The 101,975-nt window shown below is 45.6% G+C and overlaps 1 protein-coding gene across 1 annotated transcript; it reads left to right on the forward strand.

Moving 5' to 3' along the window:
• The first annotated feature begins 841 nt into the window (after positions 1 to 841).
• MKLN1 (muskelin 1) lies at positions 842 to 92,849 on the forward strand. The gene is made up of 18 exons (XM_053407180.1): positions 842 to 1,006; positions 15,613 to 15,682; positions 18,252 to 18,394; positions 20,225 to 20,313; positions 26,157 to 26,266; positions 27,926 to 28,118; positions 35,742 to 35,819; positions 36,844 to 36,909; positions 45,689 to 45,801; positions 55,837 to 56,049; positions 56,754 to 56,975; positions 57,912 to 58,041; positions 72,205 to 72,352; positions 76,505 to 76,619; positions 78,971 to 79,110; positions 84,181 to 84,283; positions 88,561 to 88,615; positions 92,387 to 92,849. The coding sequence occupies exons 1-18, from the start codon at positions 891 to 893 to the stop codon at positions 92,506 to 92,508; spliced, it is 2,226 nt and encodes a 741-aa protein (XP_053263155.1). The 5' UTR covers positions 842 to 890; the 3' UTR covers positions 92,509 to 92,849.
• Positions 92,850 to 101,975: the final 9,126 nt, after the last annotated feature.

The raw sequence follows: 101,975 nt of genomic DNA on the forward strand, positions 1-101,975 counted from the left end.
TTATGGTCCAGCTCTCACTTCCATACATTACTGGGAAAACCAGAGCTTTTACTATACGGACCTTTGTTGGCAAGGTGATGTCTCTGCTTTTTAAGATGCTGTCTAGGTTTGTCATTGCTCTTCTCCCAAGAAGCAGGCGTCTTTTAATTTCGTGACTGCTGTCACCATCTGCAGTGATCATGGAGCCCAAGAAAGTAAAATCTCTCACTGCCTCCATATCTTTCCCTTCTATTTACCAGAAGGTGATGGGACCAGTGGCCATGATCTTCGTTTTTTTGATGTTGAGCTTCAGACCATATTTTGCGCTCTCCTCTTTCACCCTCATTAAAAGGTTCACATACTGCATGCAAATAATAACACTAATAATTTAAAAAAAATGCCCTGCAAACCACCCGACGGCAGTCTGACCCCAGAAACACCGAGCACGGGCAGAAACCGAGCAACACTCCTGGCAGATGTGCAAACACGTTAGCAGCTGGAGGCAAGCGGCAAAGTGCGCGGCGGCCCCTTTAAGAGCGGCGTTGTCACTCTCTCACTCTCTTCCCCCCTCCCTTCGCTTCGATCCCTCTCGGTCCTTCTAAACTTCCTCCGGCCAGCGCAGCCTACGCTTGCGAGCGTACGCTTCCGGTTCCCAAGCGAACACCTCCCGTCCCCGCTTCTGTGTTGCGTGGCCCAGCCCCTCAGAACGCCGCTTGGGCTAACGCGTCATTCCCCACTCGCATTCATTCTCCGGCCTCCCCCTTGCCCCGAACGGAATCCGGAAGTGTGCACGCGCGTGTTGTGCGCGCGCGCTCTCGCCCGCCCGCGTTGCGTGCCTGCGCCTTTCACCTTACCTCTAGGGCGCCTCCCTCTCCTGTTTCCCCGTCGCTGCTGCTGCTACGGACGACAAGATGGCGGCGGCGGCGGCGGCGGGCCCAGGCTTCGGCCCGGCGGGCGCCCTGGAGAGCCGCGTCCTGGCCTACACCCTGCACCGCTGGAGCAGCTTCTCCTCCACCTACCTGCCCGAGTGAGTCTCCGCCGCGACCGGCTTGGCGGAGGCCAGAAGGGCCTGGCCGAGGGAGGGTCGCTTGGGGCTGCGGGGCCTCCCTCCTTCCCTGTGGTACTTATGGGGAAGAAGGCGGAGGAAGGGGGCGCCCCATTTAAGAGGGGCTCCGGGGAAGGAGGAAGAAAGCTTGCGGGGGGTCTTTCTGTGGGGTGGAGGGTCTTTGGGGAGGCTGGCCTTGAGTAGACGGGGGGGATTCGGTTTTTTGGGGGGGCTTCTGAGTTGTTCTTGAAGGGGGGTTCACATGGGGGGATTAGTCACGGGGTTTGTTTTTGAAGTGGGGGTGGTCTTCAGAGTTCTTCTTGGGGTGGGGGTCTTTGAAGGGGTGTTTTTGGGGGGAGTTCATATTGGGGGGGTTCGTGATGGGAGTTGTTTTTGGGGTCTTTGATGGTTGGTCTTCAGAGTTGTGGGGGGCCTTTGAGATTGTTCTTGGGGTGGTCGAATTTGAGGTGTTCTTGGAGTTCACATTGGGGGGACTGTCATGGGAGTTGTTCTTGGGGTCTTTGAGGGGGTGGTCTTCAGAGTTGTTCTTGGGGGGTTGGTTTTGGGGGCAGGCGGCCTTCGGAGTTGTTCTTGGGGTGGTCGTCTTTTAAGGGGTGTTCTTGGGGGGTTCATATTGGGGGGTTCGTCATGGGAGTTGTTTTGGGGGTCTTTGATGGGTTGGTCTTCAGAGTTGTGGGGGGGCCTTTGAAATTGTTCTTGGGGTGGTTGTCTTTGAGGAGGTGTTCATGGAGTTCACATTGAGGGGGGATTGTCATGGGAGTTCTTGGGGTCTTTGAGGGGGTGGTCTTCAAAGTGGTTCTTGGGGTGGTCTTGGAGGGGGTTTGTCGAAGGGCCTTCATGGCGTGGTCGTCTTTGAGGGGGTGTTCTTGGGGGAGTTCACATTGGGGGAGGGGCCAGTCCTGGGAGTTGTTTTTGGGGTGGCGGTGGTCGGGTAGATTTGGGGTTCATTTTGGAAGGGTTTGTCTTGGGATGGGGTGGCATTTGGGCTTCTTTTTGGGCTTCTTTTTGTGGTTATCTTGGGGTGGGGATTTTTAACAGGGAGGTCTTGGGGTTGTTCTTGGAGGGGGTGGCTCTGGAGGGAATAGGTCTTGGGGCTGGTCTTGCTTAGGAAGGAAAAGGCTGGTCCCTGCTGCAACAGGATGCAGAGTTGGGTCTCTGTGTGGTTAGGAAGCCTAAAGGTTGTCATTATGAAGGGGGCAATATGGTAGGGTGTGTTGTTGATTTTTTGTTGGAGTGGGGGTCACATGGGGGCAGACATGGATGAGAGTACCTATGGGACCTCTGAGTGCTTGCTGGGCATAGCTGTCAACGCTTCCCTTTTTTTAAAAGGGAAATTCCCTTATTCGGAATAGGATTCCTCGCAAGAAAAGGGAGAAGTTGACAGCTATGTTGCTGGGTCTTGAGGGACCTAGAGAGTGAAGAGCCAAGGGAGAGGGGTGTTATAGGGGACCTGGGGTGGGGTGGGTTAAGCCACCCACCTTTTCTTTCCCTTTTGTTATAGGAACATGGAAAGAGGCCAGGATTACACCAAGTAGGAGCATTGGTCTGCCTACCTCAGTGCTGTGTGCACAGACTGGCAGAGGCTAGCCACGGTTTTAGGCCAGGAGTCTTTTCCCAGTCCTATCTGAGAGATGCCAGAGATTGAAGCTGGGGTCTTAGTATGCGAAAGTCCCACCAAAAAGAAGAGTGTGTGTCACAGGGGCATGATTTGGAAAGGGCTTTGTTGTTGACAGCACCCAGATTATGGAACACGTTGACCTGTGAAGTGTGGTTGGCCCCCTTCCTCACTTTTTTCTGCAGGTTATTGAAGACCACCTTATTCTGGAAGCTTTTGACAATGGCTTTATTTTATCAGATAGGTGTTTTTTTAATCCCATGGTTGAACAAGGCAGCTGCTGACCTTGCTCCTTTATTCTGTAACAGTTTGATATTCTGTGAAATTGTAATGTTATATATGGCTCCAGCTAGCCTGTGTGGTAGTTTTACACCAGAAGTGAAAGATAGAAATGTTTATTAAAACAAACAAAATTGGGAAAATTGAGGGGCTTGGGCAAGTAATTCAAGCACTTGAAAAAGTTCCCTTGCAGGTCTGCATTTAGAGTGGAGGCATCAGGTGGGTGGGTTTCATTAATCCCTCCCCCTTTTCTCTCTCCATTTTTCTAGCACTGGTGGAAGCTGTGTTTGGTTCTGGTTTCATGAGTCTCTTAAGGAAGGCATGGCTAAAGGTGGAAAGGAAGTGAGTTGGGCATGTGGTCTGTTGCCAGAATCTCCTTGTGATGTTTTGTTTTTAACTGCCATTTAATGGGGCTTGTAAACCCTGGTACTGTAATGGGGAAACAACCTGCAAACTTGGTGCATTTGATGGAGTGAGCTTCCATGATCCAGGCCAGGCAGCTGAAGATCTAACAGTTAAGTTGCCTTTTAAGGTACCACAGAGCCATTGGTGACTCTGTGTATTTTTTTGCTCCTACAGCAGATCTAACATCTTTGTACCTCTGAAATGTGTGCATTGAAAACTGGCAAAAGGGTAGTGCAGTATTGTGCTGGGGAGGTGAGAATGTTGGTAACCTTGGTTCCTGGTACTGTATGAAGCAGATGCAAGGAGCAGTGAAGATGTTGGAAACCACAGGAGGAAACAGTGTCCTTGTGCTCGAATCCTGCTTGCTGGTTTCCCACAGGTACACAGTGAGAACAGGATGCTGGACTAGATGGGCCAGTGTCCTGGTCCAGCAGGCTCTTATGTTCTTAGGGCAAAATAAAGCAGAGTGTTCTGAGTAGGCTATTAAGGAGAAAGGAGCAAGGGATGCAATGTGGAGAGCTATGCAGAGATATGGAAAGAGGTATAGTGGGGGTTGGTTGATGTGCAATGTGAGAGGAAATTTTGATTATGTGTGGGCTGATTTATGCAGACACAGGATGTGACAGAGTAGGACAGTAGACCTAATTAGTGGTTGTGGTGTGGGGAGTAGTGATATGGTAATACAGGGAGCAGAGGGAATGTAAAATGAAAGCATGGTTTGCAGGAACAAATGGGCTGTCCTTGAAGGTCCCAATTGCTGCTGCAGAAATTTCACCTTGTTGCTAGAATACCTGTGAAGTGTATCACAGATGCACCATCTCCTTTGCACTATTCATGCATGAAATCTGTTTTGAATTTCTGCAAACATTCGTTCTCTAAATATTTCTAATTGCTTTGCAAAATATTGTCTCGTCTCTTTGTTATGCCCAGTATGACAGGTCTTGCTAGATCATTTGCAGGTTCAATTTGCTAGTCTGCCTTGAAGGGCATGTTGTTTCACTTCCAAGTTGACAGGGACCATGAAATTAGATGCTTGATGAAAACATGGGCTTCTCAACCCTATGTTTCTTTTGTAAGAGAAATGGGGGGGGGGAGCGGCATTTTTTTAGGGGAACCTTGGTGGTGATGGTGGGAGAAGGTCGTTTAATCCTTCCCCTGCTGACTCTGTCTACAAATGCCAATCCAGGATGTTTTAAAATCAAGCTGGATTCTGAAAACAATTGATTCCAGATTGTGGGGGATGGGTGGACTGGCCTTTGAAGAAGGGGGGCATTTGCAGGGGACTGCTGATGGACGCAGGTGGGATTAAACTCCCCTCCCTTCCTCTTGTTCCCCACAAGGCATTCCCCTCACCCACCTTTTGCATTATAATCAAACTTGGATTTGCTGATATGTCAACTTCCACTCTGAGCAGATGCTTTGGAAGTGAGGAGAGGCAGGTGGGTCGAAAGTGAGGCAGGAGTGAGGCGTACAAGACAACCATAGTTACCTGGTGTGTAGAGTTAAAGCAATGGTTAGCAACCTAAGGCCCATGGGCCAGAAGCGGCCCGCTTCTGGCCCACAAGCCGCCCACGAACCAAACTGCCCACTTGTGCGCAGCGCTACGCCAGCACAGCACAGGGACTTGCTTCCACAGTGCTGGAAATTGCATCAACACAGACGCCGGAAATCACTCACATGTGCACACGATCCGGCCCATGGAGGGATCTCCGTGGGACCAATCTGGCCCAGGCAAGATAAACCTTGCTGACCCCTGAGTTAAAGCCTGATGAAGGACATTATAGGGTTATGAGTAAGATGAAAATAATTGAAAGCTGATGAGGATTAAAGAGGTCAGGCAGGCTAGGTATGGAGTAGGAGAAATGAAAGGCTATTTGATGGTAGGGTAAATTTGTTTTGCTGTAGCAAAATTGGAAAAGTGATTGGTAAGGTTAGAGCCAACAATAAGAAATGTTTAAATTTTCTGGTGCCAGTTACCCTAGTTTGTGTAGGATTTCCCCCCTACACAAATTAGGGTAATTAGCATCAGAAAAATATCGGTTTTCATCATATTTCCCCCCCCCCATGCCCTAGAGAGTGATCTAATTTGGCATGTTTATTTTACTTGTATTTCCTAAACAAAGCTAAAAACTTGGAAGCAGCCAAACTTGCCTAATGTTTTGTTTAGCCACCCATTCATCATTTTTAGTGAACTTATGAAATGGAAAGGTTTCCATGAAAAAATAAAGGGCTGGGAATTTTTCCATCCTGGGCCACTGCTTAAAGCAAATGGGTTGGTGAATGGAATGCTAAGGGAAGAACTATAGAAATGACATATGTATAACCCCTTAGAGTCTGTCCCCAACTGAAATGAAATCTGTAAGATAGCTGTGCGAAAAGGTACTGGTTTTCAGAAGAGGACCAGAATGGATGTCTCTGACGCTGAGGCTCTGGGTAAATGGGGAAAAAAGTTATCTAGTACTTTGACTTGTGCATGTAGCCTTTGCATGACTGCCGCGGCTTGTGCATGATTAGTTTACATTACAACATAAGGGTATTAGCATCCACTCTCATTGTCTCTCTTAAAGCTGTTCAACCAAAGCAGGTGGTGAAAAAGGGGGCTTTTAACATTAATTAGAGCTTGATTCTCTCTTTAATATTTGTAGACATACTTTGGGGCTTGGGGAAGAGTGACGATTGTGTCTTTTACCACTCAGCTCTGCATGAGTGTTTGCGCATGAGCGAAAGAACGCAGAACTAGATTCCTGTGACATTAGTTCACCTTTCACTTTTGGACTCTGAAGTGAACTTGGACTTGCATGCCTGTGTGCTGCAAGTGTTTTCTTACTTGATGTTTACTGTTGTAAGTGAACTCTGGACTCCATGTGTATGGGATTTTGTCTTAGACAAAAGGTGCCTTGAACTGGGAAGCTATTCCTGTTTGTTTTGCTCACTTGCATGAAGGGAGGAGTGGTGGCGCTGATTGCATGGTCAGAACTTTTATTCATATCTTGGCTTGTGCCTGATTGTGGCCACTCTCTTTTTCTATCCTGACTCATGTTGCATGACCGTGCCTTTAGCACTTGCTTTTCAGGCCTTGCTCTTTAAAAAAAGAAACTGTCGTCCTATTTAATGTCATTGTACAGTTACTGAGCCTCAGTCCTTTTCACCATCAATCTTTTATCAGCTGTGACGTTCAAGTTTCTGGAAGGTTATTGACAAATGCACAGTTGCATGGAGTAGGCAATGAGATACCCAGTGGAGTGCAGTAATGATCTCCCTTTGAGAGTGGTGGTTTGGGACGCAACTCAAACACAAACAATGCAAGTAAAAACAAAGTGTCTTGTTGCTTAGGGTGCAGAAAAATATTAGCTCTCAAATGGCAAATGCAAAGTGCTAACAGTACGAGGAGGAGGCAGAATTTTGAAATGGACGTGTAGGAACAGGAGATGGTGTGGTTCAGAGATGTCATTTAACTCTCCCGGTGCTTGAAGCTCACACAGAGTTAATGCAGTTCCCCAGGGATGCGTTTTGGTGGGAAATTTTGCAGATATTGCATGTACGTTATCCTTGTGGCCTTGCACCACTATGTTTGGGTTGGGTGACGCTCTGGAGGCTTCCTAATAATATGTTGAGGTACAGTTTGTACAGATTGTATTGGTTATCTCAAAGGGAATTGCTGCTGTACTGAGAGCCATGTAAAAGCTAAGCCTGCTAGTACGGGTGACCGCCGTGGTCCACATTTAGTCTTTTACAGTTCTCACATGAGCCATATTCTGCCCCCATAAACCGAGGGACCGGTTTCAAATATGGCATTGTCAGCACTCACTGGCTGAGTAAAGTGAGATTTTTAGTTGGGCTTGTTTAGCATCTTCTCCTTATTTGTTGTTAAGACAACAAATGGTGAGAGAATAGAATTTGGTACAGATATTCCGGAAGTAAGTTTCGAGTACAAATACCAGCTTGATCTCTGCACTCTTTTTATTGGAAGAGGAGGAATGTTGCAAAACACATTGATGAAATTTCTGCCTTGAAAATGGATTTTAGAATGAAAACAATGTTTAATTTTTAGCAATTCTACTTCAGCTTAATATCCTAATTTCAGGGAGACCTTGGAAGGTGTTGAGCACTACTATCTCCTTTCAGCATTGGGAACATCTTGCATGGTGTCAGTCCTAGCTGTACCTTTGCGCTAAATTCTATGGTAATGCAGTTGGAGTACTGGGCATTATAAATGGGTTTGGCAGCCAAAGAACATTTAGTTTGTTTCAGTGGTGTGGAGTGGAATATTTTTCCATTGCTAAATTTTTCTGCAGAAGATGTTAAGTTTCATGAGTGCATTGATAACAAAGAATGGATTCCAGTCGCAAATAAATGTTATGTTGCATAAGCTTGTCAGGTCCGAAGGTTTTTAGCTTTGTTTACCAATTACAAGTAAAATAAACATGCTAAATTAGACCACTCTCTAGGGCATGAGAATTTTACAAAGCAAATTATGCTAATTTGCATAGGATAATTTCCCAGAAAATTTTCCAGTTCAAAATTTTCCAGAGTTGAAACACCAGAGGGGGGGATATTTCAGTAAGAACTATCAAAATGCTAGTGGAGGAACAACTGCTGTTTCTTGGCAAGCTGAATCACAGAGGTGCTTTGTTTCAGATGCATATTTGCTTTGTTTTACTTTTTCCATCTTGTATTTTTCAACAGTGTAATCAGAAATTGCAAAACTTGAAATTATCAAGTCTTGTGTTGTCCTTTTAAATCTGTGGACAGGTTTCTGAAGGCTGTCATTTGGGGGCTGGTTCACTGAATACTTCTCCCTCCAATTTACCACCCTGTAATTTCTTGTCATTTACCTCCACACATTTGGCATGGAGAAACAAATAAGCACTAAAATGAGATAAATATTTGGTTTTGCCCATGACAATATCTCGGTCAGTGCCATGGAAGCTCAGAAACTGTCTATTTGTTTAGCTAGCACATTCCCCACTTTTCTAAATGGGGCACAGGGTAGTATATTTATCCTTGCAAAAATGATGCAAGGTTGAGGTAGATTAGGCTGAGAGAGCACTTTGGGCAAGTCACTGCACATAGAGCTTCATCACAGGAGTGAGAATATGAACAGAGGCTTCTCTAATCCAAGCATCTGTACACCTATGTACAGGAAGGGCTGTTCCTTGACACTTCTTTCTGGGAGTTCCCAAGACAGCATTCTGTGTTCCTCACTGTAATCTTTGTAAATACTGTATGTTGCCAATAAAAGGTAGAAGGAATTGGGGGACGGGGGACGGGACCAGGGACCGGACCAAGGGGGGATTAACAACACTTGCAGAAATGTAATGTGAGAGAGAGCATCAATACATTTCGTGAGCTCTTCCCTCTTTTTGCAGGGTATTTTTCATTTTACTACTTGTACAAAGCCAGCAGAAGAATCCATAAAACAACACACAGCAAAACCTGCCTTGATGCCCTTAAAGAAGAGGAAAAAATTGTGTGGGACTGGCTACGGCTGTTGCTCCTTAGCTGATCAGTGTAGTTTGCGCAGCTGACACTGTCTTCTGGAAAAAGTTTTGCTTCTGTCAGTTCATATGTAATAATTTTAAGTTACTTATGTTAGACTAGAGAGTTAGATAAAGTGATGAAAGGGTGCATTTTCTGTTGGATAAATTAAGCTCCGGTCCTCCGAGCTGATAAGGCTCATCTTGGCTTGAGCCCAGCAGAGTATAAAACACCTAGAGTCCGCAACAGAAGGATGAGGCAGGTATGGCTACATTGCTACGCTTTATTACTAAGCTATGCTGAGAGCATACAAATATACATCTTGTCTCTGTGTGAAGCAGAGAGCAACTCCAACAAAGAAACGACAGTACAAAGGAAACAGGAAACCAGTAAACGTCACATCCCGTCTCCCTTTCCCGTGGGAATCCAACAGTATCTGGACTGTGGAATGAAAACATAGTCCTGTGACTACCAGCAACTGCTCAGTGAGGGAAACAGAAACCAACATTTTCCTCCTTGTTATAAATGCATCTTGCTTTTCGGTTTTGGATCAAGTTTTTGCTCTGTGCACCTAAGCAAATCAAGAACTAAGGCAGTGGTTTCCCACTTCCCACCTCCAATCCATACCAGCATTTGAGAACCCATTTCTCAATTTTTGGCCGTATATTTATATGATGGTGGTAGTGGTGGTGTTGTGACCCATTTTGGTTTAGATTGTAGCCTGCTAGTGATTCCTGATCTGTCAGTTGAAGTCCAGTGCTGTAGGGTATTCTAGCAAGATTGGCCTAAGACCAGAACCCACAGAAAGTAGATATTGCATAATATCACAGCAAGAATACAGCAGCTGCTAGTTGATCTCTCAAAATGTCACAGAGTGTCTGGCAGTAAGGCTGTGTTGCTTTTGCTAGAACTTGAGATGATGACTCTGTGCCAGGAGCTATGAGACAGGGAAATACCAATTGCAAACCTGGCCTTACCTGAGTTGAAGTGTTGACTTTGATTGCTGTTTTCAGCCATTCTCCAAAAAACCCACCCTTTTTCTTTTTCTTGTAACTGAAAGTAACCCAGGTGCCGTTATTTATTACTAATAACTAAAGTGTTGTGTCATTGGCATAAATAATAAATGTACAAAATTAAAATAAGCAAATAGGAGATGAGGGAGAAAAAAGTTTTCTTGAAAATTGTAGGCTTCCTAACATACAGCTGTTGGTGTCACCATGTAAATGAGGACGATTTATTTTTTTGGTCCTTGTTATGTATGGAAGATTTTAATGACTTAACGATTTTAATCAATTATGTCTGAGAACACCATTCAAGATTTTCAAAGGACAAGATTTGTTACTTGAGTGCTTCTTTAGTCAATTCCATTTCTTGTCTCCCTTGCAAACATGCCAGTGTGTTTGAAAAGTAAGAAAATTGCAACGATGCTGTTTTCTTCAGCTGTGCCTTCAGAATAAATGGTGAAAAGCTTATTTTCTAACAATTTAGGGGCCTCACTGATCCCTCCCCCAGTATTAAAAATGAGCACATTGACAGCTCTCTGCTTGGCACTGGGAGTTGCAGTTGTTCCGGGATCATCTCATGTTTTTCATTTCTTTTAATAACAATTCTATTTTATCCATGATAAAGCCCTCCAGGTACATTAGACTGGGGGCTATGTAACTTGCCAGGGCCACCCTGTGGTCTCCACGGTTGAGAGAGAATTTGAATATTCTTACTAGGAGTGCTGCAGACTTTTCTTTTTAAAAAATGAGTTCTTGGTCTGGGGCACCTCCAGCCTATGGTCACCATTTGAGGCCTTCATGGACGTCATGTTGATGACCTTGGCCTGCATTCAGAAAAAACAAATCAGGTTCAGGGCCAAGTAGAGATATGAACTACTGAGCCACAGCCTTTCAGCTTACCACCTGCAATTTCTTGGACCACAGTTTGAGAATCTCTTTTATATGCTGCTTCTGATATGGCCATCTTCATTGCATACAGATAAAACTCACTAAGACCCATAAAACATAACTTTTTAGTACATAAAGCATTCTTACAATTAAGAGTGCGGGATTTTTTTTGAAAATGACTGAAGGGTGTGTGGATCTTTTTGAAGGAGATGCATTACTACCTAGAAGGGTGCACGCTGATATTTTAACAATTAGAAGTCTCTGGCTCCCATGCGGATACCAGAATTAAGGCAGACTATAAAATGCCCCATAAAACAAATAGCAGTGATTTGAGCATCACGAAAGTACTGCATAAGAAGGCTTAAGAGCCAGTTGAACATTGTTTGGCTTTTTAAAAATAAGGTGATGTCTGTATTGTGCTAATTTAGAGCTCTGTTGCGGATACAAATGCCAGGCCTAAACAATTATCTGCGAGAGATGCTTTTATTGGGCATGGATCTTCCTGGAAACCTTGCCTGCTTAGGTTGAGGCAAGACCTGGACGAGAGCTCAAAAGATCTTGCTGCAAACAAGACAAGCTTCACCCGCTCCTGTTGCTTAGTCTCCGTTTATAGAATACTTGCACAATGCTGTCTTCTAATCTTGGTTGGCTGATGGTACTCTGCCCCTGTATCTGAAGGCCTAGGGTGGGTAGCAATCTGTGTTAAACCTTTAAAAATAATTATACATCTCTGTGTGGTTTTCTCGGACGCTGCATCTTCATGCTTCTGCGTCTGCTTGGCCAGGTGCTTCTCCCTCTTCTACCCCTTTATAGCAATGGTCGGTCTGAGCAATGTACATCTAGCATCACACAGGATAGAGGCACAGGCTATACTTCCTCATAGGTGGACTTGCGGCTCTTTGTGCTTATTACACAAAGTACTTTACCTCCAGTGTTAGAAACTCAGGTATACAAGCTAGGTGCCAAATGGTTCCATAACCAGGGTTATAGTCGTCAAAATGGAATGCCTGGTTGCCATTTTTGGGCCAGGTGGCTCAGAGGTCGTGTTTTTAATACGACTTTTTAGTTGCTGAAACACATTCCGATTGTGCGGATAAAATTCTGCAGGATGTGTTGCTAGTGTAAGAAAACTGTCAAGATCCAAGGATCCCCAGGCATGCACCTCTAGATGGTGGAGAGGTCAGGTGCCATCCTGGCGGCCGGTATCTTCACTTGGTTCCAAGTGGCTGATAACCAGGTGCAAAATGCTGGTGAATTTTGAATGCTGTTTACCTCCAAGCTGTTCAAGCTGGCATATTCATTAGATTGGGATAATACTGTTTGCCCAAAAGCTACTCAGTGAACTACACAGCTGAGCAGAGATGTCAGCTTGGGTTTCCAAGGCTTGCTACACAGTCAGTTGTGCAGACTCCAGAACCTTGGTAACTGGTGTCATAGATTGTTAGGTACCCAGAACTGGTCAGACTTTGTTTTTATTGCTGGTTCTTAGCAGTATCTTGGGCTGTAGTGCTTAGTTGGCCATGAGTTTGCATTAATCCATGGGGGAACATCTTTCAGCCCGAGGTCCACATTCTCTTTCGGGGGCTGTGTGTCAGTGGTTGGTAGGACCAAAGCAGTCAGAAAACAAACAAACAAATGTGAACTTTAATTTGTACAGTAGGACAGTTTCTACACACTCTTGTACCCCCTACTCGGTCCCCCATCTGAGCAATCAATAAGCTTTATTGGAGAGTGCACAGAAGGCCAGGAAGGGGTGTGTCCTGGGGAGAGTGTATGGCTTGGAGGATTCTAAGGTTCAGTTAATAATTGTAGAGATGGAAGAGACCACGAGGGTCATCTAGTCCACCTCCCTGCAACACAGGAATCTTTTGCCAAGCTTGAGGCTCGAGCCCACAACCCTGAGATTAAGAATTTTATGGTCTACCCACTGTGCTCTCCCACGTCCTAGGACAGAGAGGCCCAGAGGGCCTGAGCTTCCCCATCCCTGCATTAAACAAAAACCCTTTCACCAGATTGAAAGAGGTCCCTGGTAGTTGAAAATGTTTATGTTTCTAGTCCTACTTATATAAATGTTAGGTGGCAGGAAGAAAGTGCGTAGAGGAAGCGTGTAACGCATACATGCATGCTCCAAAGCAGCTGTGCTTTCTTTGAAATGTTTTTTCTTCTTAACTCAATTCTATATTGATTGACATTAAAAACAAACCAACAAACCAGAATGCTAACTTTAGTTGCGTATTTTTAATGTTTGTGCTTCTTTGAAAATAATCCCTGAGATGTGTGTTTATATCTATGGCTAGCTTCAGCATAAGAGCAAAATCGTCGTGGCCAGTCCATCATGAAACAATTTGACCTATTGACTTAAAGCTCTCTGTGACTTTAGCTTTGCTAGATGTTTATGATGATGCAGACTGCTACTTGGCAATAAGTAGAGCCAAAGGAATATGGAAATATGCCTCTTCAGGCTAGGATTGCAGAGCTCTGCAAATCATTTCCCTAGCTTGCTAGAAGCACAACACTTATTTGATTCTGTCTCAACGCTTGGGCAGTTTTAGGTAGCTCTTTGAGATTATAAGAAGCACCATAGAATCGAAGAGACCACAAGGGCCACCGAGTCCAACCCCCTGCCAAGCAGGAAACACCATCAGAGCACTCCTGACATATGGTTGTCAAGCCTCTGCTTAAAGACCTCCAAAGAAGGAGTCTCCACCACACTCCTTGGCAGCAAATTCCACTGTCGAACAGCTCTTACTGTCAGGAAGTTCTTCCTAATGTTTAGGTGGAATCTTCTTTCTTGTAGTTTGGATCCATTGCTCCGTGTCCGCTTCTCTGGAGCAGCAGAAAACAACCTTTCCCCCCCCTCTATGTGACATCCTTTTATATATTTGAACATGGCTATCATATCACCCCTTAACCTCCTCTTCTCCAGGCTAAACATGCCCAGCTCCCTTAGCCGTTCCTCATAAGGCATCGTTTCCAGGCCTTTGACCATTTTGGTTGCCCTCCTCTGGACACGTTCCAGTTTGTCAGTGTCCTGGAACTGTGGTGCCCAGAACTGGACACAGTACTCCAGGTGAGGACTGACCAGAGCAGAATACAGTGGCACTATTACTTCCCTTGATCTAGATGCTATACTCCTATTGATGCAGCCCAGAATTGCATTGGCTTTTTTAGCTGCCGCGTCACACTGTTGGCTCATGTCAAGTTTGTGGTCAACCAAGACTCCTAGATCCTTTTCACATGTACTGCTCACAAGCCAGGTGTCACCCATCTTGTATTTGTGCCTCTCATTTTTTTTTGCCCAAGTGCAATACTTTACATTTCTCCCTGTTAAAATTCATCTTGTTTGTTTTGGCCCAGTTCTCTAATCTGTCAAGGTTGTTTTGAAGTGTGATCCTGTCCTCTGGGGTGTTAGCCACCCCTCCCAGTTTGGTGTCATCTGCAAATTTGATCAGGATGCCCTTGAATCCATCATCCAAGTTGTTGATAAAGATGTTGAATAAGACTGGGCCCAAGACAGAACCCTGTGGCACCCCACTAGTCACTCTTCTCCAGGATGAAGAGGAACCATTGATGAGCACCCTTTGGGTTCGGTCAGTCAGCCAGTTACAAATCCACTGAGTGGTAGCATAGTCAAGACCGCATTTTACCAACTTCTTTACAAGAATATCATGGGGCACCTTGTCAAATGCCTTGCTGAAATCAAGGTAGGCTACATCCACTGCGTTCCCTTCATCTACCATCGAAATAGGATTTAAACGTTGAGAGTGGCTCAACCAAACTGGAATAGTGTTTAGGTTTGGTGGCCTCTAACAGAGAATACAGCTATTATGTGTATTTAACATGTTCAACTGCAATACAGTTTGCTCAGTTGCGTGAAATAAAAGACAAGTTCCTAGCTTAGCAGGTTTGGCTATGGAACAGAGCAAGTACATCTATGTATCTTGGGCCTCTCGTCCTCCCCCCCTTCCCTGGTTGCCAAATGTTATTTAAGACATGCAGAGTTTTCTGAGATGGAGGGGTATTAAATACAGATGATACCTTGGCTGACATTTTGTGCTGTGTTAAAATTTCTAGAGCGTTTGCTTTATTAGTCTGTTACAGCAAACCCCAGAAAGAGTGCTGTGACACCTTAAAGACTAATGTATTTATTATGATGTGGTCCATGAAAGCTAATGCTGTAATAAATACATTTGTTTGTCTTTAAGGTGCCACAGAACTCTTCGTTGCTTTTGTTCTGTGTGTATTTCAGCCATACAACAACTTGACAGCTGGGGAGAAGGGTTGTTGGAAGTTTGAAACCTAGGTTTGAGGTACTTCAAGACCTGTAGGTATAAGGTTCTCATCTGGTTGCTTGCGTGAGAAGAGTGTTTAGGTTCTCAAAGAGGCTTTAGTAAAGTTTAATTGCTCTGGTATCTTTTATTTACAATTTAAGGGTGAATAGTGACTGTCTTGCATGGACACACCTCAAAGAGCCCATCCAGGGAAAGGCAATAGCTCAGTAGTAGATCATTTGCTTTCCATGAAAAAGGTCCCTAGGATCTCCTGGTAGGTTGGGAATGTCTTCTGTGTGGAGCCTTGGAGAGCTGTTTCCACCCTGTGATCTGACTCTGAATCAGGAGCTTCCTATGTTCCATGGTCTTTAGTGGGGGAAATGACCAAGGTTGAATCTTCCAGATGAAACATTCCACCTGTCTTGGCTGCCTACTGTAGCCTCAGGGAGGATAGTGCGTCTTCAGACGGCCCTTGTGTATGTGGGTAAGGAAAAAAACTGCATTGGGTTGTGAAGTAGTTCTTAATCAGATTGGGTTTAGGGAAGGAGTTGCATTGACCTCTAGTACAGAGTATTAAGTGGGTAACATACAAGTGCTTTGAACCTCTCTTTGTGTATGTGTTTTTAGGAATATTTTAGTAGACAAGCCCAATGATCAGTCTTCGCGGTGGTCTTCTGAAAGCAACTACCCTCCCCAGGTAAGTGTTTGAATTTTCCCTTGGTATCTCGAACCCTTCAGTTACTACCACCACCAATACTTCTGAGTCTATTATTTATCTGAATAAATGGTGCCATTATTGCAAGACCATTCTTTCTGGATTGGTTTTTTAGAGGGCCGGGTTAAGTTTGTGTTTGCATTTAAATTCCGAATGGTGTCTCATTGGTTCTGTGTTCTTACGATGAAGTCTTGGTGCTTTGCTCTGAGACCCTGGAGTAGAACAGGAAGAACCAGCAGACTGAGGCATCCCTTGGAGAAGCAGGACCAGTACAATAGCTCTCCATAATACTACTGGAAATAGCCAGCTTTTCAATGTGTGTGCATGTTTATTTACATTTGCGATAAGTATCAATACACTGGAACGAGGATCTATTCTAGGAATGAGACTGCATTGGGAAATTCTGGGTGCTTTGCCTCCCTCCACAGTGTCAACTAAAATAGACATTTTTTCTCTATCTTGATGTACTTTCTCCTCTTCATGTTTTGTTGCAATTGCTTGGACATGGATGTGTAGAAAGATTGGCAAGGTCTGATTGATCCTGTTGGGAAGAGGGCACTATTTCTGGAGAGATAACCCAGGCTTGCTGCAAAAGGGCCTCTCCTAATTATGATTAAGACATACTGAACAGGTAAAACACCTCTCTAAGTGCCAGCATAACCTACCTTTGTTAGGCAAGTACCAGAGACATTTACAGTTGCCTGTCTTCCAATCACTACTTTATTAGCTTTTCCTGTGGAGTATAGGAAGTCATGGTGCTGGGATAAGGGCACCACGGTGGAGGAAATAGCTCAAGCCAACATTAATATTATTGGGACTAAAATGAATCTGGATTCTCCTCAACCCCCACTCCCTTTGCCACTTGCAAATAACTCATCCAGTCCCCGAAGAAGCACTGGTTTTAATGTCCATGGCACCTAAGCTACTGGCAAAATTCTAGCTTGTTTATTTTTAGCATTAATTTTGAAAAAAAAACCCCCAACATTTGTGAACGTAGGTTTTCCTAAGCTAGTATTTCAGCTAAAAATAACCAGCTAAATAGTCATGTTCTGCTCTTCCTGCATGCGTCTACCAGATGGTCTTTAATAGTTCTTCTTGGCAGAGATTCCTTTTTATGATATTCAGCAATGTAAAAATGATATGTTAACATTGTCTTGAGAGTATAAGGTAGTCTTGAGTTAGTATGATGCCCTAGAGGCCTTAAGTGAATTTGGTGGATGGTGGTGGTTGGCATCTCTTGACGAGTGGAATTTAATTTTTGAATGTTTGAGTGTATAATTATTAGGCTGGATCTTGCCAAGAAGAATGACCAAATGAGGAGCATACATCTTACTTCCCCTCTTACAGGGACCTGGCCATCTAAATTTTTAAGGCGAGCAAATACCGTATTTTTTCCTCTATAAGACTAATTTTTCCCTCCTAAAAGGTAAGGGGAAACGTGTGTGCGTCTTATGGAGCGAATGCAGGCTGCGCAGCTATCCCAGAAGCCAGAACAGCAAGAGGGATCACTGCTTTCACTGTGCAGCGATCCCTCTTGCTGTTCTGGCTTCTGTGATTCAGAATATTTTTTTTCTTGTTTTCCTCCTCCAAAAACTAGGTGCATCTTGTGGTCTGGTGCATCTTATAGAGTGAAAAATACGGTACATTTTGTAAATTAGGCATCTTTGCATGATACATCTTGATTCATGTTGCGAGGTAGTCTTTGCAGTGGCAGACAAAATATTTTAATCTCAAGGCAATTTTCTTGGCCACAGTGATGCACTCAAGCTATCTACAAACAAGCATATTTATATACTGTGGCTCAGTGCACACTTCAGGTCAAGCCACAAACCATGATTTTTGTTCATTGCTAGAACTATCATTTATGTTGCAAGTAGATTTAACACCCAAGGATTTTAAAATAATTAATTTTTTGAAATGCCTATCTTGCAGTCATGACCTTCAGGGTGCCTTACAAAATGTACAATTTTTAAAAATGTACTAACCCAGTCTTGCAAATGAAATGCAGAACTGCGTAATTATAACAATCCAGAGCAGGCAGAAATTTCCCAATTAAAAAATGTGAAAGCCTCCACACTGACATTTATATCTAAAGACATGATGCGTGGAATAAGTTTAGAGTTGTGTATACACAGTCGTTGCCTACTTGGAGCCCCCTCCCACAGTGTTTTGGGCTACCACTCTCATCAACCCCAGCCCCAGTGGTAGTCCAAAACATCTGGCGGTCACCAGGTAGGTTGCTGTATGCCATTCACGTACACCCAGCAGTGAGCCAAGATGGCCTGGGCTGCATCTCCTTGCCATGGGCATGCTCCATCACAAGCCTGTCTTTGCCGCCATGGAAGCTGTCAAAGACTTTCCTCCCAGTTTCTTTTCATTAGTGTGGCAAGAAACAGCGCAGAGCAGAACTTCCACACCCGCGAAACGCGTTCTGCTTACATCCTCTCTTGGTTTGTTTTAAGGTTCTACTTAGCTCTAGGCCTTGTTTACGGTGTGATACACTTAAAACAAGAACAAAGACCCATGTGCATTCTTTTCCCATCCCCTGTAGTATCTGATCCTGAAACTTGAAAGGCCTGCCATAGTCCAGAGCATCACATTTGGAAAATATGAGAAGACCCATGTCTGTAATTTAAAGAAGTTTAAAGTTTTTGGCGGGATGAATGAAGAAAACATGACAGATCTCTTATCAAGGTAAGAAGGATATTCAAATGTGCTTTGGGCATTTGCTTAATGTCTTCCATCGCAGGACTGATAAGGTGGAGTATAGGCAGCTGTGAGATGTGCTTTTGTGCACGATTCCCAATCTTGCCCCCTATAGACCACTTGAAAATTGGTGAGGGTTTTGGCAGGCCTCTTAATTACTTTTCTGCCTTCTGTAGCAATTCTAATGCACCGTGTGCTAGAAGCTATGTGCCTTTTTTATTGTCATTGATTGCTTCTTTTATTACATACTGCATTCCATAGAATTCAAATGGCAATATGGTAAAATACAAGAAACAAAAGGAATGAAAATACACTTAAAAATAAATATGAATATTTAATTTGACGAATGTGCCATCTCCCGTCTTCAACCACAAATCCATAGACCACCTGAATGAAACTCATGGACCCCTGGGAACTCCCTCTCCTCTGCCTGGTTTATGCTTTAACTTCCTCTTCCCCATTACTATTGGTGATAAAAATGACATTATTGGAGTGAGGCTGTTCTCTGTGCGCTTCCAGATACCTTATAGCACTGATTTGGTGAGCCAACTATACACTCCCCAATGAATCGAAAGCAAATTATTTTTGGTTTACATGGGACAGCCTCCGGTTCATCCCAGTTTCCATCTGAATTCCAGAAAAGCAAGCTAACTCATTTCAGAATGTTGGACAGCTCACTGCTTTGCAAGCCACTGGCAAGACCAAATCTATTGCCTCGAACAAAGCTTCTTGGCAGATCACAACACTCGCAGCCTCATAATATTTATATTTATACCCTGCCCACTGGACTGGCTGTTTCAAAAGGTGAAAGGTGGTTCTCTTCTGTGCTCATTCTGCATTTAAGTTTTTCTTCTCATCTTTGATTCCTTGCACTGGCTCACTCCCTCTGTCCCAGGCTCTCGCTTACTCTTCTGCTTTTCGTCAAATGAATATTTCTCTTCTGCTTTTCCATAAAAACTGACCCCATAACATGACTTGGAGATAATAAAGAATTAGCATAAAAGCACAGCACCTGAGCAGAGCTAACAAACTTGTAAGCTTAAAAAGAAAAAAGCAGAAGCAGCTGAGAATAAGCACTCCCTCAAAAGCTTGATGGGAAATGATAGCCTGCCCAGGAGCTTAAAAGGGAAGAAGCCAGGCGAGTCTCCATGGGGAGAGAGTTCCAAATCCTGTACACCAGGAAAGAGCAAGCAGCATCTGGTGACAGGCGACACCTTACCAGTGTTTGTATCCTCCCCTGTTAAAAAACATTTATTTTCTATATAGAAGTATGAATATATCACATTTTCACATATCTACATTCACTTGAGCTCCTCGGACTTTTCTGTGCCATATGGGCTTGCTTTGTTTTTTTGGTGTCTGAGAAAGAAAGCATTAATTTATGTGTTCCCATCATGTTTATAAAGATAGCCGGCTGGCTTTCCTGTGCAAGACCTTAGTAGGTGGCGGGGTCTGGCTGCTGACCTGAATGTAAAAATTGGCCACTTCTTGAACCTGAACTAGTAAATGGTGCAATGTGGCTTTAGGCACCACAGCACTTAAAATCTCTACGCTGCAGAGCGTAGGTTCATATGGGTGTAGTTGGTCCCTGCCCTACAAATAAACAACAACAAAAAAAACTTGCAGTGAATAAGCAGTGGGGAAACTTGCATTGGGGAATAAGGTCTCCTGATCCTTATTCCCCCCTATAAATGTTCTCTGAGGGTGGTGATGGCATATTTTGTAGCAGCATGTCTATTTACAAATTGAAGCGAAACGAAAATTATCTCCTACTTAGCCATAAAAAGATTTATTAACCTTGTGTCCTTCCCTCCACAGTGGCTTAAAGAATGACTATAATAAAGAAACGTTCACCTTGAAGCATAAGATTGATGAGCAGATGTTCCCTTGTCGATTTATTAAGATAGGTAAATATATCCCTCCCCCCCCAAGTATACATGCTACCAGTTTGCTAGTCTCTGTTCAGGCAGGTTATGCACCCAGTGGTGTTATAAAGGGCCTCTGCAGTGCCCTTTGTTTTGGACGAATCTGCCGCTGGTGCGAAATGTGGTGTCTACCTTGTGTCAGGAGCAAATTCCCAGGGCCTAGTCTTTCTTTTTGAAGTCCTTACAATGCAGTTGGAGAGTGTGTTGTTTCAGCCTACAAACCTACCATTGGCTTGGGACTTGTGTCTTGGTGCATTCCTCTGCCTCTAGTGTGGCATATTAGCTGAGAGCATCCTGCTGGCAATTATTGATGAAGGGTGGTAAGGAAGACTCTTATTGCTGGGCTCGGTATGTAAACTAGTCATAGATCCTCCATTTGCAGGGTGTGGACCAGGGGTCTGCATAGTTTTTGTGGCATGGGCTGGTTCATGGTCCCGCAGACGCCGCGGTGAACCGGAGGTGCACACGGACGCACGGATGTGCAAACACTATTTCCAGTGCTCCTGGCACAGAGAAGGTGTGTGCAGCTTCTCATTGGCTGCAGGAACTTCCTGCAGCCAATGGGAAGCCGGCCAGCGTCGCGGAAGGCGGTTCCCGCTCTGTTCTGTGCCAGTTTAGCGTGGTGCACGGGAGCCGACTGAGTGGGCGGCGGGGGTCCATGGGCCGGTTAAACAACCCCCATGGGCCGCTTGTGGCCTATAGGCCTTAGGTTGCCAATCCCTGCTGTGGACCCTTAACTAGAGTAACTAGAGCCATTTCTGGGATCCTGATGCATAAGAAGAGCCATGCTAGTAGAACAAAAGTTCTATTTTGTCCAGCACCTTGCTGTCTCCAGCGGCCAACCAGATGCCTCTCGGAAGCCCCCAACCAAGGCATTAAGCTATTATCAGAAGTTTGTCCTCTCCGTCTGGTAGTCACTGCCACCAAACCTGGAAGATTCTGTATAACAACCATGGCTGATGGCTGTTTATAGGCCTATATTTTATTAAGTTGATCAGTCTAAGCTAAGGGCTGTTGCTGCATTTGGTGGCAGCACAGTTCCATATATTAAATGATAGCCATGTGAAGCAGTACTTCCTTTTGTCACTCCTGCATCTACTTGCCAGTATATAAATAGAATTTTTGTCAGCGTTATTGAGAGCACTTGGTGGGCAGTGGCCACCAAGAGTGTCTTTCTAGTCATGCTTTGGTGTGTTTTTTAGGCCTCCTTAGAGATGGTCCTGGGCCAAAAGGGAGGAGGTGGGTTCAAATGTTAACAAGTATTAAGTGTTTTGGGCCTTTGGGTTAAAACCAGCCCCATGAACTCTGCCTGGAATGCTTTGGGGAAAGTGGTTCAAACTTTGTAAAGTGTATAAAACACTTAGAGTAAAAAAGTGCTATATAAACAACCCCTTCGGAAATTGCAGTTGAAATACAGGGAATAAATATTGGATTGTAGCCAAAGGAGTTCTGCTCAGAGTAGACCCATTAAAATTAACTGAAGATACTCATGTCCATTGATTTCAATGGGTCTGCTGTGAGGTTGACTAGCATTGGATACAGACCATTTAAAATAAATACTTAAACCAAGTACTTTTACTTTCCAAACATTGTCCTCAATTTATGGCAGCCTTCATTTTGGTCTAAAATAATGTGGTTGACCAAAATGCCAGTTGATGCTAGACTTCTATAAGAACAGGAATAACACCGTGAATTCTTGGCCCTCCTGTTTGAGTGGGGACAATTCTTGCAAATGGGTATCTGTCTTGGAATCTGTGGGATGCTGGGCAGCAATCTCTGGATTAAGTGAATTAGATCTGTTTAATAATAAAAAAGGACATTTGCTTTGCCTTATGCTCGCTGGGTGGCCTTGCCTGTAAAACATTACAAGCTGGCAAGTTTTTTCCTAATCTGAGCTCATGTCCTGATTATGTTTGTTTTGCTTTAAAAGAATTTGCGCAACAGATGAGCAACTACACCCGTACTCTTGTTTTGCTTTAAGTTCATTGATTACTTGGGTATTTTGCTCATTGATCTCCTTCTCATTTTAGAATCTTGATTCCCCCCCTTCCCCACTTTCACCCCTTATTCACACTTGCTTGAATGGTGAAGTTTTGTGTAGATTATCTAATAATAATAGATTTAGGGAAAGCAATATCTTGTGTGGAATAATGTCAGTATTTGCATGCAGGATACATATATGGGAAGCAATAGTTTTCTCCCTTCCTGCACTCTCCCCGCCCCCCTTGCCAAAAAATCCACTCTAGTGCTAGAGTTTGGTAATACACAGTATATTAGCCTTCCTCCAGATGTTTTGGACTACAGCTCGGAGCTACAATCTAAAACAGCTGGAGGGCACCAGGTTGCAGTTGGGTGAAATAGGCAGATACAAGTGAAATACCTTTGGAAAGAAATGGCCACTCTGAGTGGCGCCATCATTCTTTTGAGTGCTCTTTGGTCATCCGTTATTCTGGAATCCTGAATTGTGGAATCCTAGAACCAGGGCCATCTTGTTCAACTCCCTGAGATGCAGGAATCTCAACTAGATCATGCATGACAGATGGCTATCCAGCCTCTGCTTAAAGCCCTCCAAGGAATTGCAGCTGTCCACACTGCAAAGGTGTCTGCACACTGTGTTTTTGCAGCACCAAAGTGATCTCCATGGGCTGCAGGCCTGGGCAATGTGTGTGGAAGTCCTGGGCTACCCAGATGACAAGACCGATGTCTTGGCCTCATTGATGTGGTCCAAAGGAAAGCTGAGTAAGACGTTTAACGCCAACTTAGCTGCAGGACTTGCAGGGCGCCTCCCTAATTCACCAAGGATTTGAGACCCACTGGCTACCCTCACCTGGTTTAGCTGGCCAGGCGAAGCTGTCCCCGGGGTGTGGATGCTGTCGCATACCGACAATTTCTAGGAGCCACAGATGAGAGTTGAGTGCAGGCAGGGGGCCGGCTAATGGTGGATGAGCTACCCAGAAGGAGCACGCCATGTCCCCCACCAGAGATACTGCCCCTTCCTTAACACCCCCTATGCCTCCCCTACACACTAGTGACACAAATATAGCCTAGCAGTGCTGTGCCATACCAGCCCCAGCCCAGCCTGCCAGTTAACCATGATAGCTGAAGGAAGCATCCCTGTTCAAGGGCTGTACACTTTCGTGCCAGATGCCGGGTGCAAACGGGGAGAATTGCTGCTTTCATGCCCTGCTTTGGAGCTTAGAAGCATCTGTCTGGATGACATTGGCGCTGGAACACTCTGGTGAGATGGACCTTTGGGTCTGCTCCAGCAGAGCAGCTGTTAGGTTAAAAGAAACTGCGATACAGTGTCTGGAGGGGAGAGGTCAGGAAGGGGGAGTTGGTTATGGAGAAGGAGGTTCTAACAGACCGACGGAATGGATGATTCTGTGCTCCGGCGCTGTGGATTGAAGATGGCAAGGTAGAGATGATCCAAGCTCGAAAAGACCCACTTGATTTTCCGTGGATCTGAAGGTGTTCTCAGCCTGTGACATTCACAGCACAGCCTGTAAGCTGTCTACGTGCAGTGCGTGGGCTGTACTGGGAACATGGCTCGTTAGCAGTCGCTCCGTCTGTTCTTTTCATTCCAGGCTCTTGGGTCTAAAATGCTAAGATGTAGGAAATGCCCTTTCTGTTAGCCACTTGCCACTGGCAAATGTCTTTTAAGCAGCTGGTGCGAAAAGCCCCTTTTGATGTGAGCACGTGAAGAGGAGTTCTGTGCAACTCAAAAGCTTGCTTTTGATTTTTAAGGTTGGCTAGTTCAGTCGGAGGGATTGCTGGGCTTGCATTGTGCTTCTCACTGTGTGGATCTGATGTGACTGCGGAGGGACAATTTGCGCATTACTGTAATCTCTGTGAAAGGGAAATTGTGGGGTACACACAATTTTGGGTACACACGAAGTACATTGCAGGCGTTTTTCATGGCAGGTACACTGTGTGATGGGGCTCTCATTCCGCTCTGGAACCTTGATAATTATCCTTCTATGATTGGATCTATCAGGGCTGATGTCTTGGAAAACACTACTATTGCCAGGATCCTTTCTGAAGGAAGCGTCGGCACTTAAAGCAATCAGGCTTGTCAGGCAGAACACCAGACACTTAAGATTGCAGAATCAAGAATGCGGTCTAGAACACCTGCTAAATCTAGACTAGGGAAAATCCATAGTGATGGGCGAGCTCTCTTATTGATAACTTTATGAAACATGAAAAGCGACCACTCTGGACCATTTTAACTGCACTTGCTTATTGCTGATCCATAGGCAAGATTTGTTTTTCAAAGTGCACCGCCTAATTTAATTCTAAGCTTCCATTTTTGGAGCTGGGAACCACTAGCCGGCCAGAACTGGGAACTTGGCCAAGATAAGCTGAGTCAGTGGCCCTTTCCTTAGGTGCCACAGAAGTACTTTACTCAAAATGATCAAAGGCTGGTGTCAGGAATATAATTGCTTCCATACAAAACTGTGGCTGTGCGCCTTCATAGCTACTTTTCACGCAATACTGCAGCTCCATTATTTCAGATTTATGCAGAACCTCCAGGACAGGTGTCTAAATGATGTATTCTTCTAAATGCTAATGGCATTCATTGGGTTTCGTTTGTATTTTAACTGCTTGTGCATCTGCACATTCTAGACACCTATATTTTAATGACAGGAATCACAGGTCTCCTGGAGAGCTGGCTTTTCAAAGGATCCTCTCAACAGATCTATCTGATTATTATTTTTCTAAAATCATTTCCTCCAAGGCACTCAGGCCCTTTTTACCTTACATCATCTCTGTAGGGTAGGTGAGATTGAGACACAGTGACGGGCCGCTTCTAAAACTCGTAGTATTGTATTTCTTCTGCAATTTGAAAGTGTGCTTTATGGATCACAGTTTATCCACCATTCTGCATATTCTGGAAGGTGGCCTTTGGCCATTGCCCACAGGTACTCAAAAGCTTAATTTGACGCAGAGGCTTAGTTTCGGCACTTTAGGCTTTAAGCCTGGGGTGTGTTGCGAAGGGCAGTGTGTGCAGTTAGCCCAAGCAGAATCTGCACACCTGGAAGTAAAAGTTTTCGCAGGTGAGAGGATGTGACGTTTTGAGCTTGTCTGTGGAAACTTTCAAGTAGTGCTCTGGCATCTAAGAGATCTTGAGGATTGACTGGGTAGGGAGAGGGAGAGTGCTCAAACAGAAGTGGGTGGAAATCTAAAGAAATCATAGCTGGCACACATGGCTTCAGTACCCAGCATGTAGAAGGCAATTGCAGAATACAAATGGAATTCAGAGGCCCTGAGTGACTGTGGGATGTGCTCTATAGGACGGGGCAATGGATTTCTATCTTCTTCGTGGTAGGGAGTATGCACACAAGGGCACAAACCTTTCAAAAGGGGATTGGGCTTGCATGCACAGGTCATATAACCCATTGTGACTGGGGCCTGTAGAGTGGCACTTGTTTTTACCGTGGGAATCTATGACTGAGTTCACTGTATTTGATGCACATTTAAGTGGTGAATAGTGAGATGGACAATGCTGCCTTGCAGGCCACTTGTCTTCAGTTGCTTGGCTTGAACTGTAACTCAATTTTCGAGGGTCCCGTGGATTCTGGTACCTCCTTCCCCGAGTGAGATAATGCAATGGAACTGGGCTACACAAAAACAGTCCATGTTGTCCTCCTACTGTTTATGCACGCTTAACAACTGTTGCATTGCCCTATTTTCTTTAACAGCCCAGTGATGCTTTTAAATTGTCTGGGAGGAATGATGGCAGACAAGCCAGTGCCTGCCACCTGTGGTCAATAGAAACCAGCATGCCAGTACATAATGTCTTTTTCTCCTTTCTTGTTATTCCTCAGTTCCGTTGCTGTCGTGGGGCCCCAGCTTCAATTTTAGCATCTGGTACGTTGAACTTAACGGCATCGACGATCCGGATGTGGTGCAACCCTGCCTCAATTGGTACAGCAAGGTAGGCTGCAGAACTGCTGGAGGTTTTTGTGAGAGAAAGAAATTCAATTTTCTGATTGGTGGATAAGTTACCCTGTTTGAATTCAAGCAGTCAACTATTGTATGACCCTCGCAGCATCAATATCATTATTTCTATAGACATAGCTGTTTGACGTGGTGCTTTAGGTTTGGCCGTGTCTCTGTGAATCTGGGGAATGTGAAATGCTTTGGAAAAATAATCCCGCTTTTTTCTGAGAAGCGTGAGCATTTCATAATGGAAGAACTTTGGCTTTTGTGTGACAGCATATTTATAGCTTGCCTCAGTTCCAAAAGAAGGATATTATTTAATAAGAACAACAATGATAATGATATTATTGTCCTGGTTTGACCTTTCTGCAATTGAAAAAGATCCCGTGTACCTAGTATATTGGGGGGGGGGGAGAGGAAGCCTATACACGCAATCTCAGAAAGCTTTTGGCAGTCAGAGCAGACAGTAGTGGTTAGATAGACCAACACTCTGCCTCGGTATATGGAAGGTTCAAATATTTCCTCAGGTGGATGGACGTATCTTTTTGCCCAGTTTTTCCTTGGCCCATAAAATCAGAGCCTGCTTGATATGTTTGAAACCCTTGATTCCTGTGTTATATTGCTCTTGTTTCGATTTTAGGTTGTATTTTTTAATGATACTGTTTTTAAAAATATTGTACACCGCTTGTAGATTTTTAAAACATTAAACAGTTTATAAATGCTTCTAAGCATGTGTGGTTAGGGCTGGTTTCTGAGCTGTCTGACAATACAGAAGTTGCACTAATTGTTTTAGGATTTAAAATATACATGATGAAAGCAGTATGGAATTTTAAATTTCCTGGCTATTAGGCACTACCGAGAGCTCTTCCTTTCCAAGGGCCCTCATGGTATAGCTGATAAAGTGGTTGACATGGACCCAGGGGATACAGATCCAAATCCTCACTTGGGCACGATCCTACCTTGCAAGGTATTTGTGTGGATAAAATCGGTGCAGATCCATCAGCACTGCAGCTAAGCAGGTCTGAGCCTGATCAGTGCCTGGGTGTCTGTGACTGCCTGGTTCCATGGTGGGAGGAAGGCAGGATATAAATGTAATTTAAAAAGTAGGTAACTAAATCAGTAAGTAGGCATATGTGTAAAATTAAAATTGGGCATTGCTTTCTCTCATCCGCTCCCAAGGGCTTAGGTAAAGGTAAAGGGACCCCTGACCATTAGGTCCAGTCGCGGCTGACTCTGGGTTGCGGCGCTCATCTCGCTTTATTGGCCGAGGGAGCCAGCGTACAGCTTCCGGGTCATGTGGCCAGCATGACTAAGCTGCTTCTGGCGAACCAGAGCAGCGCACGGAAACGCCGTTTACCTTCCCGCCGGAGCGGTACCTATTTATCTACTTGCACTTTGACGTGCTTTTGAACTGCTAGGCTGGCAGGAGCAGGGACCGAGCAATGGGAGCTCACCCCGTCATGGGGATTCAAACCACCAACCTTCTGACTGGCAAGTCCTAGGCTCTGTGGTTTAACCCACAGCGCCACCCACGTCCCTTTTCCGAAGGGCTTAGGTCCCTGTTTAATCCAACCCAGTGCCGGAGGTATATCCTGCAGCATTTGGCTGGGAGATCCACAGTGCTGTTCTCATAAATTTCCTTGTGTTCCAGTAGTACCGTGAACAGGAAGCCATTCGCCTCTGCCTGAAGCACTTTCGCCAGCACAACTACACAGAGGCCTTTGAGTCCCTGCAGAAGAAAACCAAGATTGCGCTGGAGCACCCCATGCTGACAGACCTTCACGACAAGCTAGTCCTGAAGGGCGACTTCAATGCCTGCGAAGAGTTGATAGAGAAAGCTGTGAATGGTAAGGGCAGAGCAGGGAGCAAGGCACATTTTGAATTAGATTGGCAAATGAATGGACGTTTTGGCTCTAGCTGGGCTTTTTGGGGTCCCTTTATATTCTTGACCTCTGTAAGTTGTCAATGAAGCAGGACCCCTCACCTTCCCAAGCTTCAGTCATGGGCTGGGCTATCAATAGATTGTCCAAAACCGGTTTGAAGACCATATCGTGATATCGGTTTCATAATTTTTCACCTGGCAGTATATCGCGAATCTTGGTGTGTGTGTGTGTGTGTGTGTGTGTGTGTGTGCATGTGCGCTGTGCAAAAATCACAATGTGGGGAAAACCGTGAAGCCAGCCAATGCTTCTCTCAGTTCCTGCAACCCCTGTTAACTGTGCCACATGCAGGGAGCATCGAATCACAAGAGCCGGCAAATATCACAATGCAGGAAAAACTGTGAAGCCATCAGTGGCGCTGCATAGTTCCATCCTTATTTCAGACATCGTGATATATCGGTACATCATGATGTTTAGCTGGTGATATATCATAGTGTTGAAAACCAGATATCGCCCAGCCCTATGCCATTCAGATTGTTGGCAGTGCCAAACAATTGCAAGTTGCTTTGAGACCCTTCTGAGTAAAAGAGGGATGAATGAAAATATGAATAATATAAATACAATCTTCTTTGCAGCTTGGCAGGCAGCCAACCCAGAACAAACTTTACAGAGCTAAATCTTCCTGTTAACAAACTCCCCACTTGCCCCGCTCAGAGGAGTGTTCCCTAATGTGGCTGCATGTCATGTCCATCACGTCCAAAGTACTCATCATGTGTAAGCCTGGCTCTGGTTGACGCTGCTGCAGCTGCCCTGGAGGCAAGCAGTTGACTCTGGAGGGAATAGTAGGGGAATGCAGAGAGGGAGTGGCTACCTTTCTGCATCCCTCTGTTGTTCTCCTGATCTTATCTTTCCTTTAACAGCCAATTGTCCCCTAGGGTTTGTGTGAGGGGAAGGAACAGGGGTAATTGGCTGTTAAAGGAAAGATAAGATAAGCAGAGAAATAATGCATGAAAGAAGGTGGTTAGAGGCTCCTGTTTCCCTGCATGCTTGCCTGCGATCCCCTCTAGATTCCTCTGTCCTTCTCCCTGGGGATTGCCATAGTTACTGGACCTGGCTTGCACGTGGCTGCTTGTGATGTGACAAACGGAATGGGTAGCTGGGATCTTGGAGTTCCGGTGCAAGAGGAGCTCCACATTACTGACCCATCAGGACACCTTGCCCCAGCTAGATTTATTGCCATGGAGCTGAGAGCATTTTGCCTTTGGGAAACAATTTCCAGATGCAGCGCCTCTGAGGGATGTGATGCTTACATTTATGGGTTGAATGTTGAGTATGGGAAACAAGGGGGTAGCCTCACCATCACAAGGGCGAACATTTTTGAAGCCTGCAAAATATAGTTCCCTGTAGGCATGGTGCGAGTGCACAAGCGTTTGTGCATTCTTGGAGGTGTGTGGCCTGGCCCATAACGTCTCATTGAAATACAGGGGTAGGCAATCTAAGGCCCATGGGCCGGATGCGGCCCAATCACCTTCTCAATCCGGCCCATGGACGGTCTGGGAATCAGCGCGTTTTTACATGAGTAGAATGTGTCCTTTTATTTAAAATGCATCTCTGGGTTATTTGTGGGGCCTGCCTGGTGTTTCTACATGAGTACAATGTGTGCTTTTATTTAAAATGCATCTCTGGGTTATCTGTGGGGCATAGGAATTCGTTCATTATTTTTTTTCAAAATATAGTCCGGCCCACCACATGGTCTGAGGGACAGTGGACCACCCACGGCTGAAAAAAGTTGTTGACCCCTGCTGTAATATATGCTATTGGCTGGCCACTTGTATCATGTGACTTATTCAACTTATTTCTGGTGACACAGGTCAGGAAACCTAAGCTAGCTTAGCAGTGTTGACTGCAGCCTTTTGGGTTTCAGGGCTGTTACCAAATGGCAGGTGTCTCCTTCCCTCCCCTCTCTGGTTAAGGAGCAGTGGGTGGCGCGCCAGGTGTGTGGGGAGAGAGCCAGGGACAGGAGCATGAAACAGTCTCCCCAGTGAGAGTGCTCAGATTGCCTCGGAGTGAACTTTAACCAAAGAAGTGTTTGTCAGTGGCTGGGACTGAGCCCTGGGATGCTTTTTCCACAGGTGAATCCCTCAACTGCATGAGCTAAACCCAGGGCAAAGAATGAGGCAGCTGTTTACCAGCTGGCAAAACCTGGGACAGCTCATACATAAACACCTCCTTGTGGCTGCGTGCTTCCTTGAAGATCTTACCAGGATGCCAAAGCACTAGTTTTCTTACCAAGTCCTCCTTCTCCAGGGAGTTTCTCAAGTTCCCTGGGCCTGCATTTCCCCCTTGCCTTACCTGGCCAAAGCAGAAATGAAGCTTTCTGGAAAACTAAACTGCTGGCTTTTGTACACATGGCTTGGAAATGGGTTTGGGCTTGCACTTGTGCTTGAAAGTGCCACATATTTATTTTTCTCACAATATTGCAGAGGGTGCTTGATTGGGTGGAGAGAAGCGGTGAGGAACCCAGGGCTAGAGCTGGCTGTAGCCAAGACCAGTCCATGACAGGCTGACACTCCTTTGCCCTGCATCCAGATAATGTGTTTTCAGTGTCTGTTGGCCATCGGCCACGCATGCTTCCTCAGTCCCCCTCCCCTCCGGTGTCTTCTGAAATTCTCAGAAAATGTGCAGATGGAAACTCAGGCAGCTGCCGGACTTCCTCTTGGAAATAATAATAAAAAAAGGTTTCCCTGAAACTCAGCTGTTTCGCAGCCGGGGCTTAAATACCTCATATTTGGATTCGTTCCTAGAGCTTCCAGGCAGCCTATATTCTGGCTAGCTCTCAAGAAAGTTCAGTCATATGGCAGAAATGCCAAATGCAGGGTTACCTTAATAGTGTTGCTTGGAAGTGCCTCCAGATGCAGGCACCAAGCGTTCCAAATAAGTCATCTCGCCAGAGCTGCGAAAACTTGTAAATTCACAAACACCCACCCGCTCCTGCCCCTGAGTCAAGACTCTGTTTGGATGACTTCTTGCCCATTTCTGATGACTGCGTATCTGTTGGCAGAGGACTGCTAGGGGCTGATTCTGATGAAATGCTTTCCCTTTCCCAAGTAATACATGAGGAAAGCGTACATCTGAATGACCGTTCCCTAGGCTTTTGTAAGAGAGGTTGGTCCCCATGACTAGACAGGAAGTTAATATCTTCTTAGCCAGCTAAAGCCAGGTGGGATTTCACCAATTCCCCACATGGATGCTCATCTGACGTATGAAAGAATTCTCTAAATTGGTTATAGGCAGTTTTGGTTTTTAAAAAAGGAGCTTGTGCTGTTTGGGGAATGTGGGTATTGATTACAAAGTGATGGTAATAAGGGAGACAGCTGGATCTTGGCAACCGGTTGCAACAGGCTCCATCTTTTCCTTAGCTTGGCACAAGTGTTTGGGTGCTCTAAGAGGTAGGGTTTATTGAGTCAGGTAAGTGTTGAGGAGGTGCCTTTGGATAGGCATAGAGGATTGACACAAAGGACACGAGGGGTCTGGGGATTTCTGCTCCCTGGTGGCTCCCTGTCTGTGGAATGCTCTCCCCAGGTGGGCTCACCTGGCACCTATACACCTTTAGGTGCCAGGCAGAAACGTTCCTCTTTAACCAGGCCCTGTGCCGATAGACAGCCAATGCCTTTTAAAATGTGTTTTTGTTTTTATTACGTATTTTGTCTTTTTATTGTGATTTTATGTTGTAACAACCCTGAGATCTGCGGGTACAGGGCATTATACAAATTTAATTAAAAGAAGAAGAATTAAAATAGCCTTCATGATCCATAAGAAAACAAAACCCAGTTGGGCAATATATTTGCCGAAATCTTTAGTTCTAATAAAGTATGGCAAGCTTTCAAGTTCTCCAGAACACTTCCATCAGGAAAGATGTTACACAATGCAAGCAGTGAGGAGGACAAGGAAAAACAACATGCAACAATTAGCTTTGAGGTCAACTTGCAAGCTCTGTTCCAAGATGGAGATTGCTGGCAGAATAAGTCTCAGATATCAGGTTGCACAACTAGTATTCTGGGCATAAAGAGGAAATGGCTGCTTCCCATCTCTTGAGAAATCATAAAGTCTGGTTTGTAACCCAGATCTGTGTCAAACCTTAAAAAACAACAACCCTGCACAGGTTCCTGGGATAGGCAGAAAGCACAAATAAAGAGGAATGTGGCTGCCTTTATTTTAACAAAGCAGCCAGACTTTAATTTATCAGGCTGCAGTTTAGTTGGTTCCAATAAAGGAGGGGTAGAAAACCTCCAGACATTGCTGGTCTGTAGCTCCCATCATTCCTGACCATTGGTCATGCTGGTTGGGGCTGGTGGGAGTTGGATAACATCTGGAGGGCCACAGGCTAGCCATCTCTGCAATAGACATATTGACCAGCTGGGGAAAGTGGTGAGAGTTAGTGGGAATACTCTATTGTCTATGAAGCAGAGGTAGAACAATAGAATTGTAGAGTTGGAAGGGGTCACAAGGGTCATCTAGTTCAACCCCCTGCAATGCAGGAATCCTTTGCCCAACTCGGGGCTCGAACCCACCACCCTAATGCTCTAATGACTGAGCTATAGTTTTGTACAGTGGTGCCTCGCAAGACGAAAAGAATCCGTTCCACGAGTTTCTTCGTCTTGCGGTTTTTTCGTCTTGCGAAGCAAGCCCATTAGTGGCTTAGCGGATTAGTGCTATTAGCGGCTTAGCGGGCTTAGCGGATCAGCTGATAAGCGGCTTAGCGGATCAGCTGATAAGCGGCTTAGCGGATCAGCTGATAAGCGGCTTAGCGATCAGCTGTTAAGCAGCTTAGCGGATCAGTTGTTAAGCGGCATTTTCGTCTTGGGAAGCAAGCCCATAGGAAATTCGTTTTGCGAAGCACCTCCAAAACGGAAAACCCTTTCGTCTAGCGGGTTTTCCGTCTTGCAAGGCATTTGTCTTGCGGGGCACCACTGTATAAGCCTATGGCATTCAGTATTCCCAGGCAGTCTCCCATCCAAGTACTAACCAGGCCTGACCCTGCTTAGCTTCCAAGATCAGATGAGATAGCATTTCTGTTCAGGGTAGTATTTTGACATAGGGCCTGCAACTTTTCTGTATTCTGGCTTTGGTAGCAATGTGGGACTGTGAGGGAGCTTGGACTGATTAAAGGGGAGAACTGGCTCTGATGTAGACTTAACACATCATCTGTGACCCCCCTGGCCTTCATTTCTTCTCTGGGACCGAGTCCCACTTTGTGTCTGTGAGCCTTGGTAAGGTCACGCTGCCCCTGAACTCCCCACTTTGTAATGGGAGAACAAGCCTTGAACTGTTTCAAGCTGCTATCGGGTCAGTGATTTTGCCTTTCTGAGCCTGCCAAACATCTGTTTCCAGCTCAGTTATGTGTACGCTCTTGAAAAGACTGCAGTGCATTGTGAAATGCTCGGTTAGCAGCAAGCTAAATTTATTTAGAACTGAAAGAATTGCTCTGCTTCTTGAGAAAATATGTGCTTAGTCTCAAAGTGGTAAGCAAGTTGCTACTTGAGGAACTGTCCTTATGTCGTGGAAGCTGGATAAGGGGGCATTTCTTTGCTATTTCTCCTCAGTTCCCAGCCTAGAACCCCTTCCCCAACCTGGTGCCCTCCAGATGCTGCTGGACTACAACTCCCATCATCCCTGACTATTGGTGATGCTGTCAATGGCCAATGGGAGTTGTAGTCTGGAGCATCTGGAGGCCATCAAGTAGGGATGCTGGTCAGGGCTGAATAGGACACAGTATTTTGGGTGGAATGGGGCATCAGATGTTGGAGATCTGTGGAATGAGCTAGATTAGCAGGAGAGTCTTTCAGAACTGGAGGGCTGTAGCTTGGTAGTACACATCTTCAACCATTCCTCATAATGCTTTGTTTCCTTGATCATCTTGGTCACCCCCTCTGCACACCTTCCAGCTTGTCAACACCCTTTTAAAATTTTGGTGCCATGGATGTAACCCGTCCTTGGGAAGACTTGCACAGTCCCCCCCCGCCGCCCTTAGCTTCAAGATTTATGCTGGGATACTTGCAGTTTCTCCAGCTAGAGGTCTCCTCTAGCCATTCTTTTCTCTTAGCTCCTTTCTATCACTTGAATTAAAGGTAGGCAACTCAGCCTGCTTAAAAAAAATAATGAAGAGAGTTGGTAGGTTATTTGTGCACATCCCAGAAATCCCCTGCTCTGAAGCCAAGCCACTTCAAGAGGCACCAGTGGCCCTTCTGTGAAATGAACTTGCAATGTCCCAGCAAGGTACATTTTGCAAAGCACCTAAAAGCCCCAATCCTGGCACCAGCTCCCTTAAGTAACCGTCTGTTCCAAATTGCTGCTGCTGAGGGCTTTGGAGACATGTTTTGGTAACCAAGCCGGTTGAGAACTGTTTCTAAAAATCAGCTGAAAGCCTTATTTCTAAACCGCCTTTTCGTTATAAGTGGACGATGGCCCTTGGTGCAGGGGACGGAGGAATCCAGTGCATTGCGGTGGCATTTTTCCTTGAGCGGTTTGGCAGCGAGAGGAATGGGAGGAGAGGGGTCAGGTGCTTTCTACAAGATTGAACCAACTCACCCTCCCTCCCTCCCCCCCCTCCCTCCCCTGGCCAGTGCCAGCTCAAAACAAGCCTTTGTTGGTGTTTAGCACAAGGAGATTGAAAGCGGAGTGGCTGCCAAGGGAGAAATATTTCTGGGAAGAAGCCTGGAAGAACTCCAGGCCCAGCATCCTGCGCAAGAGAAGCCGGGTTATAAGGAAGTCACAAACACAGCTGGAGGCGGGAGAGCGTTGTATGTGACACAAGTCATCCTGGGGGGTGTTGATTGGAGATCCTGACCCGACCCTTTAAAAAAGCACCATGCTGCGTTTTGGTCTTAGGAGCTGCCAGGGGACTTCTGCAGGCACGAGATGCAAAGGCTTTTGCGCTTCGAAGCATTCTCATCCATCCTCAACACAAGGACAGGATCCAGCTTGCCTGAGCAGGAGCACACATTCTGACATCCTGAGCTGCTAGCGATGCTCTCCAGCAGCTTCTCTGCCTGAACTCCCCTCCTGTCTCCACATAGTGAGATCTCTCCTGGTCAAAGGGTATTATTACTGTTGCCATTTAATTATAGGCTGCTTTTCAGCCCAGAAGCCACCAAAGTGATGAGCGGCTGCTTAAAAGGAAATATGCAACGGGTGCAATAAAACACCATAAATCAGGGGTGGAGAAACTCAACCCTTGGGTCCTCCAAACCTCTCTTTCTGCGCCTTAGGACTGCCTCCAGTCATGCCCCCTCTCCAGAAAACCACTAAGTTTGGCTCCCCACCTTTTCTGAGGAGTTATATCCTTCTTACCTGACATGCGTTTGATTGTGAGTGATACCTCATCATGCCACTTGGTGGTTTTGCCCAATTTCTCTTACCAAGATTTCTGCTTTAAAATGCTCAAGGTGCCTTTTGATCAGTTTTTAATTAATGCTATTTACTTTTTAGCACAGTTTATTAATTATTAATTTTTTTAAAGTGATGTTTTCTGTGAAGCGGCTGGCTGCTGACATTTTCTCTTGTTTTTGTTCCCCCCCCCCCCTAAAACAGATGGCTTGTTCAACCAGTACATCAGTCAGCAGGAATACAAACCACGGTGGGGTCAGATAATCCCCAAAAGCACCAAAGGTGAGGCAATTGGATTCGCTGCAACGCAGTCTGTAGCAAGCTATTCCTGGACGATCTTAAGAAGCTAGTGCAGAATGTGTAAGAATCATGGTCCAAACAGGAGCTGACCGCAGGGATTTTAATTCCTTTTTTCACTGGCTGTATGTGCACTTCAGATCCCATAAAGGTAAAGGGATCCCTGACCGTTAGGTCCAGTTGCGGACGACTCTGGGGTTGCGGCGCTCATCTCGCTTTATTGGCCGAGGGAGCCGGCGTACAGCTTCCTGGTCATGTAGTCAGCATGACTAAGCTGCCTCTGGCGAACCAGAGCAGTGCACAGAAATGCCGTTTAGCTTCCCGCCAGAGCGGTACCTATTTATCTACTTGCACTTTGATGTGCTTTCGAATTGCTAGGTTGGCAGGAGCAGGGACTGAGCAACGGGAGCTCACCCCGTCACGGGGATTCGAACCGCCGACTTTCTGATCGGCAAGCCCTAGGCTCTGTGGTTTAGACCACAGTGCCACCTGTGTCCCTCAGATCCCATAAGGTCATGAAAATAATATAGTGACCCGGTCAGTGAGAATACCCTCCACCCTTTTCGTTTCATTTTGTTTTCAGAAGAGGAAAATGTCCTTTCAAGATGTACATATTTCACATGGGGTTGATGGGGAAAAAAAGTTGCATTATTATCCCACCCTAATTCCCCAGGCTCTCAGGGTGGCATACTTGGTCTTCTCAAGTTATCCCTGCAGCAATCTGGGGAGGGACTAACTCAAAGCTATCCAATAACTTTGAATCCAAGTAGAAATTCAAACCTAAGTCTCCCCCGTCTCATTCCAACACTCTAGCCAGTACAGTGTATCGTGTTGGATTTCAGCATTCTGTTTTGACGCCTGCATGTTTTGTGTTACAATAGCCATTGCTGTCGTTTTCATTCTTGGAATTACGTAAGTTTGCGCATCTTGAATGCAGTTAAATAGGTGCGTCGGGAAACTCACAACCATGTAGAATAATGAGGATTTCTCTCCCTTAAACTTGAACCAGGTGATGGTGAGGACAGCAGGCCTGGAATGAGAGGCGGCCATCAAATGGTCATTGACGTGCAGACAGGTGAGCAGCCTTTAGTTTTTTGTTTTCTTTTTAAAAATAAAAGTATAATTGGTTTTTGCATCTGGCTATAGTTCTGTGGATGACCTTATTTCAAGGTTCAGCTTAAACTGTTGAGAAACCAGCGAAAGGTTGCAAAAGGAGGACCATTGCTGAATTAGGCAGGGAGCTTTTGACCTCAGCTCCTTCCCCTTCGAGTGCAGTGGAGCAGACGGATGTGTTTAACTGGAGGAACGCAACACGATCACAGACCAGAAGCAGATGCACTTAAAACAAAATAGTTCTGCACCATGCAATGTTGGGCTCAGGCTCTTGGGGCTGGAGTTCTCGGGACATGTCTTACTCAGACCCGCCTAGTTTTGCAGCCTGAATAATTGCCAGGAGTCTTGCATAGCTTCATGGGAACTCTACGCAGACTTGGCATCAGAGGTTTCCAACCTTTCCCATGTGAGGCAGTTGGTTTAGCTCCACTAGGCTTCCTCTGCCTGTCTCTTCCTCCTTTCTTCCTGACCCTTCTCTCTGCTCGCCTACACACCTCGTTTGCCTGGCCTACCGAATCTTCATACATCTACAACCCTGGCTGGTGGGTAGGACTGTGCCCGTCTGATCCTAGTCTGGAGTGTCCTGATTTTGGCTGCTTGATGGCCTGTGGTTCTTGAGCTTTCCTTCTGTCAAGACAGGTGTGTTTGGGGCTTCATTCCAGGGACTGATTCAGGTTCATGGTTCCGGGGATCAGTGTGTGGTCCCTTTCCCAGTGTACAAAGCACTCATATTCTGGGCTTGGTTTAACTGGTTATTTTGTAATTTGGTGGATCAGTTGAGGAGCACCTAAGGGTCAGGGAAGGCTGGCTGCCTTTGCCTGAGGTTTCTGCGACTGCTTCAGCCAGAGACGTGATGTCACCGAGTGGGGTGGACATCTGGCTGAGGACCAAGAGAAAGTTCTCTTTGAGGTCCTCAGCGGATGGGGTTTTTACTTTGTGCTTTGGGGTCTGATTGCTGGGAGGAAACCTTCCTGCTGGGGAGATTGACTAATGGTCTGCAGTTATTTTTTGCTTTCCATTACCTCAGCCACGATAAACATTTTTTTTAGTGAATCCCAATTTTCTTTGGTGCTTGCATAAATAGCACTCCTATTGGGTGATTTCAGCTCACCCAAATATGTTTGGTGCTTGCATAAATAGCACTCCTATTGGGTGATTTCAGATCACCCATATATGTTTTGGTATCCCAGAGCCATCTGTTTAAGAGGTTGCTCTGAAATAGACACACTCACCCTTCTTAGTTTCATTGAACACTGAAGACTTTATTCAATCTTAGCTGCAATTTTTCAGGTCACTGTGGTCATACCAGCTCCCCAGTTTTGTAACCTGTTATAAGGGCTTCAAGGAGCACAGTAAAAAGTAAATAAATCTCTGAATAGAAAAGCTATTTCATTCTGAAGTACAGCTTGCTTGCTTTTAACCTCTACCAGAGAGTTTTCAGGGTAGATACATGTGTACAAGGAATGCTGAATTAAGAGAAATGACCTAAAATACGAAAAGTACGAAAAATACGAATTAAGAGAAATGACCTTTAAAATACGAAAGTATTTCAGGCTGCATTTGGGCTAAAATGATGGGCTGGATTTTTAAACTTTTGCTGCTCTCTGTTAAAAATTGTAAGCATTCTTTTATAGGGTCTAGATTCGGAATTGTCTTATACTGCTGTTTCAGTTTTAACTTTTTAGATACTGGTTTAGATACTGATTCTAAGCTACCTTGGACAAACTTTTGTTTCGAAAGGCAGCATATAAACTCTATAAATAAATGAAAAACAACTTTAAAGCAATCCAAGGCCTTTCTGGTTATATATATGCCTCCTAACCGTTCCTCCTCATTTTCTTTCCTCCCTCATGGTTTGTTTTGTTAGGTCATAGTATTTTGTGTGGGGACATTGTTTTATCATTTTTGTACAGCTTCTAGTTAACAGCCACATAATAAATACTGTTTATTATACCGTTAAATGCCAGAGGGATTGTTAATGCAGCAGGGAAGCGCCCTCTAGTGGACAGAAAGCGGAATACTTTTTAACGTTATTATTCTGGCAGAAATAGAATAGGAAATTTTCTCCTGACGTGCATGACAGTAGCTACTTTGTAGAGAGGCCAGTTTCTAGAATTCTGCAGTTTGTCTCAACAAATTATGACGTACACCTGCTGTCGTTTTAAAACTGCCACGTGTTCAGGGAAGGTACTGGTGACCAGTGGCTATTTGCCTGATTTTTCTGGGCAAATAGTACCAGGACATTTCGTGCTCCCGCTATTTCAAGCTTGTTTGACACTTTCGGGATGTGCAATCTGGAACAATCCAAGGGTGGCTGAGGAATTTTAAAGGTGTGTCAGTCGCTGCCAGAATTTCAAGGTGGACTGCTCTTGTCGCTTGCTGCTCTCCTCTCATCAGCCCCTCACCTGTATATTCAGTCTATTTCCTGCCAGCCCAATATTCAGTGGCTGTAAGTGATTTACCGGCCAACGAGAAGCTCTCCTCTGCTTGCTACCACATCCCATAAGTCTCTGATGAAGCTGAGCTACATAGCTTTCCACCTGCCGCCTTGAAGATGCATATTTCAATTATTCTAAGCTGAAAAAGTGTTAGCTGCCTTAACGTCATCTGGAAAACTTCCAATTTGCTACGTGACTTTTGGGGCCTATTTTGAGCGCAGGAGAGCTTCTCCTTCTGCCCCACCTCCCATCCTAGTTTTTCTACTGCCCAAGACTTACCTTGATCCATGGAACGTGACATTGGCCTTCTCCATCCTGAACAATCTCTTGCTAAATGGAAATTCCGTCTCCATTGCATCAGACTTAAGCTTCCTTTTTCTTCAGTTAAGAAGGGCCCAGAGGATGTTTCCTTGGGAATCTCACTGAGGAACAACACATCTGGTTTGCTTGAGGCAGGCAGACACCTGTACTTTATTCCTTTCCATAAACATGCCCCTCTTCTTCTCATTATGGGCATAAATCCAAAAGACTGGTTCTCGCCAGTTTAGCGCAAATGGCTGCCTGGGGTCCCAGAGTTGGAGGCAGCCTTCCACCACCACCACTGAGATAAAAATGACACGATATTGCTAAGCTATGAATAGCAAAGCGCCTGGTGTGGGGATGAATCAGCACTTGGCCAGCTACCTGATGAAGGAGATCCCTCCTGCCAATTTATTGCATGTCTTGTGGGCATCCATTTTAATATTTTGCTTAGTGCCTCGCGAAGCCAGGAGACATCACTGTAGACGCTTTGTTAGGGGCAACCGTGTGCGTGTTTGCTCTCACAGTGCTATGGAATTGATGATAATTCCTGTCAGAGGAGGGTGGTTATGTAACCCGTCAGCGTTGCTGCAAGCGGCAATACGGGGATGTGCTTTCATAACCGGAGGTCAGGCCTCTTGCTTCCGATGGCATCAAGCAAGCTTAAAGCTTAAAATCTTAGGGAGCATCTCCTAGTCTATAAATCCTGCCCCACCTTCCAAATTAAGATCTCCTAATCAAGCCAACTCCCAAGTACTAGGGGTTTGTCTTTTTAACAAGAAACAGGGCTTCTAGTATTATGTCACTAGAATAAGGAATTCATAGAATCTTAGTTGGAAGGGGTCCCAAGGGTCATCTAGTCCAACCCCCTGCAGTGCAGGAATCTCAACTGAAGCATCCCTGACAGATGGCCATCCAACCTCTGCTTAAAAATCTCCAGGGAAGGAGAGTCCACAGCTTCTCAAGGAGGTCCGTTCTACTGTCAAACAAGCTCTTACTGTCAGAACCTTCTTCCTTCCTCTCCTTGTAAGTTTTGAGGGTGTCACCCCTTTCTTCCTCCCACCCCCCACACTGGGAAGCGCAGCTGCATTTGTTTAGATGGTGATTCTAGAGCAGGCATAGGCAAACTCGGCCCTCCAGATGTTTTGAAACTACAATTCCCATCATCCCTGACCACTGGTCCTGTTAGCTAGGGACGATGGGAGTTGTAGTCCCAAAATATCTGGAGGGCCGAGTTTGCCTATGCCTGTTCTAGAGAATAGATAATGTGTCTGATTTTCTGTTAGCAAAATTGGTGGTTCTTGTATTCTGCTGTGGTAATTTGGACTGCTGTTGCATGGTTTGATCTCTGGGGGTTTAGTATTCCCGTGTTAGTATAGTTAAAGCTATGGTTTCCCCAGTAGTGATGTATGGAAGTGAGAGCTGGACCATAAAGAAGGCTGATCGCCGAAGAATTGATGCTTTTGAATTCTGGTGCTGGAGGAGACTCTTGAGAGTCCCATGGACTGCAAGAAGATCAAACCCATCCATTCTGATGGAAATCAGCCCTGAGTGCTCACTGGAAGGACAGATCCTGAAGCTGAGGCTCCAATACTTTGGCCACCTCATGAGAAGAGAAGACTCCCTGGAAAAGACCCTGATGTTGGGAAAGATGGAGGGCACAAGGAGAAGGGGACGACAGAGGACAAGATGGTGGGATAGCGTTCTCGAAGCTCCCAGCATGAGTTTGACCAAACTGCGGGAGGCAGTGGAAGACAGGAGTGCCTGGTGTACTCTGGTCCAGGGGGTCACGAAGAGTCGGACACGACTAAACGTCTAAACAACGACAAAATTCCCGTGTTAAATGGGAGGGGTTGTAGCTCAGTGGCAAGAGCATCTGCTTTGCATTCCCGACATCTCCATCTGGAGCTGGGAACGGCTTCTGCCTGGAACCCTGGGGAGCCACTTCAAACCGGCCTGAGATCTTTTGATGAAGGGTGGTATATAAATCAAATAAATAAGTCAGTCGGTCAGCATGGATTATGATCAGCTAGCTGAACCCGATGGTCTGATTCCGAATAATGCAGCTTCCTAATGTTCCTGTGTTTTACTGCTCCAAAAATGAGCTTACATTTACGTAAGCAGCTGTGCTTTATGCTCCTATAAAAGGAAAGCTCAGCTGGTTAGACTATGATGCTGATCATGCCAGGGCTGCAGGTTTGATCCCCGTATGAGACAGCTGCATATCCCTGCATTGCAGGCGGGTTGAACTAGATGATCCTCAGGGTCCCCTCCCCCCAAACTCTGAGATTCTATGAAAAGGAGTTGGCACATGTTCTGTTAACTCGGTTTCTTGGCTATATGCATGTTTTGCATTGCATTGCAGAAGCTGCTGGTTGTGATGTCAAAGTAGCTGGGGTGGCGTCAGGCAGGGACAATGCTTAAAAGGTATGTATTGGAACAATAGGCTTCGGAGCCTATAAGTGGAAGACACGGGAATTTTAGCCTGTTTTGAAAATGCTCCCTTGGGAGCAGTGCGTGTGTGAAGCATATCAGGCAAATGGTTAATTATGGACAAGGCTGGCCTGACTGTGATTGTGCGAGCAAAGGTTGACTGTCAAAATACCTCCCTGCCACTTGGGCCTTTTTCATGAAAGAAACGAATGCTTTTCTTAGAAGGGGGAAATTTCCGAGGAGCGTTTTAACAGCCGTTAAATATTCTGAAGATGTACCAGCAGAGGAGACGCAGGCAATCACCTTAAGGACTCATCAGAATGGCATGAAAGGGCTTGAAGGAGAAAAGAGCTCTATCTTAAACATGGGGAAAGAGCTTTCTAATTAAGAGCAATTCACCGGTGGAATATTCTGCCTGGCAAGATAATCCTTCATAGGAAACGTGGATGAAGAGGATGGACAGACACTTGTGTTTAAGGGGTGGTGGAAATAAAATGGCCTTCCTGGTTCTGATTTATTTATAAATGAGGGCTTTGAAATTTGGAATGGGGTGGGGGCTTTGTTCTACCTGTCAGAATGCTCCTGAATCCCACTTGCTGGAAACAGCAGGAGCAGAGAGTGATGTTGCGATCCGGTCCTGATTCCAGGCTTCCGATAGGCCCCTGGTTGTCCACTGAGAGAACAGGATGCTGCGCTAGACGGGCCATTGGGCCATTGATTCATCTGGGTTCTCTTTCCATTCCTATGGGGACTGATGCAAATTCTGGAGCGAGGATTTGCATCAAGATAATACTTCATTACAAAGGGAGCGCTTGTTCCGTACTTCTTAAGTTCAATTGCAGACCAAAAATAACTTTTGTTATTTATAGTATCAGCTGAGGAGACAAGAGGAGAGAGAGGCAAACGTTGCTCATTCTGCTGAGGAGGTATGGTGCCTCTGTCTTTTGAGCTGGGCGGGTGGGCGCAGTTGCAAAGTGAGATGCAAAGCAAGCTTGCCTCTCTCCTGTCCCTTCTGCGATCTTATGAGTTCAGTCTAGGATGGCGATGGATCCAGTTCTTGTGCATGCTATTCCCACCAGCTCCCATCAGATTCAGTTCAGGTTTGTGATCGGCGCAGCCACTCTGTGCTTTGCATGGCATTTTGCCCGAGGTCCAGTAGGATATGCACCGTGTGCCAAATCTCTGTGTTTTTTCCTCAGCTATCAATCGGGCCATTGTGGCAAATGTGGGTTTTGTGAGCTGTGAGAACTTAGGCACACAAAAGGACTTGCTCTTTGCAAGGAACATTGGCTGCCCTGTGCCCAGAAAGGAAGGGTAATTAAAGTTAATGACCCAAGGTAACCTCCTGGCGATGGTGCCAGTGGCAGCCACTAGCACTGCTGCAGACAAGGGTCAATAATTCCTATCCTCCTCCTTTTAAAATCCCTTTCTAAAACAGATGCGTTGTTGCTGTCGGGTGGAAAGCTGCCCAGATGTCTTTGAATTAATATGTTAATATTTTATTTCAATAAGTAGTTTTGGCGTGGAATCATTTGGGTCGGCTTAAGCACCTACCCCGACAAAGCAGCCATTTCGCCCCAAATGTCTTTAGGGAACACTTTCCACACCAGCCTGTCTGCTAGGACAGAAGGCTCTGAGGCCTGCCGTCACCCTACATGAACTGAGAAGAGAGCCCAGGAAACACCCAGCACTTTCTCTCCTGCGTCTGCGTGTTGCTTGAGAAGATCAGTTGTGGGAGGCAGGTGTTCTGCTGCCCTCTGGTGTTTTAGACTACAATTCCCATCAGCCCCAGCCAGCAGCTGGTCTAAATGCTATATTCTGTGCCAGCTGCATTGCAGTTGCCAGAAGATGCTAACTTAAAATAAAAATAAAAAATGGAGCAGGATTTCTTTTTCTTTACATTGCAGGGGGTTGGACTAGGTGACCCTCGGGATCCCTTCCGACTCTACAACATAGCTGTCAACGTTTCCCATTTTCTAAGGGAAATTCCCTTATTCCGAATAGGATTCCTCGCAAGAACAGGGAAAAGTTGACAGCTATGCTCTACAATTCTATTATTCTTCTCTTACCTCTTTCACCTGTTTTGTGGTAGTTGGGAGGTTCTTAACCGGTTACCTGGGCAGCTCTTGCGTAGTGTTTTTCATTTTCTAGCAGTAGGGGGAAAAGCAGCAGTGCTCTGTCTGAAGAAAGCATAAAGCCATTGGGGAGCAGGTTGCGGTAGAAATTCCCTTGGCACAATAGCTCCTTCAGCCGCCATCACGATCTCCCTACTCCTCTTCCTCCTGAGGTCCACCGGGTTTATCTGTGGTTGTGATTCCCCTCCATTGCTCTTTCCAAAGTGGTTTCCTTCTCTGATAGGTGTAAAACTGAGCCACACTCAGGATAAAGGTTTGGGAACTGGAGGAAATGTGCAACCAGGTGCCAAGTAACCAGTGACTAATTTCCCCACCACTTCTGGATAGCTGATATTTTACAGGGCCAAGTGCAGCCCTTTGCGCTTCTGTATCTGCCCCTTGGATGTCTCCCCTGGCTATACTCCACTCCAGCCCTACTGGCTGTTTTCACCTATAACACTGATAATGCTTCCTGCTTGTCTGGTTGGAAGATAGAAAGGTGTGTGTGTGTGTCTATTTGCTCTACAGCAAATATAAAATTTGCATTTGTTGCTCCATCCACTTTAGCTTCTGGCTATGCCCACGTGCAGCATCTGGACCTCCAGTGAAAGGAATGTGGCCCTTGGGCTACAAAAGGTCCCCACCTCCCCACTTACTCACCTTTCTCCTCTCAGAGTCCTTTCTTTCCAAACCGCTTAAGAAGTATAGGAAGGGGATAACCATTTGGATGTCTTGGGAGGGCGTGTAAGCAGAACTGGCCCAGGTGCCACCACTTGCCAACCTATAATGTAATTGTCTTATGACTGAGATGAACTCCCTCCATTCACTAAAGTATAGACTTAACTCAGAAATTGCAACTTCACTTTGCTCTTTGTGAAGGATCATAAGAGGTCAGGACATCTCTAAGGGCCTCTGTGCACTTACCCTGCTTGAATCCTAAGTGTGTAAGAGGTTCACTTGAGTGTCCATCTATCCTTTCTTTTTTATCTGATTGGACAGCATTGTTTACTCCCACCTCTCTTTGGTCCGTTAGAGCTACTCAGTGCCTTTCTTAGCAGAAAACCAGATCCTTTTCATAGAGATAGTATCAAAGCCTATATGCTTCTAAAACCTCCAAACCACAGCCGACCAGGAACATCTTGACCAAGCCCCATTAGAATACAGCTAGCTTTTTACATTAAGTGTTTGCCACCAGCTTCCTAATGGATAAGCTATCATATTCCGAAGGAAGTGATACTCAGGCAAGTTTTCCTTGGAGTCAACCCGTTGAAATTAAGGAACATGACTAAATTAGGTCCATTAATTTCAGTAGGCCTCCACTGATTTAAACTTGGTTGAGTGCCACCCTGAAATTTGGAAAGTGTTTATAGATGTTGCAAACATTCTAACGATGATCTCATGCTTCAATCTGTTTTGTTCACAAACTAATGCCTTTTTTCCCTGAAATTTTGATTAGAAACAGTATATTTGTTTGGCGGCTGGGACGGGACTCAGGACCTGGCTGACTTCTGGGCCTACAGCGTGAAGGAGAACCAGTGGGCGTGTATATCAAGAGATACTGAAAAAGAGGCAAGTTTCAAGCATTTTCTTATGAGTGCGCCATGTGACCAAAGCCTGGTGTTTGCCAAGGCAACACAATTCTTTAAAACACCCTGATTGTAGCTCAGCCTTGAGCCAGCAGTGATGTCGGAAACTTAACATTCCCATCCCTTCCGTGCTTGTTCTAAGAGAATATGAAGTCATGACCCTTTTTGGATTTCAAATGCATTTCATAATAGTTGATGGAAAAGTTTGGCCGTTCCATCGCTGAGAAATAAACAAGATGCTTTGGCAGAACAGAATGATAAAAATTTTTTAATGAAGAGTTTGGAGCTGATGGGAGACATCAGTACCGAAAGCTACTACTGGATGTCTCCAAATATACACGCAGAAGAAGCACTTAACTAAATGAAACTTTGGGAAGAGACGAGTATCTGGAAGTTGGATGATTTTTAAATGGGTTTTACTTGAGTAAAACTTGGAAGACTTTTCTCTTCTCCCCTCCCCTCTCCCAGGGACTGAACTGGTGCAGCAGAATGGCTAAGAGAGAGTGAGGAATGAATCAGGGAGTCCTTGGCTTAACTCTCCTCCAGGCAGTCCAAAGGTGGCCTTGGAGAAATCTCTTAGCCTTGGGCTTCTGTATCGGGGGTACAGTACTGGCCTGCCTTCCAGGATTGTTGCAGAAATGGCACAAAAAATTGTAGGCAGAATATGTTGAGCATATTTGAAAGCAGCATGTAAATGCTAAGGATTAGTTCCTAACCAAGCTTCCACTAGTGGGAGCATCTCAGGAGCAGAGTTCTGCTCATGGGACGTATCTACCAGTGGAAGGTGTGGGGGAAGACTTTGATCAATTTCCCCTTGTCCTTATACCCCTGGAGGGTCGGGTCACAGTGTTAGAAACTCAGATATATAAGCTAGGTGCCAAGTGACTCCTTAAACAAAGGTTGCAGTCTTCAAAACAGAATGTCTTGTTGCCATTTTGGGGCAAGATGGCTCCAAAGTCTTATTTTTCAGGCAATGGACTGGCTGATTGATCTGGCTAGTTCAGATGACAACTTTGAGCTAGGTTAAGAGTTTTAGAACTTAAAGAAGAAAAGTCACTTGATCCAGTGACAGTCCACATGTCCATCGACCTATTTCACCCTCTTTTTCTTAACGGTGACTGCTCCTGCTCAGGCTGCACAGAAAAAGCATTTTGCTTCTAGAAATTCATTCCGGATGTGCAGATAAAATACAACTGATGGGGTAGTAGCATGTGAAAACAGTGCAGATCCAATGATTCTCCAAATGGTGGAGATGTCAGGCACAATCCTGTCGCCCTGGCATCTTCACTTGGTCGCAAGTGGCTGATGGCTAGGTGCAGAATGCACCTGGCGCCTGGCTAATTTCGAACACTGTTGGGCAGCCCTCTGAGTGCCACCTACTCCCTTGTATTCTCTGCTGGATCCCCATTACTTCTGCAAATGGAAGGAGCCCTCCTGATCATAGAGGGTTAGTTAAGGAGGAGATGTAAGTATATGCTGTGTGTGTTAAATCTGCTGTGTAAGCCAGTATTTTATTATTTTGAAGGAGGGTATGGTGTAGCTCTCCTCTTGCAGATGAGGAGCAAACTCCCTACTAAGAGCAGCCGGTGTGCTTCTGGGCCAGGAAACTCACACTTCTGGACTGTGACAAAAATCTCGAGGCCAACTGCAAAGGTCACGCTTGGAACGGGATAAATAAGCTCAACAAGGGAGATGCTTCCAATGTTCTTGCGAGAGGAAGGGCAGCTTGTTCATAAACAAGCCACTAAAAGGAACAATCTGTTGTACTGAGTTGTTGAGAATATCAAATGGATTCTAAGAAAAAAAATGTTTTGCTTTTGAATTATAACATGTTTATTCAAATCCTGAACCTCGACGCTGGTATTGCACATGAGGCTTCGGCTGCAATCTTGTTCAGTTATTTGTGGGGTGAACTCCAGTGAGCTTAGTTAGACTTGCTTCTCAGTAGGAACAGGCTATTAATTGCCACTTTAAAGGCTGTGAATGGGGATCTTCTTGGGCAGGCAACTACAGGTTACCAGAAAGCTTTAGAATAAGTTATTCTCTGGGTGTCTCCAGATTTGTAACGCCCTTAAGTGAGAATAGGTTGAAACCCCTGCTCTGCATCACCTTGATCTTGGCTCCTTGCGCCAGCTTGCCTGCAGGATCAAAGCATGGGGCTGGCAAGAAGAGAAGAAGGTACATTTGACCAGAGCCAGTGTGGTGTAGTGGTTAAGAGCGGTAGTCTCATAATCTGGGGAACCGGGTTCGCGTCTCCGCTCCTCCACATGCAGCTGCTGGGTGACCTTGGGCCAGTCACACTTCTCTGAAGTCTCTCAGCCCCACTCACCTCACAGAGTGTTTGTTGTGGGGGAGGAAGGGAAAGGAGAATGTTAACCGCTTTGAGACTCCTTAAAGGGAGTGAAAGGCGGGATATCAAATCCAAACTCTTCTTCTTCTTCTTCAGAGTTTAGGTGGGTTATGTGCCCATTCCTGTAAAGAAACAACTGAGACCAAGTTGTAGCTAATCTTGATGATGCTCATGCAAGCTTATTTCCCTATATTCGGTTAAGATCTTGCAAGGTTTGCAGCAGTCTGGGTTGGTGGCCCGGGCTGTCCTGTGGACAGGGTTGGAGAGAGCATGCATATTTGCATAGGAAACGAGGTTGGTCTTCCTAAGACAGCATGTCAACTAAGATGGTACATACCTGTGCCTCTCAAACTATGCGATGTCCCAGAGCTGGGAGGAGCTAGCAGGGTGTGGCAGCATGAGGAAGGAGCAAGCATCCTAATAATTGGGGACTTTTGAGGTCCCACGAGGGGGTGGGATTCCATCCTGCTGATAGACTTCACATACAATGAAACATGAACGGCGAAATGACACGTGCGCCTCAAAAGAACTGACACTGGGACCAGAAACCTGAAAACTGAACCCAGAGCACGGAAGAATTTTTTTTCACTTGTTTATGGTTAACATCCACCACCGTGAGATGGCTGTGCATGGCTGTAGACGCAAAGCAGGCAATAGTGTAAAGCTCTTTAAACAAAGGGACCAAAGGAAGTTCAGGGACAACAGTCAGTCCATCCTATTTTACCAAACAGGTGAGAGAACTTGGGGTAGAACAGGGATTATATTGCAAGTCTGTTGAGTCCGCATGTGGAGAAACCTAGACTTGATCTCTGATCAGCCATGAAATTTAGCAGATGACTTCAGGCCAAACCTCTTGACGGAGGACTTGTTCACGTGCATCTCCCTCAATGCCTTAGGAAGACTTTCAGCTGCCCTTTGAACTGCCACCATGGTGTTGTCGGGTGATGTGAAAACATTCAGCTGCATCTTCCTAGTATATGCAGGTGATCGGGCGAGAAGGTTGGAGAAGGTGTGTGTTTGAATGGTGATGTGCCTATAGCCTTCAGTTTGGTAGTGGCTCCATTATAAACTTGCCTAATTTTTTGCTCTCAAAAAAATAAGCCAAGATTGCCAAGGGAGTCAGTCCATTGTAACAGAACGGCTGAAAAAGAATCCGTGGGGACCATTGGTGAATCCTACCGTGATCTATTTTGCATTTCTTTCCTTTTGTCAGAGCTGACTGAAGTGGGCCGAGGGGTGTGGCACCATCCTCTTGGGATTGCGCCACTTCAAAACACCATTGAAGAAGAACTTAATTTTTGAATGCTCACCCCAGAAAACATAACACTTGGAAGAAGTCTTGGCTTAGAACCCTTTTCTCCCAACCATCTTGAGATGAGCTTAATCTTTACTCATTGCAGCTGTTTGGTGTCCCTAAGGTCTTGTTTGAACATTTGGGTCTTTGGTTCTGCGTTTATGCTGCCCCGAGGATAGAAAAGTGAGAGCATGGCTGCTGGAATGTTGGAGGAGGATAAAAATTGTTGTCTGGTGACGGCTTATGATCCAGAAGCAAATGTTTGTTTTTGCAAGGACACGGCAAAGGTTGATGTCATAGTATCCTGCTGGTAATGTCTCTCATGCAATAGAAGCCTCTGGTGGCCTAGACTTCGCAGTGGATCAGTCTCCAAAGTAGCTTGCTAGTCCTAAAACTAGCTGGAATCCAGACATTGTGTAACAAGGTGATCCAGCGTAAAGAATCATAGAATCATAGAGTTGGAAGAGACCACAAGGGCCATCGAGTCCAACCCCCTGCCAAGCAGGAAACACCATCAGAGCACTCCTGACATATGGTTGTCAAGCCTCTGCTTAAAGACCTCCAAAGAAGGAGACTCCACCACACTCCTTGGCAGCAAATTCCACTGTCGAACACATGTGAGGTCACAGTATAGTCTTTTTAACCTTGGGTCCAGATATTGTTGGATTCCAACCACTCATCATCTCCAGCCAGATGAGACAGTGGTCACGGATGATGGGAGTTGTAGTCCAGCAATACCTGGGAACCCAAGGTTGAAGAAAGCTGGTATAGCCAAATGTATGAAAGTAAAGCTTCTACACCCATGGACAGTTATTATGTAAGCTTTCCAAGAGGAGGAGATGGGTTTACTAGTCAAAAATAAGATTGCAGACTGAAATGGCAGCATTGTAATCATGTGTGATTTTTATAAAGGGACTTGGGCCAGGTTTACATATTATATTAAATGCAGTGCCAAAAAGTCAGCAACTGTATGTTTCATTCTTCCCTCCTTTTCCGTAGAATCTAGGATGACTTACCCACATATCTTGATGTTGAATGTCACCCAGGAAATTTAATGCAGCACAGCAGCTTGGACTCTTCAAATAGGTGCAGGGAATAAAACCACCACCCTGAGTTTAATTCTAAAAATGAGGCAACGCCAGCCGAAAGCCTGAAAAATATTTCAGATTTCTTGGCGGCAGCATCAGTTTAGGCAGTTGGGCAATCAGTCAATCAAGTTACGCTTGTCATCTCTTGGAACTATGGGACACATCTTTTGCAGTTATTCCTGAGCTGCAATTCATGGTGACGTTCCTAGAACGATTTGCTCTTTTTGGCTGTCATGCGATTTTTCATGCTGTGTTGGTGGTCTGTCTGAGAAATGGTGGAAGGACTTCCTTTTTGCATTGATGGGCATAAAACCTCAAAACAGCCCTAGGACAAATTGTGCTGAGCGCTTGGAGCATGAAGCAGTGCCCCCGCTTTGGTTTTGAGTTGTCTGGTCCCAGTGCTCTTCCCTTGCTAAATCATAAATTGTATTTTGTTTGTTTGTATTAAAGGAAACACCAATAAAAAGCATTTAAAAAATAAATCATAAATTGTTCATTAGCGTTTAATAGAAGCAGCACAATAAACAAACTACCGTATTTTTCGCCCTATAGGACGCACCGGCCCATAGGACCCACCCAGTTTTTTTTTTGGGGGGGGGGAATAAAGAAAAAAAATTATCCCCCCCCCCAGCCGCAGCTTCAGCGCACCCCGCGCTCTGGGCAGCAGGCTGCTATCTGCAGCCTAGGGAGCCCTGCGGGAACTCCCGCGGGCTCCCCAGGCTTGCGGATAGCTTCCTGAAGCCTGGAGAGTGAGAGGGGTCGGTGCGCACCGAACCCTCTCGCTCTCCAAGCTTCAGCGAAAGCCTGTATTCGCCCCATAGGACGCATACAGATTTCCCTTCATTTTTGGAGGGGGAAAAGTGCGTCCTATAGGGCGAAAAATACGGTAGTTTAACTGTTTTCTGCGTTGGGTTTTATCTCTTGTCCTGTTTTAGTAGGAGTTGCTATGCCATTAATATTTTGTGGACTGGGTCCCCCACGGAATAATCAGAGGAGGTGGAAATGACTGTCAAACTAATAAACAACTAGCTGTGCAAATAGTTGGACTTTACAATACATTTGTTGCTTGCCATCAGTGGTAACAGCCCTTTTTTATCACTGCATTTTGATTGCATGTCAGAATTCTATGTGGGGGTGGGGGGAAGGAAACACAGCACAGACTTGTTTCTTGGGTCTTCTGACTACTTGGTCTGCCAAAGGAGCTAAAGGGGAGGGACTTTAAAGATGCTGATCTCAAAGATAGTCTTGCTTCAGAAGGAATGGAAATAAATATTTTAAGCAGAGTCGAATACTTCTGGAACACAGAACGAAACAGAAGCAGTAAATAAAAACTTTGAGAACCAGTTCATGGTTAGGGCTTTAATTTTAATTAAAAATTAAAATGTTAAAATATTAAAATTAAAATAAAAATTAAAATGTGTGGGGGTTATTTCTTATTTTGTTGTCGTTTAGTCGTGTCCGACTCTTCGTGACCCCCTGGACCAGAGCACGCCAGGCACTCCTGTCTTCCACTGCCTCCCGCAGTTTGGTCAAACTCATGCTGGTAGCTTGGAGAACACTGTCCAACCATCTTGTTCTCTGCCGTCCCCTTCTCTTTGTGCCCTCAATCTTTCCCAACATCAGGGTCTTTTCCAGGGAGTCTTCTCTTCTCATGAGGTGGCCAAAGTCTTGGAGCCTCAGCTTCGGGATCTGTCCTTCTAGTGAGCACTCAGGGCTGATTTCCTTAAGAATGGAGAGGTTTGATCTTCTTGCAGTCCATGGGACTCTCAAGAGTCTCCTCCAGCATCATAATTCAAAAGCATCAATTCTTTGGTGATCGGCCTTCTTTATGGTCCAGCTCTCACTTCCTTACATCCCTACTGGGGAAACCATAGCTTTAACTATACGGACCTTTGTCGGCAAGGTATACTTTAATTTCTCTGTGTATGATTTGGTTGCTACCCATAAAGCAGGTGTAAATAACCGGTGGCCTTTTAGATTTTGCTGAAGAATTAAGAATACCGTATAAAGTGCAATAACGTTAAATAAATACAAATGAGACAGTATCGTACAGTAAAATTGTGAGTCTGTCTGAAACTACTTATTTTTAAGATTATGGATGGGATCCAAATACGTCAGAGAAGACCCATTGTCAAATCCATTGATTAGATTGTTCCCAAGGGGTAATTTAAATTCTTTAAAATCCAATTTTGCACTATGTTTGTCTTCAGTCCATGTTTTCTTTCTGTGAGACCTACATTCTAAAATGCGGAGGGTATGTTAGTAAAGAACAGCAATCATTCTCCAAAGAATTGAATTCTGAGATTTCAGAGCTGTCGCCTGCACACGGACCGTTCTGTGTTCTGCTGCACCTTTTAAGCTTGTTCCGGACAGAATTGTTATCTGTAAATAAGACCAGCGTAACACAATATACTTGCCCCCTATGAAGAAAGCATGCATTCTGCCATTTGACAACTGCCTGTTTTTTGCCGCCTGTTCTTTTATTTTGAGTTGGCAGCAGCTCCTAGGCATGTCTCCACACAGCAAAACAAACATTTGGCTGCGCTTATTTTACACCACAATGTCCCCAGGTGCCGCTCTTGTGGACTTGAGAAGAATCTTCCTGAATCGGATGAAACCACCTATGCAGTGGACCATAAACAGTCCATTGTTTTCAGTGCTGCACGTAAACCGACCCCTGTCTAAATTGGCACTGCTTTGCTTTAATACTATTTCATTTCAAATAGAAACTGCCACGAAGAACGCATATGAATATCGGACAGCAAAATGATTTGCAGCGTGTCGTCACAGACTTTATATGGCGTTGAAAAATGCTACGTTTGGATGTAGCAGTAAAACGTAGTTGGCATCTGGAGAACAAGCCTCGCCTGTGAGCTTCCTAGTGACTGAAGTTAATTTGAGTTGGGGACTTTCCTAGTATACTAGCCCTCTGTCCTACATTTTCAGAGGGGGGTGGGGAGAGTCCCGAATAGCACTGGAGATAGAGAAATGCCTTGTTATGGTCACTCCCATTTTCTCCCTTTCCTCTTCACTCCTTTGTATCCGGCAGTTCTCAAGTGTTCTGAGCGGAGCCAAAGTATTTGCAGTCGAATGCAGTCTCTGTTCCAGACTTCCTGTTCCTTTCTTGTGAAAAGCGCTACCAAGATCTCTCAGCAGCCCGGGCATGTAGCATCCTGCAGCATGTTACGAGATCAGCGTTCTTAAGAGCCTTTCCTCCTCAACTCCTTTGCAGGCAAAGCTCCTTAAGACCAAACATTTTGTTTGAAAGCTTGATTCCAAAACCGTGAAGGCCAAGATTCTGCCTCCAAAAGTTCAGTTCCTTTCTTATTCATGCAAGTGGTTTGGAGGGTGATGTGTTGTGAAGCCCGCAGGGACATGAATTCAAGCTTTCCCTTCTAGAAGGAGGGCTTAAGTCTACCATAAACACACACCACACCATTTACTACACAATCTTCTTCTTAAATAGGCGAAGGTAAACAAGGCATTTTGGCATGCTAGGAACTGCCTTGCTTTTGATCTTGTTCTTCCGTGTTTTGAATTATAACTGGAGAAAGGACCTTTGGTCACAGCAAAACCTACTTGTTTGCATTGGCAGGGACTTGTTCATAGAACAGCCTGGACCAAAATATTGTGCTTGGGCACAGGATACGTGACTCTTGAAAACGTGGTCCGTCCACTCGCTCTTGCATTTGGTTTCAAATCAGGGAACTAACTAGAAACAGTCCATATTGCTATTTTCAGTCAGGTTGACATTGTCTAGAATAGCGTCCTCAGTTGCTTGTTCTCTTTTAGCTCATGCTATATGAAATTTCAAAGCTGCTTTTTTTTTTTAAGGTTCTGACTAAGATTTTAGCTCACTCATTCTTTCAGCCTCAAGCCTAAAAGAAGTCTATTGCTGTAGTTATGAATAGATGTTTCTAGGGCTAGGCCTGCCAAAACATTCCCATGGGAAGGCTCTGGAGTGATTCCCAGGAAGGAATGAAGAATCAATTGGATTTTGCAAGGAAAGGTCACCAGGGTGTTCTATGTTACGTTCTTCCATCAACCCAGCGCACTTCCATGGAAGGGGAAAAGTTGCGTCGGAATTGGCTTCTACTCTTGGCTTTTGTGGAAAGGCAATCCTAACACTTCATAAGTAGCTATGCATTGCGTTAACTTGGCTGCCTTGGAGCAAAGGCTTGGCTGTTTCTTGTAGAATTTCTTTTCTGGGGGAGGTTTTCCAGGCTCGTTCTGATGAGGGTTTTAGAAGATGAGTGAAAGCGTTAAAATTCCACACGCTGTGCTTGCATAGGGACTGATGTCACCCCAGTTCTCACAAAGTAACGTGCAAGGTGATAAAGCAATGTGTGGACAGTACTCATAAAAGACTGTCCATGGAGGCTTGCGTTATCAAATGCATTGAAAAAGAAATACATCATTGCATATAGGAGGCTTGGCACATCCAGATTTTAATTCATCATCACCATAATTTTATGTAATCCCTTCCAGCTCTACAATTCTATGATTTTACAACAAAAGCAGTCATAAAAAATAAATAAAACACATCAAAAAATAAGAATATTGAACAAGTTCAACATCAACCATGAGATCTAAAAGTAAAGATACAAAAAATTAATATCAACAACAGCAAGAAAAACCCATTAGCAATACCCCAGCCCAAGAGTCAGTTTGGGTGCTAATACGTGATAATTCTTATTTTTATTTTACATCACACTTCCTTCAGAGCTCTCCTTGATTCCTCAGCTCCAGGAACCCTGTAATGTTAGTCAGACTGAGAAAAGTGAGTCTAGTCTAGTCCAGTCTAGTATTAGAAATTAAGTAGGTAAAATAAATGTGGGGAAAGCAAAATGACACTTAGAGAAGGATCTGGAATATTTCCCTTGAAGCTTGAATTTGTTTTATTCTGGATTTAATGTTTTAATTGCTGTAAACCGCATTGAGATTTCCCCCCTCTAAAATATAAAGCGGTCAGTGTTAGAAACTGAGATTTGAAAGCTAGGAATGAAGAAACTGCTCAGAAACTGCTCGCGCTAATGTAATTCCCTGTCACAAAATGCGCCTAGGACAATGGGAGTTTCGAACACTGAAAGTGGTATAGAAATGAAATTAACAGCAACAGCAGCAAATCTCACTGCTAGAAAGGCCCCTTGTCATTCCATTGTGGCAACCGTAACCCAGGTTTAAGGTGCCATTTGGCAATTAGCTTATATACATGAGTTTCTAACACCCCTAGGCCATGTTGGCTGTGAGACGTGACTAGCTTTCTGTTTTCTCTCTGCTCCGTAGAATGGCCCCAGCGCCAGGTCCTGCCACAAGATGTGCATCGACATCCAGCGGAGGCAGATCTACACGCTGGGCCGTTACCTGGATTCCTCCGTGAGGAACAGCAAGTCTCTGAAAAGCGACTTCTATCGCTACGACATCGACACAAATACGTGGATGTTGCTCAGCGAGGACACCGCTGCGGATGGAGGCCCCAAGCTCGTCTTTGACCATCAGGTCTGCAGGTGTTACAAACCATGAGGGGGGAGGCCCCTGCCCCAAGGGGATTACAGTCAGGAAACCAACACAGAGGATGGGAAGGAAACGTAATTTCAGTTAGGGGTTTGTTGAAGTAGGTTGTTGGGACCGGGGGCTGAATGGAACGGAGGTTGCAGCTACTGTTCAGCAAGGCTGTTTAACTTGATTGGCCCCGTTAGAAGTTTGAATGGAGATGTGGTGTCTTCAGTACAGTGGTACCTCGGGTTAAGTACTTAATTCGTTCTGGAGGTCCGTTCTTAACCTGAAACTGTTCTTAACCTGAAGCACCACTTTAGCTAATGGGGCCTCCTGCTGCTGCCACCGCACGGTTTCTGTTCTCATCCTGAAGCAAAGTTCTTAACCCGAGGTACTATTTCTGGGTTAGCGGAGTCTGTAACCTGAAGCATATGTAACCTGAAGCGTCTTCAACCCGAGCTACCACTGTATTCTGATTCTTAAAGGCTCTCTTCTCTGTTCACTGTTCTATGCTGTCTGCCCAGTTGTGGCTTTTTGAAGAAACGAGGGCCTTCTGAATCCAGTTATTCCTTGGCCAACTTCAGAGCACCGAGTCAGCTGCCTCATCGAGCACTACCTGATATTTCTAACCATTGATTTTGACATTGCATTTGTTATAGAAAAGCACACCATTAAGCGGTTTTTAAGCACGCTTCCTCTCCTTTCAGATGTGCATGGATTCCGAGAAGCACATGATCTACACCTTTGGAGGAAGGATTTTGACGTGCAACGGGAGCGTGGACGACAGCCGAGCCAGTGAGCCACAATTCAGTGGCCTCTTCGCCTTTGACTGCCGGTGCCGGACGTGGAAACTCTTGCGAGAGGATTCCTGTAATGCTGGCCCTGAAGACATCCAGTCCAGAATAGGGCACTGCATGTTGTTCCATTCAGTAAGAACTAGCACTTAAGCCCAGGCACTATTCCATCACCCCTTAGCTTCAGTTGCATTGCAGCACTTGAAAACGAGTGCAAAGGCAGGGCTCACAGTTGATTAACCAACAGAGGGCCAAATTTTAATCTCCAGTATTGTGAACTAAGGGAATGTTGGCTTCCTTATTTCAAAATTGCTGTGGATCTGGTACGCTATTGTAATAGGAAATGAGAGAAAGTTTGAAAGGTTGCTTTTTCTTCTGAACAAGTGCCAGCTTTTGCTTGTTGAAAGGTGTCTCTCTTTTCTCTTAACTCAAAAATACATTGAGCAGCTGGGGATAATGTTGGGATTTTAATTTCATCTACGGAATCTTCCGAGTTAACATCAAGGTAGTGTAGCAATCCCTGTTACGCACACTTTTGCCCGCATAATCCTTTTGAGGTCCGTTCTGTAGTGTTTTGCTCCCTTTTCTAAGCTCCCAGAAAGCAGCTGCTGAGCCCTTCTTAACGTTCGGCCAGAATAGTAGGTTGGCCGTAACCTTACAAGTTAGCATAAATACATAACTTTAAAATTGGACCAGTTTCCTGTTTCAGCAGCTGAACGTCTGGCAGGATTCTGTGAACAGCAGATTGTAATAGTGACATTTAAAGTTCTCATTTTTCTCCCCCTCTGCCTAAATTATGTTAGTCTATTGTTATCATATATGGTATGTATTATTAAAGTGTACTGCTTTGTGATAAATTCCTAAATTTAATCAACAAAGTAATAAATCAGTTATACAGTTAAAGGGCAAAAATAACTTAACCACGGGATATTTTTGAGTTGTTCCCACTAAGTTTCCAGAGAGGTTTGGCTTGAGAGCAGCTGAGGTGTGCTGCATTGGCATCTGAACTGCAAGCCGTGTGCTCACAAGTTTCCTCCTGGTCACTCAAATGCCACCTTTTCTTTCCTTCAGAAAAATCGTTGCCTGTACGTGTTTGGAGGCCAGAGGTCGAAAACATACCTGAACGATTTCTTCAGTTACGATGTAGACAGCGATCACGTGGATATCATCTCGGATGGAACCAAGAAAGATTCAGGGATGGGTGAGTGGCTTTGCTGCATATGTTTGAATTCCTGTCTGTGCTAATGGTAGGAAGCTGGCCTCCATATGATGTGGTACTTCAACGGCTCGTTTGCACAGCCAGAGATTCCTAGCATTGTTTCAGAGGCAATTTGCAACACAGAATTGGCAGCCCCCCCTATTCCATAGCACCTCACGTTGCTGTTTAAGATACTTGTGGGGTCAGATCATGCAATGTGTTCATCGCAGTAAAGCAAATGACATGTTAAATACCTTATGCGGAGTCCCTTTGTAGGATCAGGACTGTGGTGTGTGGAGCCGATGGAAACTTCTCTACTGAGGGTAGCTTTGGTTTGGGGTGGATTTTTGTCGGAGCTGCAGAATGAGGAAAGGGTTAACTCCCACCCCCATGCTTTCCACATCCCTGAGACACCTGAGCCCCCGCCTGTTCCTCACGCCGTGGCAGCTTTTTGCATTTTCATTTTTTTTAATAAGATATTTATTAAACATTTTTCAAAAAAAAGAGAAAAAACACATAAATTTGCAAATTAAGAAAGTTACAAACAAAAAATTACAATATTAAGGAAAATACATACAGAATGTAGAAAAACTAAGAAAAAAAATACAGATAGAAAATACATGCATAAACCGAAAAAAAGACAAAATAGCTAAAAAAGAAAAAAGTTTAAGAACAAATTCAGTTTTCAAAATTATTAAACTCATTTGCTTATTTTCTTGACTTCCTCACACCTCCCCTTTTTGTATTCCCATTTATATAATTGCTTCAGCAAATCCTTGCCTTCTTTCATTTATCTTAACTTCTGGTCTTAACCTATTATAACAATATATTTTCATCCATTGTCAATCCATATTTACATATTCTTATTGCCAACACCACTTATTTTCAGTCCAACATCATTCTAACATTCATTAATTTTACAGTATTTCTGCAGATAATCTTTAAATTTCTTCCAGTCTTCCTCCACCAACTCTTCTCCCAGGTCTCGGATTCTGCCAGTCATTTCTGCCAATTCCATGTAGTCTATCACCTTGGTCTGCCACTCTTCCAGGGTGGGTAGTTCTTGTGTCTTCCAATACTTTGCAATCAATATCCTTGCTGCTGTTGTCGCATACATAAAAAAGTTTCTATCCTCCTTTGGCACCAATTGGCCGACCATGCCCAAGAGAAAGGCCTCTGGTTTCTTCAGGAAGGTATATTTAAATACCTTTTTCATTTCATTATAGATCATCTCCCAGAAAGTCTTAATCTTTGGACATGTCCACCAAAGGTGAAAGAATGTACCTTCAGTCTCTTTACACTTCCAACATTTATTATCTGGCATATGATAGATTTTTGCAAGCTTGACTGGTGTCATGTACTAATACTTTTTTTAATCTTTTAGCCAAAATGTCAGCAAATATTTTGTAATCCACATTAAGCAGGGATATGGGTCGGTAGTTCTTGAGTTGTGTCTTTTCAGACTCAGTTTTTGGAATAAGTGTAATATATGCTTCTTTCCACGACTCTAGCGCTTTTCCCCCCTCCAAAATTTCATTGCAAACCTCCTTCAATGGTTGAATTATTCCATCCTTCAAAGTTCTATAATATTTTGAGGTTAAACCGTCCGGCCCTGGAGATTTACCCAACTGCATGTTCTGAATGGCACCTTCAACCTCCTGTTCTGTAATTTTGTAGTTCAACATTGTCTTATTTTCTTGAGAGATTTTTTGTAATCCATTTATTTTCAAAAATTGGTCTATGTCAAATTCTTTCTGAGGCCCTTGTGTATATAGCTCTTTAAAGTACCTCTGGAAGCATCTTCTAATTTCCACTGGATTCTGAATGTTCTTTCCTTCCACTTCCAAATTGGTAATGGTGTTAAGCTTTTGTCTTTTTTTCATCTCCCAAGCAAGCAATTTCCCACATTTATTAGCCGATTCAAACGTCCTTTGTCTCATTTGTTTAATTTTCCATTCTATTTCCTGGTTCATCATCTTCATATATTGCACTTGATGTAACTTTATTTCTCTCAGAATCTCTTGTGAATTTGGTTTCACTCTCAATTTCTTCTTGCCCTCTTTAATTTTTTCCAGAATTTTTTCTTTTTTCTCATTTTGGGCTCTCTTCTTTATCGAATTCTGTTGAATCAGAAACCCCCTCATAACTGCTTTACTTGCGTCCCAGATTACTCTTTTTTCAATGATAGTGTTCAAATTTATCTCAAAATAGTCTCTCAAGGTTTTCTGGGCCTTCTTAATAACCTCTTGATCTCTAAATAAGGTGTCATTCATCCTCCATCTGAAGGAACCGGTTGGTGTTAGTTTCATCTCCAGTTTCACGGCATTGTGGTCGGAGCACGTTTTTGGGCAGATTTCTACTTTCCGGATCTTAGGTGCCAGTCCTCTAGTTAACCAAATTTGGTCAATTCTTGTCCATGTCATTTTAGCTTCAGAAAAGAAGGTTCCCTCTCTTCCCAAGGGATTTCTAGTTCTCCAAGTGTCAATTAAATCCATATTATCAGTCAGTTCAAAGAAAGTTTTTGGTAGTCTGCCATCTTTAGTAACTTCCTGTCTCTGCGACTTGTCCATATTTGTAGATACCACTCCATTCATATCTCCCATCAAAATAATGTTGTAATCCATGTAATCTAACAAAGTCTCATGCAACTTCTTAAAAAATTCAGATTTCCCATCATTTGATGCATATACTCCTACTATCAAAAATTTCTCTCCTTGTGTTTGAATTTCAATTGCAAGATATCTTCCTTGGTCATCTTTAAAAACGAATTTCGGTGTTAGACTCTCTTTTGCAAAGATAACTACTCCTCACTTTTTAACCTTGTCTGATGAAATAAACTCCTGGCCCAATCTTTTATTAACCAATAATTTCCTGTGTAACCGTATCACATGTGTTTCCTGTTAACAAATCAAGTCCAATTGTTCTTTTTTCAATAAATGGAACACTTTTTTCCTCTTTTCCGGGGAATTAAGTCCATGAATATTCCAGCTTAGTAGTTGCAGAGACATGATGTATTTACTTTGCTGTACCTCCAACTGCACCCAATAAGTTCTCTTGTTCTGACCGTGGTATCACTTTCTCTAGCTTGTCCAATCCCACAGGTAGTGATACTTTGTCTAGTATTCCTGGTTCGATGGCTCTTGGCTCTTCTTCAACTCCTTTTTGCAAGTCTTCTCCGTGGTCTCTCAGAAATTTTTCTTTGTCCTCCACAGATCTAAGTTTAAACTTTTTACCTTTAAAGGTGAAAGATAAACCTTGGGGGAATTCCCACCTAAAGAGGGTTCTATTTCCTTTCAACAGGGCCACCAGATCTCCGTAGTTAGACCTAAGGTCTAAAAGGTATTTCAGAATGTCCTTAAATATCTCCACTCTTATGTCATTTATTTCCAAGCTATTCTGATAGTGCAGACTCAGTATTTTATCTCTTTCCTCTTTTGATCGAAGGGTAATCAAACAGTCTCTCACCCTGTTCTTTCTCCCTCCTCTTCCAAGTCTAAAAGCACTTACAATCTTAAAATCTTGCTTATCATCCAGTTTCCAAAAGTCTGCAAATTCCTGTGTTAGAAAGTCACTTAAACTGTCTTTCTCAAGTTCAGGCAGCGCTCTAATCCTCAAATTGGTCTGCTTCTCTTTCAATTCAATCATAGACAAAATCGACTGGTGGGCCCCAAGCTGTATCTGATGGTCTCCAAGCTGTTTACATATCGGTGGTATCTTTTCCTCTACAGCCACTGCTTTTTCTTTTGCTTCTTGAGCTATCTTTTGATTTGACGCAGATTCTTGCAGCAACCTTTCAATGGATTCTGTATTTAAATTCACCTTCTGCCCCAGATTGTTAATACTTGCAGTGTTTTGATCAATTTTATTTGACGCTTCAGTAACTTGTTTGCTTAATTTATCCAAAGATTCATAAATTTTGTTTAAAACTGAAGCAAATCCTTCTTCCGAAATCATACCTTTTGACACTGCTTGTGCTGAGTCTTCCCATTGTGGTCCAGGAGGGCCAGATGCAGATGCTCTATGTTGCTGTGGAATTGCACTAGTCTGTTGATGTCTGACCTTGCCCGATCTTGTTGTCTTTTGTTCATCCATAACACTTTTGTATAAAAGTCAAGGTCGCTCCCACGATCAGGCTTGTTTTTACAGTGGAAGTTTCCCAGAAGTGGAAAATTCCCCAACCTGTTGTAGCACTTTCAGTAGGCCTCTAGGGGGACACAGTAACAGTCAATTTAAAGTTGCAATAGAATGTCTTTCCAACTTCTCAAAAGCCCCCCCTCAGCAAAATAGATAGCCTTCTCAAGTCCAATATATCTTCCTTGCAATGTTAACAGTGAAAAAGTTACATTGTAGAGTTAACTGTCAAAAGGTTACATTGTCCATAAATAGTGCGACTCCCAGTGCAACAATTATATTTAATCTTGGCAGTCCTTCCCTAGAGTTAAGTGATGATCTTATGTTTCTTTTCCCCTTATCTTCTCACTCCTTTCCATTTTTTATGAGCAGAAAAAACTCCCTTCTTCCCACCCTCTCCTCATATTCAGAGAGGGGATCCTTTAATTTTGACGTTTGGATTTTTAGGACCTTTTAACGCACCTCTCCCGATCTTGGCTTAAACGGTCTTTGCTTTGATCTTTATACAAACCGGAAGGTGGACTTCCTGTTTACACCTTCCCGCTTCAGTGCCGAATTGAACCTTAATTTTCTTTTAGCTTCCAATCTTAAAGCTTGCCCTACTCACGGGTTGTTGTTTGATAGCCGAATTGTCACAGGAAAAAAGGTCAGCGCTCTCCGGCAACAGCTGCGCGGCTTCACTCCACAGAAGTAGCGATTGACTCACAGCACTGCGCCAATCAGCCCCGTTCCGCTCCGGAACCCCTCTCGGGATTCCCTTGCAGATTGGGGGGGGCGCTTTAGGTGCCCGCCGAGTCCCACGGTCTCAGGCTTCACCCGCCTGTGATTTTCGATAGGGTCCCCGCTTCGCCGCAGCGGCAAGACCCGATTTCTGCGGAGCTTCTCCCTCCGGACTAGAGGGAATCCGCCATTGCTGATGGCGCCGCCTCCGGAAGTCAAAACTGCACATATTAATTGCTTTCGTGCAATTGAAGGGAATAATAATAATAATAATAATAATAATAATAATAATAATTTATTTGTACCCCGCCCATCTGGCTGGGTTTCCCCAGCCACTCTGGGTGGCTTCCAACAGAACACTAAATACAATAGTCTATTAAACATTAAAAGCTTCCCTAAAGAGGGCTGCCTTCAGTAGCCTTCTAAAAGTCTGGTAGTTGTTTTTCTCTTTGACATCTGGTGGGAGGGCGTTCCACAGGGCGGGGGCCACTACCGAGAAGGCCCTCTGCCTGGTTCCCTGTAACTTGGCTTCTCGCAGCGAGGGAACCGCCAGAAGGCCCTCGGCGCTGGACGGGCAGAACGAGAACACGTAGTCCAGCCTCCGTTCCTAGAAAAGTAACATTTCTCATCATCGCAAATGGTGCAGTTGTTGATCCAGAGAGAGTGAAGGAGGGGGTGAAATGAGAGTTATTCCAAAGTTGTATTTTGATAACTAGCTTTACCAAGCAGAGAATTATGTATATAAATGAGCAGGGCTGCAAACAACAGTGCTGTCTTTCCTGAGCCCCTCTTAGATTACAAAGAGTTGTGCTGGTCTTTAGGTGCGTGAATGGTCTCTCACTGGATCATAGTGATGATTGTTGCTGAAATAAGGTGCAGAGGGCTTTCAGATTCCCAAAAGAAAAGTGTGAGTTGGGTGGGTGATGTCAGGTGGACAGCTTAACCCTTGAAGCCTGCCTTCTCTACCACACCACCAGAAGTGAGTGCCATGGCCCCCTCTCTTGAAATCGCACCTCCTTTTGGTACGACTGCATGTGGCTTCTTGTTTTTAGCAAACACCTATGATGAGTTCACTTTCCGTTGACAACAGACCCCGTCTTCTGGCCAAGCACGTTCAGCCATGTTCTCCTGGCCAGATACATTAATTGCATGTTCTAGTTAGACAAAGGAGAACAACATAATTAGCCTCTGCCTTTTTTTTTAAAAGAAAAACTGTCCTCCTTACTTTGAATAGCAGACTTTGTTATCGAGTGACTCATTTAGAAATCATGAATGAATAGTATGCCAGTTTTACCGTCCTCGTGTGTCTGCGAAAGTAAATAAACAGCTCTGAACATTTCCCTTGTTTGTGAAGGGAAATGTTAGAATTAGCCTCCCAACAAGGAAGAACAAAAGCCCATTATAGTCAAAACTGCAAATGCTGACGACAAGTTGCTTTCGTTAGAGGGGCTCGGTTTTCAGTGATTTTGAACGCAAGCAGAAGTCCCTCTTCCCATCCTCTCCCCTAGTTTGACACTCCTACATTAACCAGCTATCCTAATTATAACTCATAATTGTTGTCTGAGCGCATGCGCACTTGTTTGCACCTCCCCACACATGTATGTCTGTCTGTCTGTCTCAGCAATGCTCGCTGTGTAAACATTCACAGATTTCTCTGTTTTTGAAACGTTGCAACCAAGTACCGTATTTTTTGCTTCATAGGGCGCACCGGGCCATAGGGCGCACCCAGTTTTTAGGGGGGGGGAATCAAGAAAAATAATCTTATTTCCTCCCCAGCCCCAAAGAGCAGCGTACAGGATGCGTGCAACCTCTCCCTGCCGGAGGGGTGCGCTTGGCTATGGCACAAGCCAAGGCAGCCAGCGGGATCCATCCTGCTGGCTGCTTTGGCTTCCTCTTTAGCCCCACGCAACCTCTCCCTCCCGGGAGAAGCTGTGCGGGGCTAAAGAAGCCATAGCCACGGGCAGCCTCTCCCTGCCGGAGGGGCTGTGCGCGGCTATCCCTGAAGCCTTTGGAGCACGGAGGGAGTGCTCCCTCTGCGCTTTGGAGGCTTAGCGTTGCTATCGCTGAAGCCAATGATCCTGCACTCGCTCTATAGGACGCACACACATTTCCCCTCAATTTTTGGAGGGGAAAAAGTGCGTCCTATAGAGTGAAAAATACGGTACCTCAAATTTCCCAAGGGTTGCAGAGGGACATCATCTGGTTGGGGCATCTGCACTTAAAGAAGATACAAAAGCATGTCTGGCACATCAAAATTCCAGACTGTCCCCTTTGGCACCTAGACTTGTTTTCTTTTGTTTCCTTACTGTTCATTTTATCTGTTGCTGTAACCTGCCCCAGTGTCCTGAGTTTCTAATTTTCATGGATAAGGCTTTTTGGTTTCACAACACCTTAACAACTTTATAAATAAAATAAAAAATAAAGCTGCCATTTCACAACTGTGGCTCCTTTTCAAGAACAACATGATTTGTTTTGGTTCATAGTTGGGACTGGAACCAAGAATATTATCGCGCAGCCAGCATTATCTATCAGCTTTCTGTTGTTAAATGTACGATGAGTTCAATGCCTTACAGAGAATCATAATTCTTGTCGGGTGTGGGGAGGCCCTGCAAATTGGCTGTATGAATATTGTGGGCACCTGCCCCAAACCCAGTTATTTAAGCTTTCGCCTACTGATCAGAGAACAGACAGGCTCTAGATTTAAGTCCGTGCGCTCAGCACTTACTGCACAGTGCTGAACGTTCATCCCCCTACCCTTTCCCCTTTGGTTGCCAGCAATAAGACTGTGGGTGGGAACATACCTAGAAATTTTAACGGGTAAGCCAGAAAAATAGCTGGCTCGACTGCATCTTAATGAGGGAAGCAGCTGTGGCCCAGACTTGTTCAGGAAATAGGTGCCATTTTTAGGTTGCTCCCCTCTCCTTTCTGGCAGTGCTGTTTCATGTATAAAAGCTGGACTTGAGAGCATTTGTGATTCTATCCAGCTTTGGCGGAATGCATCATAGCGTGGATAGCTTCAGTTAAGAGGCCAAGTTTTGCATCGTCATGCCATGCAAATTGAGAAGAAGGAAAAAAATGAGAGGAGAGTTCTGCACACGCAACATAAACTTCTGTACTTTTGTGCCTGGGGGACCCCTTTATTTGCTGTAAAGATCATAGAATCATAGAGTTGGAAGAGACCACAAGGGCCATCGAGTCCAACCCCCTGCCAAGCAGGAAACACCATCAGAGCACTCCTGACATATGGTTGTCAAGCCTCTGCTTAAAGACCTCCAAAGAAGGAGACTCCACCACACTCCTTGGCAGCAAATTCCACTGTCGAACAGCTCTTACTGTCAGGAAGTTCTTCCTAATGTTTAGGTGGAATCTTCTTTCTTGTGGTTTGGATCCATTGCTCCGTGTCCGCTTCTCTGGAGCAGCAGAAAACAACCTTTCTCCCTCCTCTATGTGACATCCTTTGATATATTTGAACATGGCTATCATATCACCCCTTAACCTCCTCTTCTCCAGGCTAAACATGCCCAGCTCCCTTAGCCGTTCCTCATAAGGCATCGTTTCCAGGCCTTTGACCATTTTGGTTGCCCTCCTCTGGACACGTTCCAGTTTGTCAGTGTCCTTCTTGAACTGTGGTGCCCAGAACTGGACACAGTACTCCAGGTGAGGTCTGACCAGAGCAGAATACAGTGGCACTTAAAATGGTGCCTTAAAATTTCAATAGCTGCCAGTAATCCAATTAAAGAAATCTTAATGGATTAATCAGATGAGGTTTTAATTAACAGATTAAATCTGTATACATTTGAGTCTAGAGTAAAACGGTCATTAAAAAAGCATGCTTTCTATGTTATTTTATATGCACATGAACCACTCACATTACCCCTAACATATATATTGTAAAAGAAACCTTAGGAAAGTAGTTTTCAAATCGAGGACCCACCTTTAGCCCATGCATGCAGAGTGGCTGGGGAAGCCCAGCCAGATGGGCGGGGTATAAATAATAAGTTGTTGTTGTTGTTGTTGACCCACTTCTTAATACGTCAGGATGTGACCCAGTAAGTGAGCCCTGATCCACCAGTTGAAGGTAAATGCCTTAGGAGAAGAGGCATTTTTGTTGTTGTTTAGTCGTTTAGTCGTGTCCGACTCTTCGTGACCCCATGGACCAGAGAACGCCAGGCACCTCTGTCCTCCACTGCCTCCCGCAGTTTGGTCAAACTCATGCTGGTAACCTCAAAAACACTATCCAACCATCTTGTCCTCTGTCGCCCCCTTCTCCTTGTGCCCTCCATCTTTCCCAACATCAGGGTCTTCTCCAGGGAGTCTTCTCTTCTCATGAGGTGAGAGGCATTTTACCTTTGGGTAATTATTTAAATTGAAAAACAAAACATTTGAAACCTAATTGGTTGCTCAGTTCATTTTTTTAAAAAAAGTTTTACATCAAAAGATCTAATTGATCACTTAAAGGCTGCAGTCTTAAGGCTGCAGTATGACAACAGGGGCACCCTAATACAAAACAATGAGACAATGTCTAGATCCAGGCCCTTGAGCAGCTGAACAGCAGCTGCCAAGAGCTTCTGTCTGGTATACCTTGCTGTAACACCTTTGTGGAAGAGCTTGCACCCCCTAGCGACCCACAAAACTTGTTTAATAGCCCAATAGACTTATCTGACGAGGCAGACGATGGACTATAATGGACCCAAGCCCAGTTTGTAAAACACTTGCTGTTTCTCTCTGCTTTAATGAGGCAGATCTTTTAACTTCATGCAGCAGCTTCTGTTTCAGTGTCCTTTGTTAGGGCAGCGGCCCCTATGTCTTGACAGCAACCCTGGCTAGAGTATTCCTGAATAGGACTGTTTAACAACAGTTGGTGCAAGGCATGCATGCCTTACCCTTTTGCTGTTGCAAAAGAATCCCCATTAAAACTCACAAACATAGGTGTGTGTGAACCGGCAGGCTACACAATCATAGCCTCTCAGTTGAATTAGTTGCACATACTTTTTTTTTTGAGAGTAGGGTCGGTAAAGTTGACTAAATCCCTGAAAGACAGAAGATCTTGGCTCACGTCTTCCTTCTTTGCTGCACCAGCTTGCAGCCCGGCCAGCTTAATTGCTGTGAAGTACTTTCTGTTCTGGTACACCGGGCTGCCCGTCAAACTCCTGCAGGGCAACCTGTTGGAGTTCGTTGATGTGACGTTGCTGTGGTTGCTGTGAACGTGGCCTCTTCTGTCATGCTATCGGCCAAAGTTTTGGCAACTTAGTTCTGCATAAGGCAGCTTCCTGAGATCGCTAAGCGCCATTGCTTGTCTACCTTAAAGAAAGCGAGGCCATCCCTGTTTCCACCACTTGCTCCTGACCTGATTTAGCCGTAACCAGAGGCACCGCTTCTGCGCACGTGCATGGCACGATACAGCGCTTCTGCGCATGCGCAAGTGGTGAAACCCGGAAAAATACTTCCGGGTTTGCTGCTTTCGCAACCCGAAGATTACGAATCCAGAGAGGTACGTAACCCGAGGGTCCACTGTATCACTTTATTTTTTTATAATAGAAAACTTTTCAATAAAACATTAATACCAAATAGATACTCGGTATTGGCATGTGCGTAAGGGACGCGGGTGGCGTAAAAGCCTCAGCGCCTAGGGCTTGCCGATCGAAAGGTCGGCGGTTCGAATCCCCGCGGCGGGGTGCGCTCCCGTTGCTCGGTCCCAGCGCCTGCCAACCTAGCAGTTTGAAAGCACCCCCGGGTGCGAGTAGATAAATAGGGACCACTTACCAGTGGGAAGGTAAACGGCGTTTCCGTGTGCTGCGCTGGCTCGCCAGATGCAGCTTGTCACGCTGGCCACGTGACCCGGAAGTGTCTCCGGACAGCGCTGGCCCCCGGCCTCTTAAGTGAGATGGGCGCACAACCCTAGAGTCTGTCAAGACTGGCCCATATGGGCAGGGGTACCTTTACCTTTACCTTATTGGCATGTGCAGAGGGACGCATGCAGGAAGTAGTAGCTTTTTAAAATGTTCTCCCTGTTAAGTATGTTGGTGCAAGAAATGGGCTTGCTTATGGTCTGCATGTGGGGTAGTTAAATTGGAGCCCTGGGCCTAGAATAAACCAAGAGAATCTTCAATAAAAATTATAGATACACAAATCGATCGTGCTGTTATTCCAGTGTGACTGGGGGTACCCTTCCTCTGGGAATCTGTTCAGGTGCCCACTTGGGGCAGGGATTTCATAGCAGTGGGTGCATTTTGAAATTACGTCTGGACTGATTCCCAAGTTGTTAATCTTTGCAAATAATGCTCTTTAATTCGCCTGCTGTTACAGAATAGTTTTTATTCCTTAGGGCTACTCTTCTGGCATTTTTTGTGTGTGTGATCCTTCTTCGTTTTTAAAATTCAAAGTGTGCTTTTGCTAAAGGGGAAAAAACGCCTGATTTGCAGTAACATTTAATCTGAGATGCTGCGGTGTGTGGAAGGGCCCCCTTTCCTCTCTCTGGCAAGAGATTGATTGTCCTGCAAAGAGGAGGTGTCCATTTAAAAGCAAGAAAGAATGCCCATCCATTGTGCTGTTTTGATATGGCTCAGCCCACATGGCCCATGTGTCATATTCCACTTTGTCACACTCTCTATAAGCAACTTCCTAAAGTCCTCCCGTGAACTCTGAGCTACGTTTCTCCAGGCAAAGTTTAACTCCCACCCTACATGCTGTGTGCAACTGGCTGTGTTTGCTTTTGCCATCCGGCTATTTGCTGGCTGCTTGGCTCGGTAAAACTTGTTTTGATAAAACTGCGCATGGGGCAGAGGAAGTGGACAGACTTTCCCCCTCCTTTTCCCTCCCATAACACTAAAACTCCCAGGGTCATGGAATGAAATTGGTTAGCAGGAAATCCTTGACGGACAAAAGGAAGCCTTCACACTGGAGTTACAGAATTAGCTTCCACAATGTGTTGACGGTCGCCACTACTTTTGATGGTTTTCAGAAAAGGATGAAACTACCTTTTTTCAGACATAGCCCAGTGGTACGGATTGGCTGTAGCTCCCATTTATTCATTCAGAAGGTCCCAGATTCAGCCCCCTGCATCTCCAGCTACGGTTGGGAGAGACTTTCATCTGAAACCCCGGGGACTTGCTGCCAGTCAGTCTAGGTCATACTAAGCTAGATGGAACTAATGGTCAGATTCGGGATAAAAGCCCAATGTGTGAAGGCCGAGAACCGTTAAAAACGTCCCTTAATGAAAAGAAGATTTTCCTATCCAGTCTGCACCTCTAGTTCGGCCTTGACCGAATTGCACCACATCCCATGGCTGCTGTTTTTAACACCCTTGAAAACCCTGGGAGGTCTAGTTCATAGCTGTCAACTTTTCCCTTTTCTTGCGAGGAATCCTATTCGGAATAAGGGAATTTCCCTTAAAAAAAGGGAAACATTTACAGCTATGGTCTAGTCACAGGTCTTTTACTGACCCTTCTAGTTCGGTCTTAAACTAGGGATAAATGCAACATGCCAAAAGTTGAGAACAGCTTAAAGCCCCTTTCTTTGCAGCATCCGGACGCATCCCTTGTTTCGGACGCCGGCCTTGGGCCATGCCAGTTTTTTAATGCTTTTCTTGGATCTCAAAAAGCTCAGGGGGATAACCCTGTTTTCCACTGCCGCGCTAATGAGGTAGCGAATTTGAACCAAATGGAAGGCAGATGGGTTTGGATGAGGATTGTTCCCTCCCTCCGACGAGCCACGTGCTGCTTTCTCTTGTTTTGTGGGGGAGCCGAGCATTGTCTAGAACTGCTTAGTCACGGCGCAATGTTTCCCCTGCTTTTAAGAGGAGGAAAAACAGCAGCAACTGGCAGAGCTCTGCTGCTTGCACGCTGTGCTCCTTTGCATGGAAACGGCTGTAAACCAAGATTATCGGCAGACCGAATTTTCGCTCCTTGGGAAGGGGCCTTCTGTGCACAAAATTAGCTTCTTGCAGGTGGCTTTCAAAGTGTTAAGTTGTGTGATTTGGCGGCGTCTGCAAGCCGTGTCTTTTCTGAGCAACGTGCCTCGGATAACCAGGTACTTTCTCCCGGGCGTTTCTCCTCCGGCCCCTACCTCGCACCTCACCCCAAACAATGCCTGTAAGCTGATCCAGACGGAGAGGGAGAGAAAAACAGAACCAGCATACAGAGATCACGTGCTGGTCACACATGCCTGCTGAAAGCCTGGTTGCCCAGGGAAACAGGAGCAGGGACTTGCCCAACAAACAACGGGAGCGGCCAATTATTTGATTATGCTTTTATGGGAATTAAAGAGAAACCTCCAGTAATCCTCTGCGGGGGAAGCGGAAGCGGGGGCAGCTTTGGTATGCCCCTTTCGTGGTTTTCGTGAGAATTGTTGCAAAAGGGACCTTTCCTTTTAAACACCCGTTCAGGTTTTTTTGGGTGTGTGTGTGTGTGTGTGTGGAATAGTACAGTGAACAGCATGCCAGTGAGGCCAAGATTTCCAAGGCCAATGGCCATGTTCTGATGACTGCGTCTCAGCTTACATGTGAGCCTTGTGCCGGCATGTGTGGCCACTTCCTTCCCCCTTTCTGGCAGGCCTGGATACGATGTGGAAGTCCGTAATCAACTGTAGTGTCCTGTTTCACCCAAAACATTCTGCCCTCCGCTTTCCTGTTCACTGAGACATAAGGGTCCTGGAGATTAACCGAACCATGAAATTGTGTGGTTCCAGTCAATTTCCATTTCAGAAGGAGCAGATCTGACAGTTGGGATGGAAGAGATTGTGTTTGGGGGGTGGGGTGGAGGGAGGGAAGAAATGACTCTTGATAAAATAGGAAATCTTTATGCAGTCGGTGTCTGGTACAAGGGAAAGGATGTGCAAAAAGTCCATATTTGTGTCTTTGGGATGCATATTGATTTTGGAATAAGAATTGCATTCCTGGATTGTTTCTGAACTTTTCAAAGCTTTGCTGTGAAGTTTAAAGCAATGCCATCCGTCGTTCCAAGGTCCATTTAGCACCCTGTCTCACACGAATTGACTTTGATAAGCATGAATTTAAAAAGAGCAGATGCAGTAAAATTAGTCCTAAAAGAAATTACTTTCGCAAAATTTAGCATACCTGAAGGCACAACTGGCTGGGTTGCAAAAGGTTTTGTGGCTGGATCTGGAGGGTTTGTCGATCCTGCACTAGGGCAAGAAATTTGGAGTAGCTTCTTTGGGTCTCTTCAGGTCCTGTGATTTTCCTGCCATCTAGTGGTTCATTTTCAACAGTTCAAATAGCCATGCTTAGCAAGACGCCACCAGCAGCTACCGCCATACACTGACTGTGTCGCTTTGCTCTTCTCTCCCTGCAACCGACAGTCCCAATGACCGGCTTCACCCAAAGAGCTACCATCGACCCGGAACTGAATGAAATCCATGTGTTGTCCGGACTTAGCAAAGACAAGGAGAAAAGGGAAGAGAATGTTCGGAATTCCTTCTGGATTTATGACATTGTACGGAACAGCTGGTGAGTGGCAGAAGATTCCCCTCCGCCCTCCTCCTGGAGTGAAATAGTATTTGCCTCTTCATGTTAATTTGCAAAGTGTGTGTATTCCTGTAGCCACATGTAAGCGGAAGCGATACCAGGTTTTTTAAACCCAGGCCTGAGAAAATGGCATTTTGTCCACACTCCTCAAACATCACTGCCATTAGTTGCTTGCCTGGAAACATCAGATCCTTGTGGGGAAGCAGTGTCCCATATCTACCCCATAAGCTGCTCTCAGTCTTGCAGACAAGAGACCCAGTAAAAAGTCTGGTTTTGCATATATTTGTAAACATGCACCAGGAACAGGTTCATTTGCACTTCGACACTTCATTTGCTTTTCGGCACTTTCTGTTCATACGAAATAGAGGTTTCAGAGGAGTGATGTGTAGAAAAAATTGCATTGAGGAAGAGCTGATGGTCATGAAAATTCAACCTTCCGATCGCTACCCTGAGGAGACGATCAAAAAGCAGTGAATGCTTTTCAAAATGTGGCTGGGAACAATTACTTTTACTACAGTGGAATATTGGTTCTTGAACTTAATCCATTCTAGGAGTCCATTTGACTCCTGAAACTGTTCAAAAACCAAGGCGCAACTTCTGATTGGCTGCAGGAGCTTCCTGCACTCTAGCGGAAGCCACGTTGGATGTTTGGCTTCTGAAAAACGTTCAAAAACCGGAACACTTCTGGGTTTTTGGCCTCCGGGAGCCAAAACGTACGAATACCAAGGTGTTCGAGAATCAAGGTATGACTGTATTCACATAGCATCAGCCATTAACTTGTAACATGAATGCTAAGTAATCTAGTGCCGCTGTCAGAAAGAATACCACAAGCAGCAGCTGTGATAGCTCAGTCAGTGAAGCGTGAGACTTTTAATCTCGGGGTCATGGGTTTGAGCCCTGGCTTGGGTGAAAAATTACTGCATTGCAGGGGGTTGGACTAGATGACCCACATGGACCCTTCCAACTCTACAATTCTATGGTTCTGCTTGGGGATTTTCATTGGCCACTGAGAATAGGATGCTGCCTTAGATGGGCCTTTGGTCCTATTCAGCAGGGCTGCTTTCTTAGACCTACTCAGGTGGAGGGATGGGAGTGTCACAGCTTGCCGACACACACACACACACACACACACACACACACACACACTGGTCACCTGTGCTTTTGGGTATACCTTTAGCATCACAGCCTGTGTGTGTAGCGCCAGAGGTGTGTGGGTCCAAGCCACACCGCATTTTCCCTCTCTGGTTTTGTTGTGAAGTGGTTGGAAATTTGGGGCCTCGGTGCCTTTAGTCTCTGAGCATGTAAGTTCCTGTGTGGATGTGAGGCCCATCACACAGTGACCAAGGAGTAGGCAAACCCAAGTTCTCCTCATTCCTCAATTCTTTCCCTTTGTTTGGACGCCTGTATTGGGGGCATTTGTTCTGGATGTATTAATCCAGACTTGTGCTTTTGTGACTTGGAATGTGCCTCCCAGATAGTTTCTGTTGCAAGACCAGGACTTGCATATTGTCTGTGTGGATTCTGGCATAGCATCAGGAATGCCGAAGAGGAAAAATGTTCTGGTGCTGATGGGTTGCCGAGAAAAACTCGAAGGGGACGGCGCTGGCAAAAGGAGTTACGAATGCTGGGCAGTTAAGGGCCAATTTTCCTGTAGGGAACGTTTTTGCCGTGGTGTCTGGTTCAGCAGCGGCCTCTGAAAGGGGAGCGTAGGTGCTGTTGGATATTTGGAATTGCTCCATGTATATATTATACATGTTAACAAAGATTAAATAATAATAAACCAGTTTCCTTACATGATTAATAGTCAGTGCTAAAACCATGGTAGGCCTTGCTTGGAAGTGATGCAGAGGCCATCTATGCTCTGATAATCTCCAGTATAGAACGCTGTAAGGCACTGAATGTGGAGCTGCTTTTGAAGGCGACTTGGAAAACAAGAACTTCTCTTCTTTTTAGAGCCCTGAATGGGCTGGGAATTGGGTATCTTAAGGGATGATCTGAGGAAGAACAGTCATCATAGTGCAGACAGACCCTTCTCTGAATAAGATGGACGATGGCTGGGAGAGAAGGGGGTGGCTTTTCAGATGTGACCCCTTCCATGTGGAATTCTGTATGCAGAAAGGCTCATTTGGGACTGAAATTTATGTGTTCTAGGTGTCTTGACGCACACAGGTTTTTCAGCAGGTGAAAGCTGGATTTACTGAGATGAGTTTTTTTGCAGCGCTGCTGTTTTTATCCCTGCTTGCATTTTATGGTTCTGCTGCGTGCGGCATTCTTACCACTGTTAAAGAGCTGCCCTTTTGTTAAACCGGCGAGTGGCATTAAAATGTGTTGAAGCATATGGGCAAACCTACAATGGGGGAAGGGGCGGGAAGGGCAGGAATTGTTCCCAGTACAGTGGTACCTCTGGTTACGTACTTAATTCGTTCCGGAGGTCTGTTCTTAACCTGAAACTGTTCTTAACCTGAAGCACCACTTTAGCTAATGGGGCCTCCTACTGCCGCCGCACCGCTGGAGCACGATTTCTGTTCTCATCCTGAAGCAAAGTTCTTAACCTGAGGTACTATTTCTGGGTTAGCAGAGTCTGTAACCTGAAGCGTATGTAACCTGAAGCATATGTAACCCAAGGTACCACTGTAGTGATGAGTGGGGATACCTGGAAGCGCAGGAGGAGTTGGCAAGGGGAAGCTTAAGGTGTTACCTTGACAGATAAAGGCCATTCAAAGTGCAGGGGGAATGAGAAAAGTGAAGATGGGCATGCAGGGAGTCGGTAAACGATGCCTTACGAGGAACGGCTAAGGGAGCTGGGCATGTTTAGCCTGGAGAAGAGGAGGTTAAGGGGTGATATGATAGCCATGTTCAAATATATAAAAGGATGTCACATAGAGGAGGGAGAAAGGTTGTTTTCTGCTGCTCCAGAGAAGCAGACACGGAGCAATGGATCCAAACTACAAGAAAGAAGATTCCACCTAAACATTAGGAAGAACTTCCTGATAGTAAGAGCTGTTCGACAGTGGACTTTGCTGCCAAGGAGTGTGGTGGAGTCTCCTTCTTTGGAGGTCTTTAAGCAGAGGCTTGACAACCATATGTCAGGAGTGCTCTGATGGTGTTTCCTGCTTGGCAGGGGGTTGGACTCGATGGCCCTTGTGGTCTCTTCCAACTCTATGATTCTATGGTAGACTGGTGCTATATAGATTAGCATCCTATGACACTTCTTAGCCACTTAACGTTCTCTTCTAGGGCTGGTCAACCTGAGGATCTCCAGCTGTTGCTGGGCTCCCATTATCCCTAGCCAGCATGGCCAACAATCAGGACTGCGGGGAGTTGGAGTCCAGCAGCATCTAGTCAGCCACAGGTTCTCCAGCCCTGATCCCTTCTCACCTACTCTAGCATTTCGCTTCCAACACTGGCCAACTATTATTCTCCGGACAAAGTCCACGAGCAGTGTGCGAAGTTTGCAGCCCTCCCTGTTGCTTGCAACCAACAAATGCTATTTCTGAGGTACAGTTGTACCTTGGAATTCGAACTGAAACCATTCCGGAAGTCTCTTCAACTTCCAAAACGTTCGAAAACCAAAGCGTTCCTGCAACCAATCGGAAGCCCTGTTGGACGCTCAGCTTCCAAAAGAACATTCGAAAACCAGAACACTCATTTCCGGGTTTTGATTGTTCAGGAGCCAAAACATTCAAGAACTAGGCTATTTGAAAACCAAGGTACGACTGTATTCTGCAATTCTGCTTCTGAAGTTCCATTTAGTTATCATGCCTAATAACCATGGATAGGCACCACTCCTCCTCCTCATCATCATCCATGAGCTTTGTCTATTCCTAGTTTTCGTTTCTTCCTCTTGCCTGAGAACCATCCTGGCATCGTTCTTCGGTATTCTGGCTCTTGTTCATTGTGGTTCACAATAGCTCCTTTCATTTTTCAGAGCAGTTTTTTTTTAAAAACAAGTGCTTATAAATGCTGCAAGTTTATTACAGAGGGGTTGATGACAGCACCCAGGTAGTCTTTATTTGGCAGATAGATAGTTTGAATCCTGATGGCGGCGGTGCAAGCCGCTGCTAAACAGGTGCCAGCTAGCCATGAGTTGATGCCTGGCAACTCTGAATCGCTTCATCTCATATTGTATTGCAGGTCTTGTGTCTACAAGAACGACCAGGCCGCCAAAGAGAATCCAAGCAAAAGCCTTCAAGAGGAAGAGCCCTGCCCGCGTTTTGCACACCAGCTTGTGTATGATGAATTGCACAAGGTAAGCCTGTCTGGGCACAGGGTGGGAATCGGGGTCAACCATGCTAAGTGTGTTGGGGCATTTGCAAGAGTGCCCATCCCAGTGCCAACGGAATGTGCAAAAGACCAGAGAGACGCCCAGCACTTCTAAAAAGAGTCAGTTGCTTTACTGGCAGTAATTCAGTTCCAGGAACATACATAAAGCATACAGTTGTAGATACAGCCTAGAGCACGGGTGTCAAACACAAGGCCCGCGGGCCGAATCTGGCCCGCCAGACCTCGTCATGTGGCCCGTGGCATCAAGGGGGAGGAAGTGAGCTTCTCGTCGTTTTTACTGGTCCCGACCCAGATTTTAGGGTCCGCACTCTGGCGGAGGCTCTCTGCCTTTCTAAAAAGTGACCCACACGAACAGCCTTCCCTGCCTGCTTGCAGACAGGGCTCCAACCGACACGCCCCGTCAGCGCTGCCTACCTGCCGGTCCCGCAACTTTCACCTGCCTCGCGGGCCGGGCAAAGAGGCTTTCTGCGGGGAAGGGAACGGCGGAGGCGAGTGGAGAGCGGGGACCCGGTGCAGGTCCTGCCGCAGGCGCCGCGCCCCGACTGGGCTGGGAGAGGCGAAGCTGCTGCTGGTTCAGCTACGCAGAGTGGGGTGGAGGGAGCCTGTTGGGACAGGCTCCTGTCTCCTCCCCGTTGGAGCTCCAGTCTGCCTGGAAGCCCATCTCGTCATCTTTTTAAAAAATCATTATTATTTCTTCTTCTATTCTTATTTAAAATCATACTGGAATAGGTATATTAAATAGTGTATAGGTTCAAGACAACACACACCAGTGCCTAAGGAAAAATAACTTTGATAAAGTCATACAGATACAACTGGCCCTTTGAGGGTGACCAAACTGCTGATGCGGCCCCCAATGAATTTGAGTTTGACACCCCTGGCCTAGAGCCTCATTCCAGCATACATACTGCACTCTGACCAAGAGCAAACTTGCCTTAAATGCAATAGCCTTTATTATGTAGATTGTGCCGAGTCATTCTCACATGATTGCTGACTCATTCTCACATGTTTAACTAGCTACAGGTGCAGGCAAACACACCCAAATTAAACAGCACACCTAAAGTAACTCTTCCTTGCCCCTTTTCTCTGCATACATAAACATACATTTACAAAGCAAGCATTGAGTGCAGGATAAGGTGGCACCATGGCACCAAGAGGAGCAAAACTGGGCTCCATTTTGATGCATCGGAACATGCCCTTCTTTCTCTTTGCTGCTGGTGGCCTGGAGCTCCGGGGGTGGTGGGGTGAGCATCAGGTCAGTGCATACGTGAGGATGAGCTGTGCCATGGACCAAAAGTGTCCCCCCCCTCCTCTTGTAAAGCAAGTCCTGCCTATCGATGCCTGGCTTGTCTCTGGGAAGCCAAGCCAAATATAATGGCTGCCAGAGAGCTGAGGCTTGAGTTCAAGCCCTATGTGGGCCTTTTGATACATGTGTGCCCCCTAGAGGACAGGTGAGCACGTCACGTGACTGGGGCCCCAGAATCCAGCAGCTGGTTTCATATCCGATTCATTGGCATAATGATTTTCAACATATGTATTGGGTCTACAGGGACACGGGTGGCACTGTGGGTTAAACCACAGAGCCTAGGGCTTGCCGATCAGAAGGTCGGCGGTTCAAATCCCCACTATGGGGTGAGCTCCCGTTGCTCGGTCCCTGCTCCTGCCAACCTAGCAGTTCGAAAGCACCTCAAAGTGCAAGTAGATAAATAGGTACCACTCTGGCGGGAAGCTAAACGGCGTTTTCGTGCACTGCTCTGGTTCACCAGAAGCGGCTTAGTCATGCTGGCTACATGACCCGGAAGCTGTACGCTGGCTCCCTTGGCCAATAAAGCGAGATGAGTGCTGCAACCCCAGAGTCGGCCACGACTGGACCTAATGGTCAGGGGTCCCTTAACCTTTATTGGGTCTACAGTCATCTCTCTTTTCATTGAACTCATTGCAGTTTATCTCTTTCTTATTGCCCAGCTTGCTGTATAGTTTCTCATTTGACCAGTGGTGGTTTGCCAGAAATAGTTGAACAGACAGAGGGTTTGTGTCTGCGTGTCCTTTCTAGACGCTGCATTGTCCTTTACCACAAAGTAGGTGATTCAGAGCAGTTGCGGCTTTACTTCTCTGCACCTTGAGGGGAATGCAAGAGGCATGCGGGATAAACCCAACAACCTGGGCACGCATCACCCCACCCCTCATCCCCCAAGCAGCTACTCAGGTGGAGCTCCTTTGGGGGGGGGAGCACATCAAAGGTTGGGCTGGCTCACCCAGCCGTCTTGATTGAACCACGCTGGCGTTTATGACTCAACATCTCAATTCTTGTCTTTCAAGGTCCATTATTTGTTTGGAGGGAATCCAGGCAAATCCTGTTCTCCAAAGATGCGGCTGGATGATTTCTGGTCCCTGAAGCTTTGCCGGCCTTCGAAAGAATACCTTCTACGCCACTGCAAATACCTAATTAGGAAGCACAGGTACAGGCTTGCAAGAGACTGCAGAAGCGAGTCCCTTGGCATTAAGAAGCAAGAGTGTGTGGGAGTATGCCAGAAACCCTATGTGATTATTTTTTAAAAAATGCTCAGCCTTGTTGCTTTAATAGGGCTCAAGGTTCCTTTCTATTGTCATCAAAATGTGTGTATTTTTTTTCTCTTTAACAAAGCACATACACCTTTTTTTAAAAAGGTTCCCATAATCATAAAATCATAGAATTGTAGAGTTGGAAGCAACGGTCTCTAAGCATCACCTAGTCCAACCCCCTGCAATGCAGGAATCTCAGCTTTTGAAATCACAATTTAGAAGCCTGAAGGCACATGGTTGGCAGGTATAGAACTGGCTCTGTGGAACTCAGCGCTCCCTATGTCTCAGTTCCCCTTTGGAGCAAAGGTGTACCATTTCTCCACTACCCCATGGGAAGCTGTCCCCGATAAATAAATGGTTACCAGCCATGATAGGTGAATGACTGCTGCCCTACTGCCCAGCCATTGCAGTCCTTTCCAGAAGGAAAACTCAAGCGCTGCCGTTTCATTTTAGTGTTGCTTCAGTGGGCTAGGGATGCACGACACAGCCATGCAGTTGATTTTCCTCCCGGCCATCAAGAACGATAGTGCAGCTAGGTGCTACCTGGGAATAATATATTTGCATTTGTGGCGTACATGAACTTCAAGGTATGGGTTGTTTACGTCTGCATCTGGAAGCGAACTCAGGATGCACTGCTTTCCCAACATACACGAGGGGCAACAACAGTGGAACATGGCTGCAGTCAATGAGACACGCCTGAGCACTGAAATTTCACCAGACTGCTCAGATACACCTGCTGTCTAACTGCCAAGGGGGAAGAATCAGCCACAGAACATTGAGAAATGAATGTTGCTGCCACAAAAAGAGCGAGACTGGCTCACCTGGATGGTCATTCCCCCCCCCCCCCTTAAGGGTTAGGCGAAGGGAAACAGGGCTACAGTGGATGCTTGGGTTTCAAATGTGATCCGTGCGGGAGGCACGTTCGCAACCCGCAGTGCCGTACCTGCGCATGCGCGGGTTGTGATTCGGCACTTATGCGCGACCGCCGAAACCCAGAAGTAACCTGTTCCGGTACTTCCGGGTTTTGGTGTGTCTGTAACCCGAAAATAAAATGCAACCTGAAGCATCTGTAACCCGAGGTATGACTTTACTTCTCTCCTCCCTGAACAGTTTCCACCCCAGCCAGCCCTTAGAAGAACTTTCTAACTGGTGCCTGTCTTTGCTTACCCCCCGCCCCTCCCCCCTTTTTCTCTCTGTGTCTTTTAGATTATAAGCCTGAGGGGCTGGGACTGACTTGGACTTTAAATGATCTGTATAGCGCTCAGGGAGCTTTTTCTCCTGAAGAGCAGGATAAAAATGCTTAAAACAGATAAGATCACAGCTGAAGTGCGTATGTGCAGTGAAGAGCTGGAGGCATGGCAGCTGAATGCCTTTCTGGTCCAGCATCCATTTCTCATAGTGGCCAACCAGATACCTGTGGGAAGTCTGGAAGCAGGACCTGAGTGCAATAGCACTCTTCCCTCTTTGGGATTCCCATCTTCTGGTATTATTCGGAGGCATACTGCCTCTGAGAGCAGAGGGAGAACATGGCTATCCTGCCTAGTAACTGTTTGCTTACAGGGTGCAGTCTCCCATGGAAATCCAGCGTAGTTCAGTGAAATGATCTCTCTAATCCACCCGCCCTCTTCCTGGCTAGTAGGGAGAGGGATCCTTTCTTTCCCATAAACCCTTTCTCTTTTTCAACTTTGTGCCCCATCATTCGAAAAGCTAGACTTTCCCGTGATCTTTACTCACACACATCACATGTTGCAAGCCTGAATTCAGATGTGGGGAGCCTATAGCTGCCATTGTAGAATTAAGCCCAGCAGGACGTGGTCGTTTGAGGCTGCTGCTCTTTCCTGGGGAGGAAGGGGAGAATCTTGTAGCGTGTCAACAACAAGGGGATATGGCCCATTTTAGTACTTTCTGCTTTCAAGGAGAAGTTAACAATAGAGTCACTCGGATTTCAGAATCGGGAAATACTACGAGTTGTTGACATGTAGAACCTCTCCTCTGAGTTAGTTAGACTTCGAGGTGGCCCCTCGCCACGTGGAAACTCATATTTTTAAGCAGCATTTCTGGAACTTGGGTCGCCAGCTCTTGTTGGACTACAACTCCCATCACCACTGAGCACTGGTCCTGTTAGGGATGATGGGGGTTTGTAGTCCAGCAACAGCTGAGGACCTAGTTTTAAAGCATGATTTTTGATTGCACTGCTGCCTGCCTGTCTAAATGTGAGCCAGTGTGGTGTAGTGGTTAAGAGCAGTAGATTTGTAATCTGGGGAACCGGGTTCGCTTCCCCGCTCCTCCACATGCAGCTGCTGGGTGACCTTGGGCCAGTCACACTTCTCTGAAGTCTCTCAGCCCCACTCACCTCACAGAGTGTTTGTTGTGGGGGAGGAAGGGAAAGGAGATTGTTAGCCGCTTTGAGACTCCTTAAAGGGAGTGAAAGGCGGGATATCAAATCCAAACTCTTCTTCTTCTTCCCTTGGTATTCCATACTACCCATTCAGACCCCAGTCTATGCACTCTGCCATAAGTCGAAGGACGCTATCGCCCAATTCCTTGCAAAAAAGTGCTTGTCTGTGGAGAGGCAAAGTGTCTGAAGTTTTTCCCCACTACTTACTGGTCTGCCCAGTTTGCAAAGACTTTAGAGCAGCCTTGTTCAAAGATCTACATCTCCCAGTTGAGAGAGCAATTCACTTTTTAAATTATTATTATTAGAGGGCAGTTCCCCCCATCACCTCTGAAAAAAATGGCCTGTTTTGCCTTTGGAGAGGCATGTTGAGGATCAAGGTTTGTGGGGATGAGAAGTTAAATTCCTCAGTGGAGCAAACTCGTATGTGATAGAACGCCTGGTTTTTGTAGTTATTCGAACCCTATATTGTATTTTATTCTGCTTTATGTGTTCGTTATTTGCTGTGGCTTCGGTTACACAAATGAATGCCATAATCTTTGTACAACAACAAGGCAAACCTGAAGCTACCCAGTAAAATAATGAATCGAGGTTGATATTCTCTCTTCTTCTCACTGCCCCACACCATTTCCCAGGAATCCCTGTTGTGGCCTTGTTGTTGTCTTGCCTCTAAGGGAAACATTGCTGTTGCAAAGCATCCTGATTAAAACTTGTTCAGTATCTTGATCGCAGGATCAGCAGCCTGCGTCCCTCCCAGATGCCTCTGGACTCCGTCTCCCATCATCCTTGAACTTTAGGCATGCTGGAGTTGAGTTCAATAACATCCAGAGGACTGCAGGTTCCCCATCCCTGACCAAGGCCAACCTTGCATGCTGGGTTGCCAAGATTAAAATGGGTGGGGGATGCTTGTCTTCCTGGGCTCCTTGCAGGGTGGGCAGGATATAAATTTTGTTCAGTAATTTATTATTTACCAAGTAATAATCATGGAGAGCTTGTCTTGTGCATTTTGGGGTTTCTGTGTCTTTCTGAAGACAGCATTTCTCAATAAGTGGTTTCCTGTGACATCATAGAATCATAAGAGTTGGAAGGGACCCCGAGGGTCATCTAGTCCAACCCCCTGCAATGCAGCAATCTCAGCTAAAGCACCCCTGACAGGTGACCATCCAACCTCTGCTTAAAAACCTCTATGGAAGGAGAGTCCACAACCCCCGGAGGGAGACTTATTTCACTCTTGAACAGCTCTTACTGTCGGAAAGTTTTGCCGCATGTTTAGTCGGAATCTTTCTTTTGTCCCTTGAAGCCATGGGTTTGAATCCTACCTTCCGGAACAGGAGAAAACAAGCTTGCTCCATCTTCCACGTGACAGCCCTTAAGACAGGTGCAAGTAAACTTGCCCCTCCAGATGTTTTGGGACTACAATTCCCATCATCCCTAACCCACTGGTCCTGTTATCTAGGGATCATGGGTGTTGTAGTCCAAAAACATCTGGAGGGCAGAGTTTGCCTATGCCTGCCTTAAGATATTTGAAGATGGCTACTGTATCTTGTGAGGAACACGGGTGGCACTGTGGGTTAAACCACGGAGCCTAGGACTTGCCAATCAGAAGGTCGGCGGTTCGAATCCCCACAACGGGGTGAGCTCCCGTTGCTCGGTCCCTGCTCCTGCCAACCTAGCAGTTCAAAAGCACCTCAAAGTGCAAGTAGATAAATAGGTACCACTCTGGCGGGAAGGTAAATGGCATTTCCGTGCGCTGCTCTGGTTCGTCAGAAGCGGCTTAGTCATGCTGGCCACATGACCCGGAAGCTGTACGCCGGCTCCCTCGGCCAGTAAAGCGAGATGAGCGCCACAACCCCAGAGTCGGTCATGACTGGACCTAATGGTCAGGGGCCCCTTTACCTTTACTATTGTATCTTGTGCAGAGTTGTAACAGATTCTAAGGATCATCTAGTCCAACCCCCTGCAATGCACAAATATGCAGCTGCCCTATATGGGGATCGAACCTGCAACCCTGGTATTATCTAACCAATTGAGCTGACTTAAGGATGAGGCTTGGCCTTGTCTTACCATTCCTGTAGCTAAATTTCCACAAGGACAGATGGCCCATAAAATAATTCCATTTTAGAGGCTGACACTGACATCTCTGGCTATATTTCCTTCCCCTCAAAAGAAGAACCCTTTCCAGGTGCAATGATGAAAGTTTTGTTTGCAACCTCAGTAGTTTGAAAGCACTATGGAGTGGGTGTTGGAGGGGGGGAACACCTTGTTTTGAATTGGATTGCCCCTACTGTTTCATATTGCTTCAGTCAAGCCAAAATCCAAGTAAATCCCCCCCTGATCTAGCCTTCTCCCAAACATCTTTAAACTTGAGCCCTTGTTTCGCACGGAGGCCTGAGCCTGAGCTCAGGCTTTCATCAGGCAGCCTTGCAGAAATGACCCCGGGTAGCTTTGCATCACTTAAGTAGGTGATAGGCTATTTCTTTTTAGCAGCCGAGCTTTTCGAAAGAAAGATCTCTTAAGCCGCCTCCAGCAATCTGTAAACTATAAACCCTTTGCCTCGCATGTCTCTCCCCAGGTTTGAAGAGAAGGCCCAGACAGACCCGCTAAGTGCCCTGAAATACCTGCAGAACGACTTGTTCGTCACCGTAGACCACTCTGACCCAGAGGAGACAAAAGAGGTAAGGGGTGGGGAGATTGGCTAGCTTTCTTCGATAACAATAATCTTTATTGTCATTGTGCCATACAGAACAACGAAATTGGAAAAGGGAAAAAAAATCTACATAAGACATTCAAAACCAACAAGCCTGCTATCCCTGCTATCCCAACCTGGTTAGCCCCCTAAAAACCCTGATACCCCATTTTTAAAATACAATATACTCCCATAGAGACTCCTTACACTTCATTTAAAACCAGATAGAAACTGTTTCTCAGGCGACTAGTCCTAGTTTTTATAACCTTGTACCTTCTTCCAGAAGGCAGAAGCTGAAAGAGATCATTTCCGGGGTGCGCACTATCTCTGCAGCTTTCTTATGGCACCTGGAAGCATAGATTTGATCCAAGGCGGGAAGAGTGCACCCAATTATTCTCTCCGCAGTCTTTACAACCCTGGACAGCATTGTTTTTCCCCTGACCATGCAGCTCCCAAACCACACACACAGACCATAAGTCTTCCCATTGATGTAGGAAGGTTCATATTGCGGCGTTCCCAGAGCGACCTGGCTGCCTCCATGAATTTGTGCCTGCAGATGCAAAAACAGCTCAGGGCCAAAGTCCCTTGGTGCCCTGGCGAGCGTGGTGGATGAGTGTCACAGTTCCATCTCCTGAAAAGTTAAATATGCTCTGCATTTGGATGGATTGATATATCAAGGCTTCCTTTTGAAGTAGCTTGTCCTAGATCTCTTGCCCTTACATTTTTTTATTTTTTCCATCTTCAGCTCCTGACGGCAGAAAGGCCTCTTTATTAATCTGCAATGTGTCGCATGCATTGAAAACACACTATATATTTTTTAAATTGCTGGTTTCTATAGCCTTCTTATGGGATACGGGTGGCGCTGTGGGTTAGACCACAGAGCCTAGGGCTTGCCGATCAGAAGGTCGGCGGTTCGAATCCCCGCAACGGGGTGAGCTCCCGTTGCTTGGTCCCTGCTCCTGCCAACCTAGCAGTTTGAAAGCAGGTCCAAGTGCAAGTAGATAAATAGGTACCGTTCTGGTGGGAAGGTAAACAGCATTTCCGTGCGCTGCTGTGGTTCGCCAGAAGCGGCTTAGTCATGCTGGCCACATGACCCGGAAGCTGTACATTGGCTCCCTCGGCCAGTAAAGTGAGATGAGCGCCGCACGGTCACAACTGGACCTAATGGTCAGGGGTCCCTTTACCTTTACCTTTTATAGCCTTCTTAATCACTGGTGCACTGTAGCCTTAGAGTCTGATCCTTGCTGTCAGCTGCACTTGACAGTTCAGTTACTCCCGCCAGTTTGCCCCACATGTCTCCCCTTTTCCTCTCCTGCTTGCCATCTGAGCTTCCTTGTTCCTTTGTTGCGAGTGGCTCTTCATAACTCATGGAGCAGCTTTCTATTCACAGTTCCATTCCTTCTCACCACGAGCCAACAACCCCCATTTTACAGGTAGGAAAGAGGAGCTTGGATCTGTGATATCTCCAGGATTTAAAGTCCCAAATTTGGAACATGCTGGGGCCTCCTGCTTTTCTAGCAACCTTGTTGAGTAGTGCAGCATAAATGCCACATCTTTGACATTATACGTCTATGGGATATGTAGTCTTCTGCAGAGGCAACTTCCTGTAAAAAATCACCCTGTTATCTGAACTGGACTCTTGGGGTAGGTTGATGCTCCACTTCCAGGGCAGCCTAGAGGTTTATGGGAGTTGTAGTCCTAAACATCTAGAGGTCACTGAGGATGCTGTAGGGAAGTGCTTCCCAAACTTGGATCTCCAGCTGTTTTTGGACTACAGCACCTATCAGTGCTAGCTAGCAGGACCCATAGGTCAGGGATGATGGGAATTGTAGTCCAAAACCAGCTGGGGACCCAAGTTTGGGAAACCCCACTCTAGGGCAGTTGGAACTTTCAGGCCCACTTCATATCAAGCAGAATCGAGGGATGACACTTTCCTTGGAATGTACCATTTCAGGTTGCAGGTGTGTGTGTGTGTGTGTGTGTGTGTGTGTGGTGTGTTCCAATGCTATATGGAGAAAGAACATGTCAGAGGGAGAGGTTCAGTCTAGCCCTCTCCCTGCAACACTAGTTTTCTACATGCAGCCGATTAAAAAACAAAACATGGGCAGAAGTTGGACCTGTGATCCTCCCACTTTCATCCCAGAGTGATATATTTTACTGCCAGGGTGGGGAACTCCAAATGTTGCCGAACTCCCAGCTTCTGCTGTTCTTGACCATTGGCCAGGCTGGCTGGGGCTGCTGGGAGTTTCAGCGCAACACTGTCTGGAGGGCCGCAGGTTTCAGGGAAAGCTTTACAGTGCAATTCTGAGTGAGCGTATTAACCAGGGGCCAGAGAGAAGCTTTTGCCTCACTTGACGCTCGCTTATGTTTCTCCTGGGAGGTCTGTCTTGCAAATTGCAAACGATAACTGCAGAAAAGGTAGAATTATGTATCAGAGAGAGTGAGAGAGAGAGCCTGACGTTAACAGATGGAAACTAGTTCAGCGGCTTGAGGCCACGCAGCCAAATGAAACAAACGCCGTGTTCTGGACAGAACAGTTTTTGGCCAGGCATCTGATTAGTCTAATACGGTGCAAATGAAAGATCCCATTAAAAAAATGAGCATTAAAATGCAACTCTGAAAGAGGTCCCATTGAGTTCCATGGGCTATACTCACCAGTAGAATTGCAGTCCACAATTATAGTTTACTTCCTGGAGAGAACTTGTAGACGCCCTTGTAGCCCCTGACAATTGATGGTTTTGAATCATCTGTTCCTGATGGTATTTAAACCCCTTTGCTGACTTTAAAGAGGCAAAGCTTCTTTAAAGGATCTCACCTGGGGATGTCTTGACACTGCTGTGGCCATTCAGTGGGGACTGAAGCAAAGGTCCTCCTAATCCAGCGTCCTGTTTAGCTTTGGTGCCCTACAAAATGCCCCCTGGGTGCCGTCAAGCAGAATACGGGCCAACAACATTTGGTATTCAGGCGCTCCGCACAAAGCTATTAATATGGACTGTGCAGTTGTTCTGCCGTGTGTGTGTGTGTGGCGCATGCGCGTACGTACACACACACAATCTGAAGAAGTGTGCATGCACATGAAAGCTCATACCAATAACAAACTTATTTGGTCTCTAAGGTGCTACTGGAAGGAATTTTTAATTTTTTTTAATTTTATTTCATTTTCAAAACGTTGGCTGTCAACAAGGCCTGTCTTGGTACCATGTACACCTGAAGGCAGCTGGTCAGGGAGCAGCCCTCTGCCATGTGGTCTAGCTTTTAACGAGCGCAATTCAAAGTGTTGGTGCTGACCTTTAAAACCCTAAATGGCCTCAGGCCAATATACCTGAAGGAGCATCTCCACTCCCATCGTTCAGCCCGGACACTGAGGTCCAGCTCCAAGGGCCTTCTGGCAGTTCCCTCACTGCGAGAAGTGAGGTTACAGGCAGAGGGCCCTTCTCAGTAGTGGTGCCCACCCTGTTGAATGCCCTCCCATCAGGTGTCAAGCAGATAAACAACTATATGACTTCTAAAAGACATCTGAAGGTAGCCCTGTATCAGGAAATTTTTAATGGTTGATCTTTTATTGTGTTTTTCATATTTTGTTGGGAGTCGCTCAGAGTGGCTGGGGCAGCCCAGTCAGATGGGTGGGGTATAAATTATGAAATTATTATTGTATTTAACACAACACCTTTTTTGGGAGGGGGCACCAGGTTGGGAGAGGCTGATTTCAGCTGGCTTCCTCCACAGCCCAGGGAAGTCTGCCATCTGCATAAAACTCAGCAAGAGAGCAAGCCATTTCAGGGCTTGCATTAAGGATGCATAAATCTGTCCTCCTAGCTTTTGCCTGACAAGAGCACGGGTCTTTCTTTCCGTCGTAATAGCTGAGAGAGTCCTCATGCTGCCACTGCCTATATATCTCCATTCCGACGAGAATCGGGCTTCATATTTTAGTCTGGCTTGCTTGCAGTGAGCAGTGGTTTTTCTTGAAGGCTCGGCCGCGTTTGTGAAATGCCAAAGATGACAGCACAAGAAATTGATGCGGTCAGAAAGATCTGGTTTTAAAAGTAGAATTCCTTAGCAATAGAACATTAATCCTCCGTGTGGCGGCATTAGATGTGTCAAGAAACATTCCCCCCACCAAAATAAAAATAAAAAAAATGAACCACCCCAACCTTCAACCAAAGTGATTTCATTGTTGTTGATCAAGAAGCCTTTATGCCTGTCATGGGAACATGTTGAACCTTTAAAAATAAAATAAAATAACATCTTGTTTGTTTTCCTCTCCAGTTCCAGTTACTTGCTTCAGCCCTCTTCAAGTCCGGCTCCGACCTGAGCACTCTGGGTGAGTATGCTTTAGATCAGCAGGAATTGGTGCTTTTCAAAAGCCTCAGTCCTAAATCCCCAGAAACGCCATGGGGATCAGTTTCAGGCTGTCGGTACTCCAGACATGGGACGGTGGTGTTAGCCACACAAGGGCGGAGGGACCGGTCAAAAGAAATTAACTTGTGCCATGTCACCCTGGCAGCCACCAGCAAGCCTTGCCTCATGGAGGCAGGGGCAGAGACTGACCCTCTGCTCACTGTGGCAAAGTGTGCCACTCAAGTGCATGAGCTCAGGCTGTTCTTCCCAGTCGTGGGCATGTTTCTCTCCTTGGGCAGAGTGTCAAGGAAAACAGCAAAGTTTTCAAACTTCCCAGAACCAGATAGTCTGGAGTTGAGCTCCCAAAACTATAATAATCCCCTGTTCGCATTCCCTCTGCCACGACCCCCTGAAGTGAGCGCTTTTTATAACAGCGACTTGAGTGATAGCTGGGCCTCTTGCTGGGGGGGGGGGAGAGGTGAGACCCCTGCTGTAAAAGCAGGGTTTGAACTGCGCAAACCGCATCTTCCTCCACTCCCATGAATTGCTAATCTGCAAGGTAGAGGGCAAGACAAGCATCAGAGTCGAAGGCTTGTTGGCAGTGCCGGATTTACATATAAGCTAAACAAGCTATAGCTTAGGGCCCCAGTCTCTTGGGGGCCCCCAAAAAAATTAAAGAAAAAAACCCTGGATGTACATTTCCAAAATAGAAGATAACAAACAAATAAAATAAAACCTACATATAGCAACAGTATTTTGTGTTGTGTAGGCTCCTATTTTGTTACGTGCAAATGGCTTTAGATACCTATTAGGTCCATAAATTACCATATAGCATATATTCAACACAGAAAAAGCAACATTGTGTTGTTGGCAAAGGACAGCTGGACATATAAAGCCGCCCAGAGTGGCTGGGGAAACTCAGCCAGATGGGCGGGGTATAAATAATAAATTATTATTATTATATTATTATATAAAGGGCCCCATTACCTTCAGTAGCTTAAAGTAAAGGTAAAGGGACCCCTGACCATTAGGTCCAGTTGTGACCAACTCTGGGGTTGCGGTGCTCATCTCACTTTATTGGCCAAGGGAGCCGGCGTACAGCTTCCGGGTCATGTGGCCAACATGACTAAGCCGCTTCTGGTGAACCAGAGCAGCGCACGGAAACGCCATTTACCTTCCCGCCGGAGCGGTACCTATTTATCTATTTGCACTGGCGTGCTTTCAAACGGCTAGGTTGGCAGGAGCAGGGACCGAGCAACGGGAGCTCACCCCATCGCGGGGATTCGAACCGCTGACCTTCTGATCAGCAAGCCCCGGGCTCAGTGGTTTAACCCACAGCGCCACCCGCTGTGGCTTAGGGCCTCATCAAACCTAAATCCGGTCCTGCTTGTTGGCATTGTAGCTTGAAATGGAATGCGAAGACTAGAGTCAGCCTTCGAAGCTCGATCCCTGTTGGGGTCCTCATTCCATCAGGCTCTGTTTAAAGTGCTGTGGGAACTGCTGTCCCTTGGATTCACCCCACGGTGCTGTTGCCTGTTGTGTTACGAAAGCCTGCAAACTGCTTAGGTGGCGCACAAAGCCCTCACCTCTGGTTCTGGCGGGGTTACATTTGGCCTTGCTCCTGCGGCTGCAGGGCAATTGCGTTCCACCGAAGCATTTGTGGAATGAACAGGCAGGATGAACTTGTAGCTCTTACGTTTGGCTGCAACTCAGCCTTCCCCGTCCTGGCCTCTCCTCTGGATATTTAAGGCTGCAGGTTCCCCTTCAGCCCCAGCCAGCATGGCAAACTGTTTTGCAGTCCAAAAATACAATAATCAAAATCCGGCAAGCCTGTTTCAACATTTCAAGGGCATCGCACAGAGTCCAAGGATAGGTTTGTTTGCAGCATTTGGTCCCTTGTGTGATGTACACAATGTGCAAGCTAGCTGTTCCATCTTAATTAATATTCCACTCCCCTCCCCCTCTATTTTTGGGTGGCGGGGGAGGGGGGTAAAGTGGTAGTTTAGTCCTCTTTAGACAAACTCTTGGAGAAGGCTCCTAAGCATTTATTTGGACCCAAACGCTTGTAAGCTTTTACAAGCATAGTTGCATAGTTTACAAGCATGGTTGCATAGTTCTGGTGCACATTCCTCTGGCTACAAACTATGCACCCTTTTGCTAACTCAGCAGTAGATAAAAAAGAAGTTACGATTGTGTATAAAACCCATAATTTGTTGGACTGTACAAGATACGAGTGGCGCTATGGGTTAAACCACATAGCCTAGGGCTTGCTGATCAGAAGGTCGGCGGTTCGAATCCCCGTGACGGGGTGAGCTCCCGTTGCTCAGTCCCTGCTCTTCCCAACCTAGCAGTTCAAAAGCACGCTAAAAAGTGCAAGTAGATAAATAGGTACCCCTCCGGCGGGAAGGTAAATGGCGTTTCCGTGCGCTGCTCTGGTTCGCCAGAGGCGGCATAGTCATGCTGGCCACATGACCTGGAAGCTGTACTTCAGCTTCCTCAGCCAATAAAGCGAGATGAGCGCCGCAACCCCAGAGTCAGTCATGACTGGACCTAATGGTCAGGGGTCCCTTTAACTTTTTTTGCAGGATATCTGCCATAATATAATTCCTTCAGATTGTATCTAATAAAAAAAATAGCCATATATCTTAAAAAACCTTGAAACATTCACCCTTCTTTGGCACTACAGACCCCAAGTTGGATATACGAGGCTGAATGTTCTCTTTTTAAAAAATGATTTTTGATTTCAAGTAGCAAAACATACTCATGCAAGGGAAGCAGAGCTTAGTAGTTGTAAGGGAAAGAGACAGAAACAGCTCTTGGTGGCTGTAGTTTCCGATGTTCCAAATGAAAGTGTCTCTCCATAAGGTTCCATGAGTCGTTGTCGGTTGAAAACCATGTTTGATTGTGCTAACAAAGTCAATAAAAGGATACTGTATTGTATAAAAGGTGTGAGTCTTCCTGCCCCCCCCAATCAATGTTCTTTTCATTAAATGCTTAATCTGTCCATAAGGACCATGTCCCATACTTGCGAAATCCAGGCTTCAGAAAGATATGTGTTTAAAGGTTTCCCATTTTTTGCAACCCATGATCTAGCAGCAGTTAATAAATGCAGGATGAAGTCTTTAATGGCTCTGTTCTTAATCTGAGATAGCAGGGCTAATTTAGGCTCCGGTTGTCCTATTGTTTGAATGGGGCTGTATTTTCCATCTTTGCAGTTACCTTGTGGGGGGTAGGCTAGGGCAGGTGCACGTGTCCCAAGACAACCAGGGGCTGCATGGCTGAGGAAGGGCCGAAAACCTTATACGCAGAAGATCTTGGGTGTGGCTGGGATCAGTCCTTGCCTGAAACCTTGGGGAGCCGCTGTCAGTCCCTGGGGACCCAGGCTGGGGAACATCTGAGCAAACAGGGCCCTCCAAGCCTGCCCATTTGCCCTCCCCACCCCTGGGCCATTTTCAGGGTGTCACGCCCACTACATGGTTTAAAGGAGAAGCACAGAGGCTGTTTGTGTTTGAAGGAACACTCCCCCTCTGTCAGCTGATGGGCGATCGGAAGTGTTTGAATGCAAGGATGCTTAGCAAGAGCTGTTTGAACGCCCTTTGCAGTCCCAGCAGTTGGGATTTCGAAGCAGATCATCACCTGTTGGCAGGTGGGCAGCGCTCCCACCTTTGGTCCTCCAGGAGCGTGGGAGATAAACATCTAGAATACACACCTGGGCCATGTTTCCAATGATTCTTCTCTTCTTCCTCATCTCCAGGGTTTTCTGACGTCGACCATATCTACGCCCAACGGACTCAGCTCTTTGATACCTTAGTGAACTTCTTTCCCGACAACATGACGCCGCCCAAGGGCAACCTGGTAGACCTCATCACCCTGTGACAGGGGCACTGGCTGGACACGTGGAAGGAGGAGGGGAGGGCAGCAGGGCGGGGGCCGGGAGAAGGACATTTTTTGCTTTTCAGTATTTTTAATTTTTGTGTGTGTGTGTGTGTGCGCGCACGCCTGCCTTGATTGACTGAGCGACTGGCGGACTGCACTATAATAAGAGTTATGTGGTTTCAGAGCAGGGAGGGGAGGTGGCTTCACGGATAAATACCAAATGGGCTAATAAAAGGCAACTGATGTACTTCTGATGGAAATACATACATAGATATATTTTCTGACCTTGGCTTTTTAAAAAAGTGAATGAACGTTGATGAGAAGAAAGCAAATCACATGGTCACCTGAGTTATGTATACTTACCAGTACCTCTTCCCTCCCGCCACTTGTGTGTGTATGCAAAATGAAGTCTTGGAGATTTTTTTTTGGGAGGGTGGTGGGGGTCGTTTGGGTTTTATTTGGGGCCTCATTGTAATTTTGTCCCAACGTTTGTCTGGCTGAGTTTAGCGTTCCTTCTCGGCGTTCGTGTACACCGGCAGTGGGTTCTGGTGTACGCAAGGGGTCCGTGTGTGCGTCTCTCTCTCTGTGGGCTTTGATCTCATAAACTGCAGCCGTGACCTTGTCGGAGGAAAAGCGAAATCCAAGAAAGAAGCTTAGCCCCCTCTAGCGGACAACTTTTAGATCTCGCGAAGAAGAAACAAATAGGAACATAAATACAGTTCCGGGAGGGAACTGCTCTTGAAACGCGAACTCGTGTGACAAAATGACAACAGCCCCACTTCTGCCGGGAAGAAGATACGAGTGGGGAAGTGGGTAGCGCTTGAATTTCCCCCCATTGCCACAGCTTTTGTGCTAGAAATACGCACACACATACCTCTTTCCAGGTACGCGTTGGTGGAGATAAGCAAGTTGATGGAGGGAAGTGGGATTTGGGGCAGTTTTCGGCAGGGGGCAAAGTTTGAGCAATTTGCTCCCCTTCCGAAGTAGCTTCCTTCCCCCTCATTTTTAAACAAGAAGCAGCTGCTGCAGTTTTTGCATTCAGTTCATGTATGATGAGTAGTTCCATCCGTTGCTTGGTGCTACCACAGTTGCCTGGCTTCTGGGTTTTTTATTGCCTTTTGTTTTTAATGCAGTCTGATCCCACCTTAGCCACGCGCCATCCAGAAACCTCAAAAGTGAAGAACACTGGCCACACCTGCATTTCGTGAGCTTTATATCCATTTTGTTTTTCAAACAGAATCTTGTAAGTAGACGTTGGGCAGAGCTTGGGGCAGGTGTAGCCGATCTGCTGACCTTCCAGATGTTTGGGGCAACATCTTCCATCATCCTTACTATGCATTGGCTTGGCTGACTTGGGGTTGATGGGAATTGTAGTCCAAAACGCTGGCTACCCTCTGGTTTAGAGCTTCTCTCTTCTACGCCCCGCCTCCCCGCAACTTGCACAGGTCCATCCTAAGCTCTGCTGAATTTGCCTCTTTGCAAACGCAGGTTGTAGCAAAAAAAAAAAAAAAAAGTTTGCTGTTTTCACCAGGTGTTTGTATTGATACAGGCTGGTTGCTTTTAAACCCCTCCACCTTGTTCATCCACTCAGCGACCTGTTTCCACAGGAAATGCCTGAGTTAACGCCTTAGCACTGTCCTGAAAAGTTGAGGGCAGGAATGGGGCAAAAATCCCACACCAACACTCTCCCCAGCAGGCTGTGCAGACAGCATAGCTCATGTATATCCTGTAGTCGTAATGCTGGGTGAGTTGAAGGGGGCTGTGCACTTGTTGGATGTGCATTTACCTCGCCTTTAGATGCTCATGCAGCTTTGCCTGTCTTTAGACACGCTTTTGATAACATAAACACATGAATTTGAAAGCAGCTTATTCCTTCCCTTCCACCTCCCTCAGGCCTTTACACTAAAACTTCAGTACTAAGGTGTGTATTGCTAGGTTTTGGGATGCTCGCCCCATCAGTAAGAATGCGATTCCCAAATACATGCAGTTTAAGTAGACGGGGTTAAAGGCACGCACGTGCTTTAAGAATAAGTTAGTGCTCGAAATTCCCCAGTGGCCAGTCACATTTTGAGACTGGCAACTGACCTTTTGGAAGCAAGTGGAGATGTCTTGTCGCCAGGTTTGGCTACTGACGACTCTCTCTAGCTGGATGGTGCTGCTGCGATACCACGTCAGCTGGCTTGCGGGGCAGTGCAGCACCAAAAGAGACACCTCTTTTGGTACTGAACTGCCCCACAAATCAGCTGGCTCACGGAGCACCAAAAGACATGCCAGATGATTTGTGCAAAAAAAAAAGAAAGATGACTAGATATTTGGTTGTGGTGCCCATAACGTAGGTTTAAGGGGCCATTTGGGGAAGAGCTTGCAAATCCAAGTTTCTAGTACTGCTTCTACCTCCCCCAGGTTTTACACCAAAACTTCAGTACCAAGATGTGTGTTGTTAGGTTGCAGGATGTTTGCCCCCTAAAGTAAGAATGTGATTCCCAAATACATGCAGTTTAATGCTTGCATGGCAAGCAAATGCTTTAAGAATAAGCGATGCAATAGCTTGGGAGGATGAAGGTAAAAACCAGATCACAATCCCCACCACCACCTGTTTCAGCAACAGTTCTCATGATGGGCCACCTTGGTGAACAGGACAGAGATGAAAACCTCATGCCCAGAAGTCTTTGAAATGGAAGCTGCAGAAGGTTAAGCTGGCATGTTAATTCCCTGTCCTGCACCGTGCAGCCCTTTTGCACAGGGGAAATGTGGGGAGGGAGGGGGCTGGGGAAAACGCAAGGGGGTTGATCTTTAACTATTTCTAGGTGCTTTTATCCAGCAACTTCCTAGGCCTCTAGAGCCAGTGTGGTGTAGTGGTTAAGAGCGGTAGACTCGTAATCTGGTGAACCGGGTTCACTTCCCCGCTCCTCCACATGCAGCTGCTGGGTGACCTTGGGCTAGTCACACTTCTCTGAAGTCTCTCAGCCCCACTCACCTCATAGAGTGTTTGTTGTGGACGAGGAAGGGAACGGAGAATGTTGAGATTCCTTTGGGTAGTGATAAAGCGGGATATCAAATCCAAACTACTACTACTACTACTACTACTACTACTACTACTACTACTACTCTTCTTCTTCTTCTTCTTCTTCTTCTTCTTCTTCTTCTTCTTCTTCTTCTTCTTCTTCTTCTTCTTCTTTCAAATCATGCTGGTCTTCACAAAGAATGCACTTCCCCGACTTAATTATTTGCATCACACGCACACCCCAACATAGTTTTTTGAATTTTTCCATTTGTTTCCCCCTTCAAGCCTGCATATGTTCAATATTTTCAGCTCTTGGGGAAGTTGTAGAGTTGGAAAGGACCCCAAGGGCCATCTAGTCCAACTAAAGAATCTCTGGCAGACGGCTGTCAAACCTTTTGTTTAGGAACCTCCAATGAAGGAGAATCCACCACCTTCTGAGGGAGTCCCTTCCACTGTTGAGCAGCTCTTGCCATCAGAAACTTGTTCCTAATGTTTAGTCGGAAACTCCTTCCTTGTAATTTGAACCCACTTGTTCAAGTCCTACCTTTTGGAGCTGCAGAAAACAAGTGTTCCACTTGACACACTTTTAGATATTTCATAGAATTGTAGAGTTGGAAGGGACCCTGAGGGTCATCTAGTCCAACCCTCCACAATGCGGGAATCTCAGCTCAAGCATCCATGACAGATGGCCATCCAACCTTTGCTGAAAAACCTCCAAGGAAGGAGAGTCCACAGCCTCCCAAGGGAGTCTCTTCCACTGTCAAACAGCTCTTACTGTCAGAATCTCCTTTCTTATAACTTGCCTCAAGTCCCACCTTCCAGAGCAGTGGAAAACAAGCTTGTTCCATGTGACAGCCCTTCAGATATTTGAAGATGGCTCTCATATATCCTCTTGGTCTCCTCTTTTCCAGGCGAAACATACCCAGCTCCTTCAACCGCTTTTCATAAGGCTTGGTTTCCAGACCCTTGATCATCTTGGTTGCCCTCCTCTGCACACATACCAGCTTGTCAACATCCTTCTTAAATTGTGGTGCCCAGAATTGGACCCAGTATTTCAGGTGTGGCCTGGCCAAGGCAGAATGGAGTGGTACTATCACTTCCCTTGATCTGGACACTATACTTCTGTTGATGCAGCCTAGAATAGCATTACCTTTTTTGCTGCTGCATCACATTGTTGACATATTAAGCTGGTGGTCCACCAAGACCCCTAGATCCTTTTCACATGTACTGCTAGTAAGCCAGACGTCCACCATCTTGTATTTCAGCATCTGGTTCTCCCTGCCTAAGTGCAAAACCTTACATTTGTCCCTGTTGAAATTCGTTTGTGAAGATGGCTAGCATCTCAGCCTTCTCTTCCATCTATCTCAAGCTCCCTCAATCATTCCTCATAAGGAACTTCCCAACCACATCAGGTTTGTAAAGTGTAAGAAACCAAACAGCACATCAGTATCAGGCTTTCGTTCCATAAATTAAGTGGTTGAGGCTATGTAACGGGGAGGGAAGAGGAATATATAATCTGTATTAACCTGCTCCGTGGTATTTGCAATATCATAAACATGGCTCTTAAAGGTTTCTTTTGTGTTGGAGGAAATGTATTTTTGCCTCCACAGATTCCCCCCTTGGAATAGTGAACAGTAAAACGCCTACAGGTCTCGAATGATTAGGATTCCTTTTGTGCACGTTGCTCCGTCGTCATGAAAACACTACAGCTCCCGGCTTGTTAAGGTGCTGCTGCTTCCTTGAACCTCACATGCACACACTGCTGTGGATGCTTGTTTCAGGAACTTGTCTTACTGTCAGCTTGAAATCTGTGTTGGTTTCTTAGATGTGCGTTGCACGTTGGCTGGGTCTGTACTAGTTCAACTCCTCTGTCGACCCTCCCCAGAGAAAACGTTAAAAGCTGAAGTCCCAAGTGGGTAGGGAGGCAGTTATTTCCAATTCTAAACACTACCCCAACTAAAATCCTCAAGATTATTTGGAAGAAACTGCCATTATGAAGGAAGTGGCGTGAAGTTATCAAGGCTTCTCCTTGTAGGACGTACCTTGGGAGAACTTGCCCATCAGCGAATCTGCTTGGTCCACTTTTATGGTCTGCTATCTGAGGGCGTGACCATAAGGGAGGTGTAGGGGTATAAATAATAAAATTATTATCATTAAAATGTCCTGCAGAGCTGAGCTAAGCCCGCTTGTGTACTTTTGGGAAAGGGATCCTGCTGGATGAATTTTAGAGCTAGGATGGGCAAGAGGTAGATGGGGAACTGTTGGCTCTGGGTGATTTTTCAGTAGAGGGGGAAAGGGTTTCTGACAACAGCAACCAGAAGGCTCCCCTCTCCAGATTAGGCTGCTAAGAACATAGGAAGAGCCCTGCTGGCTGTCCAGTTCAACATCTTGTTTTGCACAATGGCCAACCACATGCAGGACACAGAAAACAGTTGTGGGAAAACCAGGACTGTGTCTCTGCCCGAAAAGACTGCAGTCAGTTCTGAGACCAAAAGGTTTTTTGTGGTCTGTGCAGATGTTTAGCAGAACCTTGTTCTTTCAAAGTGTTTCACAGTGTTTTGCACTTAGCTCCTGAGGTTCCTTGTGAAAACCACAGTTCTTGTGAGCCTGAAGATGGCTTACACCTGGCTTTAGAGACTCCCAATTCTGGTATGGGTGTGTATATATGTATGTGGAAGAAAACGGATATTAAAAAGAAAAAAACCTGAATTGGGGAACACTTTGGGATCAGAGACAAGGTGGCCCCAATACATGGTTCCAGAGGCACAAAAAAACCCCCAAGCACTGCCCTCTCCCATGTGCCCATCTGGATTGAAATCTACAGCCCCACAAACAGCTGGTGATACCATTTTTTTTGGACTACAGGTATACTGTCTGGGGCTGATGGCACCTGTAGCCCAAAACATCTGGATTCACCAGCTTGGGAAATAAATGCCAATCTTCCAGGAAGTTCTCTTGGAGAAACCTCACTGGAGTGGACAACTCCGATTCATTTTCAGCGCAGTTGACAGAGGCAGGCGAGGGTTTATAAGTCTGTGCCCCAGTGGAGTCAGACATACCCATTTCCTACCCTGTTCCCCGTAATTAGCTTCCGATCAGGCTGCCAGCAGGGATCAGAGGCAGCGGTTTGGTGACGCCTGTGGTTAGGGCTCTGGACTACTGATTCTGCCTGCATTGTGGGGGGTTGGACTAGATGAACCTTGGGTCCCTTCCAGCTCTACAGTTCTATGATTCTGCCTTCCACGCCAGGAGAGACCTGGACTGCACTTAACACGGGACGTTTTGCATGACTCGAAATCTTCCGCCAAGTGAGCCGAGAGTTAAATCCTTTCCTTCCTTCTACAGTGACGTCTTCAGGGGAGGGTGGGATTTTTGGAGCTGAGTTGTGTCATATACTGTGCTCACTGCTGTTGGCTGTTTTCGGGTACTTCCTCCCCATTTTCTCAGCCTGCAGTATAAATTTCCCCTCGTGTTCTCCCCCCGTCCTCCCTCCTCCTATCTCGGCATAAGGAAAATGGTTGTGACCCCAGGTTGAAGTATTAAGGATTGCTTTGGAATGATATGAGAGCATTTACCAATGTAGAATTATGCTGTATGTAATGTATATACGGAGAGAGAATGTATTTTGTTCATTTTTTTTTCTTAATAAAAACAAAAATCAATGCCTATCTTGTCACGGGAATCACTTCTTGCAGTGCTTCGGTAGAAATTTTGGTTTTGCTGCTTAGTTACCTAGCGAGATTTAAAACACGGACCTTGATTTCAGAGGAAGAGAGGATAACTAGCCCCACTGTGGCTGTGTGGAGAGAGTCTCATCCTTTAAATTCCTAGGAGTTTATCTCAGTGAAGACCTTACTTGGAAAATAAATACAACCCAGGTGGTTAAGGAAGCCCAACAGAGACTCCATCTCCTCAGAGTATTGCAAAAGAACGATGTCAGTCAACATTTGATGATCTTCTACCGGTCCACAATAGAAAGTGTCCTTTCATACTGCATCAGGGTGTGGTACGCTGGTTTGACATCAACTGATAGGAAGTGCCTACAGAGGGTGGTGAATACAGCACGAGATATTATGGGCTGTCCCGTGAATCCGCTGGATGAAATAGCAGAAGAACGTTGCCTCAGGAGAGTGAGGAAAATTCTCAGGGATGATTCACACCCTGGCCGGCACTTTCTTGATCTGCCCTTGGGCAGAAGATATAGAAGCCTGATTAGTCCCACCAACAGGGTAAAGAACAGCTTCTATCCGTGGGCTGTTAGGCTGCTGAATGAAAAGATAACAACAGGGCAACTGACTTTTGGGTTTGGTGGGTGTGAGTCTGTAAACAAGGGGAATTAAGACTAAGAGAGCTGAGTGGGGGGGTGCTCGTGTAATCTCACTGTATACAAGTTGTACAAGTGACAATAAAGTATTTCAATATTTCAATATGTGAATGTATCACAAATCCATCCAGTCGGCTCTCCTCTTGCAGCGACTGCTGTCCAGTGTTAAAAGTCACTTAAGTGTGGATCCATTGAAATGACTGGACGAGAACCTTTCTCAGGCTGAGGGCCACATTGACTTCTAGATCATGTGCTAAGGGCCACTGGCCAGTGGTGGGGAGAGGGAAGCAAAAATAGGTGCAGCCATGGGGTAGAAATTTTATCTTTGCATATCAGGCCCCTTTTTGTGACCACACGTCCTTGCCCACATGTAAATTATGTTCCCTCCACCCCTTATAAAAGGCATCTTTCATTTCCAGACATTGCACTTCCCAGTTTTGAGATGCAGATATAAACCAGTTTAATCGGGCAAGTTTAGAAACTGGAAAAGAGATTTTGCAACGCGAGAAAGTCGTAAGATTTCCCAACCACCGCCAACCCGTGTGACCGTGGGGGGAAAAGAAAAAGAGGGGCCACCAGCCCTTCACAAAAGAAACTTTTATTGACAGAAATAAGTGGTGTCTTCAAAATATACTTTGTAGGAAAATGCAACGATAATCTTTACAATCCAGTTCCTCTGTTAAAATCCCAGTGTATATCAGACTCCTGTTTCAGCGCAGTTAAGTGTGCGCTGAGGAAGCTGCACAGTGCATAAAAAGTAGCATTCAGACGCATTATCACAATCAAAAGGGGCTAGGCGCACATTGCAGTCCATTCGCAAACGAAAACTTGCATCGAGGACCCGCAGGGTACAGTTGAAAACACACTGGCTCTGGATGTGGGAGACTCGGTGTCAAATCTGGGGGCGGCTCTGCCTTCTCTCTCCCCACTTTTTTAAAAAATAAATTTTTATTAACTTTCTTTTCTGTCATTACAAACATATCAATACCATAGATATTACACATCTTCACACCTCCTCTCTCCCCTCAACCTGCTTCGCCGTGTGGTTTTAAATCATAACGACATCAGAATCCTGGAGCCTCTCGTACACCAGAAAGTACGATTTAACAAAAAATAGTAAATTGCAGTAGCAGCAATAAAAAACAAACAAACTGGGCAATTGGAGGACCTAGCAGTGTTCCCAAGTTGCTAGTACCTTCGTAGTGCCATGTTGAAGGGGTAATTAGTATTCTCAAAATTTAAACTTTGCAGCTGCTTTTGGGTCCTTGTCTTAACCAGAAGTTCACATCTTTCATTTGCATGAACTGTGTCTGTAACTTATTTTTGCAATCTCGGTCTCCTTTGCAACACATTAAAGCACCCTCCCATCCCTTTCGAGTAACAGCACACCTGAAAAATAGCTGGAGCAGAGCAACTAACATAACCAAATAACCCGATCTAACTTTTTTTGGGACTGAGTTGTTGATAGTCTAGTTGTAGAGGAAGAAAATTGGGGAAGTTGCAAGAAAGCCTGTTTTCCTGCCCCCCGTCCCCTTCAGATTGTCTTATATCTCCACAGACTAGTAACTGGGGGGAAATCTATTTGCAATACTTTCGTATTTTGTCCCCCGGACCCAATATCAGAAAGAGGTGCATATTTTTGGTCGTCTGAATAGGTCTGCTCTACATTATATTAAAAAGAAGGGTTGTAAGGCAACCCCTGATCTCTTGACTTACTCTGCAGATCTGACAAACAGGCAAAGGACTCTCTAACGCCCTCCGTTTCCATGGTGACAATAGCAAAGTGCCCTTTGTCCTTTGGTGGAGCCCTTTGCCCTTAATGTGCACCACAGCTGCTCCCAAGGCACATAATACAATAGGAAGGAAGGATGGAGACTCAGGAAATCAAGAGTGCAACCCTGGGCAATACAGGAATCTCAACGCATCCAATGTGAAACTATACCAAATCCTGCTCTGCTTTGCAACTGTGCGAGCTGTTTTATTGCTGCACCTTTTATTGCTGGGGGTCGTGGACTAGATGACCCTTGGTCCCCCCCCCCCCCAAAACACTACAATTCTAATTTCTGTGACCTTTGGACCACACCAGCCCAGAGAGGTCATTTTGGTGTGGCTAACACAGCGGTTTGACTTCACCCCCGG

Source organism: Podarcis raffonei, chromosome 10 (assembly GCF_027172205.1).
Source record: "Podarcis raffonei isolate rPodRaf1 chromosome 10, rPodRaf1.pri, whole genome shotgun sequence".
Taxonomy (NCBI): domain Eukaryota; kingdom Metazoa; phylum Chordata; class Lepidosauria; order Squamata; family Lacertidae; genus Podarcis; species Podarcis raffonei.

Bases quoted from the DNA above. Each gene is read 5' to 3' on its own strand.
- MKLN1 (XM_053407180.1), top strand. From the start codon at position 891: ATGGCGGCGGCGGCGGCGGCGGGCCCAGGCTTCGGCCCGGCGGGCGCC. The intron at 26,267-27,925 runs GTAGGCTGCAGA...GTGTTCCAGTAG, and splicing joins GCCTCAATTGGTACAGCAAG to TACCGTGAACAGGAAGCCAT. The intron at 35,820-36,843 runs GTGAGGCAATTG...AACTTGAACCAG, and splicing joins AATCCCCAAAAGCACCAAAG to GTGATGGTGAGGACAGCAGG.